Source organism: Henckelia pumila, chromosome 4 (assembly GCF_033568475.1).
Source record: "Henckelia pumila isolate YLH828 chromosome 4, ASM3356847v2, whole genome shotgun sequence".
NCBI lineage: Eukaryota > Viridiplantae > Streptophyta > Magnoliopsida > Lamiales > Gesneriaceae > Henckelia > Henckelia pumila.
In genome coordinates this window covers 159,435,712-159,579,890 of record NC_133123.1, presented here as the reverse complement: position 1 = coordinate 159,579,890, position 144,179 = coordinate 159,435,712, and the positions used below count along the sequence as shown (strand labels likewise).

Sequence of the window (144,179 nt, the reverse complement as noted above, 5' to 3'; positions counted from 1 at the left end):
AAACACAACATAGTTTCATAATCTGATCTCTGCCATATTTTTTTCTTCAAAACATGCCGAAAGGATTAAATACTTACATCAATACAAAGGCTTTGTCGCAAGGATTCCATAACATCTTTCGGAATCGAAATCGGACTACCGACGCAAAAGTTACGACGATTTGAACAACTCGTATTTCAAAGGAAAAAGGAAGGGTCGAGCTCCTCTGTTCAACTTTTCTGAATTCTGAAGTTTACACAATATTTACACGTTTCAAGGCTGAGTAAGCTTCAGAAAATCTGATATATATTGCATAATTGCAACTTAGTCCCTCAAATCCTCATTAATTGTAATTCAGTCCTCGACCTTTGTTTTAATTCAATTTCAATCCAAAATAATTTAAGAATATTAGAAATAAAATCAAAACTCTAAATATTCCCAAATTAAATATACTTGGATTAAAATAAATTAAATTCGAATTAATTAAATAATCCCGGCCATTTGCACTTTAGCCCTTGCAACTTCGATATTTGCAAATCAGTCCCTGATCGGGTTGTATCTTCAAAAATTAATCTTCTTTAATTCCCGAAACATGGAATTTAATCTTAAATCCCATAAATATTCAAATCGAATATTTATTCTTTTAATTTAAGAATTCTCGGAATTTACTTCTCAAAATTCGTAAATTCTCAAATTAAATATTTTCAGCTCGGAAATTAAATCTATCATTTCCATAACTTCTCAAATCAATATTAGCCCATAATATGGAATTTAATTCTCAAATCCCATAATTAATAATTTAATATTTTCGGGCCTTACACTTGCTCTCATTTGGCCTATAAATAGATGTGTTGTATAAGCTTTGTAGTGTGCAAGAGTGTAGAGAATTTTTCATTTGTAAAATAAATATTGTGTGTGAGAATAAAAGTTTGAGTGTGCAAGTTTCTCAAGTTCAAGTATGAAATTTTTTTTATCCTTATTCTTGAGTTTCATGTTCATGGAAAGCTAAATCTTTTTATATCAAGGTGAAAAGGTTTCATTGTTGGTCAAGTAAGATTGTTTATATTTTGTATATTCTTTACTTTACTTTCCTTTTCTATTTTTATTTTTACTAATTGATCTTTATTTGTAGGTATAATTTTGGATGATTTGTTGTTATCTATTTACATCAAATGCTTGGTACCTTGAATGTGGTTACCTTGATTTGTTGTCAAATATGATACAATAAATACTACAATAATTATATACTATAAATATATGTATCTATTTATAATAAAGTCATATATATTATTTAGACGATAGCGTGACTCTGTCGGTTGTTTTAAATAATATATTGTGATTTGAACTAACATTTACCTTTTTGCAACTAACTTTTACTTTTCGCAACTAACATTTATCTTTCCGCAACTAACTTTTACTTTTCGCAACTAACATTTACCTACTCGCATCTAACATTTACTTTTCCGCATATAACATAAAAAAGGTCATATATTTTATTTAGACAATAGCGTGGCTCTGCCGGTTGTTCTAAATAAAATATTGTGATTTGATCTAACATTTAATTTTATGTCAATTTATATTTAAGTATTTATATATATATATTATGGGTACCATGTATTAAATATCGGTTAATCTGATAATAATATAGTGGAAACTATATTATATGATATATTTGTATAAATATTTAATTATTCTCTTATGTTTATTTTTATTTTAGCTTTTTTTTATTTATTTTTGTTAAGCAATCTTAAATAAACCAACAATGAACCTTTGAAGCCTTGACAATTTTATAATTTGTGTATTTGAAGTTTTATAATAATATTTTCATCTATAATATATCATTGCTAAAATTAAACTTACAGCATCCTCTCCGTGGATCGATCTCGTACTCACGAGTATATTACTTGCAGACAACCTACACTTGGGTGAATTACAATTTAAGTTGTAGCATTATTCCCCCTCACTTGCTCTAGCTCATAGAAGTACTTGTTGGCCCTCTTCTCCCATTCTCGCTGCTCACGCCTAACAAGAACAACCTTAGCACAAAGTCGAGTAATCTTATGCTTCTGGTTATCAATAACCTGTTGCTTCATGCGAAAGATGGAATGGGCATGGGTATGAGGAAAACTTGGCGCCATTTCCTGAAAGAAAACAAATGGAAAGGCAAGGCTTAGAACAAAATATCAGAAATCAGCAATTACACAACACATGAACAATTTGCAATAATTACAAACGAAACGGGACTTTTCGGAAAAATTCTCCAAAAATGGAAAATTTTGAGATATTTAATTGAGCTGACAGTATCGATTGTGAGGACACAATCGACGGAATTGGATTTCGAGTTTTTTTTATAAAAAGTTATAAGTATTCTAAATCTTTCTTAAAATGGCAAAAACGCGATTTCGGAGACCTAAATGAAGGAATTCGGCCGAAATAAGAGTTACCATATAGCAAAATGTAATTTTGCGATGATTTTGATTTGTGAGATCGTTTCAGAGGGGACTACATTGGCCTTTTGGCCTACTATGAAAAACTGCCAAAAATTTTCTAAGGAATTCCCACCCGGATTATGAACCTGGCAGCTTTGATACCACAAAAATGTCACGCCCCGAGATCGGAACGCAGCATCGACGTTGTTAACAATTTTAAATCGTAAAACAACAAGCCATGTAGTGTATAAATAGCCTTCAACCAGTCTTTTACAAATCCCGAAATGTCTTTACAATATCAAAACATGACAATAGCGGAAACGAAACATAAAATATAATAAAACTAATAAGACTGCTAGCATTTCCATAATTTTAGACTTGATCACCAACCCCAGAATGCGTGTTGCTCATCATCATCCAACTGCTCTTCGGTATCTGGGAAGGGAAGTAAGGGGGATGAGTGTTTTGGGAAACACTCAACAAGAGGGGGCCAATCGTACATGCAAATGTCGAATATACATATATATAGGAGTTCAAAGGGAGCATGTTCCAACACATGTCGCAACATAGATCAAGACAAGGCAAAACTTGAAACTGAGCATCAACACATATCATGAATGAAACATAAACTTAGACATAGCACTGTTATTCATCTTGTTAATCATGGCTACTGATCAGTCCCTAATTTTTACTCCTCTAAGGGGGCGAGGCCTTAAATGGTTATTATAACCCATCACTTCAGGGCCATATAATATCTTATCATGTTTTCAGAATTCCTTACCAATTCTTAAGTCTAATTCTAACAATGCATAACAAGGAGTTTCATGGAATAAACTTGTACATAATTCAAAGAAATATGAACCAGGAGATGTACGATTGAACTTTCACAAACAAGATCATGAACGTTTTTAAAACATATATAGGTATAAGCCCTCTTACCTTAAGTGATTTGTAAGAAAATCGTGCAGAAACTGATGTTGATGGTAAGCCTCAAACGTGAGAAAAATAGAACAGAATGCTTGCTTTGAAACTGGGACAAAAACCTTGTTCAAACTCTGGACAGGAATCTGCTTGAACTGCTGCTATCAAACAGGTGCTGCTTCTACTATGCTTCAAAAGTGGCAGAAGGTTGGAACTCGAAATGTGCAGAGTTTTACTCAGTTTTTGTGCTCAAAAATGGTGTGATTTCCCTTCTGAATCTGCCACTATTTATAGGTATAAAAAGCAGCTGAAGGGCCTCCCATTCATGGCCAATAACTCATATTAACAGCCATCATTCTCCATTATTGTGGCTGTTACATTTCTGACTATTATATGCAGCATGAATTTCAAAATTAACAACATAATCCATCAGTTTCAGCAGCCACTACTCTCCATCATTGTGACTGTTACCATTCCTTATGTTCAGTTGGTTCTTGCCCCTTTGTATTTCAAAATTCAACATCATTACACCATCAGTTACATTTGCTTTTATATGACTGATAGAGTTATAACTTTTACCTTCAAGTACATGCATATAACCGTGGCTTCACAAGTGTTGTCCTCAGTGTTGGCAACACTGTCATCAGCAACTTGTTCCTCAGAACTCTCAAAATCATCAGAAGCAGCATCCTCATAATCTTCTTCCTCAGAACTCGAAGAGGATGAACTATAAGAATTCTGGGGCCAGTTATCCTCATACTCTTGCATCATTTCAGCATCGGGTTCATCATCATCAGATGGAACTCGTGAGGATTCAGCTGGTTTAGTTTTGGATTCCGAATGTGCGCCATGAATGTGGCTAGTGAAATTTCCTCATCAGTAGACATTGGAGCCTCTATGGTTGTCTTCTTGGAATCATCAACAACAACAGCCGTAGATGGATCTTTCTCAGTAGAAGAGACATCAGTAGAATCTTCATCAGAAGAATCATCACCAATAGATGAATCTTTTTTCTTTGATTTGGCCTTTTCTGCAACAGAGGTTGTTGTTCTAGCAACTACCTCAAAATTATGATCCGCAAAATCATCTCCAGATGAGAAATCTGGATCATCCAAAATAGGACGAGAAGTCTCCCCCTTTCCACGAAATCCTTATTGGTAGTGAAATCGGGGTTGAATCCCGCTTGGCGCTTTGACCTCCTCGCTATTGGCTGTTTTGGGAACACACGATTCAACACTGAGAAATCAGGAGGATTCTCAAGGTCGATTTCGTTCCCAGGTTCTCCTGGAGAAATTTCTGCCAACGGTATAGGTTGAATGACAGCAGGTATGATTGCGAGGGTAGGGTTTTCAGAAGATACCTCCGAAGGCTTTTCTTCCTATTGATAATCCATTTCCGATCTTATATCATGCGAATCAAAAGCTTTGCCTGCCATTATCAAAGAATTTAGAATGAGGGTTTCAGAGAATTTTTGAAGAGAGAATTAGAAAGATAGAAGACGATAGATCAGCCTCCTCAAAGACAGACATAAATAGGGATAAGGAGTTTAAACGGTAAAAAAATCAAAATCTCTATCTATCAAAACAGACTAGAAATCTCCCCTAACGGTAACAATTCTCCAACGGGTAAAAATCTATCTAATTAAGGAAATTAAATTTGATTAATTAAGGATACCCTGAAAACTCTCACTTAAAAATATATCAATAATCCCCAAAAATAAATAACTCCACATCGAGTTTTAACGCCACTGAAACATGTTCAATCACAACCAATTCAATTTTTCAGCAAGTTGGGCAATTTTTCTAATTTTGTTCGTCTTTGGATTTTTCACCCTGAGCATGATATGATCACAGTAAATGCAAAATGCATGACTTATGTCTGAAACAGAATGTAATGAGATTAGATCAACAATATAATGCATGCAAAGTGTGTGCAGCACGTGTTAAGCACCAGCATTGGCAACACTTCCCAACAACATTGTAGTCTTCAAAATAATTTTGAATTTGTCACACTTCCAGAGCCATGTTTTTCTTCTTTTTATTTTGATTTAGAAGTGGTAGCCTGCACACTAAAAAAACGGTCTTCATTAGACTCTCTTAGGTAGCTTTTTCCAATTTTTTTTCGATTTTAGTTTGATTTTCAAGACATTGGTCACTGAAATTTTATCAAACCATGCTTTTTAATTTTTAAAACCACTTTTCACATGAGACAAGATCATAGAGTACACGAACATCCCTCAACTACTTCGTGGTTTAAAGCAAATTTTCATGGCAAGTGTGATCTGAAAATAACTTTGGCAGAAGAACTACAAAGTGTTAGTCAGTATTATCAAACAGTGTAAAACATAGAACATTATGAATATGCAGTATGCCTAAAGTCCTAAAAATGCACATGCATATTTGGTGTTGTCAGTCAGTGTTGGTAACACTTAAGGACAACAACCATGAGTGCTTATAAAGAATACATGTTGAGAGATTTCCTAAGACTGGAGAATCTCTCGAAGTCTAATTCTTTTGTAAAAATATTGGCCAGTTGGTTATTGGTCCCAACAAAATCCACATGAATCATGTCCTTCTCAACTAAATCTCGAATGAAGTGATGTCTTATGTCAATGTGTTTTGTTCGAGAGTGTTGTATTGGATTTTTTGATATATCTATAGCACTTGAGTTATCACAGTACAAAATTTGAGTTTCACTTTTAAGACCATAGTCTTGTAGCATTTGATTCTTCCAAATTAATTGAGAACAACAACTTTCCGCTGCCATATATTTGGATTCAGCAGTGGAAAGTGACACACAATTCTGCTTCCTACTATACCATGAAACCAAGTTGTTACCCAAATAAAAACAACCACCCGTGGTGCTTTTCCTCTCATCAATATCTCCTGCCCAATCAACATCACTATAGCCTACCAAAATAGTATTGGTTTCTTTAGTGTACCATAAACCCAAGTCTAAAGTGCCTGCAACATACTTCAAAATTCTTTTTACAGCTTTCATATGTGTGACTTTAGGATCAGATTTATATCGGGCACACAAACACACACTGAACATAATATCAGGTCGACTTGCACTCAAATACAGCAGACTTCCAATTATGCTTCTGTACAGAGTGTTGTCAACACTATCAGCAACACTGTCTTTGCAAAGTTTTTCATTAGTTCCCATTGGTGTTTTCATATATCTAACATGATCCGTACAAAACCTCTTTACCAAATTCTTAGCATATTTGCTTTGACACAAAAAGATTCCATCACTTATTTGTTTTACTTGTAATCCTAGAAAGTAATTCAACTCACCTACCATGCTCATTTCAAAAGTAGCAGTCATGCTTTCAACAAAATTATTCACAAGTTTTTGAGATGAAGCACAGAAAATTATGTCATCAACATAGATTTGATAGATAAGAATGTTACCTTGTACTTTTTGAACAAAAAGTGTTTTATCTACCTCACCTTTTTTGAATCCAATGTCAAGCAAATACTCTGTGAGCCTTTCATACCAAGCACGAGGTGCTTGTTTCAATCCATATAAGGCCTTCTTCAGCTTATAAATATGATCAAGATGATGTGGATCTTCGAATCCCTTAGACTGTCTTACATAAAATTCTTCACTCAAAATTCCATTCAAAAATGCACTTTTGACATCCATTTGAAAAAGTTTCATTTTCATGTGAAATTCAATAGCCAACAATAATCTAACAGATTCTATTCGGGCTACAGGTGCAAGGTTTCATCAAAGTCCACCCCTTCAACTTGTGTATACCCTTGAGCTACCAACCTAGCCTTGTTCCTCACAATATTTCCTGATTCATCAGTTTTGTTCTTAAATGTCCACTTTGTTCCAATGATATTATTATGATCAGGTGGAGGAACTAAGATCCACACATCATTCATAACAAATTTTTCAAGTTCATCATGCATAGCATTGACCCAAAACTCATCTTTTAAAGCCTCAACAACATTATTTGGTTCAATACTCGACACAAAGCAAGAATATATTACCTGGGAATATGCGGAAGTCATGCACACTAACCCACTCATCATTCTATAGTCAACCTTTTCCTTTTTTCGGGTTTGCATCCTTCCTTGTGCATCTCCTATGATTTGTGAAGTAGGATGGTTTTTCTGAATTTTGCTTGGTACATCTTGTCCAGCATCTTGTATTTCATCTTAAAAAACATCCTGATCTTCTGTATTCTGTTCATTCGTATTCAGTGTTGGACTCAGTGTTGTGCTGGGTGATTTTTCAGGTGAGACAACACTAGTGACAACACTGGAATCAGTCTGGGGAGAAACAGTATCTAGCAGATCATCAATATTGTCTTCAATTGTTTTCCCCTTCAGATCTGCATAATCATCAAATACCATGTTAATAGATTCAATGATAGTTCTAGTTCTCAAGTTAAACACACGATAAGCTCGTCTATTCAAAGTATATCCAAGAAATAAACACTTATCGCTTTTTGAATCAAACTTAGCCAACTGCACCCTGTCATTTAAAACATAACATATGCATCCAAAAACATGAAAATATTTAAGGTTAGACCTCTTTCCCATGAGAATTTCATAGGACGTCATAGTAGAACCTTTCCTTAAATACACCATATTGGATATATGGCATGCAGTATTTAAAGCCTCAGCCAAATCTTTTTGCAATATTTTTTGAGCTTAACATAACCCTTGCCATCTCTTGGAGGGTTCTATTTTTCCTTTCGGCAATGCCATTCTGCTGAGGTGTCTTAGGTGCTGAATATTCATGTGATATACCTTCTTTTTCACAGAACTGATCAAACAATGTGTTTTCAAATTCCTTACCATGGTCGGTTCGAATCCTGATAACCTTCAAAGAAAACAAGTTAGTAATCTGTTTTATCAATTTTTTGAAAGCTCGAATGTTTTTGACTTTTCTCTTAGAAAACTTACCCAAGAGTACCTTGAAAAGTCATCAACACACACAAATGAATGTATCTTGCCTCCACAGCTTTCAACCTCCATAGGTCCCATTAAATCCATGTGTAGGAGTTCAAGACATAGTGTTGACCCACAGTGTTGTAACACTAGATGTGACACACAAGTTTGCTTAACTTTCTGACAGTATCCACACACGTATGGAACTCCATAAGTTAGATTTGGCATTCCACGTACAACATCATACTGGCTCAGCTTCTTCAGTGCTTTGAAGTTGGCATGTCCCAACTTTTGATGCCATAAATTCAAATCATCAACCTTGGTGAATTTGCAAGCAATTTCCTCTTCAAGTTGATAACAGTTGTCCGATGATCTAGACCTTGTCAAAACACACGAATTACTCTTATCAAAAACTTGACACAAATTCTTATCAAATTTAACATAAAGATCATCATCACAAAGTAGACTAATGCTAATAAGATTAGCATTTAATCCTTCAACATGTAGAACATGTTGGAGAACGCGGCGATCAGATCAATCAGAACTGATACCCGGTGCAGCGAAAGTTTAAAAATTTTATATGGAACGATTCCATAATGGGTATCAAAACTTAACGATTAAATTGTGTGTGTAAAAATTAAATAACAATTATAAATTTTTACCTCCAATCTCGAAGCGAGATTATGGACACCAACAGATTGCTCTGCTCTTGTTGTATATCCCTGGAACTGATGGACGAACTGTTCTTCAATCAGGTCCACGAACGGATAATTAATCCCTCTGATAGATTTCACTAGAAAATCTATCAGAAGTTTCTACGAAGAGAATTAACGAATTTGATCCGTTAAACCAGACTGTAATTCAAAATTCACAGACTGGATTTTTCCGAGCAGAGGGGAGAAGGGGGCGGCCACTTTAGAGAGAAAATAACTAGGTTTTCGAAAATTGTGACCTGTTGTGTGTAATTTCTGTACTGCAATAACTTATTTATAATGTAGGCCGCTAACAGCTTAGGGCCTATTAGTCATAAGTTCAAGCCCGACAAGCAAAGCCCGCATGTTCAGAAATTAATATAAAATTCATCATGACTCCGATTGATAAACCGATTTCACCAATGTGCACAGAAACCATTTCTGCACTTTTTAAAGTCAAGATAAATTTTTCTGAATCCGAATTCAGTGGTTTCCAAAAATGCCCATCCCTATGTCATTTTAGGAAATCTTACTCCTCTACTCATAATTAAGAAGTCCAACTTCTTTGTTCATTAAATTTAACTCTTTAAATTTAACTATCTCAACGGGGATTAAAATCCATTACTCTGTGTGACCCTCAATGGTTCAGGGATACAGCTAGCCGTGGGCTCACAACTCCTTGTGACTCGGAACAACAATTTCCGACTTGCCCATCGAATCATGGTAAGAGCGCCTAGCAACATCGCCCCATGATTCCCTAGGTATCACTGATAGTGCCTGCAAGAACCAATAGATTTTGCTTAGCGTACAGTATGGTCCCTTCATCCATATATCCCGATCGAATCAACAACCATTGGTAAATCGAGAGTCGTTCGAGATTCGATAACTATGCAATACATCTTGAAGATCAAATAGTGACATCGCATGTGCTACTAAGAAACCATTTCTTAAAACACATCATGTACTCTGGCCAGAGATTCGTCACACTAATATCTTCTCAGATCGCATAGGATATCCACACTCGCAAGTATGTGGTGAATCCTTGACAACAAAGCATCGACTCCTATATGTGTTGTAACTGTACCCAATCCCGACACCTGATGACCCCAATAGAGTCGGTAAACGAGTCAAAGCACAGTACTAGCATATAGAGTCTCAATGATGTTTCAAGTAGTAAGGACTAATGGTGTACAACCAAAACCGCGGACTTTATCCACTCGATAAGTGATAACCACTTGAAAAGTCCGGATAGGGTAGTTCGATCATTCATCATATGAATATCCATTTGCATGCTTCGAACATCTCTATGTTCCTTGAGTTGTACGTGAATGTCAGCAGCATTCACGGTGTCCTCAAATCGCCTCTGGAGTTCATCAGACATCGAGGCTTGCATATAGCATTTGGCCTTGATATCATGGTCCCACCATGTATCAAGTTTGGCTAACTCTTCCGGACTTATGTCAGCTGGTGCTTCCTTCGGAGGAGATTTTTCTAACACGTAGAGCATCTTCTCCGAAGTCAAGACAATCTTCAACTTACGGAACCATTCCGTATAGTTTGCGCCAGTCAATTTATTTTGTTCGAGGATCGAGAAAAGTGGATTACGCGAATTCATATTTATGAAATACTGAAAAGAAACAGACAAATATCAGTGATTGTTTAAGTAATTTACTAAGACATAAAATAGGCAAAATTTATTTTATGAATATCACTCCCACTATTTTAATGATTTCACTACCCTCTAGTGAAAACGGGAAACTGTTTTCCTTAGTGAGAACATGGAGTCCAATTGACAACTATGGTCCCGAATAATATCAGCCAACCATAATTTTCAAAAGGTAGAGCCCAATTGCTTCCAAAGCAACCTCCACGTTTTTACCTCATGTCCAATAAGGGCCCAATAATATGACGCCGTTTATTGTGACATGTCAAGATGACCCATCAATATTAAGTTGTGATGGACGGTCGCCATGTGGATCCCCCAATAATATGAGCCGATCCCATGGGAGTTCCACCCAACTTACAACATGTGTCGATCCAATGTACAACTTTTCGACGAACGGGCCCCCCCAATAATATGAGCCGGACCGTATCCGCGGGTAGCATCTCATACATTGATCGTTGATGGAAGGTAGGAACATTTAAACAAATTTAAATTTCCTTTATTTATCTTGATATCAATTTTAAATTATATTTAAAATGAGGGATTTTAATTTTGAAAATTTGTCTCATCATTTTTAAAATTTTGTATGCTTGCCGGATTCACACAATTTTGTCTAAAACATGCATACAACAATAATATCACATATTATATAGGATGATCGATTCCATTTCTAATCGACCCGTGGTTGCCAATCACGAGTCTTAGTCCAATCCTAGGTAATATGCAGTATGCAATGCAATCCTATTACATTGTGCTTCCAATTTACATTTCTTCTGTCTTTATTGTCTGCTGAGCCCACCTCCGTCTTCAAATCTTCATCTCCCACTAAATCTAATGTATTTACAATAAATAACAATGACAAGTAGGGGATACATTTTTAAGGGGTGGGAACGGGCCATAAACCAAGCCCACTTTTATTACATATGACAATTCATATTGGGCCATAAACCAGACCCATTAATAAATCCAACAACAATAAAAACAAATGTAAATTCCTAAGATACACCTACAAAATTGGTCATGACAATCGATCATCCTTATTCAATAACATTTAATTCAAAATTAATTTATTGGATAACATGCAATGGCAATTTAAATTTAAAAGGATAAAATCATATTTCATATATAAAATCTTATTTTACATACAAAATCATATTTTATCTTTTTATCAAATAAAATCATATTTTATCTATAAAATCCAATTTTATACATAAAATCATATTTTACTCAATATATCCATAAGATCATATCTTATCATCAATTGTACCAAAAATAATTAATTTCAAAATTCAATTTAACGAATAATATATTTAAATTTTCCAAAAATTCAAATTTATCCAAAAATCAATTTTAAAATTTTCGGACTCGAACAATTCGATCCGACGCCTCGTGGACCAATCAAAAACAATTTTCGATCGGACCAAAAATAGAATTTTAACATATTAAAATTTAATTTAAAATTAAAAAATTAATTTTTCCGCGGGCCGCCCGGGACACTCCCGTGCTGCCCGCGCCCCAAAGGGCTCGGGCCGGGCAGCGACGATCGCTGCCCGAGTTTTGCCCGAAAAAAAAAAAATTTTTTATTATTTTTTTTTAAATATTTATTTTGTTTCAAAAAACCGAGGCTTAAAATTTTTTTTTTGTACAATCGATTAATTTAATCGCTTGATCTGAGCAACCTGGCTCTGATATCACTGTTGGAGAACGTGGCGATCAGATCAATCAGAATTGATACCCGGTGCAGCGGAAGTTTAAAAATTTTATATGGAACGATTCCATAATGGGTATCAAAACTTAACGATTAAATTGTGTGTGTAAAAATTAAATAACAATTATAAATTTTTACCTCCAATCTCGAAGCGAGATTATGGACACCAACAGATTGCTCTGCTCTTGTTGTATATCCCTGGAACTGATGGACGAACTGTTCTTCAATCAGGTCCACGAACGGATAATTAATCCCTCTGATAGATTGCACTAGAAAATCTATCAGAAGTTTCTACGAAGAGAATTAACGAATTTGATCCGTTAAACCAGACTGTAATTCAAAATTCACAGAATGGATTTTTCCGAGCAGAGGGGAGAAGGGGGCGGCCACTTTAGAGAGAAAATAACTAGGTTTTCGAAAATTGTGACATGTTGTGTGTAATTTCTGTACTGCAATAACTTATTTATAATGTAGGCCGCTAACAGCTTAGGGCCCATTAGTCATAAGTTCAAGCCCGACAAGCAAAGCCCGCATGTTCAGAAATTAATATAAAATTCATCATGACTCCGATTGATAAACCGATTTCACCAATGTGCACAGAAACCATTTCTGCACCTTTTAAAGTCAAGATAAATTTTTCTGAATCCGAATTCAGTGGTTTCCAAAAATGCCCATCCCTATGTCATTTTAGGAAATCTTACTCCTCTACTCATAATTAAGAAGTCCAACTTCTTTGTTCATTAAATTTAACTCTTTAAATTTAACTATCTCAACGGGGATTAAAATCCATTACTCTGTGTGACCCTCAATGGTTCAGGGATACAGCTAGCCGTGGGCTCACAACTCCTTGTGACTCGGAACAACAATTTCCGACTTGCCCATCGAATCATGGTAAGAGCGCCTAGCAACATCGCCCCATGATTCCCTAGGTATCACTGATAGTGCCTGCAAGAACCAATAGATTTTGGTTAGCGTACAGTACGGTCCCTTCATCCATATATCCCGATCGAATCAACAACCATTGGTAAATCGAGAGTCGTTCGAGATTCGATAACTATGCAATACATCTTGAAGATCAAATAGTGACATCGCATGTGCTACTAAGAAACCATTTCTTAAAACACATCATGTACTCTGGCCAGAGATTCGTCACACTAATATCTCCTCAGATCGCATAGGATATTCACACTCGCAAGTATGTGGTGAATCCTTGACAACAAAGCATCGACTCCTATATGTGTTGTAACTGTACCCAATCCCGACACCTGATGACCCCAATAGAGTCGGTAAACGAGTCAAAGCACAGTACTAGCATATAGAGTCTCAATGATGTTTCAAGTAGTAAGGACTAATGGTGTACAACCAAAACCGCGGACTTTATCCACTCGATAAGTGATAACCACTTGGAAAGTCCGGATAGGGTAGTTCGATCATTCATCATATGAATATCCATTTGCATGCTTCGAACATCTCTATGTTCCTTACCAATGAAACGTGGTACTCTGCATCGCAAATGCTAGTCTCAAACTCGAGCGATCCTTATCCTTATTATCGGACGGCTCAATCGACTAGGAACAGTTTAGAATATACAGTGACTATAAGATGTGTTTCATGATAGACATCCCCATGTTCTACCACATCTTATATACACTATAGTATATTCAAGGTCTTTATCAAAACAACAATAGTATATCACAATATAACAATATGAAGAAAGATAAAGTCATTGCCATTAATAAAAGTGTAAATTATATTAAACAAAAGATTGTTTATACAAAGAGTCATCAAAGCCCTTAGCCACAAGTTGGCTCACCGGGCACCCACTCTTTCAGAACATTGTGAAGCTTAGGCAGTCTTTCTACATTCAAGGTGCCTTTTCCAACAATCTTTCCATTGGATCCTTCTCCATATGTCACTTTTCCTTTATCCTGTTCAACATAGTCAGAAGGATACTTCTTCAATTCTGTCATGTGGCATGAACTGCCACTGTCGAAGTACCAATGACCTGAAATATTAGTTTTCAAGGAAGTATAAACGACATTACAACTAGATTTAGCTTTCGGTACCCAAACCTTTTTCTCAGAATTTTTCTTCCATGTAGTGTTCTGGTTCAGTGTTGGCAACACTAATGGCAACACTTGTCTGGTATTCCAGTACATATAGTCATACCTAAGCTTAAAACAGTAAGGCTTGATGTGACCTTGCTTGTGACAGTAATGACAAACAAACCTATGCTTCCTTTTCTTTTTCCTCTGAACAGGAGCTTGTGCCTTCAATGGAATTGAATTTTCCTTTGGAATTACAATTGGAACACTAGCAGAGTTACTGTTCTCTTTGACAAAAACAGTTTGTGATGACTTCCCTACTTCAATGGTCTTGCTTGAATTAAACTTTGCAAGAGTTTCATTGGCTCTTCCAAGCTCTTCTTTGACTTTGCATAATTCTAAATCCTTTTTGCTCAGAACAACTTCAAGTCTAGACACTGATGCCTTCAGTTCACTGTTCTCTTTTGATAAAGCAGAATTTGAATTGTTCCTTACTATCCAATCAGTATACAATTCTTCATACATATTCTGGGCATTCTCTAAAGACAGCTCTTCCTCATCAGCATCCTGATTGTTAGAGTCTTTAGGTACTGAAGCATTCAGACAAAATATCTTCTGGTTAGTGTTGTGGCCAAGTGTTGTGACACCTGTGACAACACTATGTTTCTGCTGTACCAGAACTGACAGTGCATTGTGAGTCTCTTCTTCTCCTTGTTTTGTACCCTCCTCATCTTCATCATCACTCAAGGAAATATACATTCCTTTACGAAGTCTGGTTGGACACTCATTAGCATAGTGACCCAAGCCTGTGCACTCATGACACTTCACAGATTCAAACTTCTTTGAGATATTCAGTGTTTTTCCTTCTTTCTGAAACTGATTTTGACTCTTTGAAGGGATGGTATTCTGTTCTGGTCCGCAAATCCTCAAAGGTTTTCCAACAGCAGGAGCATTCAAAACATTAGGTTTCTGACCAGGTTTCTTATAATCTCTCATTCTCTTCAAGTAGTTATCAAATTGTTTGGTAAGTAAGGCAATAGAATTATCTCCTAAGTCAGACTTGTTGACTCCCTGTGTCAGATCAACAAAATCTTTATATGAGTCATTGGAAACTTGAAGTGCAATAGACTTACCTTTGTCTTTTTTTCCAAAATTCATCTCCAACTCATAAGTTCGAAGAGAACTCATCAATCCATCCAAGCCCAGAATTGATGTGTCTTTCGATTCATCAATAGCACAAATCTTAATTTGAAATCTTTCAGGGAGTGATCTCAACACTTTGCTCACAAGACGTTCATTCGAGATTAGCATCACCAAGATCAATTGCCTCATTCTCGATCTTCCTTAAGCGGCATTCATAATCATCGATTGTCTCACTCTCTTCCATTCTCAGATTTTCAAATTGAGTAGTGAGAATCCTTCTTTTGGTTGGACGCACACTATCGGATCCTTCACAGTGCATTTGAAGTTTTTCCCAGGCCTGCTTAGCACAAACACAATTAGTGACCAGTGAAAACATATTAGAATAAAGAGAAGTAAATATAGCATTAAGGGCTTTGTTGTTCATATTCGAAGCAGCAGTTTCATCGGCATTCCAGTCCGTTTCTGGTTTGAGGAGAAAATCTCCTTCTCCATCAGTTCTCCTTGGTGGATTCCAGCCTTGTAACACACGCTGCCAAGCCTTTTCATCAATCGATTTGATGTAGACATGCATCCTAACTTTCTAGATAGCATAATTGGATCCATCCAAGATTGGAGGACGTTGAGCAGTTCTTGAATAAGGTATCTCCATTGTGATATCCTGTCAAACACAAAAACAGAATCATACTTAGTATCGTCAAGTGAATGTCTCTGACGCCACTTGTAAGGTTTGGACAGTCTGAAATCACAGAAATACCAGAAATATTTTCGAGTGTGTGTTATCTTTCAGTGTTGTCAATACTTCAAGAAAAAACACTATGCAGCCAAATAATTAACTAACAGTAAAAGTAAATAGCACACAAATATTTATGCACAAGTACTAAGTACTTGTACGATGCCTCATGGCGAAATAATCACTAGAAAATCAAAACAGTTTACAAAAACCAACTAGTGATTGTTTATGAAAAACTACTTTTCTCAACAGATTGAGAAAATAAACGACTTCCTAAAAACTAGTAAAAACTAGAATAAAACATCAATAGGAAGTTCTAAGCCAAAAAACAAAAACCAAAGAAACACTTTCTGAACAACACTTCACTCTTGTGTTCTTCAGTGTTTACAACACTACTCGGCAACACAAAGTAGCAGTAGTATTTCTTCAAAAATTCTTCAATGATTGATCTTCAATATTCCAGAATTTCTTCAGTAATTCTCTATGTATTTTGCTCTCTACGTTTCACTCTTTTCTCTCGATTGTTCTTTTCTGATCGGTCCAAGCACTCCTTTAAATAGATCTTCAATATATTTCCATAAATAAGATCCTACAAAGCATGGAAACAATATATCATCAGAATCAAATATTTCGAATCAGAAATACTAAAAATTACCAATTTTAAAACTTGTCTAAGAAAGGCAAAACTCCAAAAATAGAAATTGAATGCAATAAGAAAATAATTTAAAAAACATGTGCACGACATGATCTTTCACGTATGAAAGAGTGAAAGAAAATCAGTAGCTAGCATTTATATTTTAAACTCATTATGTTCTGTGTTGTTTGGTCACATCTATGAAGTTCAATCGCAGCGGAGTCGAAACTCTGAGGTTTGGGGTGCACTTCAACAACGTGAAAATCATCATTTTCCATAGCTCTTTTGCATCTCCAATATTTCATTTGCTGAAGACAAGACAGAAGCATTGCAATTGTACAACCAAATCACGGCGAGTGTCGTGCTTTCTCCCATCCCAGATGGTATCTCCACCAAGCTGTCGCACTGTCGGATAACGAGGCGCTCAAGGCTTGGAAAGTGGTCAGAATCAGCTTTCCAATGCTTCAACTCCAGAAGTTCAAGTACCAGAACTTTTAGTTTACAAAACTCCTCTTCATTTGGTTTCCACTCTATCCCTAGGCAAGCAAAATCTTTCAATTTCAGAACTTCAAGATTGGGTAATAAACCTATGATTGTCAAATCACGCCATGGAATTCCAACCCCGCCTAAAGTCAAAGTTTTAAGCGACGGTGGAAAACGAAACATGGAGGTTGAGCTCAAGTTTAGAAAGTCTAGTGAAGTAACACGTATCTTCAATGCCTTGAGTTGATGTAGGTTGCCAAGGTTCTCAAGTTCATAGTCCGACCATTTTTTTCCCTCCAAGCAACGAGAATCATAAAAAACTTTGATTTTCTTGACATTCGGAATGCTCTTCAAACATTTCCTTGCTGAATCTCACATTCCATAATCCTGAATGGGTCTGTAAGTGTAAGGCCCGAGATTAATTAATATTAATCCGAATTTAATTTGATTTTAATCCAAGTATATGTAATTTGGGAATATTTAGAGTTTCGATTTAAATTCTAATATTCTTAAATTATTTAGGATTGAAATTGAATTAAAATAAGGGCTGAGGACCAAATTGCAAATATTGAAGAATTGAGGGACTAAAGTGCAATTTTGATTGAAAGTTATCTGATGTTAATTCTTTTATCAGCATGATACATGTACATGCCTTAGACAATTCAGAAGTTGAAGAACAGAGCAAGCCGAGATCTTTCGTTTCTTTTGATTTTCCGATCTTCAAATCCTTATAACTTTTGCTCCGGTGATCCGATTTCGATTTCGTAAATTATTCTGGAATACTTACAATGAGGGCTTCGATCTCGTGTAAGTTTTATGTTGTGTTATATGGATTTCAAAATCAATAAAGGGCAGATATCAGATGTTGCATTTTTGATTATGTTTATCGACGTTTATGCGATTCTATATCGAAACCGGATTGATGTGTTTATGTTATTTGTATCCAATCTTGATTCCAGTAGGTTAATCGATTTTTATAGCTATTGAGATGAAGTTTTGAATGATATATCAGCTGGTTTTCTTGATTGAGAGCACGTACATATGGTTTGAATAAAAGAAATGGTTTCGGGATTACGTCGATTACCGATTTTCAATCGCTACGTCATTTAACCGAGTTTTGAAACTGTTTTGATAGCCGATATTGAAGCTGAAGTTGTTATTGAGATGTTGTAAATGTTATAGAATTTTATTCTTCAATTTCAGTTGAGTTTGAAGGCTAAACGACACAAGACGCCGACTTAAACCGACGAAGAAAGAGTTGAGGTTTGAAATGAGTTTGATCGATGATCTTATGTTGTTTTCGACTCGATTTTGATATGATAGATTGAAATGAAGTTGATATATGTATTTTGGTTGTATCTTTCAGATTTGAAGAGTTCAGAACCGAGATAAACGAAGGTATAATGACGAGATCGCGAAGTAGGGACTTTGAAACTCAAGAACGACTAATCTTGAGTTGGCCCGCAAAAACCACATACTTGTGTATGTTTTTGATTTGATTGTAATGTTGTCGATCCATCACAGGTAGTGGATCTTTATATTTGAGTTGATATGATGCTATATTGAATTGATTTTATGCCAAGGTTGCTGTTAACCTTATTTGCGAGTCGGTTACGAACTCGTTAGATGGATATCCATGTCAAGATCATTTATGAATCTTGATGGCCTCGAAGTTATGTGAATCAATTCGTATTTAAAGCGTTTACGTACTCTATTTGTTGAGTCGAGTTTAAATTGAGTCAAGATGATTTATTTAACGCTTTCTATATGTTGGTTATACTGAGAATGTTTTCTCACCGGAGTTTATCCGGCTGTTGTCTTGTTTTGTATGTGTGCATGACAATAGTGAAAGAGTGGGTGCCCGGTTAGCCAACTTGTGGCTAAGGGCTTTTATGACTCTATGTAAAACAATCTTTTGTTTAATATAATTTACACTTTTATAATGGTATTGACTTTATCTTTCTTCGTATTGTTATATGATGATATAATATTGTTGTTTTGATAAAGACCTTGAATATACTATAGTGTATGTAAGATGTGGTAGCACATGGGGATGACTATCATGAAACACATCTTATAGTCACTGTATATTCTAAACTGTTCCTAGTAAATTGAGTCATCCGCAAATAAGGATAAGGATCGCTCGAGATTGAGACTAGCATTTGCGATGCCGAGTACCACGTTTCATTGGTATGGAACATAGAGATGTTCAAAGCATGCAAATGGATATTCATATGATGAATGATCGAACTACCCTATTCGGACATTCCAAGTGGTTATCACTTATCGAGTGGATAAAGTCCGCAGTTTTGGTTGTACACCATTAGTCCTTATTACTTGAAACATCATTGAGTCTCTATATGCTAGTACTGTACTTTGAATCGTTTACCGACTCTATTGGGGTCATCAGGTGTCGGGATTGGGTACAGTTACGACATATAGGAGTAGATGCTTTGTTGTCAAGGATTCACCACATACTTGTGAGTGTGGATATCCTATGCGATCTGAGGAGATATTAGTGTGACGAATCTCTGGCTAGAGTACATGATGTGTTTTAGGTTAATTGGTTATCCTAGTAACATATGCGATGTCACTATTTGATCTCCAAGATGTAATGCATAGTTATCGAATCTCGAACGACTCTCGATATACCAATGGTTGTTGATTCGATCGGGATATATGGATGAAGGGACCGTACTGTACGCTAACCAAAATCTACTGGTTCTTGCAGGCACTATCAGTAATACCTAGGGAATCATGGGGCGATGTTGCTAGGCGCTCTTACCATGATTCGATGGGTAAGTCGGAAATTGTTGTTCCGAGTCACAAGAAGTTGTGAGCCCATGGCTAGCTGTATTCCTGAACCATTGAGGGTTACACAAGTAATGGATTACTAAAACCCCGTAGAGATAGTTAAATTTAAAGAGTTAAATTTAATGAAAGAGAAGTTGGACTTCTTAACTAAAGGGAGTGAGATTTCCTAAAATGACATAGGGATGGGCATTTTTGGAAATCACTGAATTCAGATTCAGAAAAATTATCTTGACTCTAAAAGATGCAGAAATGGTTTCTGTGCACATTGGTGAAATCAGTTTATCAATCGGAGTCACGATGAATTTTATATTAATTTCTATAACAACGGGCTTGGCTTGTTGGGCTTAAGTTATGGATTGTGGGCTTTAAGGAGTTAGAGTCCTGATACAATTATAACTAGAAATTATCTATAAATAGAGGTGTTGGGTTCAAAAATCAACTACTTTGTGTCTTATAATTATCGAACACTGCATAAATAATTTTAAGGGATTTTTCGAAAATTCCTTGCTCCTTTTTGAGAAAATTCGGATTGTGATTTTTGTGAAAAATTACAATTCTGAATTAACAGATCATATCTGTTTATTCTCTACGCAAAACTTCTGATTGATTTCTAGTGCAGTCAATCAGAGGGTTTTTGTTTTCTGTTCGTGGACCTTATTCCGGTGATTGATCGTGACGCCATCGGTTCCCAGGATATACAAGAAGAGCAGATTAAATTCTGTTGGAGTCCATAATCTCGTTTCGAGATTTAAGATAAAATATTTAATTGTGATTATTTATTTTACTTACACAAATTTAATCGTGAAAGTTTTGATACCCAGATATGGAATCTTTCCATATTAATAAAATAAATTTTAAACTTCCGCTGCACCGGGTATCAATTCTAATTGATCTGAACACGGTTTTCCAACATTGGTATCAGAGCCAGATTGCTCAGATCAAACGATTAAATTAATCGATTGTACAAAATTTTTAAGCCTCGTTTTTGAAACAAAACAAATTTTAAAAAAAATCAAAATTTTGATGGGCAAAACACGGGCAGCGATTGGATCGCTGCCCAAGGGCAGCGATTGTCGTTGCGCAGGGCAGCGATGTGATCGCTGCCCAGCGCTGCGCAGGGCGCTGCCCAGCCCGAGCCCCGTTCGGGGCACGGGCTGCCCGGGATTGTCCCGGGTAGCCCGGAAAATTAAAATTTTAATTTTTTAAAAATTTTGAATTTTTGAAATTCGAGTGTTTGATCCGATCGAAAATTGTTTTTGATTAGATCACGAGGCATCGGATCGAATTGTTCGAGTCCGAAATTTTTAAAATTGATTTTTGGATAAATTTGAATTTTTGGAAAATTTATAAATTTTATCCGTTAAATTAAATTTTATAAAATTAATTATTTTGGTACAATTGATGATAAGATATGATCTTATGGATGGATAAGATAAAATATGATTTTATCTTTTAATTGTGATGTCATTGCATGTTTATCCAATTATTTAATTATTGAATTAATTAATGGATAAAGGATGATCGATTGCCATGACCAATGTTTTAGGTGTATGTTAGGTGATTTACATTTGTCTTATTGTTGTTGGTGTTTATTAATGGGCTTGGTTTATAGCCCAATATGATTGTCATATGTAATAAAAGTGGGCCTGGTTTATGGCCCGTTCCCACCCCTAAAAATGTATCCCATATTTGTCATCGAAATTTATTGTAAATTTATTAGACTTAGTGGGAGACAAAGATTTGAAGAAATGGTGGTCCCAGCAGACAATGAAGACCGAAGAAATGTAAATTGGAAGCACAATGTAATAGGATTGCATTGCATACTTGCATATCACCTAGGATTGGACTTAGACTCGTGATTGGCAACCACGGGTCGAATAGTTAATGGGATCGATCATCCTTTAATAATATATGATATTATTGATGTATGCATGTTTAGACATAAATTGTATGAATCCCGCAAGCATACATAATTTGCATGATGAGACAAATTTTCAAAATAGAATCCCTCATTTTAAATATGATTTAAAATTGATATCAAGATAAACAAAAGGGAATTTTAAATATTGTTTAAATATTCCTACCTTCCATCAACGATCAATGTATGTGATGCTACCCGCGGATATGGTCCGGCTCATATTATTGGGGGGGCCCGTTCGTCGAAAAGCTGTACATTGGATCGACACATGTTGTAAGTTGGGTGGAACTCCCATGGCGACCGTCCATCACAACTTAATATTGATGGGTCATCTTGACATGTCACAATAAACGGCGTCATATTATTGGGCCCTTATTGGACATGAGGTAAAAACATGGAGGTTGCTTTGGAAGCAATTGGGCTCTACCTTTTGAAAATTATGGTTGGCTGATATTATTCGGGACCATAGTTTGTCAATTGGACTCCATGTTTCCACTAAAGAAAATGTTTCTCGTTTTCACTAGAGGGTAGTGAAATTGTCAAAATAGTGGGAATGTAATTCATAAAATGAAATTCGCCATATTTTATGTCTTAATAAATTAATTAAACAAATAACTGATTATTGTCTGTTTCCTTTATTTTTCAGTATTTCATTACTATGAATTCGCGTAATCCACTACTCTCAATTCTCGATCAAAACAAGTTGACTGGCGCTAACTATACGGAATGGTTCCGTAAGTTAAAAATCATTCTAAATTCGGAGAAGGCTTTCTACGTGTTAGAGAAGCGTCCTCCGAAGGAAGCCCCGGCTAACACTAGTCCGGAAGAGTTGAAAAAGCTTGACGATTGGTGGGACCATGATGTCAAGGAAAAGAGTTATATGCTAGCATCAATGTTTGATGAACTCCAGAGGCGATTTGAGGATGCGATGAATGCTGCTGACATTCACAGCGCACCCAAGGAACTTTTTGGAGCTCAGTCAAGGACCGAGAAATTTGCGACTGTCAAAGAGCTCATGAAATGCCGCATGCGAGATGGGACTTCGGTCCGTGAGCATGGGGTATACATGATTGGGCTCATTGAAAAGTTGGTAAAACTCGAACTAACATTAGAGCATGAACTCAATGCGGACTTGTTGCTTCTTTCACTTCCTTCGTCGTTTGACGGCTTTGTGATGAACTTCAATATGAACAAGATAGAGGCCACCCTTGAAGAGATGGTCAATATGCTTGTGACTTATGAAGCCACACTAAAGAAGGATAAACCGGTACTCTTGGTTGGCTCCTCTTCTAACTCTAAGAAAGGACCAAGTGGAAAGGGTAAGAAACGTTCTGCCCCGCCCAAGAAGATTGTACCAAATAAGAAGGGAAAGGCTAAGGCTTCAATTGGAATAAAAGATGAAAACGTTTGCCATTACTGCTAGAAACCCGGTCATTGGAAACGTAACTGCAAGGAATACCTCGAACAGTTGCGAACTACAAAGGGTATGTTTTACATTGAAATAAATGTTTCGCTTAATACTTCTTCTTGGGTATTAGATATCGGATGTGGATCTCACATTTGGAATGATTTGCAGGTGATGACAAGAAGTCGTAAGCTAAGGATGGGTGAGACCCAGCTAAGGCTCGGGAATGGTTCTAGAGTCGAAGCCAAAGCTATAGGAGACATTTATTTAGTTTTGCAGAACAATTTTAAGTTATTTTTGAGAGATGTTTTATATGTTCCGGATTTGGTCAAAAACATTATATCTATTTCTATGCTTGATAGAGATGGTTTTTCTTGCAATTTTGTGAATGGGATTTGCAATATTTACAAGAATGAGTGTTTGATTGGAAATGGACAACTTGAAAACGATCTATATAGCTTAAAATTAAAAGACGTTCCAATTAATTATGTTGATAAACCGGTAACAACAATTAAAAGGAAGGACGATAGTCAAAATCCGGCAAACCTTTGGCATGCTAGGCTAGGTCATATTTTCTCAAGGAGGATGAACAAGCTAGTGGGAGAGGGCATGTTTGATATGTCTGATATTAACTCTCTACCTACTTGTGAGTCCTGCCTAAAGGGAAAAATGACTAAATCTCCTTTCAAAGGGAAACCTAAGCGTAGTCAAAATCTGTTGGATTTGATCCATACAAATGTTTGCGGTCCATTTAGGATTGGTACTAAATGTGGCAACACCTACTTCATTACCTTTACTGATGATCATTCTAGGTATGGGTATTTATATTTAATGAAATATAAGTCTGAAGCATTTGAAAGGTTCAAAGAATTCAAGGCTGAAGTAGAAAACAAACTAGGTAAAAGTATTAAGGAACTTCGATCGGATCGAGGTAGAGAATACTTAAGTATCGAGTTTTTGGACTATCTAAAAGAGAATGGGATTCTCTATCAGTGGACTCCTCCTATGACATCTCAGCTTAATGGTGTTTCGGAGCGTCGCAATCGAACTTTGTTGGACATGGTTCGATCCATGATGAGCTTCACTGAGCTCCCACCTTCGTTTTGGGGCTACGCGCTTGAAACGGCGCTATTGTTGTTAAACAACGTCCACACTAAAGTAGTAAATAAAACACCATACAAGTTATGGAATGGCAAAGCTCCTAAGTATTCGTACTTGAGGATTTGGGGATGTCCTGCTTACGTGAAGCAGAAAGTGGGAGATAAGTTGGATAGTCGATCCTCCTTATGTTATTTTGTGGGGTATCCGAAGAATTCAATCGGATATTATTTCTATCATCCTAATGAAACAAAAGTGTTTGTTTCAAGGAATGCCACCTTCTTGGAGAAGGAGTTCTTATTGGATAAGAAAGGCAAAATGATGGAACTCGAAGAAATTCGAGAAGAACCCGAGATACAAAATAGCGATCCTACACCTCAAGAATCATCACAAGACACGCCTACTACTAAGAGATCCGAGAGGACTTCTAGGCCTCCTATTAGATATGGTCTTCTTCTTGAAGGGGATCAAAGTGAACCCGACATTGGATGTGATCCAAGAAACTTCAAGGAAGCAATTTCTGATGCGGATTCAAATTTATGGTTTGAAGCTATGCAATCGAAAATAGATTCGATGCATTCTAACCAAGTTTGGTCTTTAGTAGATCCTCCCGATGGAATTGTTCCAATTGGGTGCAAATGGATCTACAAGAGAAAGCTTGGGCCTGATGGAAAGGTATTGACCTACAAGGCACGATTGGTGGCAAAAGGTTATACTCAAAGACAAGGAGTTGACTATGATGAAATCTTTTCACCAGTCTCAATGTTCAAGTCCATAAAAATCCTTATTGCCATAGCAGCATGGTATGACTATGAGATATGGCAAATGGATGTAAAGACTGCATTTCTTAATGGAAACATTAAGGAAGAGATCTATATGACGCAGCCTGAGGGATACACATTCATTGAAAGCGAGCATAAGGTATGCAAGCTTCAGAGATCAATCTATGGTCTCAAACAAGCATCAAGAAGTTGGAACCAGAAATTTGATGAAACAATAAAGGATTTTGGTTTCATCAAAAACCCGGAGGAACCATGCGTGTACAAGAAAGTAGTTAAGGATGCGGTAACATTCTTAGTACTTTATGTTGATGACATTCTACTCATGGGGAATGACATAGGGATGTTGCAGTCAACAAAGATATGGTTATCAGGTAGATTCTCGATGAAGGATTTGGGTGAGGCCTCCTATATTCTTGGGATACAGATCTATAGAGATAGATCTAAGAGAATGATAGGACTTACTCAATCAACCTACATCGAAACCATATTGAAAAGGTTTTCAATGGATGGGTCCAAGAGAGGACATCTACCTATGTGTCATGGAGTTTCTTTATCCAAGTCTATGTGACCCAAGACTGACGAAGAGATAGAGAAGATGACACACATACCATATGCGTCAGCCATTGGTAGTATCATGCATGGGATGATATCTACCAGACCGGATGTGGCATATGCTCTGAGCGTCACGAGTAGATACCAAGCCAATCCCGGTCAAATGCATTGGAAAGCCGTGAAGGATATTCTTAAGTATTTGCGAAGTACTAAGAATGTGTTCATGGTTTATGGAGAAAGAGAATTGAAGTTGGAAGGCTACACCGACTCTAGCTTCCAATGTGACGTGGATGACTCGAAATCAACCTCTGGATTTGTATTCGTGCTCAATGGCGGTGCTGTCTCTTGGAAGAGTTCCAAGCAAGACATCACAGCGGATTCCACCACTGAGGCAGAATACATTGCAGCATCAGCTGCTGCTAAAGAGGAGGTTTGGATAAGGAAATTCATCCAAGAGTTGGGTATATTTCCTGAAGCTGTTGGTCCAGTCCCGGTGTACTGTGACAACACGGGTGCCGTTGCTCAGGCAAAGGAGCCAAGGTCTCATCAGAAGTCCAAACACGTACTGAGGAAATACCACATCATCCGGGAGATTGTGAAAAGAGGAGACATCAGTGTCGAGAGAGTGGCCTCTACAGACAATATCGCTGATCCGCTTACTAATCCCTTGCCAGGATCATTGTTTGACAAACATCGCGAAGCAATGGGATTACGTAGTATGACTAGTTGGCTTTAGGGCAAGTGGGAGATTGAAAGAGTGGGTGCCCGGTTAGCCAACTTGTGGCTAAGGGCTTTTATGACTTTATGTAAATCAATCTTTTGTTTAATATAATTTACACTTTTATAATGGTATTGACTTTATCTTTATTCGTATTGTTATATGATGATATAATATTGTTGTTTTGATAAAGACCTTGAATATACTATAGTGTATGTAAGATGTGGTAGCACATGGGGATGGCTATCATGAAACACATCTTATAGTCACTGTATATTCTAAACTGTTCCTAGTCAATTGAGTCATCCGCAAATAAGGATAAGGATCGCTCGAGATTGAGACTAGAATTTGCGATGCCGAGTACCACGTTTCATTGGTATGGAACATAGAGATGTTCAAAGCATGCAAATAGATATTCATATGATGAATGATCGAACTACCCTATTCGGACTTTCCAAGTGGTTATCACTTATCGAGTGGATAAAGTCCGCGGTTTTGGTTGTACACAATTAGTCCTTATTAATTGAAACATAATTGAGACTCTATATGCTAGTACTGTACTTTTACTCGTTTACCGACTCTATTGGGGTCATCAGGTGTCGGGATTAGGTACAGTTACGACACATATAGGAGTCGATGCTTTGTTGTCAAGGATTCACCACATACTTGTGAGTGTGGATATCCTATGCGATCTGAGGAGATATTAGTGTGACGAATCTCTGGCCAGAGTACATGATGTGTTTTAGGTTAATTGGTTATCCTAGTAACACATGCGATGTCACTATTTGATCTCCAAGATGTAATGCATAGTTATCGAATCTCGAACGACTCTCGATATACCAATGGTTGTTGATTCGATCGGGATATATGGATGAAGGGACCGTACTGTACGCTAACCAAAATCTACTGGTTCTTGCAGCCACTATCAGTAATACCTTGGGAATCATGGGGCGATGTTGCTAGGCGCTCTTACCATGATTCGATGGGTAAGTCGGAAATTGTTGTTCCGAGTCACAAGGAGTTGTGAGCCCACGGCTAGCTGTATTCCTGAACCATTGAGGGTTACACAAGTAATGGATTACCAAAACCCCGTAGAGATAGTTAAATTTAAAGAGTTAAATTTAATGAAAGAGAAGTTGGACTTCTTAACTAAAGGGAGTGCGATTTCCTAAAATGACATAGGGATGAGCATTTTTGGAAATCACTGAATTCGGATTCAAAAAAATTATCTTGACTCTAAAAGATGCAGAAATGGTTTCTGTGCACATTGATGAAATCAGTTTATCAATCGGAGTCACGATGAATTTTATATTAATTTCTATAACAACGGGCTTGGCTTGTTGGGCTTAAGTTATGGATTGTGAGCTTTAAGGAGTTAGAGTCCTGATACAATTATAACTAGAAATTATCTATAAATAGAGGTGTTGGGTTCGAAAATCAACTACTTTGTGTCTTATAATTATCGAACATTGCATAAATAATTCTAAGGGATTTTTCAAAAATTCCTTGCTCCTTTTTGAGAAAATTCGGATTGTGATTTTTGTGAAAAATTACAATTATGAATTAACAGATCATATCTGTTTATTCTCTACGCAAAACTTCTGATTGATTTCTAGTGCAGTCAATCAGAGGATTTCTGTTTTCTGTTCGTGGACCTTATTCCGGGATATACAAGAAGAGCAGATTAAATTCTGTTGGAGTCCATAATCTCTTTTCGAGATTTAAGGTAAAATATTTAATTGTGATTATTTATTTTACTTACACAAATTTAATCGTGAAAGTTTTGATACCCAGATATGGAATCGTTCCATATTAATAAAATAAATTTTAAACTTCCGCTGCACCGGGTATCAATTCTAATTGATCTGAACACGGTTTCCAACAAACAGAAGGGGCAGGAGCTAGTCATCGACGTCATTGACAGCTGGGAGAGAGTCTAGCATGTGAGGACTCGGGTTGTAGTTGATGTCTTGAACTTTAGAAGCATGAAACTTTAGTTTAGTTGGTTTTGGATGACATGTATAAAGTTTGAGATAATTGATGTCGTTTACGATCTTTAGCAACTTGTTGATGTAATGAAATGCATGTATAAATGCTTATGACCTTGTTTATATGTAGATGCATGTTTTGGAGTTGATATATCATGTTTTGGATCGAATTTGGTGATTGGAAGTGATAATGCTCGAGTTTGACAGCAAAATGTGATCTGCAAATTTTTTGTGGAATTTGAAGCCCGCTCGATCCGCAGAAGTTGACGGATCGAGCGAACCCTGTATTTTGCAAAACAGATATTTGAGTTTTTGGCTCGCTCGATCCGCAGAAGTTGACGGATCGAGCGAGGCCAAATTATTTCCTGACCGAGAGTTGAGCAATTGTGCTCGCTCGATCGGGTGTTTTTCACCGATCGAGCGAGACACTGAATTTTCAAAAAAGAAAAAAAAAATTTTTACTTGGCTCTTGGTTTATTTAATTGATGTTTAATGAATGTTAATTGTTCATTCATTGCCCTAAGATGAGATTAGCAACCCGAGATCCCCACAGTAAGTCTTCAAGAACTAAATGTTTTCCGTAACAATCGAAGTTGGCCGCGCTTGTATCGGGCCAATGAGCTCCATAACACTGTACATGCCTCAGATGTGTCATGGTCCAGATTTCCACCGGTAAGTGTCTTTTACCATATTCAAATTTCCAATGTATGGTCCGGACAATGATTAAAGTTTGGAGACACCATAGCTTTGTTATTGATGCAGGTATATCCCAATCACAAAGCAAAGTGATGTAGCGTAAATTCAGAAGATCCAAGACTTCTGGTGGAAATTGAAGAGACTCTGCTTTAGTAGCTAGTACCCTAAGTAGTTTGAATCTAGAGAGAGGATATGGGACAAGAATGAGTTTTCCCAGACAAACAAGGGAGCGAACATATGAACTAGACGAATTTGAGTCGAAACGAATATAAAAATGCAACACCTGTTTCACTGAAAGGATGCTTATGCGACGCTCACTAGCAGGACTTGTTGGAAAAAGAAAGTCAGTACTTTCTGCTATTTGAAGGAACTTCTCATCCTTTGCTTCTTTTACGCAGAAGTCGAGCAAGAGATCATGGATCCTAAAAGCTTTTATTTTTCCTTCAGGGTTCTTCTTAGACATTAAAATTAGGCTTCTATCAAGGAGGTCTTCCACACACCTCTCTGCCACCTCTTCTGGGCTTTTACAATTAGCTTGTCTCAGAAATCCCTCAGCAACCCACATCATGGTGAGATTGGAAACATGAATCTCATAACTTTTTGGAAAAACCGCCATATAGAGGAAGCATGACTTTAAATATGGAGGTAAATAGTTGTAGCTTAATCTGAGTATGTCTGAGCAGTGATCATCACTCGAAAACACAAAAGAAGTAACATTTTTAGCTATGGGTTGCCATGCCATTTGGGTTTTCTCAACCTTCGAGAGTAATCCACCGATCACCACAATTGAAAGGGGAAGTCCTCGACAATTGTGTGCGATCGCCTCCCCAATTTCTTGTAAATTGAGTGGGCAAGGTTCATCACCAAAAACTTTAGCACAAAGTAGCATCCAACTTTGATCATCACTTAGAAGAGTAATCTGATGAAGAGTCCCAGAAGGGTTAGCTCAACATGATTCGGCTTCCGGTTTCATCATCTGGAAACATCATCTTCAGATCATCCCAGACATTAGTATCCCAAATATCATCTATCATGACGAGGTACCTTCGATGCTTCAAGTTTTGGTACACATGAAGTCTTAATTGATCATCCCTCTCTAGATTCATTTCTTTGGTCAATATTTTCATTGAACCGAGCATACTTAACAGGACACCTCTTACACTATATGATTGAGACACAATGGCCCAAGCACGAATGTCAAAATGATTTACGACATATGGATCATTATAAACATTGGCTGCCAAAGTAGTCTTACCGATACCTCCCATCCCTACGATTGAGATGACCTCGTGTGCATATGATTGTCCTGTAAGTTGATCCTTAATTTGCACCAAGTGATCTTCAAATCCCACCATCAAGTTCTTTCTGTCACTCAAAACAAGTTTTGAAGATTCCTTGTGTAAAGCATTCTGATGTTCAAAATCTTCGTGATTGCGAACTTTGCCAATCTTGATCTCCTCTTCCATGGAAGAACCTCTTCCTTGTTTGATCTCCAATCCCATTTGTTCCTTAATCTTTGCCACCTCTTGAATCATGGAATCAACTTTCTTCATCAGTAGCTCAATATTGACTTGCCCCATCATTTCCTCCGAGCTAGATATATCGTTTATTAAATGGAGATCCATGAAATCTTGTGCTTCATATGCTGCATCTCTGATTCTTCTTTATAGAGAGGTTACTTTTTCATGGCTTTTGTGGGATGGGTATTCTTCCAAGAACCGCTGCAAGAATACAAGCTCTTGGTGAAAGGATTCGATATGTTTGTTCTCACAAGGAATGGAATATCTACGAGGATGTAAGAGGATTTGCTGAAGAGTTTGCTTAAGGGAGATTACAGCAGAATAGGCCATGTCTAAATCTCCTCTCAGTTACAGACCATAATGAAAATGAAAGCCTGGTTTTTAGATTTAAGATTCAATGCAATGAAAACTTTATGAAAACGTGAAAGCTAGCTGCCACCGCTTTTACTCTCGAATATTAATAAATTAAGCGATAGTTTACATTAAATTGTTTTAATAAATCATTCTAATGATTACACTGGAAAAAAATTAATTTCAAAAATAGTTAAGTTATCTATACTATATATTAAGTAAGAGCAAGTGGTCTCTTGGTATGTGTATCATTTTATTTTCACCATCAAATAGTTATGTAATTATGAATATATCATTTTTATTATTATTATTTTTTCATTTCATGAATATTTATTTACGAAAGTACCATTTTTAATCTAACTAATTATTATTATAATTTTTTAAATATTTTCAATTTAAAAAATAAACAATAAAAGACACGCATCGCGTGCATTTGGGTACTAGTATTTATAGTTTTTCCAAGTGTTTTTCTAATAACTCGACTTAAAATAGTATTTTTAATATATTTATTTAAACACAAAATTACGACAATTTGTAATTTAAAAAGTAGTTTTAAAATCTAAATTAAGAAAACTTTTTAAAGCACCCTAAATTTTTTTTTAAAGCAAAATGGATCTGTATCAAACTAATAAATCAAAAAATATAAGTTAAAAATAAATTTGTTTGTTGTTGGTAATAAAGGTCTAAAGATTCATTTTAGAAGGTGACTCTAAAATGATCGCAAGTAAAGAAAGCGACCGGTCAACAATAGTTAGATTACGATAAATAATGTACAAATGTGATAAAATGTGATAAATACAGATAATAAGTAATATATAGACATGAAATTTTGTAGATTATTATCTTTACTATTATATAATTTTTTAAAATACCCTTGTTAATTGCAAACAATTGTAGGAGAAATAGCTATATTCGTAAAAGTTTATCAATATCAAGTCAATCATGCCCTCATCACATGAGATAGGGGTGATGTCTCATTCAACAGATATACAATGGCATCACAAATTGAGATGAAATTAAGTTAACTGAAAATGAGACAAACATGATATGAGTAAAAAAAAATTATAGTTCATCTCATTTTTTTTTATCTATTGTACCAAACGATACCTAAGTTGATTGATCAATATATATATATCGAGGGGCAAAGCCACTCTTGGGCTAGGGTTGACAACTCTAAAATTATGTTGAATATTTAGTTGCGATAATATTGACTTATGATATATATGAATTTTCGACTTTGGATTTTTACCCTAAAAACTATTGTTGCGAATTTTGGAAAAAATAATCAATTGGCTGCAAATTGAAATGCATGAGAATTATATTGATGTTGCAATTATTATTGGGCTTGTATTGCGATTTTTCTAGTTAGAATAACCAAAAATTGAATAATTATGAGATTTTCAAAATGAATATTGTATATTTTTTGGGATGATTGGAATTATCTAGTTAGGTAACTCACGAAATGATGAAAATAAAAATTATCAATTTATTTTAAGGGCAACTTGTAGATAACTCCCTAAATCAAACATAACTTTCAATTTACTCCCTATATTCTTTTCGAAAATGCCCTTGTCGTTATTTTAATCATTATTATTTCTTGAATTATCAAATGTGGAATCGGATTCAAAATCTGATTCACTTGATTCATCAAGATAATAAATATTTTCATCGTCGGATGAAAATTCAATTGTTTCTACGGGATAGAATCCAATAGTATATATTTCTTCAAGAAGTTTAATTTTATTTTTCTTTTCGTTTCGTTTTGGACATTCATTCGCATAATGTCCTTCTTCGTTGCACAACCAACATGTGCAATTCTTTCCTTTACCCTTTGGGTAAGGTGGTTTTTTGTTATCAAACTTTTTATAAAATTTTCTTTTATAAGGTTTTTTGAAGAAATTCTTTTTAAATTTCTTTTTCTTATAGGGAATAAATTTCTTATTAAAAGATTTATAAGTTTATTAAATTTATTCTGTTTCTGTCGTTTTAAATATTTGTGTGACATGTTTGTTTTGCAACCGTATTCTTTTACTGTGAATTCCATTTTGTCACAACAAAGTTTATTGTTTTGTTTGTAGGATTTAGAGATTCTTTTATTTAGTGTTACTTCATGACATTTCTTTGTTATTATGTCTTTGATGAATTTAATAGCTCATCCTAAAGTTTTAGCATAAGGACTAGTTAAGAATTCATCTTTACTGTGTATAGGTATATTAGGTATCTTATTAAAGATACTTAGTTTATAATGTTTCTTTTTATCAGCGTCTATTAATTGATAATAGTTTGTTTCATAGTCACAAATAAATTCTTCTAAGTAACATAAATTGCATAATTTAATATTATCTAATATAAAGATTGCTCTATTTTGTTCTATATTCTTAGCTACCAAATTAGCATCATTATTAGAAACTCCTAAAAATTCTTGGTACAAGGCATCAACACTTAGTTCGAAATATCGATGTCCTGTCATTCCTTGTGGTAGATTAGTAATTACTAGGTTTTCAGCCCAAGTTCTTACTGCTCCTACCAGTGTCATTTTTATCATCTCATGAGTTAAAACTTGAATATTCTCACTTTTGTCTAATAATGGTGTTAATTGAATTTGTACTGATAGTTCATTTGCCCAATGATCTATCTTTGATTTTCTTTCTTTGGCTGTTGAACAACCTAAATCTAAGATATTCTGTTTCACAAATCCTGATGTTTTTGATTCTCTAAGAATATGTGACGACCCGAGTTCTAATCTCTCAATAATCAAATCATCAAAAAGAATATACAATAATCAATGTCTAAACAAAATAAAAAAAAACTTTTTTTTTTAAAAATGGGAGCACCTCGCTCGATCGGTAAAAATCTACCGATCGAGCGAGCACAATGCTCAAACTCTCGGGTGCAGCGAGTGGTGGCCTCGCTCGATCTGCAACAAATGACCGATCGAGCGAGCCACTTCCTTCAAGTGTTTTGTTCCTGATTTAACAGCCTCGCTCGATCGGTAAGAATTGCCCGATCGAGCGAGCACAGGTTCAGAAGCAGAACAGAAACTGCATTTTGCTGTCAAACTAAGATCATTCAAGTATTTTCATCTAGCTTCAGGTCATGCATGATTTATTCCATAGCCACATCTAACATGCATTCTAACATGATATAATTGATGGGAAGAGATCATCACAAGACTTTAAAATCATAACAATAAAAGCTCATAAACATACAAGGAGCAATATTATACATTCAAGATCAAACTACATTATAATGTCTTAAGGATTTACATATCATTTCAAATCCTATATTCATCACAAGACCACAACTTATTCATCAAGAAGTCTTGGAACAAGTAGCTCTAACATGCTCATGTTTAAGACACTCAACAACATCATGACAGCTCACACAACCATCTAGACTCGGATCATCATGCTATCTTCTTATCTCTTGTTCTTCACGTTTGCTTTTGCCCGGTTCCACTCCCTCCTATTGCAATGACACATACAACAAAACAATAGCCGGATAACTCCGGTGAGAAATAGATTTCCCAGTAAAAGCAACTAAACATGCTTACAAACATATATCAAGATCATGATATAAAGAACATAACTTCAATGCATGTTTTAAAACAAGGTTCATCTCTTCATTCGTCGGTTGGGATCCCGTGAACTAGATATCATAACTAATCCACCGACTCTCCCGATCGAGGTGGGGCTACTTATCTCACTTCTCTAGACTTTGAAGCCATTATATATGTAAATCAGATGCTAGGCTAAACAACCACCCAGGCCATACATATACAATCCCTCAAATCGTCTATTCAAACGTTTCCGTTCATTTCGAAATCAAAGAACAAGTCTTACAAGATGAATGCAATATATATCATTCAAATCACATTCATTAACATCAAGACTTATTCAACAACTCAAAGTAAAGCACATAAGAGCAATTAAGCAAACAAGTATGTGATTTAGGGGAACTCGATACAAACCATCTCGAGTTGTAATCCCAATCAAATAGTAGTCCATTTTTACCTTTCAAATGTGATGTTTAGGATGTCTTGTAGCTTGTCCAAATCTGTACAAGTTAACCACCAAACCTATCTCAAAATCTGCTCAAGTTTCAACCCAAACGTCAAAGCAAAACGCTACCAACCTTGTGCTTTCTTCTTTCGGTTTCAAAGTCAAGATTATGGAGTTGAAATGCCCTGTTTATGCACTGAAATCACAGCATAACAAGCAAGGAATCATCAGCTAAAAATTCAGCAACTTCATAGTCCAAGAACAATAGCAAATCACTTCAAATCATAAGTTCGACGGCATATCGGTATAACTCGGCGATTCCGAACACATCTATAACCAATCTAACATTCATATCAGCTGTATATCAACTCAAACCCAACATATCAGCAGGTATAAAAGTCGAATCATAGCTGGAAAATCATAAGAACATGATACAACAATCAATCCTCAACCCAACTTCAATATTACAAAAGATAGAAGCTCATCAACACCATTCCATACACAAATCTGATATCTGTCAATTTTGAATTCCCCAAAGCATGATGAACTAAGAGAAAACTTACATCAAATCAAAGGTCTCGTTGCAAGGATTCCAGAACATCTTTCGGAATCGAAAACGGATACCCGTAACTCAAGATATGTGAATTGGAAGATGAAGATTGAACTTGGAAATTATTTTGCTCTCACTCGGTTCCTTCCTTTACCTTTTTGATAGACATCTGATGGAATACACGTGAATAAGTTTAAAAATCACAAGTGTCCAAGCTATTTGCACTTTATCCCCTCAACTATTCAAAAATTGCAATTTGGTCCTCAGCTTCTCATTTCATTCAATTTCAATCCTAAATAATTGAAGAATATTAGAATTTAAATCAAAACTCCAAATATTCCCAAATTAAATATTCTCGGATTAAAATTAAATAATTCCGGGCGTTACAATTCTCCCCCACTAAGACACGATTTCGTCCTCGAAATCTCAAGTAGTATCCACAGATTATATAACAGATATCAGATAACAGAAAACTAAAGGAGACTCACATCAATGAAACATCTCTGGAAATCGTTGCATCATATCTGATTCAGTCTCCCAAGTTGCTTCTTCAATACCATGACGACTCCACTGAACTTTCACAAGTGGAATAGTCTTCGTTCGTAGTTGCTTCTCTTTTCGATCAAGAATCTGAATTGGCTTTTCAAAATAACTCAAAGTCTCGTTGAGTTCAGCCTCATCAGATTGAAGCACATGAGATTCATCAGCCAGATATTTTCGAAGCATCGATACAAAAAAGACATCATGTATTCCAGATAAAGATGGAGGAAGAGCTAATCGATAGGCGAGATTGCCTATTTTCTCCAGAATTTCATAAGGACCGATATATCGTGGAGACAATTTCCCTCGCTTGCCAAATCTGAAAGTGCCTCTGAATGGAGAAATCTTCAGAAACACCATATCCCCCTGTTCAAACGACAAAGGTCGACGTCGAACATTGGCATACTTTGCTTGTCTATCTTGAGCTGTCTTCATTCTTCTCTGAATAAGCTTCACCTGTTCATTCATATCACGTATCATATCAGGGCCAGTGTCAGGTACTTCAGAGATATCATCCCAGTACAGAGGAGATCGACACTTTCTTCCGTATAAAGCTTCAAAAGGAGCCATTCCAATACTCGATTGATAGCTGTTTTGTACGAGAATTCACAAAGAGGTAGTGATTCTTGCCAACTAGTGCCAAAATCAAGCACTACAGCTCTCAACATGTCCTCCAAAGTCTGAATAGTACGCTCAGACTGTCCGTCAGTCTGTGGATGATAGGCTGTACTCAAGTGTAACTGAGTACCCAAAGCACTCTGTAAGCTGTGCCAAAAATGTGATGTAAATCGAGGATCACGATCTGATACGATGGATTTCGGCACTCCGTGCAATCTAACAACTTCTTGAACATAAATCTCTGCCATCTGGTCGTGTCTATATGTCATGCGATAAGGAATGAAACACGCTGATTTCATCAATCTGTCAATAATCACCCAGATAGCATCACAGCCTCTAGAAGATCGAGGTAATCTTGTCACGAAATCCATAGAAATATGATCCCATTTCCATTCAAGCACGGATAAACTCTGTAATAAACCAGGCGGTCTCTTCCTTTCAGCCTTCACCTGCTGGCAATTAAGACATCAAGACACAAAATCGGTGATATCTGACTTCATCTGTTTCCACCAATAATGAGTCTTCAGATCATTGTACATATTCCTACCACCAGGATGAATACTGTAACGACTACAATGCGCCTCTTTCAGTAGTTGATGTACATCAGAAATATCAGGCACTACCAGGCGATTGTGAACGTAAATAAGATCATCTCGAACTCGGTTTTCAGATACATGCCCTGATCGGACTTTCTCAATCGAGTTCTGCACATTCTGATCATTTTTCTGAGCATCTCTAATTCGCAACAACAATACTGGTTCAACTTAAATTTGATAAAGTCGCAGAGGCTGATAATTCGTATCAAATACTAATCCAGATAGACAACAGCTTTCAATCAAATTCGATACACCAATCGTCGATAAGGATAAGGAACATACCTTTCGAATCAATGCATCAGCTGCTGCATTCGATTTCCCCGGATAGTAATTAATTTCACAATCAAAATCTTTCAGCAAATCAAGCCATCGTTGCTGTCTCATATTCAATTCTGACTGTGAAAACAGATATTTCAGACTCTTGTGATCAGAATAAATCTCAAACTGTTCCCCGTACAGATAATGTCGCCAAATCTTCAAAGAAAATACAATAGCGGCCAATTCAAGATCATGAATCGGATATCTGGTCTCGTGAGACTTCAACTGTCTTGAGGCATAAGCAATTACATGCCCTCGCTGCATTAAAACACAACCTAAACCTCGATGAGATGCATCACAATAAATAGTGAAACCACCAGTACCTGAAGGGATCGTCAAGACTGGTGCACTGGTCAGTCGTTTCTTCAACTCCAGAAAACTTGATTCACAAGCATCAGACCAGACAAATGGAGTATTCTTCTAAGTTAACTGAGTAATCGGCTTTGCAATACTAGAAAAATCTTTAATAAATCGACGATAATACCCAGCCAAACCCATGAAACTACGAATCTTAGGAACAGATGTTGGTCTCGACCAACTGATCACTGCCTCGAATTTGCTTGGATCAACAGAAATACCATTTCCAGATATGATATGTCCAAGAAAGACAACCTATTTCAGCCAAAACTCACATTTCGACAGTTTAGCATACAGTTTCTCGGCTCTTAAAGTCTTGAATACTGTTCTCAGATGTTCAGAATGATCAATCAAATTCTTCGAATATATCAGAATATCATTAATAAAAATAATCACGAAGTCATCAAGATATTTCTGAAACACACGGTTCATCAAAGCCATGAATACAGCCGGAGCATTTGTCAAACCAAACGGCATAACTATAAACTCATAACGGCCATACCTGGTTCTAAACGCAGTCTTAGGAATATCAGAATCCCTAACTCTCAGCTGATGGTATCCAGATCTCAGATCGATCTTGGAATACACTGAAAAACCTTGCAACTGGTCAAATAAATCATCAATACGAGGCAAAGGATATTTGTTCTTTACCGTTGCCTTGTTCAGTTGCCGGTAGTCGATGCACAATCTCATTGAACCGTCTTTCTTTCTAACAAATAGTACTGGAGCTCCCCAAGGAGAAACACTTGGTCGAATGTATCCCTTGGCCAGTAAATCTTCTAACTGTTCTTTCAACTCTTTCAGTTCAACTGGTGCCATTCGATAAGGTGCTTTCGAAATCGGTGCAGTTCCTGGCATCAGTTCGATGTTGAAATAATCTCACGATACGGAGGTAATCCTGGAATCTCATCAGGAAAAACGTCCGCAAATTCACTAACCACTGGCAAATCAGCCAGGTTCGGGCTAGTTTTCAAAACATCAACTGCATATACAAGAAATCCCTCCACTCCTTTCTGCAAAAGTCGGGTCATAGCTAATACAGAAATAAGAGGAATCTTAGCACGTGAACCCTTACCATAGAATTTCCATTCTCCAGCCATCTCGGGTCTGAATCTCACTACCTTTTGGAAACAGTCTACGGTAGCTCTATACTTATTCAGCATATCAATCCCAATAATACAGTCAAAATCAGACATACCAAGTACAAAAAAATCTATCTCAATCTCATTATCATCATACTATAGTACACAATTCTTAACTGTTTGAATCGATATAAGACCTTTCCCCAAAGGAGAAGAAACAGATACTACAACAGGTAATGTTTCGACAGGCAAAGCATGCAATGAAGCAAATCGTGCAGAGATAAAGGTATGGGATGCACCTGTATCAATCAATACATATGCAGGATAACCATAAAGAGAACAGTTACCTGCAATCACGTCATCTGGTGCTCCCTGTGCCTGTTCTTCTGTCAATGCAAAGACATGAGCCTGCTGTCTCTGGGGCTGACTGCTTGTCTGACTTCCTCCTGGTCGAGTCTGTTGCTGTGGATGTGCGGGTTGGAAGGAATGAACAGAAGAGGCTTGCCTTCCAGGTTGAGCCACTGATCGTGATGACTCTCCACCTCTTGACTATCCAGAACCTCTCTGAGGACACACCCTCGCAAAATGACCAGTCTGATGGCATATATGGGACCTCCCAGATATCCCTCGACACTGATCGGTTGGATGTCCTCCACCACAATTGTTACAAAACACTCCCGACTTCGGTTTCGTGCCACTGGAACTCGAAGAACTACTCCCAGACTTCTTAAACTGTTTTTCTCGAGCTTGCAAATATCCTTTCTTACCACTGCTGCTGCCACCACTTTCAAATCGAGGAGACTGTTGCAGAGTTGGAGCTGAAGGTTGTGACTGTCTCGGAGGCTGAGCAACATACGAAGCTCCTCGCTGCTGTATCAAGCCAGCTTCCGCTCCTTTGGCACTGTTCAAGGCATCAGCAAAATTATTCGGTCGCCTTGTGTTTACCAATGTAAAAACATCAGGATTCAGTCCATTAATGAACTGATCAGCCATAGCCTCGTCACTATCAGCAACGTGTGGAGCAAAACGTAGCAATGTAGAGAATTTAGCAACATAGTCTTCAATATTCAAGTTTCCCTGCTTCAGATTAGCAAATTCGGCACCCTTGTCTTTACGATAAGACACTGGAAAGAAGCGTTGGTAAAACTCAGTTTTGAAGACATTCCAGGTCAGAACAGTTCCTCTACGCTCCAGAGATTTCTTTGTTGTCAACCACCAGCTTTTTGCAACTTCATGCAACTGATGACCAATAAGTCTGACTCTCCGCTCATCACCGTAATCAAGTGAATCAAATAACATCTCCATATCATCAAGCCATCCTTCACATTCAACTGCATTCTCGGTACCTTTCAGGGTTGGCGGCTTGTAGGATTGAAATCTTTTCAGTAGTGTTTTCATTGGAGTCGCAGTCATATCGGTCATGTCTCTTGAAGTACTTCCCTGTTCGTTACTCGGGACTGTAGCTTGAGGCACAATCGGTGTTACCACTGTCTGTTCTGGCAGATGTATAGGAACTGTCTGTTATGGCATCGGAGTAGGAGCCCGTGGTCTAAGAGGAGGTCGTCCTGGTCTTCGAGACATATCTGATTATCAAAATGGTTAGAATACCAAATCATCAATTCTATCTCAGTCCTCCTCTGATCATCTTACCTCTGATCAAGACTCGGTTCTGATTCAATCTTAAATAAATAAATAATCACATTCTTCAGATAAAACATGCTTCCAATCAATTCAGAGAATCAGGTAGCATGTCATAAATCATCAGAATACATGCCTCTATCGGTTCAGATATTCCACTAAGCATGCATCTTAATCATCGTAAATCATACTTTCAAATAAAATAAATACAACATCTTGTAATACATACTTGAAAGTAAATCATGCTAGCATTTACAACATGTAATTCAATCATGTAATTAAATCATAGCATGAATCCATAAATAAGTAAGGCAGAAGACTCGATCTACCCCACTCACAGTCTATCTAAGTCCAGAATTTTCTTGCTCTGATACCACCTGTTGTGACGACCCGAGTTCTAATCTCTCAATAATCAAATCATCAAAAAGAATAGACAATAATCAATATCTAAACAAAAAAAAAAAAAAATTTAAATGGGAGCACCTCGCTCGATCGGTAAAAATCTACCGATCGAGCGAGCACAATGCTCAAACTCTCGGATGCAGCGAGTGGTGGCCTCGCTCGATCTGCAACAAATGACCGATCGAGCGAGCCACTTCCTTCAAGTGTTCTGTTCCTGATTTAACAGCCTCGCTCGATCGGTAAAAATTGCCCGATCGAGCGAGCACAGGTTCAGAAGCAGAACAGAAACTGCATTTTGCTGTCAAACTAAGATCATTCAAGTATTTTCATCTAGCTTCAGGTCATGCATGATTTATTCCATAGCCACATCTAACATGCATTCTAACATGATATAATTGATGGGAAGAGATCATCACAAGACTTTAAAATCATAACAATAAAAGCTCATAAACATACAAGGAGCAATATTATACATTCAAGATCAAACTACATTATAATGTCTCAAGGATTTACATATCATTTCAAATCCTATATTCATCACAAGACCACAACTTATTCATCAAGAAGTCTTGGAACAAGTAGCTCTAACATGCTCATGACTCAACAATATCATGACAGCTCACACAACCATCTAGACTCGGATCATCACGCTATCTTCTTATCTCTTGTTCTTCACGTTTGCTTTTGCCCGGTTCCACTCCCTCCTATTGCAATGACACATACAACAAAACAATAGCCGGATAACTCCGGTGAGAAATAGATTTCCCAGTAAAAGCAACTAAACATGCATACAAACATATATCAAGATCATGATATAAAGAACATAACTTCAATGCATGTTTTAAAACAAGGTTCATCTCTTCATTCGTCGGTTGGGATCCTGAGAAGTAGATATCATAACTAATCCACCGACTCTCCCGATCGAGGTGGGGCTACTTATCTCACTTCTCTAGACTTTGAAGCCATTATATATGTAAATCAGACGCTAGGCTAAACAACCACCCAGGCCATACATATACAATCCCTCAAATCGTCTATTCGAACGTTTTCGTTCATTTCGAAATCAAAGAACAAGTCTTACAAGATGAATGCAATATATATCATTCAAATCACATTCATTAACATCAAGACTTATTCAACAACTCAAAGGAAAGCACATAAGAGCAATTAAGCAAACAAGTATGTGATTTATGAGAACTCGATACAAACCATCTCGAGTTGTAATCCCAATCAAATAGTAGTCCACTTTTACCTTTCAAATGTGATGTTTAGGATGTCTTTTAGCTTGTCCAAATCTGTACAAGTTAACCACCAAACCTATCTCAAAATCTGCTCAAGTTTCAACCCAAACGTCAAAGCAAAACGCTACCAACCTTGTGCTTTCTTCTTTCGGTTTCAAAGTCAAGATTATGGAGTTGAAATGCCCTGTTTATGCACTGAAATCACAGCATAACAAGCAAGGAATCATCAGCTAAAAATTCAGCAACTTCATAGTCCAAGAACAATAGCAAATCACTTCAAATCATAAGTTCGACGGCATATCGGTATAACTCGGCGATTCCGAACACATCTATAACCAATCTAACATTCATATCAGCTGTATATCAACTCAAACCCAACATATCAGCAGGTATAAAAGTCGAATCATAGCTGGAATGAAACGACCCTAACTCTATAATTAATAAATAAATATGCGGAAATTTTTTTTTTTTTTATACTTATTAAATAAAATATGTACATATATGCCCATACATATACACACAAAATAAAAAGATTTAAAATAAATAAATAAATAAATAACTTAAATAAATGACTAAAATAAATAACTTAAACAAAAATTGCATCCTTTAAATAAAATAAATATCTGAGTCAAACATTTAATTAAAAATACTGCATAAGTAAAATGATCAAGGTTTGCATGCACTGAAAATATTCAAATGAAATATTCAAAACCACAACCACTGAAAAATAATATAAAATGTGTAACGTGCTGACATAATCAAAAACATGCCATGTGACTCAGACATCTACCATGATCACGGGGTCACTGCATGTCCGCTCATATGTTCTCGCCGCCGGTAGGAGCTACATCCTCCTCTACGTACTCACCTGCACCATATAAGTGTAGTGAGCCTAGAGGCCCAACATGCTAACATAACAAAGGGTTTAAAATAATTTAAATCACTTTGATACTAATACATAACATATACATGAATGAGCATGCTTAAAAATATCATGACATAAACATAACTTAAATTAACTTAAATAACATAATACATAAATATTGTTGAGCAGTTAAATTTCTAACATCGCATGGTTGTATCCGTAGTGTAACCTTAAATCATACATTAAATACTGATCAGCGTGAAAACCAACGTATGTGGCGGTGACGAATCACCTCTTAAATTGGCAGTAAACTGCCCTTCAATAGTTCACATATGGGGATGAATCCCCCTTAAATTGTCACACTACTTCAACTTTCAACATAAAATATTTTATTATTGCTCAACCTTAAACGTTTAATTATGCATAAAATTATTTCATGAATGCATGTACTTAAATAAAATGTGTGTCCTTCATATATATTTAATTTAATTTCTTACTAACATATAAATATTAAAATAACTTCAATGCATAAAAATAATTAAATATATAATCAGGACACATGCAAATTTCTCATGGATTGTACTGGACTGCTGGCCCTAAACTCTCAAGCCCATTTACTTAAATCTGGCCCATTAACACAGAGACTGACCCATTAACATACTTAAGCCCAATAAAATTATTCTAAGCCCAATTAAATAATTCAAGCCCATTAACAACCCATTCTGGCCCAATGGGCCCACAAGCCCAAAGACTGGCCCAATAAATTTTATGGCTCAAAAGCCCATAAAATTAATGGACTAACTTAATTAAAATTTTAAAAGCCCAAATAAAATTATTTGGGAGTCCAAATAATTTTATTTCTAATTAATTGGCCCAAAAACCAATTAATTCATAAAATACTTTAAAAATAAAAAGACTCGAGCCCGGCCCACCAAACCCGGACCCGGACCAACTTAACCCGACCCCCTAACCTACTGACCCGACCCAAGCCCCTCAGACCCGGCCCAGACCACCCCAGCCCCAAACCCGTACCCCCCCCCCCTTGCCCTGCTCGCTTCTGCTGCGGGCAGCAGCAAGAAAGCCCAGCGACCATCCCGCTCCGGCCACCCACCGGCCGGAGGGCCACCCCTAGGACCTAGCCCACATCCAGACCTTTCCATCAAGCCAAGAATCAGCCCAATCCATCGACTATGGAGTGAGAACGAAGCTCTGCAACCCAGCCCATCTGCAGCTAGCACACAGACGCGAGCAGCTGCGGAACTTCCCTTCGTTCTCGATGCTCCGACCACTAAAGACCATGAAACCTCTTCCAAAAACTTAGAAAACATCAAGGGGGTTCTAACCCAACCAACCTTACCCTAAGCCGTGGTCTGAGGAAGGAGAACAAAGCTCCCTTCCCCGAAACCCTAACCTACGAACCCATGGCCCCAGAACTGATGCAGTTCGGTTTCCAGCCCTGCTCCAGCCTTGACCATGGTCATGGCTCGACTCCTAGGACCCCCACACACTCCTTGGCTCTTGAACCAGCAGACCGATCCAATCCCATGACATAAAACGTGTGATTATGCATGAAACAAGGCAAAAATCATGAGTTTACCATGTTCTAACCAAGAACTAAACAAAACCAACGTGAGTTACATCAAAAATATCTGACATCAGTGCATTAAATAGCTTATATGGTGTTGAGAAAGAATTACACATGCCTTGCACCGAAGAAATCGATAGATCGACGGACGTAGGATGTTTTCGGGACGACGGGACGACGAACAACTCGAAGTTTCGAACAAACTCGGCTATGGAGCCTTGGAGGCTGCTGGAAACGATGAAGAGGGTGATGGAGGAGAGTGGATAGTAGGGAGGGAGGCGGCTGATGGGAAATTAACGTGGGGTTTGGGTAGATTAGGTTTGGTTTTTGTTTTAATTAAAATATAGGTTAATTAAATATAGAAAAAAAGTTTTAAATATAAAAATATACAACTTCATCTTTCAAATTAAAGTTAAAATCTGATAACTCAATTTAAAAATATAAAAATCCCGAAATTACAAATTAAGGGAATTTTAAAAATAATTAAAAGTCATTAAAATGGCTAAATTTGAATAAAAATGGACTCCTAAAATTATATAAAATTAAATACTAAGAATTTTGAGGAAATAAAACTCAAAATAATATTTTTGGGCTCTAAAAAGACTCATAAAATAATTTGAATAGAAAGTTGTCATCTCGTCCGTCCACGGTCCCGTCTACGCGATCAAAAACAATTAAATACTATAAATCATAAAAATCACTAATTATGGGTTAAATGCTTAAAAATAAATTAAATCATGCACAAATAATTCACATAATTATTTAACCCATAAATCTAAAATTTAAATAATTAAATATCCTAATTATGCATGCGGATTTACGTATTTAAAATATCGGGTGTTACATGAAAAATCATAAGAACATGATACAACAATCAATCCTCAACCCAACTTCAATATTACAAAAGATAGAAGCTCATCCACACCATTCCATACACAAATATGATATCTGTCAATTTCGAATTCCCCAAAGCATGATGAACTAAGAGAAAACTTACATCAAATCAAAGGTCTCGTTGCAAGGATTCCAGAACATCTTTCGGAATCGAAAACGGATACCCGTAACTCAAGATATGTGAATTGGAAGATGAAGATTGAACTTGGAAATTCTTTTGCTCTCACTCGGTTCCTTCCTTTACCTTTTTGATATACATCTGATGGAATACACATGAATAAGTTTAAAAATCACAAGTGTCCAAGCTATTTGCACTTTAGCCCCTCAACTATTCAAAAATTGCAATTTGGTCCTCAGCTTCTCATTTCATTCAATTTCAATCCTAAATAATTTAAGAATATTAGAATTTAAATCAAAACTCCAAATATTCCCAAATTAAATATTCTCGAATTAAAATTAAATAATTTCGGGCGTTACAGAATATCTCTAACATATTTATAAGGTCCAGAGTATTGGTCTCTGTTATATTTAAATTCTTCATCATCTCTTTCACCACTACCTTCTACATTCGTTCGTAGATTTAATCGTGATCTAGAATCATCTTCAGATTCTGATTCTGAAATATCCATATCTCTGTATTGTTCTGAGTCCTGATGTGAATGATATAATTCTTCTGTATTTACTCCTATTTGTTCAAAATCAGATGAGTCGATTTCACTAAACATCTCTATACTTATGTTTGCCATAACTAAGGGGATTTCTATACCATGATTCAATTTTGAATGGTGGTTCTTCCTCCATTTTTCTTTTTCCTTTATCTATTGGAAGAACTTCCTTAAGATAGTTTAATATTTCATTACTATGTCTTTCTTGTTCAATTATTAATCTAGTCGTTGCTAAATCAATATATTCTTTGAAATTTTTCTCTAATTCTTGTATTGATAGATTGATCTTATTAATATTATTTTCTAAATCTACTAGATCTTTTTCTAATTTTTTAAGGACGTCATTGCGATGAGGTTGACTCATTAACAATAGCTTGTTTAATTTTAAGAATATTTTGATTCATGGTTCCAATCTTATCAAGAATATCTTCATCATTTTTAGCAAATGATAATGATCTTCTTGGTACAGACTGTTTTGTGATTTGGAGGTCATCTGAACTCCATCTTTTATAGGGATTTATTTCTTCAATAAATGCTTTTCGAGGGTGTTCAATTCTTGTAATATTTTCAAATATTCTTTCAACAGAAATAGTTGGTTTTGTTGAAATTATTCCTGTTTGAGAATTATTACTTATTGCTAAACCGACAACATAGTTTATATTGATCGGATGGTTTCCTGTTAACATAAGATTATTTCTATAAAAGTAATAATCTAATGTTAAAACGTCATTTATGTTTTTATCAAAAAGAGATATATTGTATTGTGGATAAATACAAAATTTCATCTTTTTGTAACATAAATTTCCTTCAATTTTTCCAAGGATAGAATCCTCGAAATTACGTATTCTTTTGTCATGAACTGTTATTTCAATTGGTGTATCTATTCCTTCTCGGTAGTGAGCTGATATTATTATTTCAATTCCTCCGATATGAACATATTTCAGTTCAGATCGTTCTTTTTCACTGGCTTTTGCCATGATGGTATTAATATATTGAGTTGTTAATAACTTCAGAGTATTAGACCTTGATTCGTTATTTATTTTACAAGATCGTTCTTTTGTACGAATCGAATAATAAATTAAATTTTTTCTGGGATTAATAAAATTTGAAATCTTACTTAGTATTCCTGGTTGGTCTATTAGATTTGTTTTTGAATTAGAAAACTCTGTTTTCTGTATTTCAGCAAACTTACTTTGATTTAGTACTCTTGGTTTTCTTTAGATTCTTCAAATTCATCGACCAGGTTGTTTTGATTTGGAATTATTACTTCTGTCATTTTAACAGGTGATAGAACTTCTTAATTTTCTTAAGGCTATTAAAAGTCTTTTTGTTGAATCTATCTGTTCTAATAAATTCTTAAAATCTTTGAAACTATCAATTGAAGATTGACAATTTTTAAGATGTTTCAAATTGTTTTCACAATTTTCTATATCAAAATTTATATTTTGAGAATATAAATTAAAGATATTCATTTTTGTATTTTCATACATTTTCCATTTAGTAAAAATTGTTACTTTTATTATTTTGTTTTTGTTGATCGGATTTCGATAACAAAGTTTGTTCTTATTCATAACATATTGTTATGTCTTCAATTTCATCGTTTTCAGAAATTTGAATTATCATTTTCCAGTTGCTTGAAAAATGTTCTTTTTTATTATTTTTGAAATAAAAGGTTTGGAGATCTTTTATTTTATTCCATAATTGATCTATTTGACGTAAATCTTTTAGTAAGATTATTTTATCAAATAAATTTTTAATTTCAATATCTAAAGTTAATCCAGACATTAATAATCTGCTTAATTTAAGCTCTGATACCAGGTTGCGGAATTCTTCAAATTCTTATGAATTTTCTTATTCATGGATTTACAGATCTGATTTATGGATTTACAGATCTGATTCATTTATAACAGATAAATGTTTTCATATTAGTTTGGTTCCATTCATGGATTATTAATACAAATTTTAGTTGATAAATTGATTCAAATATGGTTAAATCAGAAGTATTTAAACGATATTCACGAAATGTATCATATTCATGATCATCTTCTATTTCGAACCAGTTTTTTATTATTAATCTTCCATTTCTTATAAAGGATGATGACATGATTAATGTATTTTGACTATTTCTTTGAATTAAGGGCTGCAGGAGGTTTAGGAAGGTTACCTTGTTTGAATGAATCTTGGTTTTGAGCAGAGGACAAATCCTTGCTTTTCCTTAACGATCACTTGATCAACTGGTACTTGCTCTATGGATCTCCAGGTTTACTCTTAACCATGAATATTCAATGATTGGTTTTCAAATTTATCCTCCTTACGCCCTGCTTGTTTAGTTATTAGCCATAAGACTTATTTTGTTTCTGATTTTATGTTTCTTAGTTTCTGATAGTTTTCATACGTCTTGTATGAACCAGATTGTAAGAAACTTTTAGAAGAGAGAGATACTCAAACTTCACTTTTTTTTTATTATGTATGCGTTTCTCCACGATGTATCAGGTTGCGGAATAATTCTTCATTATTTTTAGTAGCTGTTTTAGTAAGTTCTTCTAAATTTCTTTCTCCAGTATAAGTTTTTAAACATGCTCCCCAGTATTCATCTGAAGCGTCTGTTTCAATTATTATTATATCTTTATTTGAAGAAAAATATAATTCAGGAAGATTACTAATTATTTTCTTTTTAATTGTGTCTATGTAATTAGTATCTTCTTTCGACCATTTCCACTTATAGTCCTGTTTAAGTTTTACCTGAAAAGGTTTTCTGATTTCTGCAAGTTTCTTAATGTAATTTCCAGAATAAGTTAATAATCCTAAAAATCTTCTTAATTGATCTTTATCCTTGATTTCACTAGGAAAATCATGAATTTTCTTAAGTATATGCGGTTGTAAACAATGTTTTTCATCTTCTATTTGTAATCCTAAATAATTTATTTTTGTTTTGAATAATTGTTCTTTCTTTTCAGAAAGTATAATTCCATATTTATGATAAATATCTAAAACTGTCATGAGATCTTTATAATGTTGATCTAGTGTTTTTGAATAAATTAATATGGCATCTATATAAACACAACTAAAATCTATATATGATTTAAAAGATTCATCCATATATCTTTGAAAGATATCTGGTGCTTGTTTAAGTCCGAAAGGTAATACAGTCCATTGATACTGTCCTTTTGGACAACTGAATGTTGTAAGTAATTGTGTTTGTGGTTCTAGTTGAATTTGCCAGAATCCTGATTTACAATCTAAACTGGAAAAATATTTCATTTTTCCTATATAAGATAGTAAATCATTCTTATTTGGGATATAATATCCATCCATAATTGTTGATTTATTCATCTTTCGATAATCAATTACCATTCTTTTCTTATCAGTATCTTTCTTACTGACATAAAAGGCTGGTGAAGAGTGTGGACTTTTACTAGGGATGATTATCTTAAGTTTTAATAATTCTTGAACTTCTTTTTCAAATATTTTTACATCATCCATGTTACATCTTCTTGGTGCTTCACGGATTGTGATATTAGGGTCTTTGAGTTTTATTGAAGCAATGAATTGTTTTCTTTTCTTAATTTTTTTCTGAGGATTTTCAGAACATATATCATGAAATTTCCTCATGATTTCTTTTTCGGGATTAATCGTTAAAATATTTTCTATTTTTAGTTCTATTGGATTTGTATTTCGTTTATGAAAATTCTTTGTAAATCCTTCATTTCCTACGCGAAATGCTGTTCGTATTTTGGGAATGTAAATCATTGATGATCCTTTGTTTAAAGTTATGTGATCTTCAAATTGTGTAAAGGGAAGATATTTTCTTAAAAAGTTATTTCCTATTATAATGTCCATTCCTGATTCTATTTGATATATAATGGGTATTACAAATTTTGTTTATTCTATTTCTATTTTTAATTTTTCCGCTACTGTATTAAGAATGATTATTGATCCATCTCCTATTCGAACTTTTAATCCTTTATCATATTTCTTCCAATAATGATTTGGAAGTACATACTTGCTCCTGTATCAACATAAGCATGTATATGATATGGTTTATGTTCTTTGATTTTAATTTGAATTTTTATATATATACTATTTGGATTAGTTTTGTTTTTATTATCCATTCTCTCATTTTTTTTTTAAAGAGATAAGAGTAAAATTGGTATTTAGAAACAAAAGTTTCTCTCTCCAGGGAGTTGAAAGTAAGTTTTATTTATGTAGGGATTTATAAATAAGTTATAAAGTGTTTTAGGGAGTGATTGACAATTAACCCTTATTTTAAACCAAAAGAGCAGATATCGACATATCAGAGGCATACATCAATTACAGTCTAGGGTGAGCAGAAATTATCAATTTCAATCGAAATAACCTTCCGAGTTTAATTAATATGAAAAATAGTTCAGTTTATTCAGAAGTTTGGTATTAGATTTTTAAAATATTGGTTAGGTCCATTCGTTTTTGGATTTTAATATAGTACTTTTGTTACCGAACAAACCTAAAATTTATATAAAAAATTAATATTTTTAAATTTTAATAAAATTTTATTGGACAATTGAACTAAACTTAAAAACATAGTTTTTTAAGAAATAAAATTTAAATTTATATAATTCAATTTTTAACTATTTTTTTAAAAAAAATTTAATACTGATCAAAATAATAGATTTTCTTTTTTTATTTTCATGGTAAAGTTCGATGAATTTGTTTTATCGGAATTTTTTTCGTTTAATTAGATTTTTTAAAGTTCAGTTCGATTTTAATTAAATTTTAATCCATATTATTGTCTAATACGACCTTAAGTATTTTTGAATCCTGGCTCACCCTAAAATTATCTGATCCCATGAAACAAAATTTATATGTAACTATCATATATATTTGTTTTTATCAAAAAGATGAATGATGTAAATTTAAGTGGCATTTTGTTTCATGTACTTCCATGTCCGATTACTTTAATTTTAATGCGTTTTCAAAAACGAGCGGTAGCCTAGGACATTTTAGTTACTACGTCAAGTCTATAACATCAATTTATGGGTTAATTGCCAATCACTCCCTAAAACACTTTATAACTAATTTTAAAAATCCCTACATAAATAAAACTTACTTTCAACTCCCTGGAGAGAGAAACTTTTGTTTCTAAATATCAATTTTACCCTTATCTCTTTAAAAAAAAATAAAAAATGAGAGAACGGATAATAAAAACAAAACTAATCCAAATAGTATATATATAAAAATTCAAATTAAAATCAAAGAACATAAACCATATCATATAAATGCTTATGTTGATACAGGAGCAAGTATGTGTTTAGGCAGCAAGCATATACTTCCAAATCATTATTGGAAAAAATATGATAAAGGATTAAAAGTTCGAATAGGAGATGGATCAATAATCATGCTTAATACAGTAGCGGAAAAATTAAAAATAGAAATAGAAGAAACAAAATTTGTAATACCCATTATATATCAAATAGAATCAGGAATGGACATTATAATAGGAAATAACTTTTTAAGAGAATATCTTCCCTTTACACAATTTGAAGATCACATAACTTTAAACAAAGGATCATCAATGATTTACATTCCCAAAATACGAACAGCATTTCGCGTAGGAAATGAAGGATTTACAAAGAATTTTCATAAACGAAATACAAATCCAATAGAACTAAAAATAGAAAATATTTTAACGATTAATCCTGAAAAAGAAATCATGAGAAAATTTCATGATATATGTTCTGAAAATCCTCAGGACAAAATTAAGAAAAGAAAACAATTCATTGCTTCAATAAAACTCAAAGACCCTAATATCACAATCCGTGAAGCACCAAGAAGATGTAACATGGATGATGTAAAAATATTTGAAAAAGAAGTTCAAGAATTATTAAAACTTAAGATAATCATCCCTAGTAAAAGTCCACACTCTTCACCAGCCTTTTATGTCAGTAAGAAAGATACTGATAAGAAAAGAATGGTAATTGATTATCGAAAGATGAATAAAGCAACAATTATGGATGAATATTATATCCCAAATAAGAATGATTTACTATCTTATATAGGAGAAATGAAATATTTTTCCAGTTTAGATTGTAAATCAGGATTCTGGCAAATTCAACTAGAACCACAAACACAATTACTTACAGCATTCAGTTGTCCAAAAGGACAGTATCAATGGACTGTATTACCTTTCGGACTTAAACAAGCACCAGGTATCTTTCAAAGATATATGGATGAATCTTTTAAATCATATATAGATTTTTGTTGTGTTTATATAGATGACATATTAATTTATTCAAAAACACTAGATCAACATTATAAAGATCTCATGACAGTTTTAGATATTTGTCATAAAGATGGAATTATACTTTCTGAAAAGAAAGCACAATTATACAAAACAAAAATAAATTATTTAGGATTACAAATAGAAGATGGAAAACATTGTTTACAACCGCATATACTTAAGAAAATTCATGATTTTCCTAGTGAAATCAAGGATAAAGATCAATTAAGAAGATTTTTAAGATTATTAACTTATTCTGGAAATTACATTAAGAAACTTGCAGAAATCAGAAAACCTCTTCAGGTAAAACTTAAACAGGACTATAAGTGAAAATGGTCGAAAGAAGATACTAATTACATAGACACAATTATAAAGAAAATAATTAGTAATCTTCCTTAATTATATTTTCCTTCAAATAAAGTTATAATAATAATTGAAACAGACGCTTCAGATGAATACTGGGGAGCATGTTTAAAAGCTTATACTGGAGAAAGAAATTTAGAAGAACTTACTAAAACAGCTACTAGAAATAATGAAGAATTATGCAACTATACATCAGGAACTTTTCAAGGTGCACAATTAAATTATCATTCGAATGAAAAAGAATTATTAGCTTTAATATTCACAATTAGAACTTATGAAATTTATCTTATTTCTAAACCGTTTTTAGTAAGAGCAGATAATATGAATTTAACATATTTCAAGACAAGGAAAATATCAAGAAATGCAGCAAGGCTAATTAGATGGCAATTGGAATTGAACCATTATCAGTTCGAGATCCAACATGTCAAAGAAACGGATAATTCATTACCCGACGCATTAACCAGAGAACTTCATCCAAACTATACTATCCGTAGTAACGGAATAACAAAGGAGATCCTAAGTGATCCAGAAAATGACTGTGAGTCATCCGAACATGCCTCAAAAAGCATGGGGAATATAAATTGATGAAATGAGATTTATATTCAGAAACATGAATTATTTTATGACTTTCAGTCATCCGAACATGCCTCAAAAAGCATGGGGAATATAAATTAATGAAATGAGATTTATATTCAGAAACATAAATTACTCTTTGAGTAAAATAATCAATTTAAGATTGATTCAATTCTTGCAAAAGAATTTATAAATGCAATGATACGCATAATAAAACTATCCGAATTACTCACGAAAAGAGTTATTTTACTAACCATTATATATATAAATATGTTTTCTTGTGCAGAGTATAATCAAGATGGAGCAACTAAGTCAATTAAAAGAACAATTGATTGAATTGCAGGAAGAAATTCAAATTCTTCAACTAAAAGAAAGAAATTTGAGTAGAAAAATTCAAAGGACAGAAGAAAAGATGATAACTTCATCATCATCATCCTCACCAAGAACACGAATCAAAATGGCAACTCCATTTGACAAAATAATGGAGATAAAAGAGAAACAGTCAGTGGTCACAGCCAACACTGACAAAGAAAAAGAAAAGAAAAAAGAACCGGTGGACACAGCCAGCACCGAGAAAAATAAAAAAGAAGAAAGGACGTTTAAAAGTGCCCTTGAAAAGAAAGAAAGAAAGATGGTCAATCTGCGACCACAAAAACCAATTTTTGAAAAAACAAATTTTTCAGAAAAACTCAAGACTGAATTCTTTGAAACACTAAACTATTTGAGAATAGCCAAACCATCTGCAGAATCTTGGCTACAAACTTGTGACACACAGAGCATATCAAGAGCAAGAACACTGCAAGGTGCTCCAGCGCATGAAGTCGCAAGATTCTTTTCAAATGGATTATTAAGTGGATTGGAAGTCAGTCTCAACAATAAAAAAATAGAACTATTTCCATATCAGTTGAGAAATAGTATCATCAAGTTCAAGAAAGCAGTCTTTAAGGACGATCCAGTATTAACATTGAGTATTCACTCAACCCTTCCAGATTGGGATGATAACAAATTCTATCAACCAATGGTATATATTCAATGTCGAAAACAAAAAGACAAGTTCTTATTCGAAGGATCAAATGAAGAGAAACCAGTAATGGATATCTCAACACTTCCTGAGATAAGAATAAAGACATTGATTGATATGATCTCAAAGACAGGAAAGATTGATGGAAACTCAAAGGTTAAAATAAATTTTGCAACCAGTAAAATTTTATTAACCACTGGACACAAGGAAACAATCCAAAAGAAAGAACAAGCCATGTTAGCTCAATTCGAAGCTCCAATCTATGAAGCAAGAGTTGACATGACCCGAGAAACCCAACAAATGTTATGTAAAAGACTAAGAACAATGATTTCCACTCACAAATGTGGACATTGTCAACCCATTCAGACAGAAAAAGCAGATGTCAAAGAGGACAAACCAGCTGTCAAAGAAGACAAACCAATAAAGAAATGGTCCGAATGCACCAGTGATTCAGAGAGTGACACAATGTAAAAACAAATGAAATCGTGGACCACACCACATGTTAAAGGCATCCATTCAGATGTAAAATGAGGTGTTTCCATTATGTAGTGTCGGGTGGTCCCCCTTTTTTCTTTTATTATGTATGCGTTTCTCCACGCCTATAAAAGGAGATGTTTTGTGCTGTAAAAGAGAAGTGAAGTTTGAGTATCTCTCTCTTCTAAAAGTTTCTTACAATCTGGTTCATACAAGACGTATGAAAACTATCAAAAACTAAGAAACATAAAATCAGAAACAAAATAAGCCTTATGGCTAATAACTAAACAAGCAGGGCGTAAGGAGGATAAGGTTGGAAACCAATCATTGAATATTCATGGTTAAGAGTAAACCTGAAGATCCATAAAGCAAGTACCAGTTGATCAAGTGATCGTTAAGGGAAAGCAAGGATTTGGCCTCTGCTCAAAACCAAGATTCATTCAAACAAGGTAACCTTCCTAAACCTCCTGCAGCCCTCAATTCAAAGAAATAGTCAAAATACATTAATCATATCATCATCCTTTATAAGAAATGGAAGATTAATAATAAAAAACTGGTTCGAAATAGAAGATGATCATGAATATGATACATTTCGTGAATATCGTTTAAATACTTCTGATTTAACCATATTTGAATCAATTTATCAACTAAAATTTGTATTAATAATCCATGAATGGAACCAAACTAATATGAAAACATTTATCTGTTATAAATGAATCAGATATGTAAATCCATAAATCAGATCTGTAAATCCATGAATAAGAAAATTCATAAGAATTTGAAGAATTTCGCAACCTAGTATCAGAGCTTAAATTAAGCAGATTATTAATGCCTGGATTAACTTTAGATATTGAGATTAAAAATTTATTTGATAAAATAATCTTACTAAAAGATTTACGTCAAATAGATAAATTATGGAATAAAATAAAAGATCTCCAAACCTTTTATTTCAAAAATCATAAAAAAGAACATTTTTCAAGCAACTGGAAAATGATAATTCAAATTTCTGAAAACGATGAAATTGAAGACAAAACAATATGCTATGAATAAGAACAAACTTTGTTATCGAAATCCGATCAACAAAAGCAAAATAATAAAAGTAACAATTTTTACTAAATGAAAAATGTATGAAAATACAAAAATGAATATCTTTAATTTATATTCTCAAAATATAAATTTTGATATAGAAAATTGTGAAAACAATTTGAAACATCTTAAAAATTGTCAATTTTCAATTGATAGTTTCGAAGATTTTCAGAATTTATAAGAACAGATAGATTCAACAAAAAGGCTTTTAATAGCCTTAAGAAAATTAAGAAGTTCTATCATCTGTTAAAATGACAGAAGTAACCATTCCAAATCAAAACAACCTGGTCGATGAATCTGAAGAATCTGAAGAAAACCAAGAGTATAATTTGAATATTATATTCAATCAAAGTAAGTTTGCTGAAATACAGAAAACAGGGTTTTCTAATTCAAAAACAAATCTAATAGACCAACCAGGAATACTAAGTAAGATTTCAAATTTTATTAATCCCAGAAAAAATTTAATTTATTATTCGATTTGTACAAAAGAACGATCTTGTAAAATAAATAACGAATCAAGGTCTAATACTCTGAAGTTATTAACAACTCAAGATATTAATACCATCATGGCAAAAGCCAGTGAAAAAGAACGATCTGAACTGAAATATGTTCATATCGGAGGAATTGAAATAATAATATCAGCTCACTACCGAGAAGGAATAGATACACTAATTGAAATAACAGTTCGTGACAAACGAATACGTAATTTCGAGGATTCTATCCTTGGAAAAATTGAAGAAAATTTATGTTACAAAAAGATGAAATTTTGTATTTATCCACAATACAATATATCTCTTTTTGATAAAAACATAAATGACGTTTTAACATTAGATTATTACTTTTATAGAAATAATCTTATGTTAACAGAAAACCATCCGATCAATATAAACTATGTTGTCGGTTTAGCAATGTAGTAGCCCGTGCCCTAATTGAGTAATTAAAGGATTAATGCTAATTAATTGAATTAGGTATCGGACGGATCGGAAGCTCCGAAGGCACGATCGGAAGCTCCGAACAGGATCGGAAGCTCCGATGAGCGATCGGAGGCACCGATGTTATTACGTCAGGCATGACGTGTGGTTGGATCGGAAGCTCCGATCAGGACCGGAAGCTCCGATCACCCCTATCCGGAGTCATCAAGTGATATTTTGACACGTGGCAGATCAGGATCTTCGGAAGCTCCGATTACAGGATCGGACGTTTCGATCGAGGTTCGGACGTTCCGATCAAGGATCGGAAGTTCCGATCGTTGTCTATAAATAGAAGGCCAAGACTTCACTTTCATTTGCCAATTCCGAGTTCTCCTTTCCTTTCTAGTACTTTTGGAGCTGTTCTAGTCTTCTTAGGCTTGGTCCGGAGGTCGGAGAGGCGTTCGGTAGTCGTAGCGGAGTTGTGCCCAAGTTCTGGAGGCATCGACATCAAAGGGCTAACGACGGACGAAGGTATAGCTTTTGCTCCCTATAAATATTTAGGAGTATGCAATAGCTTAGTTAAGGCTTTTAGAGCACTTTGATGATAGTAGTATCATTTGGCAGTGTAGAGCAGACTATAGGCGTGGACCTAGAGTTGGTAGAGCTTGCACTGTATTGAGGTACGAAAGTACTGTTCGAGATATCCTGACTGAGTATGCATGTATTATGTGACTGCATGATTTATATGCCATAATATTATGCTGCATTCATTTGCATCTTGCTGTATCTCCTTCGATGTCTGTTAGTAGGGTTGTACCCTATCCTGTTAGTGGATGGACTTCCATCGATTTGGGTCCGGCGTTTCCACGGTTATCTCGGTATGGGAGCCACCTCCTGAAGCGACGGCACAGCGTGCTACATACCAGGGCTCGGTCTGTCTCTGTTATCTGATCCTTGACCTCGAGTCTATAGGGAGTTCACTTTGCATGCATGTATACTCATACTCTCGCACTGAGCATTTTATGCTCACGTCTCGTACTCTGTATTTTCTGGACACCCTATTCCATGGGGCAGGTTTGCGATTGGACGAGGAGGGTGGATCCAGGAGGGGCTAGTCAGTGGTTGGCCAGCTGGAGCTTCGCTTAGGTTTTACTACTGATTGTTTGGGGTTTTTACAGCTATTCGATTTGGTTGTATATTATTGGATAATTACAGATTCCTTTACTTGGGATTGTATAATGTTTATGGTTTCCGCAGTTTTATTCTGATATCTGTTTCAATTAAGTTAATTGCATGCCTAAGTTCTGTTTAGTAGGTGATCCGGGTAAGGGTCACTACATTTATGGTATCAGAGCATGCAAAAGATTTCTTGGGATTTTAGTCTCATCTTGAGGTATTTTTGTATATGTCAAATCGTGACGACCAGAGTTCTCATGGCAGTATTGGTGGGCGTTGGGGTGATGCCGACCGGGAGCCTCGTCGAGAACGGCGTCATCGTCATCATGACGACGAGCGTTTCACTGTGCGTCGATTCTTAGCTATGGGTCCCAAGCCCTTAGTTGGAGGTGAGTCTCCGGAGGATGCGGAGAACTGGTTAGACCGCATGGAGACGACTTTTCAGACTTTCCAATGCACCGAGGAGCAGAAGGTGGAGACCCTTGGCTATCTTTTGGATGGGCGTGCGCGCAGGTGGTGGAGGTTTACTTCTGCACCTTTTGTTGCGGCGAGAGAAGTGTCCACCTGGGCCGAGTTCCGCACAGCTTTCCAAAAGCGGTATTTTCCTCCTGCACTCCGACAGTCGAAGGCAGGCGAGCTACTGAGTCTGCGACAGGGAACCATGTCTATCGATGAGTATCAGCAGAGGTTCTTTGATCTGCTATCCTATTGCCCCGAGATTGCTGATAGCTCAGAGATGAAGTATAATCTGTTCCTTCAGGGCCTTAACCCTGAGATCCATGACCGTGTGGCGGTTGGCGACGACATGTCCTACGAGGGTTTGGTGAGCCGTTGTCACCAGGCGGAGGATAGCATTCGGCGGAACAGGTCTTTCCCTCAATCGAGGCCTGCTAGTTCTTTGGGTCCCCGTGCCCAAACTTTCAAGAAGTCTGGATCTTCTTCTTCCTCTGGTTCTGGAGGTATTGTCCGTTATGGTAAGAAGGACAAGTGTGATCACTGTGGGAAGAACCATCCATCCGACAAGTGCCGTAGAGCTTCTGGAGCTTGTTTCCGTTGTGGAGAGACTGGTCATATCCGGAGGGATTGTCCACTGTCTGGGGGAGTCGGTTCTGGATCTGGTTCAGGATCGGGTTCTCAGGCCACCGTACAGCAGAGGTCACAGGGACAGTCTGCTGGGAGTTCTCATTTGAGGCCACGAGCTTCTGGCCAGGTGTTTGCCCTGAGACATGATCAGGCTGTGGAGGAGAATGAGAAAGTCATCGCAGGTACATTTTTGCTTTATGGTATACCTGCTCTTGTACTTATTGACACTGGTGCATCTCATTCCTTCATTTCTGCACATTTTGTTAAGAGGCATAAGTTACCATGCATTGCACTAGACGTAGTGATGTCTGTTTCTACTTCGATGGGCCAATCTGCTTTGGCTAAGCGTCTAGTGATGGGTTGCCCTTTAGAGTTCGAAGGGAACGTTCTGTTGGCGAATCTCATGGTCCTGGCGATGGACGACTTTGATTGCATTCTGGGAATAGATGTGCTGACTACCTATCGAGCTTCAGTGGACTGCTATCAGAGATTAGTACGCTTTCATCCGGAAGGGAGTGAGAGTTGGTTTTTCTATGGTGAGGGAGCGCGACCCCCGATGCCTTTGGTATCAGCTTTGAGAGCCTGTCGAGCTCTAGAGTCTGGCGGGGAAGGCTACCTTATCTATGCAGTTGATTTTTCCGCTGAGAGTATTGGGATAGAGAGCATTCCTGTTGTGGATGAATTTCCAGATGTGTTTCCTGATGAGATTCCGGGTTTTCCTCCTGCTAGGGATGTCGAGTTTGGCATAGAGTTGATGCCGGGTACTTCGCCTATTTCTAGAGCACCGTATCGTCTGGCTCCGTCAGAGATGCGTGAGTTGAAGAATCAGCTACATGATCTTTTGGACAAGGGGTACATTCGTCCTAGTGTATCTCCTTGGGGAGCTCCTGTTCTCTTCGTGAAGAAGAAGGATGGGTCGATGCGGCTGTGCATTGACTATCGGCAGCTGAATCGAGTCACTGTGAAGAACAAGTATCCGTTGCCTCGTATTGATGACTTGTTTGATCAGCTGCAGGGCACGTCAGTTTACTCCAAGATTGACTTGAGATCTGGGTATCATCAGTTGAGAGTCCGTGATCAGGACGTAGCCAAGACTGCATTCCGTACTCGCTATGGGCATTACGAGTTCCTAGTGATGCCATTTGGTTTGACCAATGCTCCGGCTATATTCATGGATTTGATGAACCGTGTCTTCAGGGAGTATTTGGACAAGTTTGTCGTGGTCTTCATTGACGACATCCTGGTTTATTCGCGTAATACGGAAGAGCATGTTTCTCACTTGCGGTTGGTACTGCAGACTCTTCGAGATGAGCAATTGTACGCCAAGCTGAGCAAGTGTGAGTTCTGGATGGATAGAGTGGTTTTTCTTGGCCATATCATATCCAGGGAGGGGATTTCTGTTGATCCAAGCAAGATTGAAGCGGTACTTAATTGGTCGCGTCAGACGACAGTTGCTGAGATCCGTAGTTTTCTGGGTCTAGCAGGGTATTATCGTCTCTTCATTCTGAACTTCTCTCAGTTAGCTCGACCGTTGACGCAGCTTACCCGCAAGGGTGTGGATTTTGAGTGGTCCTCCGAGTGTGAGGAGAATTTCCGTGAGCTTCGACGGCGGTTGACTTCTGCGCCGGTGTTAGCATTACCGTCAGGATCTGGAGGGTATGTAGTTTACACGGATGCTTCTCTTCAGGGGTTAGGTTGTGTCCTGACTCAGAATGGGCATGTGATCGCATACGCTTCTAGACAGCTGAAGCTTCACGAGGACAACTACTCAGTCCATGATTTGGAATTGGCAGCCATTGTGTTCGCTTTGAAGATCTGGCGTCATTATCTGTATGGCGAGAAATTTGAGATCTTCACCGACCATAAGAGTCTCAAGTATTTGTTCACTCAGGCAGAATTGAACATGAGACAGAGACGTTGGATGGACTTGCTTAAGGACTATGATTGCGAGATTAAGTACCATCCGGGAGCTGCTAATCTCACCGCTGATGCTTTGAGTCGCAAGGTGCGACTATCCGCACTTCAGACTTGTTCGATGTCTAGTGCGATTAGTGACTGTTGTACTTCAGGTTTTACCTTCAAGCATAAGAAAGGTATGCAGAGTATCCAGATGTTTGCGATATTATCTGAGCCAGCCTTGTATTCGCGGATCCGAGATGCTCAGATGTCTGATTCAAAGACTCAGCGTTTAGCTCGTCTAGCTAACGAGGGTAGCTCGTCTGGATTTCATTATCAGTCAGATGGCTTTCTGTGTTTGTCTGGTAGGCTTGTGATTCCGCAGGATGAAGAGTTGCGAGAGGAGATTTTGTCTCAGGCGCATCGCACTAAGTTGAGTATTCATCCTGGGAGCAACAAGATGTACAAGGATCTACGTACTCGTTTCTGGTGGAAGGGAATGAAACACAGTGTTTATCAGTTTGTTTCGAGATGTTTGGTGTGTCAACAGGTCAAAGCAGAGCACCGACGACCTGGAGGATTGCTTCACAGTCTGCCTATTCCTGAATGGAAATGGGAGTTTATCACTATGGACTTTGTGACCCATTTGCCGGTATCCCCGAGGAACTGTGATGCTATCTGGGTGGTGGTGGACCGACTCACCAAGTCAGCGCATTTCATTGCCTATAGCCGAGAGTACTCTGTGGATCGCATGGCACGGATGTACATTCAGGAGATCGTCCGACTTCATGGAGTGCCTGTGAGCATTGTCAGCGATCGGGACCCCAGGTTTACTTCTAGATTCTGGGGGAGTGTTCAGCGTGCGATGGGTACTACTCTCAGTTTGAGTACAGCCTATCATCCGGAGACTGATGGTCAGTCAGAGCGCACTATCCGTACGTTAGAAGATATGCTTAGAGCGTGCGTCTTGGATTTTGGTTCAGCCTGGCAGGATCATTTGCCGTTGATCGAGTTCGCTTACAACAACAGCTATCACACTAGTATTGGGATGACACCTTTTGAGGCGTTGTATGGGCGACGTTGTCGTACTCCACTCTTCTGGGAAGAAGTGAGGGAGAGACAGGCTGAAGGACCGGAGTTTATCCAGCAGGCGATAGACATTGTTGATTAGATCAAGAAACGGATTAAGACTGCCCAGGATCGTCAGGCCAGTTATGCTAATATCAAGCGTAGGCCTTTGCAGTTCGAGGTCGGGGAGAAAGTGTTTCTGAGAGTGTCACCTTTCCGCAAGATTCTCAGATTTGGCCTTAAGGGCAAGTTGTCTCCCAGATTTATCGGTCCGTTTGAGATCTTGGAGAGTATTGGCGATTTGGCTTATCGACTAGCATTGCCACCGCATCTATCCAGCATTCACGACGTGTTCCACGTATCTCTGTTGCGACGGTATGTGGCGGATGAATCTCATATTCTGCAGCGGTCTGAGGTTCAGGTAGACAAGGATTTGACTTATGTTGAGAAACCTCTTCGTATCCTGGATTATAAGGATAAGGTTTTACGGAACAAAGTCATTCCTTTGGTTTTAGTTCAGTGGCAGCGCCGAGGCACTGAGGAAGCTACTTGGGAGCTTGAGGACAGGATGCGTAAAGACCATCCTGAGTTGTTTTGATTTCATTCTTTAAGTTGTATTCAGTTGCAAACTCTGTAAACGTTTGATTTGAATAAAGAATGTTTCTGATTTCTGTATTTGCATTCGGTACTTAAGATCTGATTTCGAGGACGAAATATCTTAAGTGGGGGAGAATGTAGTAGCCCGTGCCCTAATTGAGTAATTAAAGGATTAATGCTAATTAATTGAATTAGGTATCGGACGGATCGGAAGCTCCGAACAGGATCGGAAGCTCCGATGAGCGATCGGAGGCACCGATGTTATTACGTCAGGCATGACGTGTGGTTGGATCGGAAGCTCCGATCAGGACCGGAAGCTCCGATCACCCCTATCCGGAGTCATCAAGTGATATTTTGACACGTGGCAGATCAGGATCTTCGGAAGCTCCGATGACAGGATCGGACGTTCCGATCGAGGTTCGGACGTTCCGATCAAGGATCGGAAGTTCTGATCGTTGTCTATAAATAGAAGGCCAAGACTTCACTTTCATTTGCCAATTCCGAGTTCTCCTTTCCTTTCTAGTCCTTTTGGAGCTGTTCTAGTCTTCTTAGGCTTGGTCCGGAGGTCGGAGAGGCGTTCGGTAGTCGTAGCGGAGTTGTGCCCAAGTTCTGGAGGCATCGACATCAAAGGGCTAACGACGAACGAAGGTATAGCTTTTGCTCCCTATAAATATTTAGGAGTATGCAATAGCTTAGTTAAGGCTTTTAGAGCACTTTGATGATAGTAGTATCATTTGGCAGTGTAGAGCAGACTATAGGCGTGGACCTAGAGTTGGTAGAGCTTGCACTGTATTGAGGTACGAAAGTACTGTTCGAGATATCCTGACTGAGTATGCATGTATTATGTGACTGCATGATTTATATGCCATAATATTATGCTGCATTCATTTGCATCTTGCTGTATCTCCTTCGAGATGTCTGTTAGTAGGGTTGTACCCTATCCTGTTAGTGGATGGACTTTCATCGATTTGGGTCCGGCGTTTCCACGGTTATCTCGGTATGGGAGCCACCTCCTGAAGCGACGGCACAGCGTGCTACATACCAGGGCCCGGTCTGTCTCTGTTATCTGATCCTTGACCTCGAGTCTATAGGGAGTTCACTTTGCATGCATGTATACTCATACTCTCGCACTTAGCATTTTATGCTCACGTCTCGTACTCTGTATTTTCTGGACACCCTATTCCATGGGGCAGGTTTGCGATTGGACGAGGAGGGTGGATCCAGGAGGGGCTAGTCAGTGGTTGGCCAGCTGGAGCTTCGCTTATGTTTTACTACTGATTGTTTGGGGTTTTTATAGCTATTCGATTTGGTTGTATATTATTGGATAATTATAGATTCCTTTACTTGGGATTGTATAATGTTTATGGTTTCCGCAGTTTTATTCTGATATCTGTTTCAATTAAGTTAATTGCATGCCTAAGTTCTGTTTAGTAGGTGATCCGGATAAGGGTCACTACAAGCAATAAGTAATAATTCTCAAGCAGAAATAATTTCAACAAAACCAACTATTTCTGTTGAAAGAATGTTTGAAAATATTACAAGAATTGAACACCCTCGAAAAGCATTTATTGAAGAAATAAATCCCTATAAAAGATGGAGTTCAGATGACCTCCAAATCACAAAACAGTCTGTACCAAGAAGATCATTATCATTTGCTAGAAATGATGAAGATATTCTTGATAAGATTGGAACCATGAATCAAAATATTCTTAAAATTAAACAAGCTATTGTTAATGAGTCAACCTCATCGCAATGACGTCCTTAATAAAATTAGAAAAAGATCTAAGAGATTTAGAAAATAATATTAAAAAGATCAATCTATCAATACAAGAATTAGAGAAGAATTTCAAAGAATATATTGATTTAGCAACGACTAGATTAATAATTGAACAAGAAAGACATAGTAATGAAATATTAAACTATCTTAAGAAAGTTCTTCCAATAGATAAAGGAAAAAGAAAAATGAAGGAAGAACCACCATTCAAAATTGAATCATGGTATAGAAATCCCCTTAGTTATGGCAAACATAAGTATGGAGATGTTTAGTGAAACCGACTCATCTGATTTTGAACAAATAGGAGTAAATACAGAAGAATTATATCATTCACATCAGGACTCAGAACAATACAGAGATATGGATATTTCAGAATCTGAATCTGAAGATGATTCTAGACCACGATTAAATCTACGAACGAATGTAGAAGGTAGTGATGGAAGAGATGAAGAATTTAAAAATAACAGAGACCAATACTCTGGATCTTATAAAGATGTTAGAGATATTTTTAGAGAATCAAAAACATCAGGATTTGTAAAACAGAATATCTTAGATTTAGGTTGTTCAACAGCCAAAGAAAGAAAATCAAAGATAGATCATTGGGCAAATGAACTATCAGTACAAATTCAATTAACATCATTATTAGACAAAAGTGAGAATATTCAAGTTTTAACTCATGGGATGATAAAAATGACACTGGTAGGAGCAGTAAGAACTTGGGCTGAAAATCTAGTAATTACTAATCTACCACAAGGAATGACAGGACATCGATATTTCAAACTATTTGTTGATGCCTTGTACCAAGAATTTTTAGGAGTTTCTAATAATGATGCTAATTTGGTAGCTAAGAATATAGAACAAAATAGAGCAATCTTTATATTAGATAATATTAAATTATGCAATTTATGTTACTTAGAAGAATTTATTTGTGATTATGAAACAAACTATTATCAATTAATAGATGCTGATAAAAAGGAACATTATAAACTAAGTATCTTTAATAAGATACCTAATATACCTATACACAGTAAAGATGAATTCTTAACTAGTCCTTATGCTAAAACTTTAGGAGGAGCTATTAAATTCATCAAAGACATAATAACAAAGAAATGTCATGAAGTAACACTAAATAAAAGAATCTCTAAATCCTACAAACAAAACAATAAACTTTGTTGTGACAAAATGGAATTCACGGTAAAAGAATACGGTTGCAAAACAAACATGTCACACAAATATTTAAAACGACAGAAACAGAATAAATTTAATAAACCTTATAAATCTTTTAATAAGAAATTTATTCCCTATAAGAAAAAGAAATTTAAAAAGAATTTTTTCAGAAAACCTTATAAAAGAACATTTTATAAAAAGTTTGATAACAAAAAACCACCTTGCCCAAAGGGTAAAGGAAAGAATTGCACATGTTGGTTGTGCAACGAAGAAGGACATTATGCGAATGAATGTCCAAAACAAAACGAAAAGAAAAATAAAATTAAACTTCTTGAAGAAATATATACTATTGGATTCTATCCCGTAGAAACAATTGAATTTTCATCCGACGATGAAAATATTTATTATCTTGATGAATCAAGTGAATCAGATTTTGAATCCGATTCCACATTTGATAATTCAAGAAATAATAATGATTAAAATAATGACAAGGGCATTTTCGGAAAGACAAATATATGGAGTAAATTGAAAGTTATGTTTGATTTAGGGAGTTATCTATAAGTTGCCCTTAATTTATAACCATGATTTAAGATATGAATAATAAGTAGATCAATGATTTAAAATGGTAGGATCTGACTTTCCGAAACTAACGTCAAATACGTATCATCGGTAGGGTAGATGCTAATTAGAACTGTCAGACTGACCAACTTATGACGGAACGGGCCGATCCACCAAAAATCTACCTTTTGACTGGTCGAGGGCGGACCAGACTATCATTCCGGCGGGCTGAAAATTCTCAACCCAACCCAACCCAACCCAAAGTGGGTTGCGGGTTAGGCGAACCGACCTACGAGTTGGTTTACTACAAATATAAATAAATAAAAATCATTATAATTAATTATAAATTTCATTTCATAAATAAATATTAATAGAAACATATTAATAAAAATTTTAATTATTGATTACATACGTATAAATTTTATATAAAATAATTAATAAAAAAAATTCACAACTTTCATTTAAAAATACATATATCACAATAAAAATAAAAATAAAATAATAATTCTCCAGGCTCGCGGGCCAACTCAGGCCCGTGGCGGACCAATCCGCCTAGGCGCCACCTTTAGTTGGGTTGAAAAAAAGGGAAAATTGCATATATCACCTTTGTGAAATCCCGTGTTAGCTAATAACCTCCTGTGAAAATTTTTTAAGCTAATAACCCCCTGTGATTCTAGATTTATAGCATACACACCCTTTTCAGCTAAAAAATGACGAAAATACCCCTACATAAAATAAATGATAAATTAAATAGTTCATAAAAGTCAAGGGCATTTTCGTCATTTTTTAGCCAGAAGGGTGTGTATGCTACAAATCTAGAATCACAGGGGATTATTAGCTTAAAAATTTTTCACAGGGGGTTATTAGCTAACACGGGATTTCACAAGGGTGATATATGCAATTTACCCTTGAAAAAATTTCAACCCAACCCACTTAAACTTTGTGGCGGGAAGGGGCGACTCGACGAACCTAACCCAAATTGACGGCTCTAATTCTAATTAGATATAACAAAAATTAATATTTTTGGAATTCAAAAACAAATTAACAATCACAATTGTACTACATTAGCTTGTTTTAAATTTAATTAATCCTTCTACTATCCATTTTTTTAATCCTTTTTAGGATATAATTATAATGGATAATTACATATATTTCAAATGATTGTTTTTCAGAAATTTTCTGGAAATGGGGTTGTCTAGGGCGGCCGAGGCAGAGGCGGTGGGCGTGAAGATCGTTTTTGGGATCGGAAAGTGTTTGATCAAAGTTCCCACAGATATTTGGGTGAGGATAAATATTTAATGAAATTCATTTGAAAATATTCAACATTTAATACCTGTTAGGAATCATCCTTCTCCTTCAAAGCCTTTCCTTTTGATTTTAAGAACCTGAAAGCAGGCAAAATCATAGAATAACTTCGTTAAATTTAGAAAATGATATTTCACGTAGGACACAACGAATCCATCTCACCATTATATTACTGGATCATGTCAATTATATTGAACAATCAATTTCTAGCATTTATAACTTTAAAAAAGGTCAACTCAACATGCATAATCTTGACATTCATTTGATAGAAGATAATCATAGAGGGAAGTTGTAAAAGATTTTGGAACCGTATAATAATGTCTAGCAACTTGAATTTGTTGATTTAGAATGAAGGAACGAAAGCAAATTAGTTGCTAGCATTATTATTCATTTCATTTGAGAATTTTGCACTACACCTCGGTTATCTCCTCTACAACAAGATCACACCTGAGAAGTGAATGCCGAGTACGCCGCGAGCCCTTCGGTTTAGCATCCCCATTGATAACTTGAAAGCCATCATTTCCGTAGCTCAACTGCTTCTCCAGTATTTCATTTGCTGAAGCCGAGACAGAAGCATTGCAGTTGTACAACTCGATGGTGTCGAGTGTCGGGCTTTCTCCGATCCCAGATGGTATCTCCACCAAGTTGTTGCACCGTCGGATAATGAGGCGCCTGAGGCTTGGAAAGTGGTAAGAATCAGCTTCCCAATTCTTCAAGTCCAAACTTTCCAGTACCAAAACTTTTAGTTGACAGAACTCCTCTTCGTTCGGTTCCCACTCTGTCCCTACGCAAGCATGATTCTTTAGTTTGAGAACTTCAAGATTGGGTAATGAACCTATGATTGCCAAATCATTCCAAAGAATTTCAACCCCACCCAATGTTAAAGTTTTAAGCGATGGCGGAAACTGAAACTTAATTCTTGATGAGGGTGAAATCAAGTTCAAACACCAATGTCGGTTTGGACTGCCGCGTATTTTCAATGCTTTGAGATGATGTAGGTTGCCAAGATTGTCAATTTGGTAATAGGACCATTCTTTTCCCAGCAAGCTGAGAGCATCGTAGGAAACATCGATTTCCTTGATGTTCGGAATGCTCTGCAACATTTCCTCGGTGAATCTCAAATTCCATAACCTGATAGAGTTTGAAGGTCTTTAAGAACTAAATGTTTACTGTAAAAATCGAAGTTGGCTTTGCATGGATCGAGCAAATAAACTCTGTCAAACTTTACATGCCTTAGATGCACCATCAACCAGATTTCCATAGGTAAGCGATTTTTACTATATCTCCACCGATCTCCAGAAATAATTAATGTCTGGAGATTACATAGCTTTGTTATTGATGCAGGTATATCCCCATCACAAAGCAAAGCGATGTAGCGTAAATTCACAAGCTCCAAAACTTGAGGTGGAAAGTATTGAAACCGTGTTTGAGTTGCATCCAGTACCTTAAGAAGTTGGAATCTTAAGAGCAAATATGAGAAAATATTGCATTGACCCACACAAAGAATGGAGCGAACATGAGAAGTAGAGTCATCTAACACATAACAAGAATATACAAACTCGAACTTTTCCCCTCGATGAATGCTTATACGACGCTCACTTTCTGAAACTGTTCGAAAATGTAGATTGGCAGGACTTTTTGTTATTTGAAGGAACTTCTCATCCTTTGCTTGTTTTCCGCAGAAGTCGAGCAAGAGGTCGTGGATCTTGAAAGCTTTGATTTTGCCTTCATAATCCTTCTTGGACATTAAAAGTAAGCTTCGATCTAGGAGGTCTTCCACACAGCTTTGTGCCACCTCTTCTGGGAATTGACCTTCACCTTGTCTCAGAAAACCCTCAGCAACCAACAGCTTGGTGAGTTTGGAAACATGGATCTCATGACCTTTTGGAAACACTCCCATGTAAAGGAAGCATGGCTTCAAATATTGAGGTAAATAGTTGTAGCTTAATCTTAGTATGTCTGCGCATTGATCATCGCTTGAAAACACCAAGGAAGATACGTTTTTAGCTACTGATTGCCACACAATTTGTGTTTTTTCTACCTTTGAGAGTAATCCACCAATTACCACAACTGAAAGGGGAAGTCCTCGACAATTTTTCGCGATTGTCTTCCCAATTTCTTGTAAATTGAGAGGGCAGGATTCATCTCCGAAAACTTTAGAACATAGTAGCTTCCAACTTTGATCATCACTTAAAAGAGAAATATGATGAACAGCCTCGGGTGGGCTAGCATATGCAGCCACATCAGCAATCCGAGTGGTCAACAAGATCCGGCTTCCGGTTCTGTCATCTGGAAACATCATTTTCAAGTAATCCCAGGCATTAGTATCCCAAATATCATCTATTGTGATGAGGTACCTTCGATGCTTCAAGTTATGATACACATGAAGTCTCAATTGATCACCACTCTCTTGATACATTTCCTTGGTCAATATTTTCATTGAATCTAGCATAGCTAACAGGATATCTCGTACTCTAGTATATGATTGAGATAGAGTGGCCCAAGCACGAACATCAAATTTATATAGGACAGATGGATCATTATAAGCATATGTCGCCAAAGTTGTCTTACCGATTCCGCCCATCCCTACAATTGAGATGACCTCGAGTGCAGACGATTCCCCGGTAAGTTGATCCTTAATCTGCATCAAGTACTCATCAAATCCCACCATGATCAAGTTCTTCGCAGAACTTGATGAATCCTTACTTAAAGCATTCGGAGGTTCTTTGCAGGTCTTGGTGTCTTCTTCCATGGGCGAACCTCTTCCTTGTTTGATCTCCAACCCCATTTGTTCTTTAATCTTTGCCACCTCTTCAATTATGGAATCAACTTTCTCCATCATTAGCTCAATACTAATGATTTGCCCCATCATCGAATCAGATAGGTTGTTTAAATGGAGATCCATGAAATCTTCTGCTTCATATGCTGTATCTCTGATTCTTGTTTCTACAGAGATAGCTTTTTCATTTCTTTTATTGTAAGGGTATTCTTCCAAGAACTGCTGCAAGAATTCAAGCTTTTCGTGAAAGGATTCAATATGCTTCTTCTCACAAGGTATGGAATATGTATCAGGATGAAGGAGGATTTGCTGAAGAGTTAGTTTAAGAGTAATTACAGCAGCATAGGCCATGACTAAATCTCTGTCTCAGGATACAAATGAAAGCCTGTTCATTGTGGGATTTAAGAATCTATGCAATGAAAAGTTCATCAAAATGTGAAAGCAACTTGGAATGTTATTCTACAGTACTTTCACCATGGGGTACTCCATTTTATTGGCGCCCATTTTTTTCTCCACCCTTCCATTTGAGCCAAGCCATGAGCCGGCACCGAGTTTTGTCTGTCTTTGGTTTCGTCGAGTCTATAGGGCTTTCGAGCACATGGTTAGTCGGTAGGGGTGGGCGTCGGGTCGGGTTCGTCAGGTTCGAGTAGTTCGGGTCGGATACCCGAACTTTCGAATAGTATTTTTACTACCCGAGCCCGAAATTTATTTTGCAACCCGACCATTCAATTATCCAAAAAAGTCGGGTAGTTTCGGGTACCCGACATTTATAGCCTAAAAAACCTTTTTGAGTTTTAATATAATATATGTGTAAATTATAATATAATATAATATATATATGCTATAATAATAATTATTATATATATATTTTATATATCGGGTACCCTATTTAATTTTGGGTAGACACGACACCAACCTGAACACAATTAATCGAGTTCGGGTAATTACCCGAACCCGATATTTTCATAAAATTACCCGACCCGATCGGGGTTTTGGTTGGGTGGTACCCAATACCCGATGTTAAAACACCCACCCCTAGCTTGATCAAGTAGTTTGTACTTGGTGAATACACTCTGTATATATTGTGCTAGCTAGATCATTTTCGACTCCTCTCACTTGGGTGCGTTGCTAAAGCAACCCTCTCATGATGTTTATGTTATGTTATGTTCTAATAATAAGAATTAACAAATGAACTATTTTAAATTTTTTTCTTTGTTCCCTTTTTGAAATAATTTTTTATTTGTTAAATGCATGTTTCATTAATAAATATTTACAACTGAGTCTAATAATTTAGAGAGATTATTTTCTTGTATAACAAAAGTCAAAATATGTATTATTTGAATTGACCAGTCACTCTCTGATCTATTCAATGCTTGGACTGGTTTTAAACACTACGCGTTATTTCAATAGTCGCATGTTGTTCAGTCAAGATATATGACCAAAAATATTGGATCTGGGCCGTTGATGTTTACACATGGGCACAGGGCAAGCATCGAACCAACCCATAGCCTATACAAAAGGTGCTTCTATGATCCAGTTGAAATTCATCCCATGGGTCTGGGCCATTCATTGGCCCGGGCCCCACGTCCAGGGGCCCGGGCCAATGAACGATGGATGCTGCACCAGGCGAAATTCATCCGGTGCAGTATAGAATGAGCCCTATACAAATGATAATCCGTACTCTGGTAAAAAGAATCTAACGCGATACATCGAAAACTTGGAATCAAATTGGATATCACTGAAATTTTGGATGAATTATACAACAATGATTATAGGGTTAATTGCATAAACAACTCATGTAAAATCTTGTTATTGCTAAAAACTCCCTATGAAAAAAAACATGGTCTATTAACTCTAAGTGTTTTCAAATATTGATTACATGTACCTTTGTTTTTTCAAATTTTGAGCACACCCTTAATCCGAACGTGTTTTCAGTATTATGTGTTCAGAATTTGAAAACACGAGGAATTAATACTATAGAGGGTTTTAGCAATATTATGAAATCCTAGATTTGCTAATAACTCATTGTGACAGTTTTTTGAACTAATAATCTCATATAATTGAAGATTTGTAGCATACACACCTTTACTTAAATAAAAATAAAAACGATAATATTGCCCTTACTTAAATAATTAATTAAATTAACTTTGTTTTATAATTATATATTTAATTGAAAAAAATCAACTTTTAATCATATAACTATGAAAATTATATATAATTAGTTTATCTTGTGAAATCTTGCTATTGCTAAAAACTCCCTATGAAAAAAAACATGGTCTATTAACTCTATGTGTTTTCAAATATTGATTACATGTACCTTTGTTTTTTCAAATTTTGAGCACACCCTTAATCCGAACGTGTTTTCAGTATTATGTGTTCAGAATTTGAAAACACGAGGAATTAATACTATAGAGGGTTTTAGCAATATTATGAAATCCTAGATTTGCTAATAACTCATTGTGACAGTTTTTTGAACTAATAATCTCATATAATTGAAGATTTGTAGCATACACACCTTAACTTAAATAAAAATAAAAACGATAATATTGCCCTTACTTAAATAATTAATTAAATTAACTTTGTTTTATAATTATATATTTAATTGAAAAAAATCAACTTTTAATCATATAACTATGAAAATTATATATAATTAGTTTATCTTGTGAAATCTTGCTATTGCTAAAAACTCCCTATGAAAAAAAACATGGTCTATTAACTCTATGTGTTTTCAAATATTGATTACATGTACCTTTGTTTTTTCAAATTTTGAGCACACCCTTAATCCGAACGTGTTTTCAGTATTATGTGTTCAGAATTTGAAAACACGAGGAATTAATACTATAGAGGGTTTTAGCAATATTATGAAATCCTAGATTTGCTAATAACTCATTGTGATAGTTTTTTGAACTAATAATCTCATATAATTGAAGATTTGTAGCATACACACCTTAACTTAAATAAAAATAAAAACGATAATATTGCCCTTACTTAAATAATTAATTAAATTAACTTTGTTTTATAATTATATATTTAATTGAAAAAAATCAACTTTTAATCATATAACTATGAAAATTATATATAATTAGTTTATCTTAATATTAGTCATTTGCGAAATATATTTTAATAATAAATTATATTATTATATTAAATTAAGTAATAAGTTTAATTACTTTTTAATTAAAATTTAATATTTAAATTAATTTAAATAATGGCATACATAAACTTAATTAGAAATATAAGTTAATGTATTAATATTTTAATTAAAATGTTCAGTTAATCGTTTAAGAGCAGTTTAGATATTTTTATTGAAAAAATTTAGATATTCACAACTAATAACGGTTGTAGCACATAACATAATCGAAAAGGTGTGTGTGTCATAAATCTAGAATTACAGTGCGCTATTATCCAATATTGTTTTTCAATGTTTTTCGCCTTATTACTAAAGATCATGATATATATACTCGGACAATATAATGTTACAGAAAAACGAAGAATTGCATATAGCTTCAAAAGAAACCGAAACACGATGAAATTTTTTGTCATAGTTGTTTGATGATTATGTGACTTGGAGGAATCCTAATCTTGAAGTCCTCTCTTGTATAGCTAGTTCGATCATCTCACTAAAATGAAGTCAAAGAGTGATTGTGAGCATGCCATATGTGCTACATCGCACCAATTTCCAACATGAATTTCAATTGAAATTACTCATCATTTGATACCATTTATGAATCATCCTTTGTGTTTTCAATCGCTCCTTCACCAATTCGAACTTCTCGCGGCCTACAAGCACACAAAATTATAGACTAACTTCGTTAAGTTTAGAAAAATGACATTTCAGGAAGGACAAAAGAATTGTGCACCACACACCTGATAAATGCACGCATAGAAGTCCTAAATATCATAGGTTTAGAAGTATCTGCATTAATAACTTGAAAATCATAATTTCCGTAGCTCGGTTGCTTCTCCAGTGTTTCATTTGCTGAAGCTAAGACAGAAGCATTACACTTCTACAACTCAATTGTGGTAAGTGTGGGGCTTTCTCCCATCCCAGATGGTATCTAACCAAGCTGATGCACCATCGGATAATGATCGCGCTCAAGAAACGGCTTCACTTCCGATTTCAAGTACCAAAACTTTTCATGGCAGCATTCCATGGTCATTCATCCTCATCTGTGATTAAAATAAGGTAAACATCATCACTTTTTTTTTTTAACAATAGTCCAATTTGCAAACATGTCATATGTTGTGTATTGCACTTCTGAACCAATTTCCAGCATATTCTTTAGTGTGAGGATAAACACTTACAAAACGCAATTGAAATGGTTTAATGTTTAGTACCTGTCTGTGATGATTCAGAGTCATCTGGTGCGTCTTTCATGATCCTACGAGCAGGCACGATGATATAATAAATTAGTCGAACACAGAAAATGATATTATTACATGTAGGACACATGAAAGTTATAAATTAGTTGCTACAATAGGGTCATACCTGAAAGCTTGGAAAAACATACGCTTAGAATGCCTCTCTGCAGAATACACATTAGTAACTTGAAAATCATCATTTCCATAGCTCAGTTGTGTCTCCTTTATTTCGTTTGCTGAATCCCAGACAGAATCCTCACACTCATCCAACCCAATTGTGGTAAGTGTCATGCTTTCTCCCAACCCAGACGGTATCTCGACTAAGCTGTAGCACCATCGAATGATGAGGCGCTGGAGGCTTGGGAAGTGGTCAGACTCAGCTCTCCAATGCTCCAACTCCAAACTTTCAAGTACCAAAACTTTTAGTTGACAGAACTCTACTTCATTTGGTTCCCACTCCGTCCCTACGCATGCATTATCCTTCAGTTTGAGAACTTCAAGATGGGGTAACGAGCCTATAATTGTCAGTTCATGCCATGGAATTCTAACCCCACCCAAAGTTAAAGTTTTAAGCGATGCTGGAAAATGAACGGTAAACTTCGAATTTACCGAGCAACTTGGGTCTGGAATTACAAATATCTTCAATGCTTTAAGCTGATGCAGGTTGCCAAGATTCTCAAGCTGGTAGTACGACCATTCGTTTTCTACCAAACAGCGAGAATCATAGAAAACGTCGATATTCTTGATGTTTGGAATCCTCTGCAACATTTCCTCTGTAAACTCAAAATTCCATAACCCTGAGAGAGTATGGAGGTCTTCTAGAACTACATGTTTTCTGTAAATGTCGAATTTGGCAGCGGTAGGATCAAGAAAATTAGCTCCGTAACACCTTACATACCTTAAATGTGACATGACCCAGATTTCCACAGGTAAGTAATTTTCCCCCAATAGATCGAAATCTGGAACCATTATTAAAGTTTGGAGATTCCACAGCTTAGTTATTGATGCTGGTATATCCCCATTACAACACAAAGCCATGTAGCGTAGATTCAAAAGCTCCATAACTTGACATGGAAATTGAGAAAATGCTACTTCAGTAGCATGTAGTACCCTAAGAAGTTTGAATCTCAAGAACAAATCTGAGGAAGGTGGCCATCGTCCCAAAGAAACAAGCGAGCGAACACATGAAGTGGTTGACATGGAGTCAATATTAAACCGACTGTGCTCAAACAGTACATCAACTCGAATGCTTAGACGACGCTCACTTACTGTACTTGTCGAAAGTAGATGCGCAGGACTTCCTATTATTTTAAGGAACTTCTCATGCTTTGCTTCTTCTATGCAGAAGTCGAATAAGACGTCATGGATCTTGAAAGCTTTGATTTTGCCTTCGGAGTTGTTCTGAGACTTCAAAATCAGGCTTCTATCAAGGAGGTCTTCCACACACCTCTCTGCCGACTCTTCTAAGCTTCGACCATGAGCTTGTCCCAGAAATCCCTCAGCAACCCACATCATGGTGAGTTTGGAAACACTAATCTCATGATTTCTGGGAAAAATTCCTGTGTACAGGAAGCATGCCTTCAAATATTGAGGCAAGTAGTTGTAGCTTAGTCTTAGCATAGCCGAGCATCGGTCGTCACTTGAAAACACAAACGAAGTCACATTTTCAGCAACGGATCGCCACACCTCTTGTGTCATCTCTAACTTCGAGAGGAATCCTCCAATTACCAGAACAGAGAGGGGAAGTCCCCCACAATTTTGTGCAATTGTCTTTCCGATTTCTTGTAAATCGAGAGGGCAAGGTTCATCACCAAAAACTTTAGCACGTAGCAACTCCCAACTACGATCATTATTCAGTAAAGAAATTTGATGAAGAGCCCCAGAAGGACTAGCATACGCAGCCACATCGGCTATCCGAGTGGTCAACATGATTCGGCTTCCAGTTTGGTCATCTGGAAACATCCTTTTCAGGTCATCCCAGGCCTTAATATCCCAAATATCATCTATTACGATGAGGTACCTTCGACCCTTCAAGTTTTGGTACACATCAAGTCCTAATTGATTACCCTTAGGTGATTTATTCATCGAGTCTAGTATCCTTGACATGATATCTCTTATGTTATATGATTGAGATACAGTGACCCAAGCACGAATGTCAAAGTGATGTACAACATATGGATCATTATAAGCATGAGTTGCTAATGTACTCTTACCGATACCTCCCATCCCGACAATCGAGATGAACTCGAGTGCAGATGAATCCCCTGTAAGTTGATCCACAATCTGCATCAAGTACTCATCAAATCCCACCATTAAGTTTTTTGTAGAACTCCATGAATCCTTGCGTAAAGCATTCGGAGGTTCTTCGCGTGTCTTTATCTCCTTTTCCTTAGAGGAAAGTCTTATTTGTTTGATATTCTCCAACCCCATTTGTTCATTAATCTCTGCGGCCACCTCTCCAACTATGGAATCAACTTGCTTCATCATAGGCTCAATCTCCATTTGCCAAATCATTTCCTCTGAATTACACAGATTGTTCAAATGGAGATCCATGGAATCTTCTGCTTCATAAGCTGCATCTCTGATTCTTCTTTCAAGAAAAGTTGCGTTTTCGTTGCTTGCATGGGAGGGATGTTCTTCCAAGAACCGCTGCAAGAATTCAAGTTTTTCATGGAAGGATTCGATATGTTTCTTCTCACGAGGTCTGATGAATATATAAGGGTGAAGGAGGATTTGCTCAAGAGTTAGCTCAAGTGAGATTATAGCAGCATGAGCCATCTCAAAATCTTCTTTTAGTTACATACATACCAGGATTAAAATGCATGGAGTTAAGCTTGGTTCTATGGTTCAAGCTTCAATACACAACACAATTCAATGTGTTATATGATATTAATTGGTTTGGACATTAATTATTGTATTTTAGGTAGGCATGCATGATTAAAATAATGGCAGTAATGGAGTATGATTCTGACAAAATGAATATAAAATTTGCCTCAAAAGGAGTTGTCATTTGTTTCGTACACTTTTATGGAATCGTTCAACGTTCACAATTAGGCAGCTACTTTTTCAATCGAAGGAGGAGACTGCTTGGAAAACCCCTTGTGTTTTCTAGCATCGAGTAAAATAGTTCACTTCAATTTAGAGTTTTATTAGTTCATGAAGATAGTATTTAGGAGAGCTTTTAAAGAGCATTACTCAGCTTTTCACAAAATTTTGTTAAGAAAAAGCTGAAAATTGATTCTTAGAAATTTTTCCAAACACTACATCAGTTTCTTAAATTGATTTCGGTACAATAATTTTTAATGGCCGTTTTGGTGAGCATAAGCCTTCTGATAAAAATCTTCTTTTAGTAACACACCAGGATATAAATGGAGTTTATAAGCTTGGTTGGAAGATTCAAGCTTCAATACAATAGATTTCAAAAATATATAGTTGTAAATTATGATTTTTTTTTTTGAGTACAAGTACATCAAATATCAAATTACATCTCAATTGTAACACTAAAGAAAGAAATTGCCCGCACACAATCGACGGGACTTAAGCATGGACTCGAGACGTGCTTGTCTCGAGCAAAGAAACTAACCAAATCAACCTAAATAAATTAGGAAACTAACCCGCAGTCAGCGGGAATCGAACCTGAGACCTATTGGTCTCAGGACCTTAGTCTTGACCACTAGGCCAAGACCTCATTGGCGTAAATTATGATTTTAATTGGTTAGGAAATTATTGAATTTAGGTAGACATGCAATTTAGGTAGACATGATTAAAATAATCGCAATAATTGAGTGTGATTCTGACAAAATTAAATGAACATAAAATTGGCTTGAAAACAATTTGCCATTTGTCTCATTCACTTTAGATGGGAAATTGCTCATCGTTCACACTTCAGCAGCCTATTTTTTAATCAAAGGAGAAGTCTGCCAAATTGAACTTATTAGAAAACCATTGTGTTTTAGTTCTTCGTTCTCTCATTTACCATCCAAAATTTAGAGAGTGGTGGTTTGATATATTGTGATTTGTGGGGCAATATTTTTCTCCTTTTATCAAGAAAGAAATCGTTTGTTTTATTTTTATTTATCGGTGGAGGTTGTAACATATTAGGTAGTGTTTGGGTGCTTCTCAACTTTTCTTTAATAAAATTTTAAAAAATTTGTTAAGAAAAAGCTGAAAAGTATTTCCTAAAATCTCTCTCAAACACTACCTAAATATTACAATAAAAATCTTTTTACAAAAGTCATCAAGAAAAATTCAACAACTTCTTACAAAAGTTAAACGATCTGGAAAAACCCAGATCATATTCCACAAGTACCACGCGCACGGATTTGTGCAAACACCTCAAAGAATTTATTACAATAAGGAGATTTCAACAAGTTTCCATACTACGTTAGCTTATTTGATAGCTCAATTTTCAGTGTACCGTAACACGATTGCATCGTCTATACGAACAATATCATACCTGTTAGCTAGAAATAATCCATCTCAACATCGCTTCTTGCAAGCCATGCTTCGTGGAACCTACAAAGCAGGCGAAATTATATAGAATTCATTCGTTATTAAATTTAGAAAATGATATATAAGGTAGCACACACGAATCTATCTCACCTGAAAATTGCAAGGGAAAGAGACGGACGACACTTAATTTTAGGATCCACATTAATAACTCGAAAATCATCATTTCCGTAGCTCAGTTGCTTCTCCAGTATCTCATTTGCTGAAGCCAACACAGATGCTTTACACATACACAACCCGATTGTGGTAAGCGTTATTACGAAATATCCGTCGATTTATATTATATTAGATATATATTTACGAATTTACTTTATTTGTATTCCTAAATTAGTGTATGTCAAATCCCACAAAAAGAGGATCGCGACATAATAGCCTTAAATCTAGTCTACCATATTAGTCATTCCTTTATGTATATATTGCATATTGATAATAAAAGAATAGACATCTTCTGCTGCATAATCTTGTTCGAACATTTGTTGCTTGCCCATTTATCTTCTTTTGTCAATATTCAAGATGGTATCAAAGCCCATCCTGGTGACTGGTTACTAATTTTATTTTTTTTTCAAAAATTCGACCACCACTACTTTATCATTACAATGTCAGATGAAAATCAGAAATCACCATCCCATACAACACCTCACATTCATTCAAAAACCAACTCTTCGATGGATCTCTCAAACCCATACTTAGTTCATCATTCAGACCAACCTGGACACATCCTTGTTCCAACAAAACTGAATGGCTCCAATTATCCATCATGGAGCAAATCTATGATTCATGCCCTCACAGCCAAGAATAAAATTGGTTTTATTGATGGATCTATTGAATCACCATCTGAAACAGAGAATCCAAAGGAATTTGCACTTTGGAATCAATGCAACAGCATGATTTTATCATGGTTCACTCACTCTGTTGAACCCGATCTAGCCAAGGGGGTCATTCACGCTACAACGGCTCGTCAAGTATGGGAAGACTTCAAAGACCAATTCTCACAAAAAAACGCACCAGCAATTTATCAGATTCAGAAATCTCTTGCCTCTCTTTCACAAGGCACAATGACAGTTTCAGTTTACTTTACAAAACTCAAGAGTCTCTGGGACGAATTAGATACATATCGGCCAATTTTTGCTTGCAACCAGATGAAGGAGCACATGGAACAAAGGGAGGAGGATCGGATGATGCAGTTTCTCATGGGTTTAAACGACACTTACAGTAGTGTTCGTAGCAATATCCTCATGATAACCCCACTGCCGAATGTTCGCCAGACCTATTCATTGGTCATTCAAGATGAGGTACAAAGGGAAGTAACTACAGAAACAACCGAGAACTTTTCTATTGCAGCTGCAGTTCGGAACCATCCGAACAACTTCTCAAATAAATCAAAAGGCAAGTATTGTGAACATTGCGATCGAGACGGCCACACCATTGAAAATTGTCATACTCTAAAGTATTATTGCAAACACTGTGATAAAAGAGGGCATACAGAGGATTGATGCAAATACAAAAATGGTACATGGACACCCAACATCGTGGGAAATCGACAAGGCCAATCACAACAACAACGTGGACCTCGCAAGAACACTTTTCCTACTGCCAATGCCACAGGTTTTTCAACCGAGCAACTCCAGCAACTCTCGCGAGCATTATCTACGATGAATCCAGACCACAATACTGGTAATAAAGATTCTTATGCGAATGCAACAGGTCTGGCCCCTTTCTCTAATGTTTCGATTAATTCTGTTCTCACTAAACCATGGATTTTGGACAGTGGTGCCACTGATCATATCACCTCTGATTCTTCACTCTTCGCTACGACACAACCTACACTCGTACCCATTGTTAACTTACCAACGGGATCCACAGCTTCGATCACTTCGATTGGCACTATATCTTTAAACCCGGATATCACCTTAGATAATGTTCTATGTGTTCCTAGTTTTCGCTTAAATTTAATATCTATTGCTAAGCTTACTACTGCCCTGAATTGTTGTGCCATTTTTTTCCCTAAGTTTTGTATTTTACAGGACTTGGCTACGGGGAAGATGATTGGCTCGAGTAAACAACATGGTGGTCTCTATTACATGCCTCCGCTACACAAAGCACCAACTTGTAACCAAACTTCACACTCTTCTAGCCTTTGGCACATGCGTCTTGGGCACCCATCGCCATTTCGTCTTAAATTAGCTTCTTCATTGTTATCTACAAATAATATCTCTTATGATAATAAATGCACTGTTTGTCCTTTGGCAAAGCAAACAAGACTTCCTTTCCCATTAAGTATTATCTCAACTCAAGCTCCATTTGATTTATTGCATTGTGATATATGGGGTCCTCACAAAGTTCACACACACTCAAGAGCACGATTTTTTCTCACCATTGTAGATGATTTTACACGATGCACATGGATATTTCTTATGCAATACAAATCTGAAACTCAAAATATTTTGAAGTCCTTCATCCATTTTGTTCGCACCCAGTTTCAAGCTTCCGTCAAAGCAATCCGAGTAGATAATGGCTCTGAATTTTTTTCTTTGAGAAATTATTTTAAATTTCATGGTATTGAGTATCAACACACTTGTGTCTACACTCCACAACAAAATGGAGTTGTTGAAAGAAAACATCGTCACATTTTAACTGTAGCACGCGCATTACTTTTTCAGTCTCATTTACCTTTACATTTTTGGGGTGAGTGTGTCTTAACCGCCGTCTATCTTATTAATAGATTACCATCTCCATTACTCTCAAATAAAAAACCTTTTGAAATTTTATATAATCGTCCTCCATCTCTGGTTCATCTTAAGGTTTTTGGTTGTCTAAGTTATGCAACCGTTGTACACTCCATTCATAAATTTGAACCCCGTGCAACACGTTGTGTCTTCATTGGGTACCCGACTGGACAAAAAGGCTACAAATTATATGACATGGCAACAAAGAAAATTTTTGTCAGTCGTGATGTCAAGTTTCATGAAACTGCATTTCCTTTTCTTACCCCAACTCCTTCAGATTCTGATTTTGCAATACCAAACTTTATCTTTGAGCCTACTGAAACATGGAACCAACCCACAAAAACACCTCATACTCCTCAACCCATCACCCCTACTGTTCCTGACAGCACCAACCAGCCTCTCACAACCACACCACTTCTCGAAACGACGCCTATTCATTTCGACCCTATTACTACCTCTATTCCACTAGACAAATCCACAATTTCAGACACATCAACCATTACTCTTGAACAACCTACTCCATCCAATCCACCTACAAGACAGTCCACACGACCTAAGCAAACCCCAGCATGGCATAGAGATTTTCTAATGTCGTCTCAAGCAAATCACTCTGCCTCACCACCAAGTCCTAAAGAAGGTACTCGATATCCACTCTCTCATTTTCTTTCATACTCACGTTTGTCATCTTCGCATTCTATATTTTTAGCCACTGTCTCAGATCATGTCGAACCCAAAACTTACGGTCAAGCTGCCCTTAATTCACATTGGCGACAAGCTATGAAAACAGAATTAGAAGCTTTAGAACTCAATAACACATGGAACCTAGTATCTTTGCCCGATGGACATAAACCAATCGGTTGTAAATGGGTTTATAAAATAAAATACAATGCCGATGGCACCATCGAACGTTACAAAGCTCGTCTTGTTGCTAAGGGGTACAATCAAATTGAAGGCATCGACTATCAAGAGACATTTTCACCTACCGCAAAGCTTACGACACTTCGCTGTCTTCTGGCCGTCGCTGTAGCTCGTGACTGGTATATCCATCAGTTAGATGTTCAAAATGCCTTCCTCCATGGTGATTTACATGAAGTTGTTTATATGCAACCTCTACCCGGTCTTCGCCGACAGGGGGAGAACATAGTGTGTCGGCTCAACAAATCTCTTTATGGACTCAAACAAGCCTCAAGAAATTGGTTTTCCACATTTTCGAATATCGTTCAACAGGCTGGTTTTCAACAATCAAAAGCTGATTATTCATTTTTCACTAAGGCTCAAGGTACATCTTTTACATCAATTCTTATATATGTAGATGATATACTTCTCACAGGTAATGATGCACATGAAATGAAACGCCTCAAAGATTCCCTTCTCAAACGCTTCCGCATTAAAGACCTTGGAGACTTGAAATATTTTCTAGGTATTGAATTCTCCCGCTCCAAAAAAGGTATTTTTATGTCTCAAAGAAAATATGCATTTGATATTTTGCAAGATTCAGGGCTCTTAGGTGCACGTCCTGAAAATTTTCCAATGGAGCAAAATTTAAAACTTATACCCACTGATGGATCATCTCTAAATGATCCAACAAAATATAGAAGACTAGTTGGTCGATTGATTTATTTAACAGTGACAAGGCCCGACATTGTTTACTCTGTTCGCACTTTGAGCCAATTTATGCAGGAACCTAAACTACCTCACTGGAATGCTGCCATTCGAATCCTCAAATACATCAAAGGTACACCGGGACAAGGACTACTACTTTCTTCCAAAAACAACCTAGAGCTGAAAGCCTTTTGTGATTCAGATTGGGGAGGGTGTCATACTACAAGAAGATCAGTCACAGGATCTTGTATTTTCCTTGGAAATTCTATTATATCATGGAAATCAAAAAAGCAAGCCACCGTTTCTAGATCATCCGCAGAAGCCGAATATCGAGCCATGGCTAACACAACTTTTGAGTTAACTTGGCTGCGTTATATACTGCATGACTTAAAGGTAGATCAAGCAACTCCTACACCATTGTTCTGCGACAATCAGGCAGCTTTGTACATTGCAGCGAATCCAGTTTTTCATGAGCGCACCAAGCACATAGAAATAGACTGTCATATTGTACGAGAAAAAATGCAAGCTGGAATGATTACTCCATCCTTTGTGTCTTCAAACTCGCAGTTGGCTGATGTATTTACGAAGGCATTAGGAAGGGATCAGTTTGTGAAATTACGCAACAAGTTGGGACTTCACGACATTCACTCTCCAACTTGAGGGGGAGTATTACGAAATATCCGTCGATTTATATTATATTAGATATATATTTACGAATTTACTTTATTTGTATTCCTAAATTAGTGTATGTCAAATCCCACAAAAAGAGGATCGCGACATAATAGCCTTAAATCTAGTCTACCAGTCATTCCTTTATGTATATATTGATAATAAAAGAATAGACATCTTCTGCTGCATAATCTTGTTCGAACATTTGTTGCTTGCCCATTTATCTTCTTTTGTCAATATTCAAGAAGCGTCGCGCTTTCTCCCATCCCAGATGGTATCTCCACCAATTCATGACACCATCGGATAATGAGGCGCTGGAGGCTTGGAAAGTGGTTGGAATCAGCTTTCCAATGCTTCAAGTCCAGTTCTTCCAGTACCAAAACTTTTAGTTCACGGAACTCGTTTTCATTTGGTTCCCACTCTGTCCCTACACAAGCGAGATCCTTCAGTTTGAGAACTTCGAGATTGGGTAATGAACCTACGATTGCCAAATCATGCCATGCTATTTTAACCCCACCCAGAGTTAAAGTCTTGAGCGACCGCGGAAACTGAAACCTGAATTTTGAACGATATTTCAAGTTCACATATCGTGTTAGTTCTGGAATTACGCATATCTTCAATGCTTCGAGTTGATTTAGGTTGCCAAGATTCTCGAGTTGGTAGTCCGACCATTCATTTCCTATCAAGCTGCTCAAATCATATAAAACACTGATTTTCTTGATGTTCGGAATGCTCCGCAACATTTCCTTGCTGAATTCCAAATTCCATAGCCCTGATAGAGTCTGCAGGTTTTCAAGAAATATATGTTTTTTGACAAAGTCGAATTTAGCAGCGGTCGGACAGAGCAGTTGAGTTCCTTCACACCTCACATGCCTTAAATGTGTCATGATCCAGATTTCTGCTGGTAAGTCACTAATCTTTTGATAACAACTTCGGAAAATAATTAAGGTTTGGAGATTCCATAATTTTGTTATTGATGCAGGTATATCCCCATCACAAAGCAAAGCCATGTAGCGTAAATTCACAAGCTCCAAAACTTGAGGTGGAAAGTAACCAAACCATACTTGAGAAGCATCCAGTACCTTAAGAAGTTTGAATCTTAAGAACAAATTGAAGTAAATATAGCTTTGATCCACAGAAACGAAGGTGCGAACGTAGGAATTGGTAGATGATATGGAGTCAAAATGAAACGGACTATGCACCAACTTTTCTACTCGAAGAATGCTTATACGGCGCTCACTTGCTAAAATTGTCGGAAATAGATCGGTAGGGCTCTCTGTTATTTGAAGAAACTTCTCGTGCTTTGCTTCTTTTACACAGAAGTCTAACAAGAGATCATGGATCCTGAAAGCCCTGATTTTTCCTTCTGAGTTCTTAGACCTTAAAATTAGACTTCTGTCAAGGAGTTCTTCCACACATCTCTCTGCGACCTCTTCTGCGACTTGGCCATGAACTTGTCTCAGAAAACCCTCAGCAACCCACATCTTTACGAGTTTGGAAACGCGGATCTCATGACCTTTTGGGAAAATTGCCATATAAAGGAAGCAAGCCTTCAAATATCTAGGTAAATAGTTGTAGCTTAATCTTAGTATCTCTGAGCATTGATCGTCACCTGAAAACATGAGTGAAGTTACATTGTCGGCCACGGATTGCCACACCATTGGCGTTTTCAATACCTTCGAGAGTAATCCACCAATGACCACAATTGAAAGGGGAAGTCCTTGACAATTTTTTGCGACTGTCTTCCCAATTTCTTGTAAATTAGAAGGACAAGGTTCATCACCAAAAACCTTAGCACACAGTAGCTCCCAACTATGAACAATACTTAGTAAAGAAATTTGATGAAGAGTCCCAGAAGGACTAGCATACGCAGCCACATTGGCAATCCGAGTAGTCAACATGATTCGGCTTCCAGTTTCGTCATCTGGAAACATCCTTTTCAATTCATCAAAGACCCTAATATCCCAAATATCATCGATGATGATGAGGTACCTTCGACCCTTCAAGTTTTGGTACACATCAAGTCCTAGTTGAGCACTCTTAGGCAATATATTCATCGAGGCCAGCATGCTTGACATGATATCTCTTATACTATATGATTGAGATACAGTGACCCAAATGTGAACGTCAAATTGATGTACAACATATGGATCATGATAAGCATGAGTTGCCAAAGTAGTCTTACCGATGCCTCCCATCCCAACAATCGAGATGACCTCGAGTGCAGATGATTGCCCTATGAGTTGATCCTTAATATGCATCAAGTACTCGCCAAATCCTACCATTAAGTTCTTGGTAGAACTTGATGAATCCTCACGCAAAGCATTCGGAGGTTCTTCACAGGTCTTTATCTCAGCTTCCTTTAAGGAACGTTTTACAGTTTTGATCTCCAACTCCATGTGTTCCTTAATCTCAGTCACCTCTCCACTTAAGGAATCAACTTGCTTCATCATAGGCTCGATTTCCATTTGCCAAATCATTTCCTCCGTACACAGATTGCTTAAATGGAGATCCATGGTATCTTCTGCTTCATATGCCGCATCTCGAATTCTTCTTTCCAGAAATGTTACTTTTTCATTGCTTGCATGGGATGGATGTTCTTCCAAAAACCCCTGCAAGAGTTCTAGTTTATCATGGAAGGATTCAATATGTTTCTTCTCACGAGGTCTGAAAAATATACATGGGTGAAGGAGGATTTGCTGAAGAGTTAGCTTAAGAGAATTTATAGCAGCATAAGCCATCTCAAGAGCTTCTTTCAGTTACATACCAGGATACAAATGGAAGTCTGGTCGTAAGATTTAAGCTTCAATGCAATAAAAGCATAAGTTGCTATCATGTTGTGAGTAGTTTTCCACGTTCAATGTGAATAAATGGAAAATTGTTCATCGTTCACACTTAAGCAGCCACACACACTAAAAGAATTCAAGTTTTTCATGGAAGGATTCGATATGTTTCTTCTCACGAGGTCTGATGAATATATAAGGGTGAAGGAGGATTTGCTCAAGAGTTAGCTCAAGTGAGATTATAGCAGCATGAGCCATCTCAAAATCTTCTTTTAGTTACATACATACCAGGATTAAAATGCATGGAGTTAAGCTTGGTTCTATGGTTCAAGCTTCAATACACAACACAATTCAATGTGTTATATGATATTAATTGGTTTGGACATTAATTTTTGTCATTTGTTTCGTACACTTTTATGGAATCGTTCAACGTTTACACTTAGGCAAGGCAGCTCCTTTTTTTAATCGTAGGAGGAGACTTCTTGGGAAACCCCTGGTATTTACTAGCATCGAATAAAATAGTTCGGTACAATAATTTTTAGTGGCTGTCTTAAGAACCATGTAAGTTTAATTATCAAAATGTTAAGATGAATAATTACGAATAAATATGCAGTGGAATTAAAATAAGGCAATAAAAAATTATATATTGTGCACAAGTTCCCTTATGACAAAAGTTATTGCTAGGATAAGATAATATTTAATTACAAAATAATCATATCAAATCTATCAAAGTTAGATATCTTTAACACAATGAGAAAAACTAGCAACACTCTAAAATCAATTCAAGATCGAATACGAAAACTAAATAGTGTAAAATAAATAAACAAATATCGATCTCTATATGTTGAGATATAACAACTACACCCGAAATACTATTAGATTAGTATAGGAAAATCAAAGATGTAAAGTAAGAGAGTAACAAGTAAAACCAGAATGATCCTCTGGAAGTAGTTGACATGAAGTAGTGTTCCTTTGTTTCTCAATCACTGTGAATCACCACCACTTGATCAATGCTGCACCGAGTCTTTTTGTATGTATGATGTATTCTCTCTTGTTCTCCATCCTTCACATGTACACATATTTTTCTTCTTATACTTCACGCTTCATTCTTCAACTTGCAACCTGTTGATTTCTTTCCTTTTTATCAGGGTCGATTTTAATAATTTTTGGGTCTGAGTCTAATTTTAAAAAGAGGCCCCTAAATCAGAATGTGTGTTCATATTTTTTTAGACTAATAACAAATTTTCGATTTAAAATGCGCAATAGTCAAAATATTTCTATTTTAATTGCGTAATAAGATCAAACATGTACAAAATGATCACTATATATAACAACTTGTCTGACAGTTTAGAGATAACAATATTAATCAGATTGTTTAGTAATCTTTTTTCTCAACTATATAATAACATAACCAATTCATTAAATCATTTCTTATGGCATGGTTTATTGAAATTTTTTTTTGATGAGCTTTAAATTTGAGAAACTTTGTTTTGCACTTGCTACTCTAACAAGTATAGTCAACAAGATTTTATAAGCCATGTGAGAATTTAAAAAATATCCATCTAATTTTTTTCAAGTAATTCACTACATCAATTGTTGATTTTGTTTCTCTTGATAATTAGGACTTCAAGAATGTCAACTTCAAAAATATATCGTTCTCTTTAATATCAGAATAATCTCTATGTGTTAGACAATATGTATTTGTATTTGTTCAATTACACTACTATTCAATAAATTTAGTGAATAAAAAAGGTTTTTTTTGTTTATATTGGGCAAAAAAAAAAATTTATATTGGAAAAAAATTATCAAGAGACCTTGAAATAATAAACTTCATAAATATATTTATCAATAGACTCATAAATAATAAAAAAAGTTTATACTAGGTATTAGGCCAAGAAAAAATAATTTTGTGTGTTATGATTTATGAATGAAAAAACCCCAAAAATAATAATTTTATATCGGATACATATACACTTTTATATAATATATATTTAAAATTATAGGTCCAGAAAAAAAATGGGCTCGAGTCAGACGACCCTTCTATCACCAAATAAGAACGATCATGTTTTTTTATCGAACCCTGACGAAATGAAAATTACTAATTGGGTGTTAGTAAAAATAAATGATATATATAGATAGGCATTCTTAACGGTCCCGGCGGTCCGGTTCCGGTCTGTCCAGTCCCGGAACTGGTCGGAACCGGTCATGAATCGGTCCGGTTCCGATTAGCTTGGAACCAATTCGAACCGGAACCCATTTTTATGGGTTCCAGGCCGGTTCCTGTCCGGTTCCAGCCGGTTCTGGACCTGTTCCGTCCGGTTTGTATTTTTGTAAAAAAAATATATATATTTGTTTCTAAATCGTCTCCCCCGCTTTCAGCTTCGTCTCTCTTGTTTGTGATGTTGCAGATGCCAAGCAATATGCCAAAAGTCCCCTACTAACCTAAAAATCGATCCTTATATATCTTATATATCTCCAAGAGTTCATGAATTTCAACTTTTCTTCCCACTTAATCGACCAAAATTTCCCTTTTTTGAATCAACGACTCGCGCCTAGGCGTAAGAAAAGTCACGCCATGGCGTGAAAATCTATGTTCTCACTTCTTCAAAATCATCGGTTTACGCCATGACCAAAATCGAAGACACGTTTACCGCCACGATCACCACCACGGTTTGAAGATGATGTCATTAATTGTAGAGAAAGTAGAATTTAAATAAATATATATTTAAGATATAATTATAAAAAAATTATAATTTAAATAAGTATATATCTTTATAATAATTTAAATAAGTATATATTTGAGATATAATTATAGAGCAAGTAGAGTAGAGAATTGAGAGCAAATTGTTGTGTCAAAATGATAAAAACTATCTACTATTTATAGTTAATTTTAGGGTTTAAAAATATATTTTTTTTAATTGGCCCCCCAAAGTGCAATTAAACCATGATGGTACAATTGCCAACGGCTACAATTTGTAGCCAGTTGGCAATTTTCTTTTTTTTTTAAAAAAAATTTTTGACCGGTTCCGGATCCGGGTCGGATTCGGTTTTTTCCGGATTCGGTTCAGGAACCGAAACCGGAACCGGACGAATATGAACCGGTTCAATCCATTAAGTAATGGATTGGTCCCGGTTCCGGGTCCGGTTCCTCCATACCGGATCCGGTTCCGGGTTTATTTGGTCGGGTTTGATTCGGTTTCGGGCCGAACCGGACCATTAAGCATGCCTATATAATATATATAGATGTCAATGTATATAATCAAAGTATAAAAACTAAGTCAAAGAAAGACAAAACTTATTATTAAAAATTAATTCATGGAAGGAAAATTATTAAGTAGAAATTATGTCTTTTATTCCAAGACATATTTTCCTTTTTAATCTGATGCGTCTTTCATGATCCTACGAGCAGGCACGGGAATAGAATAAATTTGTCGAAAGCAGAAAACGATATTATTTCATGTAGGACACATTAAAGTTATAAATTAGTTGGAAAAAAAAAATTGTCCATTAACTTATATTTTTGTATTGGTACCCCAACGTTTAGTTTTTGGGTATTTTGGTCCAATTACTGATGTGGCACCTAAAAATGCTGACGTATCTAGCGCCACGTCAGCAACTAAACCAAAATCAATGAAATTTAAAAGTTATGTATCAAAACCAAAATTTGAAAAGTTAATGTACAAAAAAAAAATGGACAACTTATTAGAGGAAAAAAAAAACATTTCCCCGATTAATTGCTTCGATAGGGTCATCTATACCTGAAAGCTTGGAAAAACAAACGGTTAAGAAGATGTTTGACTGAACTTAGTTTTGGAGCTTATTAGTTCTTAAATTTTGTTTGGTAAAAAATTTTCCAAACAGCTTATAAACTATCAAAATAAGTTGTTCGACGGCTTATAAGTGTGTCCTTATTTTTTTGAAAAAAATTATTATTTTAACATTTTATCTTTCTAAAATATCCTCTAATATTTTCGTAAATCCTCATCATATCCTCCACAAATTAACTATTAATTTTGACAATAAAAAGATATTATAATATCAAATATATGAACATTTTTTTAATTATTAAAAATGAATTTTAAAAAACACTTTTTTTAAAAAAAAATAAAATAAAATCCCAACAACTTATAAGCTCTTTTTTTTAACAAGCCTATCCACAAGCCCTATAAAATACCTCTTGTCAGAAGGCAAATTAGTAACTTGAAAATCATCGTTTCCATAGCTAAGTTGCGTCTTCCGTATTTCGCTTGCTGAAACCCACACAGAATCCTCACACTCATCCAACCCAATTCTGGTAAGTGTCATGCTTTCTCCCAACCCGGACGGTATCTCCACTAAGCTGTAGCATCATCTGTCACGCCCCGAGACCGAGACATGCCACCGGCGTTGTTTCAAATTCACACAAATTATAAAACAACCAGCCTCGTAGTACAGTATAAACCAAACCAGTCTATTATCATAAATAAATTCCAAAACATCGTCTTTACAACTCGATAAATCCAAAATAACAAAACAACTGCGGAAGCGTCTAAAAACTTAATAACAAAATATTAATGCAAAAATCCCAATAATAAAAATAACGAAATTTAGTCTTATTGATCATCTATCACCATCCCCAAAACATATCTTGTTCACGAACTTCTACATCATCATCTTCATCATCTGGGAGGGAAAAGTAAGGGGTGAGTGATTTGGGAAACACTCAGCAAGTGGGGGCCGTTCGATACATGTAACAAATATATGCATAATCATAGGAACACAACACATCATGAACATAAACATAAACATAACTCAATACTTAGGACATCGGCCATAACATCATCATGATACATAAGCTTTCAACACATGAACATAAGCACTGAAATTCACCTCCTTTCCATGATTTAATGTCTCCTATATGTTAATCCTCTAAGGAGCGAGACCATGTCCAATATGTTAATCCTCTATGGAGTGAGGCCATACAACGGTTACAATCCCACCGTATAAGGGTCATAGCATTACCATATCCATTCGAATCATAACAGTGTTTGACAACATGCATGACAAAACATGAACCAACATGACACGAATAAAAGACACATGCTCGAACGAATTTTGGAAACCAAAATACCATGACTCATCAATAAATATTTTTAAAATCACGTCAATAAATATACATACAAAAGCCCACTTACCGTAGATGTTTGCGTGTGAATTAAATACTTGAATTGGTACTGCAACCTTGAAAATTACGAGAGCAAAATTCAAAAAAAACTTTCGAAAGTCAGCCTTGCCCTTTCTCGAAATTGGTGTCTACTTAGCCAACTTTGCACTTTCTGTTTCCTAATTCCTTATATTTCTCCACGTGGATATCAAGAGAAATCAAGAGAAAGTGGACAAAATTTAGATCCTAATGATGGCCTGCTTGTCGAAACTAGGGAGGAAAAATTTGGCAGCCTTTGAATCCCTATTGCTAGCCCCGCTTTGTTTTTCTCGAAAATAAGGAGTGAAAAGTGGGTAAATTTCTAAGCAAAATTTAGAGTCTTGGCGTTCGAACTAAGAGAGGAATTGTAATAGGATTTTTGGAGAGGTCTTATGCATTTATATAGGCGAGGTTGGACAAGATTTGCGGCTGACATGGGATGATTTGTTGCACTAATTAAAAGAATTAAATCAGCCTTGATTTTGAAAATTGAGGAAGAAAATCTGACAATACACTAACTTTATTTAATTGCTGAAAATATAATGATTTGTATAAAAAAACTCAATCTCGAAGAAAAGGAAAGATTACCTCTTCCAAGTTTGGAAGATCATTCCTAAATAGAAAAACTTGGAGGCCAAGTTCTGGGTTTTCACATCCCTCCCTCCTTATGAGAAGTTTCGTCCTCGAAACTTGAGTTAACTTGCTATTAGGGTTTGCTAATCTACATAGTTCCGTCAGTTCTTCAGGAATAAGCCCTAACTTCTTACGAACCTCTTAGATGTAAACAAATGTGTGGCACCAAAATCAAATGAAACATTTGTAGACACATTGTTGATTAGAATGGTACCTGCCAAGACTTTGTTCGCACCGCCTGCTTCTTCTTGAGTAATGGCATAGACACGAGCACTGAGTTTATTTTCCTTTGGTTGGCCTTGAGTAGTAGTACTAGCATTTGGTCCTGTCTTTGACTTCATGGGTTCGGGACATTGAGCAATTCGGTGTCCCATTTTTCCACAGTTGAAACAAGCGCCATTGTTCCGACGACATTCCCCTTCATGTCGGAGGTGGCAGGTGGGGCATAGCTTGATGTGTGGATGATTTGGAGCAGAAAGGGTGTCCTTGGATAATTAACCAGAATGGTTTGGACGCTTGGACACATGCCCGTTCGAAGAAGATTGGCCAGAGAGAGGTCGTTTGTTGTTGAATTGATTTTCTCGACGCTTGATATCCGATTCAGCTCGGATGGCTGCTCCCATAAAGTCTGCAAAGTTGGCAGGTTGATAAACCGCTAATGCAGACTGGATTCTGCTGCTCAACCCCTTCTTGAACCGGTGCAACTTTAGCTCATCATCTCCCATAATAGTTGGGGCGTAAGACCCGAGCTCATTGAACTTGGAGGTGTACTCCACCACTGTCATATCTGAAGATTGCATGAGATTTTCAAATTCGCTCAATTTCTGTATTCGAACCTCCGCTGGAAAGTACTGCTTCAAAAACGTAGTACGAAACTGTTGCCATGTGATTGGTCCCGCCGCTAACATGGCTGGTGAGACAGCTTCCCACCACTTACGTGCTTTGTCTTCGAGGAAAGGTATCGACACCTCTACTTTAAGTGCTTCAGGGACTTCAAGTAAACGTAGTTGGTCCTCCATCTTCTTGATCCAATTTCGTCCTGGGTCAGCATCTCCCTTAAACATTTCAATTCGGTTCTTACGGAGCGATTCATAATGGAATTTGACTCCATTTTGACCAGGTGGAGGAGGTGGCGGATTGCAATTTCCTTTGCCGTTGCCATTTGTATTTCCCATCCCTTGGAGGGTCGTCGCCACTATTGTTGCGATAGCCGCAAGGTCTTCTCTGCTAAGACTGATTCCTGGAGGTGGATTCGCATTATCCCCATGATTGTTGTTGCGTGTTCTTGGGGGTTCCCCGGCCATTTCCTACAGTAAAGGAGTTCTAAGAGTTTGTCGAAACACGATACTTAAAGAAGAAAGGAAATAGCGGAATAAATGAATCAATAAATACTCCAAAGGAATAAAAGTTATTTTATTGATTCCCAAAATATCATGAAGGTGAACAAAACAAGCTAAGTCTCAAAATTACCAAGATATCAAAATCATGCTGAATAAAAATCAAAACAATGCTGAATAAAAAGAACTAATCTAGGTAGTAGCTCTAGTGCGAGGGATAGTCTGAAAGAGTGGGTGCCCGGTTATCCAACTTGTGGCTAAGGGCTTTTATGACTCTATGTAAAACAATCTTTTGTCTAATATAATTTACACTTTTATAATGGTATTGACTTTATCTTTCTTCATATTGTTATATTATGATATACTATTGTTGTTTTGATAAAGACCTTGAATATACTATAGTGTATGTAAGATGTGGTAGCACATGGGGATGGCTATCATGAAACACATCTTATAGTCACTGTATATTCTAAACTGTTCCTAGTCAATTGAGCCGTCCGCAAATAAGGATAAGGATCGCTCGAGATTGAGACTAGCATTTGCGATGCCGAGTACCATGTTTCATTGGTATGGAACATAGAGATGTTCAAAGCATGCAAATGGATATTCATATGATGAATGATCGAACTACCCTATTCGGACATTCCAAGTGATTATCACTTATCGAGTGGATAAAGTCCGCGGTTTTGGTTGTACACCATTAGTCCTTATTACTTGAAACATCATTGAGACTCTATATGCTAGTACTTTACTTTGACTCGTTTACCGACTCTATTGGGGTCATCAGGTGTCGGGATTGGGAACAGTTACGACACATATAGGAGTCGATGCTTTGTTGTCAAGGATTCACCACATACTTGCGAGTGTGGATATCCTATGCGATCTGAGGAGATATAAGTGTGACGAATCTCTGGCCAGAGTACATGATGTGTTTTAGTTTAATTGGTTATCCTAGTAACACATGCGATGTCACTATTTGATCTTCAAGATGTAATGCATAGTTATCGAATCTCGAACGACTCTCGATATACCAATGGTTGTTGATTCGATCGGGATATATGGATGAAGGGACCGTACTGTACGCTAACCAAAATCTACTAGTTCTTGCAGGCACTATCAGTAATACCTAGGGAATCATGGGGCGATGTTGCTAGACGCTCTTACCATGATTCGATGGGTAGGTCAGAAATTGTTGTTCCGAGTCACAAGGAGTTGTGAGCCCACGGCTAGCTGTATTCCTGAACCATTAAGGGTTACACAAGTAATGGATTACTAAAACCCCGTAGAGATAGTTAAATTTAAAGAGTTAAATTTAATGAAAGAGAAGTTGGACTTCTTAACTAAAGGGAGTGAGATTTTCTAAAATGACATAGGGATGGGCATTTTTGGAAATCACTGAATTCGGATTCAGAAAAATTATCTTGACTCTAAAAGATGCAGAAATGGTTTCTGTGCACATTGGTAAAATCAGTTTATCAATCGGAGTCACGATGAATTTTATATTAATTTCTATAACAACGGGCTTGGCTTGTTGGGCTTAAGTTATGGATTGTGGGCTTTAAGGAGTTAGAGTCCTGATACAATTATAACTAGAAATTATCTATAAATAGAGGTGTTGGGTTCGAAAATCACACACATTGTGTCTTATAATTTTCGAACACTGCATAAATAATTCTAAGGGATTTTTCGAAAATTCCTTGCTCCTTTTGAGAAAATTCGGATTGTGATTTTTGTGAAAAATTACAATTCTGAATTAACAGATCATATCTGTTTATTCTCTACGCAAAACTTCTGATTGATTTCTAGTTCAGTCAATCAGAGGGTTTCTGTTTTCTGTTTGTGGACCTTATTCCGGTGATTGATCGTGACGCCATCGGTTCCCGGGATTTACAAGAAGAGCAGATTAAATTCTGTTGGAGTCCATAATCTCGTTTCGAGATTTAAGGTAAAACATTAATTGTGATTATTTGTTTTACTTGTATGAATTTAATCGTAAAAGTTTTGATACCCAGATATGGAATCGTTCCATATTAATAAAAATAAATTTTTAAACTTCCGCTGCACCGGGTATCAATTCTAATTGATCTGAACACCGTTTTCCACCAGTGGTATCAAAGCCAGGTTGCTCAAATCAAACGATTAAACTAATCGATTGTACAAAATTTTTAAGCCTCGGTTTTTGAAACAAAACAAATTTTTTAAAATTAAATTTTTGACGGGCGAAACACGGGCAGCGATTGTCGCTGCCCAAGGCAGCGCACGACGCTGCCCAGGGCAGCGATCGTCGCTGCCCAATGGGCAGCGACGGGCTGCCCAGCCCGAGCCCCGGTCGGGGCACGGGCTGCCCGGGATTGTCCCGGGCAACCCGGAAAATTAAAATTTTAATTTTTTAAAAATTTTGAATTTTTGAAATTCGAGTGTTTGATCCGATCGAAAATTGTTTTTGATTAGATCACGAGGCATCGGATCAAATTGTTCGAGTCCGAAATTTTTAAAATTGATTTTTGGATAAATTTGAATTTTTGGAAAATTCATAAATTTTATCCGTTAAATTAAATTTTATAAAATTAATTATTTTGGTACAATTGATGATAAGATATGATCTTATGGATGGATAAGATAAAATATGATTTTATCTTTTAAATTATGATGCCATTGCATGTTTATCCAATTATTTAATTATTGAATTAATTAATGGATAAAGGATGATCGATTGCCATGACCAATGTTTTAGGTGTATGTTAGGTGATTTACATTTGTCTTATTGTTGTTGGTGTTTATTAATGGGCTTGGTTTATAGCCCAATATGATTGTCATATGTAATAAAAGTGGGCCTGGCTTATGGCCCGTTCCCACCCCTAAAAATGTATCCCATATTTGTCATCGAAATTTATTTTAAATTTATTAGACTTAGTGGGAGACAAAGATTTGAAGAAATGGTGGGCCCAGCAGACAATGAAGACCGAAGAAATGTAAATTGGAAGCACAATGTAATAGGATTGCATTGCATACTTGCATATCACCTAGGATTGGACTTAGACTCGTGATTGGCAACCACAGGTCGAATAGTTAATGGGATCGATCATCCTTTAATAATATATGATATTATTGATGTATGCATGTTTAGACATAAATTGTATGAATCCCGCAAGCATACATAAATTGCATGATGAGACAAATTTTAAAATAAAATCCCTCATTTTAAATATGATTTAAAATTGATATCAAGATAAACAAAAGGGAATTTTAAATATTGTTTAAATATTCCTACCTTCCATCAACGATCAATGTATGTGATGCTACCCGCGGATACGGTCCGGCTCATATTATTGGGGGGGCCCGTTCGTCGGAAAGCTGTACATTGGATCGACACATGTTGTAAGTTGGGTGGAACTCCCATGGGATTGGCTCATATTATTGGGGATCCACATGGCGACCGTCCATCACAACTTAATATTGATGGGTCATCTTGACATGTCACAATAAACGACGTTATATTATTGGGCCCTTATTGGACATGAGGTAAAAACATGGAGGTTGCTTTGGAAGCAATTGGGCTCTACCTTTTGAAAATTATGGTTGGCTGATATTATTCGGGACCATAGTTTGTCAATTGGACTCCATGTTCCCACTAAAGAAAATGTTTCTCGTTTTCACTAGAGGGTAGTAAAATCGTCAAAATAGTGGGAGTGTAATTCATAAAATGAAATTCGCCATATTTTATGTCTTAGTAAATTAATTAAACAAATTACTGATTATTGTCTGTTTCCTTTTCAGTATTATATTACGATGAATCCACGCAATCCACTATTTTCAATTCTCGAACAAAATAAATTAACTAGCGCAAACTATACGAAATGGTTCCGTAAGTTAAAGATTATTCTTACTTCGGAAAAAGCTTTCTACGTGTTAGAAAAGCCGCCTCCGAAGGAAGCCCCGGTTAATACAAGTCCGGAAGAGTTGGCCAAACTTGATTTATGGTGGGACCATGATATCAAGGCCAAATGCGACATGCTGGCTTCGATGTCTGATGAGTTTCAAAGGAAATTCGAGGATGCCGTGAATGCTGCTGACATTCACAAGAACCTCAAGGAACTCTTTGGAGCTCAGTCAAGGTCAGAGAGGTATTCCACCGTCAGAGAGCTCAAGACGAGCCGCATGCGAGATGGGACTTCGGTCCGTGAGCATGGGGTGCGCATGATTGGGCTCATTGAAAAGTTGGTAACACTCGACTTGACTTTGGAGCATGAACTTAGCGTGGACTTGTTGCTTCTTTCACTTCCTTAGTCGTTTGACGGTTTTGTGATGAACTTCAATATGAACAAGATAGAGGCCACCCTTGAAGAGATGATCAATATTCTTGTGACTTATGAAGCCACACTAAAGAAGGATAAACCGGTACTCTTGGTTGGCTCCTCTTCTAACTCTAAGAAAGGACCAAGTGGAAAGGGTAAGAAACGTTCTGCCCAGCCCAAGAATATTGTACCAAATAAGAAGGGAAAGGTCAAGGCTTCAATTGAGATAAAAGATGAAAACGTTTGTCATTACTGCAAGAAACCCGGTCATTGGAAACGTAACTGCAAGGAATACCTCGAACAGTTGCGAACTGCAAAGGTTATGTTTTACATTGAAATAAATGTTTTGCTTAATACTTCTTCTTGGGTATTGGATACCGGATGTGGATCTCACATTTGCAATGATTTGCAGGTAATGAAAAGAAGTCGTAAGCTAAGGATGGGTGAGACCCAGCTAAGGCTCGGGAATGGTTCTAGAGTCGAAGCCAAAGCTATAGGAGACATTTATTTAGTTTTACAGAACAATTTTAAGTTATTTTTCAGAGATGTTTTATATGTTCCGGATTTGATCAAAAACATTATATCTATTTCTATGCTTGATAGAGATGGTTTTTCTTGCAATTTTGTAAATGGGATTTGCAATATTTACAAGAATGAATGTTTGATTGGAAATGGACAACTTGAAAATGATCTATATAGCCTAAAATTAAAAGACGTTCCAATTAATTATGTTGATAAATCGGTAACAACAATTAAAAGGAAGGACGATAGTCAAAACCCGGCAAACCTTTGGCATGCTAGGCTAGGTCATATTTCCTCAAGGAGGATGAACAAGCTAGTGGGAGAGGGCATGTTTGATATGTCTGATATTAACTCTCTACCTACTTGTGAGTCCTGCCTAAAGGGAAAAATGACTAAATCTCCTTTCAAAGGGAAACCTGAGCGTAGTCAAAATCTGTTGGATTTGATCCATACAGATGTTTACGGTCCATTTAGGATTGGTACTAAATGTGGCAACACCTACTTTATTACCTTTACTGATGATCATTCTAGGTATGGGTATTTATATTTAATGAAATATAAGTCTGAAGCATTTGAAAGGTTCAAAAAATTCAAGGCTGAAGTAGAAAACAAACTAGGTAAAAGTATTAAGGCACTTCGATCGGATCGAGGTGGAGAATACTTAAGTACCGAGTTTTTGGACTATCTAAAAGAGAATGGGATTCTCTCACAGTGGACTCCTCCTATGACACCTCAGCTTAATGGTGTTTCGGAGCGTCGCAATCGAACTTTGTTGGACATGGTTCGATCCATGATGAGCTTCACTGAGCTCCCACCTTCGTTTAGGGGCTACGCGCTTGAAACGGCGCTATTGTTGTTAAAAAACGTCCACACTAAAGCAGTAAATAAAATACCATACGAGTTATGGAATGGCAAAGCTCCTAAGTATTCGTACTTGAGGATTTGGGGATGTCCTGCTTACGTGAATCAGACAGTGGGAGATAAGTTGGATAGTCGATCCTCCTTATGTTATTTTGTGGGGTATCCGAAGAATTCAATCGGATATTATTTCTATCATCCTAATGAAACAAAAGTGTTTGTTTCAAGGAATGCCACCTTCTTGGAGAAGGAGTTCTTATTGGATAAGAAAGGCAAGATGATGGAACTCGAAGAAATTCAAGAAGAACCCGAGATACAAAATAGCGATCCTACACCTCAAGAATCATCACAAGACACGCCTACTACTAGGAGATCCGAGAGGACTTCTAGGCCTCCTATTAGATATGGTCTTCTTCTTGAAGGGGATCAAAGTGAACCCGACATTGGATGTGATCCAAGAAACTTCAAGGAAGCAATTTCTGATGCGGATTCAAATTTATGGCTTGAAGCTATGCAATCGGAAATAGATTCGATGCATTCTAACCAAGTTTGGTCTTTAGTAGATCCTTCCGATGGAATTGTTCCAATTGGGTGCAAATGGATCTACAAAAGAAAGCTTGGGCCTGATGGAAAGGTATTGACCTACAAGGCACGATTGATGGCAAAAGGTTATACTCAAAGACAAGGAGTTGACTATGATGAAACCTTTTCACCAGTCGCAATGTTCAAGTCCATAAGAATCCTTATTGTCATAGCAACATGGTATGACTATGAGATATGGCAAATGGATGTAAAGACTGCATTTCTTAATGGAAACATTAAGGAAGAGATCTATATGACGCAGTCTGAGGGATACACATCCATGGGAAGCGAGCATAAGGTATGCAAGCTTCAGAGATCAATCTATGGTCTCAAACAAGCATCAAGAAGTTGGAACCAGAAATTTGATGAAACAATAAAGGATTTTGGTTTCATCAAAAACCCAGAGGAACCATGCGTGTACAAAAAAGTAGTTAAGGATGCGGTGACATTCTTAGTACTTTATGTTGATGACATTCTACTCATGGGGAATGACGTAGGGATGTTGCAGTCAACAAATATATGGTTATCAAGTAGATTCTCGATGAAGGATTTGGGTGAGGCCTCCTATATTCTTGGGATACAGATCTATAGAGATAGATCTAAGAGAATGATAGGACTTACTCAATCAACCTACATCGAAACCATATTGAAAAGGTTTTCAATGGATGGGTCCAAGAGAAGACATCTACCTATGTGTCATGGAGTTTCTTTATCCAAGTCTATGTGTCCCAAGACTGACGAAGAGATAGAGAAGATGACACACATACCATATGCGTCAGCCATTGGTAGTATCATGTATGGGATGATATCTACCAGACCGGATGTAGCCTATGCTCTGAGCGTCACGAGCAGATATCAAGCCAATCCCGGTCAAATGCATTGGAAAGCCATGAAGGATATTCTTAAGTACTTGCGAAGGACTAAGAATTTGTTCATGATTTATGGAGGGAGAGAATTGAAGTTGGAAGGCTATACCGACTCTAGCTTCCAATGTGACGTGGATGACTCGAAATCAACCTCTGGATTTGTATTCATGCTCAATGGCGGTGCTGTATCTTGGAAGAGTTCCAAGCAAGACACCACAGCGGATTCCACCACTGAGGCAGAATACATTGCAGCATCAGCTGCTGCTAAAGAGGCGGTTTGGATAAGGAAATTCATCCAAGAGTTGGGTGTAATTCCTGAAGCTGTTGGTTCAGTCTCGGTGTACTGTGACAACACGGGTGCCGTTGCTCAGGCAAAGGAGCCAAGGTCTCATCAGAAGTCCAAACACGTACTGAGGAAATACCACATCATCCGGGAGATTGTGGAAAGAGGAGACATCAGTGTCGAGAGAGTGGCCTCTACAGACAATATCGCTGATCCGCTTACTAAGCCCTTGCCAGGACCATTGTTTGACAAACATCGTGAAGCAATGGGATTACGTAGTATGACTAGTTGGCTTTAGGGCAAGTGGGAGATTGAAAGAGTGGGTTCCCGGTAAGCCAACTTGTGGCTAAGGGCTTTTATGACTCTATGTAAAACAATCTTTTGTCTAATATAATTTACATTTTTATAATGGTATTGACTTTATCTTTCTTCATATTGTTATATTATGATATACTATTGTTGTTTTGATAAAGACCTTGAATATACTATAGTGTATGTAAGATATGGTAGCACATGGGGATGGCTATCATGAAACACATCTTATAGTCACTGTATATTCTAAACTGTTCCTAGTCAATTGAGCCGTCCGCAAATAAGGATAAGGATCGCTCTAGATTGAGACTAGCATTTGCGATGCCGAGTACCACGTTTCATTGGTATGGAACATAGAGATGTTCAAAGCATGCAAATGGATATTCATATGATGAATGATCGAACTACCCTATTCGGACTTTCCAAGTGGTTATCACTTATCGAGTGGATAAAGTCCGCGATTTTGGTTGTACACCATTAGTCCTTATTACTTGAAACATCATTGAGACTCTATATGCTAGTACTGTACTTTGACTCGTTTACCGACTCTATTGGGGTCATCAGGTGTCGGGATTGGGTACAGTTACGACACATATAGGAGTCGATGCTTTGTTGTCAAGGATTCACCACATACTTGCGAGTGTGGATATCCTATGCGATCTGAGGAGATATTAGTATGACGAATCTCTGGCCAGAGTACATGATGTGTTTTAGGTTAATTGGTTATCCTAGTAACACATGCGATGTCACTATTTGATCTTCAAGATGTAATGCATAGTTATCGAATCTCGAACGACTCTCGATATACCAATGGTTGTTGATTCGATCGGGATATATGGATGAAGGGACCGTACTGTACGCTAACCAAAATCTACTGGTTCTTGCAGGCACTATCAGTAATACCTAGGGAATCATGGGGCGATGTTGCTAAGCGCTCTTACCATGATTCGATGGGTAGGTCGGAAATTGTTGTTTCGAGTCATAAGGAGTTGTGAGCCCACGACTAGCTGTATTCCTGAACCATTGAGGGTAACACAAGTAATGGATTACTAAAACCCCGTAGAGATATTTAAATTTAAAGAGTTAAATTTAATGAAAGAGAAGTTGGACTTCTTAACTAAAGGGAGTGAGATTTCCTAAAATGACATAGAGATGGGCATTTTTGGAAATCACTGAATTCGGATTCAGAAAAATTATCTTGACTCTAAAAGATGCAGAAATGGTTTCTGTGCACATTGGTAAAATCAGTTTATCAATTGGAGTCACGATGAATTTTATATTAATTTCTATAACAACGGGCTTGGCTTGTTGGGCTTAAGTTATGGATTGTGGGCTTTAAGGAGTTAGAGTCCTGATACAATTATAACTAGAAATTATCTATAAATAGAGGTGTTGGGTTCGAAAATCACACACATTGTGTCTTATAATTTTCGAACACTGCATAAATAATTCTAAGGGATTTTTCGAAAATTCCTTGCTCCTTTAGAGAAAATTCGGATTGTGATTTTTGTGAAAAATTACAATTCTGAATTAACAGATCATATCTGTTTATTCTCTACGCAAAACTTCTGATTGATTTTTAGTGCAGTCAATCAGAGGGTTTCTGTTTTCTGTTCGTGGACCTTATTCCGGTGATTGATCGTGACGCCATTGGTTCCCGGGATTTACAAGAAGATCAGATTAAATTCTGTTGGAGTCCATAATCTCGTTTCGAGATTTAAGGTAAAACATTAATTGTGATTATTTGTTTTACTTGTATGAATTTAATCGTAAAAGTTTTGATACCCAGATATGGAATCGTTTCATATTAATAAAAATAAATTTTTAAACTTCCGCTGCACCGGGTATCAATTCTAATTGATCTGAACAGCGTTTTCCAACATAGTCATCTTCCAAAAATGAAGAAGAATGAATTAAGATCAGAATTTAAACTGATGAACAATTTATCATAGGTTACTCATGCAGTATTGATATCAAGCGAAATTTTCGGACAAATTTTCCAAAAATGGAAATTTTTGAGATTATCCTAGGATTGAAACAACTGATCAAAAGAAGTATGAAACAATCAACGGAATCAAATTTCGAGTTTTCCACGAAAAGTTATAGGCAAAACAAACATTTCCAAAAATAGCAAAAACGTGAATTCGAGGGTTCAAACGACCGAATTAGGGATAAAAGCGTCACTAAGGGAATTCGAGTCAGGATACGCTAGGCTTGGGTCAAAATTTGACAACGTCAAATTTTTTGGTACGGAATCCCATCCGGATTTATGAACCTGGCGGCTTTGATACCACTTTAATGTCACGCCCCGAGACCGAGACGTGCCACCGGCATTGTTTCAAATTAACACAAATTATAAAACAACCAGCCTCGTAGTACAGTATAAACCAAACCAGTCTATTATCATAAATAAATTCCAAAACATCGTCTTTACAACTCGATAAATCCAAAATAACAAAACAACTGCGGAAACGTCTAAATACTTAATAACAAAATATTAATGCGAAAATCCCAATAATAAAAATAACAAAATTTAGTCTTATTGATCATCTATCACCATCCCCAAAACATATCTTGTTCACGAACTTCTAAATCATCATCTTCATCATCTGGGAGGGAAAAGTAAGGGGTGAGTGATTTGGGAAACACTCAGCAAGTGGGGGCCATTCGAGACATGTAACAAATATATGCATAATCATAGGAACACAACACATCATGAACATAAACATAAACATAACTCAATACTTGGGCCATCGGCCATAACATCATCATGATACATAAGCTTTCAACACATGAACATAAGCACTGAAATTCACCTCCTTTCCATGATTTACTGTCTCCTATATGTTAATCCTCTAAGGAGCGAGGCCATGTCCAATATTTTAATCCTCTATGGAGTGAGGCTATACAACGGTTACAATTCCACCGTATAAGGGTCATAGCATTATCATATCCATTCGAATCATAACAGTGCTTGACAACATGCATGACAAAACATGAACCAACATGACACGAATAAAAGACACATGCTCGAACGAATTTCAAAAACCAAAATACCATGACTCATCAATAAATATTTTTAAAATCACGTCAAGAAATATACATACAAAAGCCCACTTACCGTAGATGTTTGCGTGTGAATTAAATACTTGAATTGGTACTGCAACCTTGAAAATTACGAGAGCAAAATTCAAAAAGCACTTTCGAAAGTCAGCCTTTCCCTTTCTCGAAATTGGTGTCTACTTAGCCAAATTTGCACTTTCTTTTTCCTAATTCCTTATATTTCTACACGTGGATATCAAGAGAAATCAAGAGAAAGTGGACAAAATTTAGATCCTAATGATGGCCTGCTTGTTGAAACTAGGGAGGAAAAATTTGGCAGCCTTTGAATCCCTATTGCTAGCCCCGCTTTGTTTTTCTCGAAAATAAGGAGTGAAAAGTGGGTAAATTTCTAAGCAAAATTTAGAGTCTTGGCGTTCGAACTAAGAGAGGAATTGTAATAGGATTTTTGGAGAGGTCTTGTGCATTTATATAGGCGAGGTTGGACAAGATTTGTGGCTGACATGGGATGATTTGTTGCACTAATTAAAAGAATTAAATCAGCCTTGATTTTGAAAATTGAGGAAGGAAATCTGACATTACACTAACTTTATTTAATTGTTGAAAATATAATGATTTATATAAAAAAAAACTCAATCTCGAAGAAAAGGAAAGATTACCTCTTCCAAGTTTGGAAGATCATTCCTAAATAGAAAAACTTGGAGGCCAAGTTCCGGGTTTTCACATCATCGAATGATGAGGCGCTGGAGGCTTGGAAAGTGGTCAGACTCGGCTCTCCAATGCTCCAACTCCAAACTTTCAAGTACCAAAACTTTTAGTTGACAGAACTCGTCTTCATTTGGTTTCCACTCCGTCCCTACGCATGCATTATCCTTCAGTTTGAGAACTTCAAGATTGGGTAACGAGCCTATAATTCCCAGTTCATGCCAAGGAATTCTAACCCGACATAAATTTAAAGTTTTAAGCGATGCTGGAAAATGAACGGTGAACTTCGAATTTACAGAGCAACTTGGGTCTGGAAATACACATATCTTCAATGCTTTGAGCTGATGGAAGTTGCCAAAATTCTCAAGTTGGTAGCACGACCATTCGTTTTCTATCAAACGGCGAGGATCATAGTAAACGTCGATATTCTTGATGTTTGGAATCCTCCGCAACATTTCCTCTGTAAACTCAAAATTCCATAACCCTGAGAGAGTCTGGAGGTCTTCTAGAAGTACATGATTTCTGTAAATGTCGAATTTGGCAGCTGTAGGATCAAGAAAATTAGCTCCGTAACACCTCACATACCTTAAATGTGACATGATCCAGATTTCCACAGGTAAGTTATTTTTCCCCAATATACCCAAACCTAGAACCATAATTAAGGTTTGGAGATTCCACAGCTTAGTTATTGAAGCTGGTATATCCCCATCACAACACAAAGCCATGTAGCGTAGATTCAAAAGCACCATAACTTGACATGGAAATTGAGAAAATGCTACTTCAGTAGCATGTAGTACCCTAAGAAGTTTGAATCTCAAGAACAAATCTGAGGAAGGTGGCCATCGTCCCAAAGAAACAAGCGAGCGAACACATGAAGTGGTTGACATGGAGTCAATATTAAACCGACTGTGCTCGAACTCTTTAGCTCGACGAATGGTGTAGCTAAGAGAATGAACATGACCCTGAATGAGCGAGCCAGGAGCATGAGATTGCACGCTGGAATGACGAAATCATTCTGGGCTGATGCAGTTAACACTGCAGCGTATCTGATCAACAGAGGACATTCGGTACCGCTTGGTTACAGAATACCTGAAGAAGTCTAGAGCGGAAAAGAAGTAAACCTTTCTTTCTTGAAAGTGTTTGGATGTTTATCATATGTTCACATTGATTCTGCTAGCAGAACAAAACTTGATCCAAAATCAAAGAAGTGTTTCTTTATTGGTTATGGAGATAATGAGTTTGGTTATCGGTTCTGGGATGACCAAAATCGAAAGATCGTTCGGAGCAGAGATGTAATCTTCAATGAGTATGTGATGTATAAGGACAGGTCAAGCGTTGGAGCTGGTGATGAATGTCCTGAAGTCAAGAAGACGGATGAAATACCATTGATGGATATTCCTGTGAATGAGTCGGAAACCAGTAACCAGAAAGATAAGGAAACTGTTGCACAAGATGATGAACCAAAAACTCCGGAAATTGAACTCAGGAGATCTTCTAGAACAATCAGACCACCTCAGAAATACTCGCCAATACTTCATTATGTTTTGGTGACAGATAAAGGTGAATCGGAGACCTTTGAATAAGCGATGCAAAATGATGATTCAATCAAGTGGGAGTTAGCCATGAAAGACGACATGGACTGCAAATATAATAGAGAAGGCATGAGCTGATGTATTGACTGTGTGAAGCCATGATTAAAATCAAGTCTTCAAGTGGGAGATTTTTTAGGTGGCAAATGATGGTGATTGGTTGAAGTTGGGATGATGGCAAGTGGAAGTAGGGGAAGCAATTAAATGCATAGGCATTTAATTGACGCATAGAGGACGCGTGAAGGAGAGCTCTTTCCCCTTCAGTTTAGATATCCAAAATCGAGAGAAAAGATAGATAAGAAACAAAGAGAGTTCTTGGTATTTTTCTTGAGTGTTCTCTTGTGTGAGTTAGAGAAATTATTTTCTCGGTAATACTCGGGATTTGGGTGGTGAGAGATATAGTGTTTTGTATACACTTGTGATATTTATTCGGTTATAAATATTTGCAGCAGCTCCGTGGACGTAGCCTATATTGGGTGAACCACGTAAATCTTTTGTGTTCTTGTTGATTATTTTATTCCGCAATTATTATCGTCATGTTTGCTCCGACATAATCCATAACACAGAGTTCTTCTGAGACTTCAAAATCAGGCTTCTATCAAGGAGGTTTTCCACACACCTCTCTGCCGACTCTTCTAAGCTTCGACCATGAGCTTGTCCCAGAAAACCCTCAGCAACCCACATCATGGTAAGTTTGGAAACACTAATCTCATGATTTTTTGGAAAAAATCCTGTGTAAAGGAAGCATGCCTTCAAATATTGAGGCAAGTAGTTGTAGCTCAGTCGTAGTATAGCGTAACATCGATCATCACTTGAAAACACAAAGGAAGTCACATTTTCAGCAACAGATTGCCACACCTCTTTTGTCATCTCTAACTTTGAGAGCAATCCGCCAATTACCACAAGAGAGAGGGGAAGTCCCCCACAATTTTGTGCAATTGTCTTTCCAATTTCTTGTAAATCAAGAGGGCAAGGTTCATTACCAAAAACTTTAGCACGTAGTAACTCCCAACTACGATCATTATTCAGTAAAAAAATTTGATGAAGAGCCCCAGAAGGACTAGCATAAGCAGCCACATCGGCTATCCGAGTGGTCAAGATGATTTGGCTTCCAGTTTGGTCATCTGGAAACATCTTTTTCAGGTCATACCAGGCTTTAATATCCCAAATATCATCTATTACGATGATGTACCTTCGACCCTTCAAGTTTTGGTACACATCAAGTCCTAATTGATCAGTACTCTTAGGCAATTTATTCATCGAGTCCATTATACTCGACATGATATCTCTTATGTTATATGATTGAGATACAGTGACCCAAGCACGAATGTCAAATTGATGTACAACATATGGATCATTATAAGCATGAGTTGCTAATGTACTCTTACAGATACCTCCCATCCCGACAATTGAGATGAACTCGAGTGCAGATGATTGCCCTGTAAGTTGATCCACAATCTGCATCAAGTACTCATCAAATCCCACCATTAAGTTCCTCGATGAATCCTTGCATAAAGCATTCGGAGGTTCTTGGCATATCTTTATCTCCTCTTCCTTACAGGAAAGTCGTCTTATTTGTTTGATATTCTCAATCCCCATTTGTTTATTAATCTCTGCTGCCACCTCTCCAACTATGGAATCAACTTGCTTCATCATAGGCTCAATCTCCATTTGCCAAATCATTTCCTTTGAATTACACAGATTGTTCAAATGGAGATCCATGGAATCTTCTGCTTCATAAGCTGCATCTCTGATTCTTCTTTCAAGAAAAGTTGCGTTTTCGTTGCTTGCATGGGAGGGATGTTCTTCCAAGAACCGCTGCAAGAATTCAAGTTTTTCATGGAAGGATTCGATATGTTTCTTCTCACGAGGTCTGATGAATATATAAGGGTGAAGGAGGATTTGCTCAAGAGTTAGCTCAAGTGAGATTATAGCAGCATGAGCCATCTCAAAATCTTCTTTTAGTTACATACATACCAGGATTAAAATGCATGGAGTTAAGCTTGGTTCTATGGTTCAAGCTTCAATACACAACACAATTCAATGTGTTATATGATATTAATTGGTTTGGACATTAATTCTTGTATTGTAGGTAGGCATGCATGATTAAAATAATGGCAGTAATGGAGTGTGATTCTGACAAAATGAATAGAAAATTGGCCTCAAAAGGAGTTGTCATTTGTTTCGTACACTTTTATGGAATCGTTCAGCGTTTACACTTAGGCAGCTCCTTTTTTAATCGGAGGAGGAGACTTCTTGGGAAACCCCTTGTGTTTACTAGCATCGAGTAAAATAGTTCGGTACAATAATTTTTAATGGCTGTCTTAAGAACCATATAAGTTTAATTATCAAAATGTTAAGATGAATAATTACGAATAAATATGCAGTGGAATTAAAATAAGGCAATAAAAAATTATATATTGTGCACAAGTTCCCTTATGAAAAAAGTTATTGCTAGGATAAGATAATATTTAATTACAAAATAATCCTACCAAATCTATCAAAGTTAGATCTCTCAACACAATGAGAAAAACTAACAACACTCTAAAATCAATTCAAAATCGAATACGAAAACTAAATAGTGTAAAATAAATAAACAAATTTCGATCTCTATATGTTGAGATATAACAACTACACCCTTAGTATAGGAAAATCAAAGATCGATGTAGAGTAAGAGAGTAATAAGTAAAATCAGAATGATCTTCACCAAGTAGTTGACATGATGTAGTGTTCCTTTGTTTCTCAATCACTGTGAATCACCACCACTTGATCAATGCTAGCTGCACCGAGTCTTTTTGTATGTACGTATGATGTATTCTCTCTTGTTCTCCATCCTTCACATGTACACATATTTTTCTTCTTATACTTCACGCTTCATTCTTCAACTTGCAACCTGTTGATTTCTTTTCTTTTTATCAGAGCCGATTCTAATAATTTTTGGATCTGAGTCTAATTTTAAAAAGAGACCTCTAATTCTAATGTGCGTTCATATTCTTTTAGACTAATAACAAATTTTCGATTTAAAATGCGCAATAGTCAAAATATTTCTATTTTAATTGCGTAATCTATTACCTATCTAAAAGAGTGAATAAAAGGGCAAAGTTTTACGATTGTGAATTGACTACTTTGCCCTTTTATTCTTCTATCTATGTAATCCTAATACATATGTATGGGGATATAAAAATAAATATGTATAATCCTAATGAATATGTATGAGGGTATAAAAGTAAATATATATACTAATTATTGTGGCTATTATGGCCAAAGTAAATATATTATATATTAATTATTGTGGTTATTATGGCAAAGTAAATATATATATTTATGTGTACGTGTGAGTGGGCGGTTTCTTGAGTAATACAAATGGCAGGCCCGACAAAATAAATATATTAATTACTATGGTCATTATAATGACAATGGGCAGAAAGCCCTCCGTACCATCTGGAAGGTTTGGTCTTTGATGCACCTATTTCCTCAACTGCAATCAGATTTTTTTGGCAAAGTCAAATTTTTTAGGCACGATCAGTTTACCGTATACATATGCACCTACACTCATTTTTTGGTTTACGATTGTGAATTGACTACTTTGCCCTTTTATTCTTCTATCTATGTAATCCTAATACATATGTATGGGGATATAAAAATAAATATGTATAATCGTAATGCATATGTATGAGGGTATAAAATTAAATATATATACTAATTATTGTGCCTATTATGGCCAAAGTAAATATATTATATATTAATTATTGTGGTTATTATGGCAAAGTAAATATATATATTTATGTGTACGTGTGAGTGGGCGGTTTCTTGAGTAATACAAATGGCAGGCCCGACAAAATAAATATATTAATTACTATGGCCATTATAATGACAATGGGCAGAAAGCCCTCCGTACCATCTGGAAGGTCTGGTCTTTGATGCACCTATTTTCTCAACTGCAATTAGATTTTTTTGGCAAAGACAGATTTTTTAGGCACGATCAGTTTACCGTATACATATGCACCTACACTCATTTTTTGGTCCAACAGGCTCATTTACAGTGAGAAGAATTCAAGTGTTTCTACAAACTTTGACCACAACACTTCATGGAAAGGTATGGATATTGTATGACATATAACATTAACATATTTAATTATTTATTAAAAAAAATGATGCATAGACAAGTGAATCACAACTGAACATGTGTCTATTGCTTATCAACAGATAATGCTGCCAGCAATAAGTTATATTCATTGAAGCACAAATACATAAATTATTCTCTAGATGAAAGACAACAATATATTAATAAGGTCATGGAATCGAGAAAGAGCAAAAGAACACGTGAATCTGCTATGGGAAAAGATGTATTCAATCCGCTTGGGCCAAGATTCGACCAATTTCTCATCTCATCCCTTGAAAAGTTTGAAAATTCTAGATTTTATTGGGTCGAAAAACATCAATTTTCTCTTCCAAAAGGTTTGGAGATAGCGCTTTTGTTCCAAAAAAATTGTTTGCACGTCATCTTGGGATTTTGATTCATTTTTCATTGTAGCATCAGTTACCTTCAGGATTTAGGATTGTTATCTTATCTATATGTTTTGTGTTTAATTTGTTAACATTTGTTTTGGATGTAAATGACTTCTCATGGTCTCTGGTGTGAATTTCTTTTAATGTTTTCCATATATGCTTGTGTTGCACAAATGCAGTTTAAAGATATACGATCAATTTTAAAAATTGGGTTGTATGTGTAGCACATACATATATAATTATATAAATTAAGAGCTTGGGAAAAAAATATGTCTGCCCTTCGTTTTCGAAATTTGCTTCATTATTCATTGTAGTATTTAAATTCAATCGTCTTGAGATTTTTCTTCTAAAACTTAAATTCAAAAGTATTTAATATGCTTATGCATGTTTGTAGATGATTTCATCTTTATTTGTTTTGTCTTTATTCCCATGTTGTTATATTTTTTCACACAAAATGTTGTTCAATGACAGTAATGTTATGTTATAGACTAGAATAATGATTCCTAATCCTAACGAATACACTTTAGAAAATTATTTGAATCAGTCTCATTAATCCAAATTAATATGATTTCGAAATTCTTTGAATCTAGCAATGAGACATGTTTGTGATTCCTTCGCATATGTGTATTAGCAGGGTGGCCAAAATTTGAATAGTACAATGAAATCCCTGAGCCGCCACAATGTGTTTGGTTGGATAAATTCACAGAAAACATAAAGCTTATAACATAAGAGGAAAAATACAAAGAAAATTGAAAAGAAATTAATGTGTTTGCAAATGTTACAAAAAAAGAGAAGAATAAGAAGCAGATGTTCAATGAATATAAATTGCATCTTCTGGAAGGAAAGTCCTAGACTTGAAACATCCAAAAACAACGAAAACAAAGGCAGATTGTGGGAACACGTCTATTTAATTTATTGAGCATCAATTTAGATGATTCTGTAACTTTTGAATGGAAAGCAGTCTCTGTATTTTTTAGAAGACACATCAGTTCGATAGACGAAGTTAATATACTAATAACTTGCAAAAAATATAATTGTCAATCACACAAATGATTGACGAAGTTAATATGATTTATCTTTATTTCTCATGTTGTTATCTGATACAATATGTTTGTACATTTTTTCACACATGCATAATGTTGTTCAATGGCAGTAGTGCTATGCCTCTCGATGATATGCACAAAAATTCTCCATCTCAAGGTCTATTTGTACAAGTTAGGATGTATGTCATATATTTTAGAATAATAAATTGTTTCTTTTTTATTCAATTATCTAAATTATATTAATTGAGCATTGGTCGGAAGTAACTCATAAGCAATATATATTTTCCCGAAAATTCTCCATCCACAGGTATTTTTTATTTTGCAGGTTATGATGGATCACATATGTTGTATAATAATTAGTTGCTTCTTGCTTTTTAGTCAATCTTCTCAACTATATAATTTTTAGGATCATGTGCAGGAATTACGCCAGAAGCCAGTAATTCGGTTTCAAACTATTCAAAGCTGCAGATTGAAAAACGTCGTCAACGAATTCAGAATGCATTAGAGTCAAAGAAGAAAAAAAACGGTGAATTTTGTTTTCATTATGCACAGAAATTCTCCATCTCCAGGTCTATTTGTACAAATTAGGATATATGTCATATATTTTAGAATAATAAATTGTTTCTTGTTTTTTATTTAATGTTCTAAATTATATTAATTGAGCATTAATGGTAGGAAGTAACCCAGAAGCAATATATATTTTCCTGGAAATTCTCCATCCCCAGGTATATTTTTTTTTGCAGGTTATGATGGATCTCACATGTTGTATAGTAATTAGTTGCTTCTTGCTTTTTAGTCAATCTTCTCTCAACTATATAATGTTTAGAAGCATATGCAGGAATTACCCCAGAAGCCAACAATTCGGTTTCAAACTATTCAAAGCTGCAGATTGAAAAACATCGTCAATGGATTCAGAATGCATTAGAGTCAAAGAAAAAAAATAAAACGGTGAATTTTTGTTTTCATAGAAGTGTTCTTTGTATGTAACAAATAAACAAATAATAAAAATATGTAAATTAGCATGCTCCACGGTTTCATTGTTTGAGAATTGTTAATATTTATTTCATTTCATTGTAATTTATTTTATAGTTATTGCATGATATTATATGTTCATAACTTGCATTTCAAGCTCGTGTTACTAACTTTATCGACTGTGTTTTATTCGATGAGGATAATTCCTCACATATCGATTGTATGCAAACAAATTCAAGGTCCCAAGATATCAGATTAAGCTGATATTTTTTAAAAAATAACCACTTGCATCGTCGTCTAAATTTCATGTCTCAGTTATATTAAATGTACATGAATTGTAGTAATGATCTTTATTAGTATGAGGTAAATTATGGAGCAAAAAAAACTCTTTGTGATTGTGTTTTTGGTTTTATAAATATCATATTGAATTAAAAATTTTAACCCTTATGACTAAAAACAACACCATTTAACGAACAAAATATAAATAATCCAATCATCAATCAAAGCTTCCAACTGATAGCTCTATTTTTACTATAAAATGAGTAGAATCATGGTTTTAAAAACAATAATTAATTGTAAATTGTGATAATAAATAAATTTCAATACAATTTTAAATTCATCTTGATCTAAATCTGAAATCTAACTTGTGCTCAAACGGAAATTATCAACTTAAGGCGTGTATAAAATTTTAATTCCATTATCATTCAAACAAATTTTCGGCGCTGAAAGTTTGAATTCATTGTAAATAGAAAACAAATTCAGGGAATGCGATGAGATCAAATTATGGCAATTGTTGGATGACAATCCTTCTTTGAACTAGGTACAAAAACAATGTCGGTTTCATGAAATATATTTAAATAATATATATTACTTATAAATAGATTTATATGATTTATGTACGTTCACATAAACATGTTAATGTCATGCACATTAATGTTAGAAAATTAGTTATTTTCATAGGAACATTATTACTGTTTTACATCTATGTGGGATGAGATTAAAAGCAAAGCCACGTGGTATGAAGCATGTTTCAATTGTTTCAATGCAATCGTAAAGACAACGGAGGTAGTCAGTTGTATCAATTGAAAAACACATGCTACTCAAATCATGTCAAGGTAATCATTTTTTCAGTTATGGAATTGATGATAAAATTAAATTGTAACGAGGTAATCCTATTCAATTATTGTATTTATATTACAATGTCTACTTACACTTTGATGCCAATTGAAACTCTATATTTTTCGATTAACAATGACGGTGAAAGACGACACATGGGCAAGGATTACATTATTTGAAGATACGACTTTAGAGTATAAAGGTTTCTCGGTGAATAAATACGTACATTGAGTTGCTCAACAAGGTGAACATGATTGCAAATTACAATTCTCAAGTTTTCATATTTACGAGTTACATGATATAAAACAGATTGAAAATATATGACAACAAGATGAAGGAGAAGCACAAATCACAAATACTTTTAACCACCCAATCAAGGAAGAACATACATTTGTTTTCAAGATAGATAAAGAACTTCTTAAAAATAAAAAGCCTCTCTCTATTGTGGAGGAAGTGTACCAAAAGCCTTGCAAAAAATCTTCGAACCTGAAACTCAGATAAAACAAAGGACACCGAAGAGAAATGAAAAAACAGAAAAATTCACCAAAATCTACTAACAAGATAAAAGATGTGCAACCACCAAAACAAGCAATGACTGAACTCATTGATATCGAAGATGATGAGAAACTGTCAGCGTTTACTCAAAGAAAAAGACGTGTGATAACACAAAGAAATGGATCGGATGTCAAAGTCGTTAGGATGAAAAAAATAATATTTATATTATTTGTCATTCGTAGATGATGTGACGTTCAAACTAAATTCATAATCTTATTATAATAAATTTTATTTTTATTTTCTCATTCTCATTTATTTTACTTCATATATGTTCCTACGTGCAACGCACGTGCCTATTACTAGTAAGATCAAACATGTACAAAATGATTACTATATATAACAATTCGTCTGACAGTTTAAAGATAACAATATTAATTAGATTGTTTAGTAATCTTTTTTTCTCAACTATATAATAACATAAGCAATTCATTAAATCATTTCTTATGACATGCTTTATTGAGGAAATGTTTTGATGCGCTTTAAATTTGAGAAACTTTGTTTTGCACTTGCTACTCTAACAAGTATAGTCAACAAGATTTTATAAGCCATGTGAGAATTTCAAAAATATCCATATATTTTTTTCAAGTAATTCACTACATCAATTGTTGATTTTGTTTCTCTTGATAATTAGGACTTCAAGAATGTCAACTCCAAAAATAAATTGTTCTCATTAATATCAGAACAATAACTATGTGTTAGACAATATGTATTTGTATTGGTCCAATTACACTACTATTCAATAAATTTAGGGAATAAAAAAGGTTTTTTTTTTGTTTATATTGGGCAAAGAAAAAATAATTTATATTGAAAAAAATTTATCAAGAGACCTAGAAATAATAAATTTCATAAATATATTTATCAATAAGCACATAAATAATAAAAAAAGTTTATACTAGGCAATAGGCCTAGAAAAAATAATTTCGTGTGTTATGGATGAAAAAACTCCAAGAATAATAATTTTATATTGGATACATATACACTTTTATATAATATATATATATTTTTAAAATTATGGGCCCAGAAAAAAAATGGGCTCAAGTCAGACGACCCTTCTATCTCCAAATAAGAACGGCCATGCTTTTTATCGAACCCTGACGACATGAAAACTAATTGGGTGTTAGTAAAAATAAACGATATCATATCACTTAATAATATATAGATGTCAATGTATATAATCAAAGTTTAAAAACCAAGTCAAAGAAAGACAAAACTTATTAAGAATTAATTCATAAAAGGAAATTTATTAACTAGAAATTATGTCTTTTATTCCAAGACATATTTTCTTTTTAATCTGGTGCGTCTTTCTTGATCCTACGAGCAGGCACGAGAATAGAATAAATTTGTCGAACCAAAAAACGATATTATTTCATGTAGGACACATTAAAGTTATAAATTAGTTGGGAAAAAAAAATTTTGGTCCAATAATTTGTATTTTTGTATTGGTACACGAACGTTTAGTTTTCGGTTATTTTGGTCCAACTACTGATGTGACAACGAAAAATGCTGATATGACATCGAAAAATGATGATGTGACACCTAAAAATGTTGACGTGGGAAAATGATGATGTGGCACCTAAAAATGCTGACGTGTCTAGCGCCACGTCAGCAACTGAACCAAAATCACTAAAATTTAAAAATTTGTGTATCAAAACCAAAATTTAAAAAGTTAATTGACCAAAACAAAAAAATGGATAACTTATTAGACAAAAAAAAAAAACATTTCCCCGATTAATTGCTATGATAGGGTCATCTATACCTGAAAGCTTGGAAAAACAAACATATAAGAAGATGTTTGACTGAACTTATAAGCTGTTTTGAAGCTTATTAGTTCTTAAATTTTGTTTGGTAAAAATTTTTTCAAACAACGTATAAGCTATCAAAATAAGATGTTCGACGGCTTATAAGTGTTTCCTTATTTTTTTGAAAAAAAAAAATATTATTTTAACATTTTATTTTTCTAAAATATCATCGAATATTTTCGTAAATCTCCTTCGTATCCTCCACAAATTAACTATTAATTTTGACAATAAAGAAATATTATAATATCAAATATATGAATATCTTTTTAATTATTAAAAATAAATTTATAAAAACACTTTTTTAAAATAAAAAAAAAAAATCCAAACAACTTATAAGCTCTTTTTTTTAACAAGCCTATCCACAAGCCCTATAAAATACCTCTTGTCAGAAGGCAAATTACTAACTTGAAAATCATCGTTTCCATAGCTAAGTTGCGTCTTCCGTATTTCGTTTGCTGAAACCCACACAGAATCCTCACACTCATCCAACCCAATTGTGGTAAGTGTCATGCTTTCTCCCAACCCGGACGGTATCTCCACTAAGCTGTAGCACCATCGAATGATGAGGCGCTGGAGGCTTGGAAAGTGGTCAGACTCGGCTCTCCAATGCTCCAACTCCAAACTTTCAAGTACCAAAACTTTTAGTTGACAGAACTCGTCTTCATTTGGTTTCCACTCCGTCCCTACGCATGCATTATCCTTCAGTTTGAGAACTTCAAGATTGGGTAACGAGCCTATAATTCCCAGTTCAAGCCAAGGAATTCTAACCCGACATAAAGTTAAAGTTTTAAGCGATGCTGGAAAATGAACGGTGAACTTCGACTTTACCGAGCAACTTGGGTCTGGAAATACACATATCTTCAATGCTTTGAGCTGATGGAAGTTGCCAAGATTCTCAAGTTGGTAGCACGACCATTCGTTTTCTATCAAACGGCGAGGATCATAGTAAACGTCGATATTCTTGATGTTTGGAATCCTCCGCAACATTTCCTCTGTAAACTCAAAATTCCATAACCCTGAGAGAGTCTGGAGGTCTTCTAGAAGTACATGTTTTCTGTAAATGTCGAATTTGGCAGCTGTAGGATCAAGAAAATTAGCTCCGTAACACCTCACATACCTTAAATGTGACATGATCCAGATTTCCACAGGCAAGTAATTTTTCCCCAATATACCCAAACCTGGAACCATAATTAAGGTTTGGAGATTCCACAGCTTAGTTATTGAAGCTGGTATATCCCCATCACAACACAAAGCCATGTAGCGTAGATTCAAAAGCTCCATAACTTGACATGGAAATTGAGAAAATGCTACTTCGATAGCATGTAGTACCCTAAGAAGTTTGAATCTTAAGAACAAATCTGGGGAAGGTGGCCATATTCCCAAAGAAACAAGCGAGCGAACATATGAAGTGGATGACATGGAGTCAATATTAAACCGACTGTGCTCAAACAGTACATCAACTCGAATGCTTAGACGACGCTCACTTGCTGTACTTGTTGAAAGTAGATGCGCAGGACTTCCTATTATTTTAAGGAACTTCTCATGCTTTGCTTCTTCTATGCAGAAGTCGAATAAGACGTCATGGATCTTGAAAGCTTTGATTTTGCCTTCGGAGTTGTTCTGAGACTTCAAAATCAGGCTTCTATCAAGGAGGTCTTCCACACACCTCTCTGCCGACTCTTCTAAGCTTCGACCATGAGCTTGTCCCAGAAATCCCTCAGCAACCCACATCATGGTGAGTTTGGAAACACTAATCTCATGATTTCTGGGAAAAATTCCTGTGTACAGGAAGCATGCCTTCAAATATTGAGGCAAGTAGTTGTAGCTTAGTCTTAGCATAGCCGAGCATCGGTCGTCACTTGAAAACACAAACGAAGTCACATTTTCAGCAACGGATCGCCACACCTCTTGTGTCATCTCTAACTTCGAGAGGAATCCTCCAATTACCAGAACAGAGAGGGGAAGTCCCCCACAATTTTGTGCAATTGTCTTTCCGATTTCTTGTAAATCGAGAGGGCAAGGTTCATCACCAAAAACTTTAGCACGTAGCAACTCCCAACTACGATCATTATTCAGTAAAGAAATTTGATGAAGAGCCCCAGAAGGACTAGCATACGCAGCCACATCGGCTATCCGAGTGGTCAACATGATTCGGCTTCCAGTTTGGTCATCTGGAAACATCCTTTTCAGGTCATCCCAGGCCTTAATATCCCAAATATCATCTATTACGATGAGGTACCTTCGACCCTTCAAGTTTTGGTACACATCAAGTCCTAATTGATTACCCTTAGGTGATTTATTCATCGAGTCTAGTATCCTTGACATGATATCTCTTATGTTATTGATTGAGATACAGTGACCCAAGCACGAATGTCAAAGTGATGTACAACATATGGATCATTATAAGCATGAGTTGCTAATGTACTCTTACCGATACCTCCCATCCCGACAATCGAGATGAACTCGAGTGCAGATGAATCCCCTGTAAGTTGATCCACAATCTGCATCAAGTACTCATCAAATCCCACCATTAAGTTTTTTGTAGAACTCCATGAATCCTTGCGTAAAGCATTCGGAGGTTCTTCGCGTGTCTTTATCTCCTTTTCCTTAGAGGAAAGTCTTATTTGTTTGATATTCTCCAACCCCATTTGTTCATTAATCTCTGCGGCCACCTCTCCAACTATGGAATCAACTTGCTTCATCATAGGCTCAATCTCCATTTGCCAAATCATTTCCTCTGAATTACACAGATTGTTCAAATGGAGATCCATGGAATCTTCTGCTTCATAAGCTGCATCTCTGATTCTTCTTTCAAGAAAAGTTGCGTTTTCGTTGCTTGCATGGGAGGGATGTTCTTCCAAGAACCGCTGCAAGAATTCAAGTTTTTCATGGAAGGATTCGATATGTTTCTTCTCACGAGGTCTGATGAATATATAAGGGTGAAGGAGGATTTGCTCAAGAGTTAGCTCAAGTGAGATTATAGCAGCATGAGCCATCTCAAAATCTTCTTTTAGTTACATACATACCAGGATTAAAATGCATGGAGTTAAGCTTGGTTCTATGGTTCAAGCTTCAATACACAACACAATTCAATGTGTTATATGATATTAATTGGTTTGGACATTAATTATTGTATTTTAGGTAGGCATGCATGATTAAAATAATGGCAGTAATGGAGTATGATTCTGACAAAATGAATATAAAATTTGCCTCAAAAGGAGTTGTCATTTGTTTCGTACACTTTTATGGAATCGTTCAACGTTCACAATTAGGCAGCTACTTTTTCAATCGAAGGAGGAGACTGCTTGGAAAACCCCTTGTGTTTTCTAGCATCGAGTAAAATAGTTCACTTCAATTTAGAGTTTTATTAGTTCATGAAGATAGTATTTAGGAGAGCTTTTAAAGAGCATTACTCAGCTTTTCACAAAATTTTGTTAAGAAAAAGCTGAAAATTGATTCTTAGAAATTTTTCCAAATACTACATCAGTTTCTTAAATTGATTTCGGTACAATAATTTTTAATGGCCGTTTTGGTGAGCATAAGCCTTCTGATAAAAATCTTCTTTCAGTAACACACCAGGATATAAATGGAGTTTATAAGCTTGGTTGGAAGATTCAAGCTTCAATACAATAGATTTCAAAAATATATTGTAACACTAAAGAAAGAAATTGCCCGCACACAATCGACGGGACTTAAGCATGGACTCGAGACGTGCTTGTCTCGAGCAAAAAAACTAACCAAATCAACCTAAATAAATTAGGAAACTAACCCGCAGTCAGCGGGAATCGAACCTGAGGCCTATTGGTCTCAGGACCTCAGTCTTGACCACTAGGCCAAGACCTCATTGGCGTAAATTATGATTTTAATTGGTTAGGAAATTATTGAATTTAGGTAGACATGCAATTTAGGTAGACATGATTAAAATAATCGCAATAATTGAGTGTGATTCTGACAAAATTAAATGAACATAAAATTGGCTTGAAAACAATTTGCCATTTGTCTCATTCACTTTAGATGGGAAATTGCTCATCGTTCACACTTCAGCAGCCTATTTTTTAATCAAAGGAGAAGTCTGCCAAATTGAACTTATTAGAAAACCATTGTGTTTTAGTTCTTCGTTCTCTCATTTACCATCCAAAATTTAGAGAGTGGTGGTTTGATATATTGTTATTTGTGGGGCAATATTTTTCTCCTTTTATCAAGAAAGAAATCGTTTGTTTTATTTTTATTTATCGGTGGAGGTTGTAACATATTAGGTAGTGTTTGGGCGCTTCTCAATTTTTTTTTAATAAAATTTTAAAAAATTTGTTAAGAAAAAGCTGAAAAGTACTTCCTAAAATATCTCCCAAACACTACCTAAATATTACAATAAAAATCTTTTTACAAAAGTCATCAAAAAAAATTCAACAACTTCTTACAAAAGTTAAACGATCTGGAAAAACCCAGATCATATTCCACAAGTATCACGCGCACGGATTTGTGCAAACACCTCAAAGAATTTATTACAATAAGGAGATTTCAACAAGTTTCCGTACGACGTTAGCTTATTTGATAGCTCAATTTTCAGTGTACCGTAACACGATTGCATCGTCTATACGAACAATATCATACCTGTTAGCTAGAAATAATCCATCTCAACATCGCTTCTTGCAAGCCATGCTTCGTGGAACCTACAAAGCAGGCGAAATTATATAGAATTCATTCGTTATTAAATTTAGAAAATGATATATAAGGTAGCACACACGAATCTATCTCACCTGAAAATTGCAAGGGAAAGAGACGGACGACACTTAATTTTAGGATCCACATTAATAACTCGAAAATCATCATTTCCGTAGCTCAGTTGCTTCTCCAGTATCTCATTTGCTGAAGCCAACACAGATGCTTTACACATACACAACCCGATTGTGGTAAGCGTCGCGCTTTCTCCCATCCCAGATGGTATCTCCACCAATTCATGACACCATCGGATAATGAGGCGCTGGAGGCTTGGAAAGTGGTTGGAATCAGCTTTCCAATGCTTCAAGTCCAGTTCTTCCAGTACCAAAACTTTTAGTTCACGGAACTCGTTTTCATTTGGTTCCCACTCTGTCCCTACACAAGCGAGATCCTTCAGTTTGAGAACTTCGAGATTGGGTAATGAACCTACGATTGCCAAATCATGCCATGCTATTTTAACCCCACCCAGAGTTAAAGTCTTGAGCGACCGCGGAAACTGAAACCTGAATTTTGAACGATATTTCAAGTTCACATATCGTGTTAGTTCTGGAATTACGCATATCTTCAATGCTTCGAGTTGATTTAGGTTGCCAAGATTCTCGAGTTGGTAGTCCGACCATTCATTTCCTATCAAGCTGCTCAAATCATATAAAACACTGATTTTCTTGATGTTCGGAATGCTCCGCAACATTTCCTTGCTGAATTCCAAATTCCATAGCCCTGATAGAGTCTGCAGGTTTTCAAGAAATATATGTTTTTTGACAAAGTCGAATTTAGCAGCGGTCGGACAGAGCAGTTGAGTTCCTTCACACCTCACATGCCTTAAATGTGTCATGATCCAGATTTCTGCTGGTAAGTCACTAATCTTTTGATAACAACTTCGGAAAATAATTAAGGTTTGGAGATTCCATAATTTTGTTATTGATGCAGGTATATCCCCATCACAAAGCAAAGCCATGTAGCGTAAATTCACAAGCTCCAAAACTTGAGGTGGAAAGTAACCAAACCATACTTGAGAAGCATCCAGTACCTTAAGAAGTTTGAATCTTAAGAACAAATTGAAGTAAATATAGCTTTGATCCACAGAAACGAAGGTGCGAACGTAGGAATTGGTAGATGATATGGAGTCAAAATGAAACGGACTATGCACCAACTTTTCTACTCGAAGAATGCTTATACGGCGCTCACTTGCTAAAATTGTCGGAAATAGATCGGTAGGGCTCTCTGTTATTTGAAGAAACTTCTCGTGCTTTGCTTCTTTTACACAGAAGTCTAACAAGAGATCATGGATCCTGAAAGCCCTGATTTTTCCTTCTGAGTTCTTAGACCTTAAAATTAGACTTCTGTCAAGGAGTTCTTCCACACATCTCTCTGCGACCTCTTCTGCGACTTGGCCATGAACTTGTCTCAGAAAACCCTCAGCAACCCACATCTTTACGAGTTTGGAAACGCGGATCTCATGACCTTTTGGGAAAATTGCCATATAAAGGAAGCAAGCCTTCAAATATCTAGGTAAATAGTTGTAGCTTAATCTTAGTATCTCTGAGCATTGATCGTCACCTGAAAACATGAGTGAAGTTACATTGTCGGCCACGGATTGCCACACCATTGGCGTTTTCAATACCTTCGAGAGTAATCCACCAATGACCACAATTGAAAGGGGAAGTCCTTGACAATTTTTTGCGACTGTCTTCCCAATTTCTTGTAAATTAGAAGGACAAGGTTCATCACCAAAAACCTTAGCACACAGTAGCTCCCAACTATGAACAATACTTAGTAAAGAAATTTGATGAAGAGTCCCAGAAGGACTAGCATACGCAGCCACATTGGCAATCCGAGTAGTCAACATGATTCGGCTTCCAGTTTCGTCATCTGGAAACATCCTTTTCAATTCATCAAAGACCCTAATATCCCAAATATCATCGATGATGATGAGGTACCTTCGACCCTTCAAGTTTTGGTACACATCAAGTCCTAGTTGAGCACTCTTAGGCAATATATTCATCGAGGCCAGCATGCTTGACATGATATCTCTTATACTATATGATTGAGATACAGTGACCCAAATGTGAACGTCAAATTGATGTACAACATATGGATCATGATAAGCATGAGTTGCCAAAGTAGTCTTACCGATGCCTCCCATCCCAACAATCGAGATGACCTCGAGTGCAGATGATTGCCCTATGAGTTGATCCTTAATATGCATCAAGTACTCGCCAAATCCTACCATTAAGTTCTTGGTAGAACTTGATGAATCCTCACGCAAAGCATTCGGAGGTTCTTCACAGGTCTTTATCTCAGCTTCCTTTAAGGAACATTTTACAGTTTTGATCTCCAACTCCATGTGTTCCTTAATCTCAGTCACCTCTCCAATTAAGGAATCAACTTGCTTCATCATAGGCTCGATTTCCATTTGCCAAATCATTTCCTCCGTACACAGATTGCTTAAATGGAGATCCATGGTATCTTCTGCTTCATATGCCGCATCTCGAATTCTTCTTTCCAGAAATGTTACTTTTTCATTGCTTGCATGGGATGGATGTTCTTCCAAAAACCCCTGCAAGAGTTCTAGTTTATCATGGAAGGATTCAATATGTTTCTTCTCACGAGGTCTGAAAAATATACAAGGGTGAAGGAGGATTTGCTGAAGAGTTAGCTTAAGAGAATTTATAGCAGCATAAGCCATCTCAAGAGCTTCTTTCAGTTACATACCAGGATACAAATGGAAGTCTGGTTGTAAGATTTAAGCTTCAATGCAATAAAAGCATAAGTTGCTATCATGTTGTGAGTAGTTTTCCACGTTCAATGTGAATAAATGGAAAATTGTTCATCGTTCACACTTAAGCAGCCACATTTTTTATTCAAACGAGAAGACTTTGAATATTAACTTTGAAAACACATTTAGTGTTTTAGCTCCTAACGTTTCATTCCCTCATTTTACCATCCAAAGTTTAGAGAGTTGTAACAAATAAAATGTTTTAGTATTATCTTTTTCATCTTGTACATGATTTTTAAGGATATTCCTTAAAATCCTGGTTACACCTCTCCGGATATAGAATATAGAAATCCAACTTTAGCCCGCCTGAATATAGAATTGATATTCCTCTTAGTTATACAAATTAGTCAAGAAAATCAGATTACAAGCGATTCCAAATACCTATCCTCTATTTTTCACTCTTGGGAGAAAATGATTCAACCAGTAATTCTATCTAACGCAAATATTGGAGCAAAATTAGCGTGTTAAATGCTTCTTAGAGAACATTCGACAGGATGAAGGCTCAACGATTTTCCCGAAAATTCAATATCATGGAGAAGAAAAACCATCATATTTTCTTACCTTCATGTAAAAATGGATTTCGTGCAGAAATCACAAAATGGAATTACATAGCCATCAGCCCAAAAATTTTAAAGCAGCAGAAAATATTTACTATTATTAAGAGGATACTCAAACTAAATTTTGTAAACAGATAAATGAGACATCAAAATCATCACTGCTACTGTGTGACATAGGCCAGAAAGTCGGGATGTTCTAAATTTCCGAGTACTAGAGCACAATAACAGAAAGTTCCATGGAGAAAATGTCGACAAGCTTCTGACAAAGGGACAAACAACAAACTTTTGCAAGCTGCACACCATTTTGTTTCCCAAATGAATTACAAAACAGAAAAAATACATCCCTACATGATTTTGTCATATATATATGACTTTTAATGTCTGACAAATAAAAAAAGGAAAAAAAACTCACAGCATACAGATATATTAGCATCTACTTCACATGGGTGCCCTGGATGGAGTACCGGAACAGGAGGATAGTTTCTTCGAGTGGGACGACACATATAATGGCACGTTCTTTGTCCATATTTGTTATGTTATTCTGGCATGGAGATTGCGAGCATGTCAAGGGCAGCGAAGGCATAGGCGGTGGGCATGAAGAACGCGAGCATGTCATACGTGCTACATTGCACCCAGTAGTTCATCGATCCTACACGCAAGCAAAATTATAGAATGAATTCGTTAAATTTAGAAAATGGTATTTTTTTTGGAGAGGGAAATCTTGCATATTTATTAAGAAATAACAATGTCTGCTAATACAAGATTGACCAACCAAAGCGGAAAATTCCCTTGTTCCCACTGGACTGGAGAACGGGAAGAAAATGGTATTTCAAGTAGGAGTACACATGAATCTATCCCACCTTATTCGGGCCAATTGAACAACCATTAATTTCTTAGAAAAAAAAGAGGAACTTATAAAAGTTTTCGAAACGGTACAATAATATCTAGCAACTTGAATTTATTATTTTAGTGAACCAAAAAAAAAAGCAAATTAGTCGCTAGCATTATTATTTATACTGGTCATACCTGACAAGTGGACGTTCACTAAGTGGAAGTCTCTTATATTTAGGATAGGAATAAATAACTTGGAAGCCATCATTTCCATAACTCAGTTGCTTCTCCAGTATTTCATTTGCCGAAGCCCTGGCAGAAGCTTTACACTTATACAAGCCAATTGTGGTAAGCGTCGAGCTTTCTCCGAATTCAGATGGTATCTTCACCAAGCTGTTGCACATTCGGATAATGAGGCGCTCGAGGCTTGGAAAGTGGCTACAATCAGCTTCCCAATGCTTCAACTCCAATCTTTCAAGTACCAAAACTTTTAGTTCACAGAACTGCTCTTCATTTGGTTCCCACTTTGTCCCTAAGCAAGCATGATCAATCAGTTCGAGAACCTCAAGATTCGGTAATGAACCTATGATTGCCAAATCATGCCATGGAATTCCAACACCACACAAAGTTAACGTTTTAAGCGACGGTGGAAACAGAAAATTAAATGTTGAGGTCGAATTCATTGATGGAGTTACACGTATCTTCAATGCTTTTAGATGATGCTGATTGCCACGATTCTGGAATTGGTAGTACGAATTCAGAGATGGAGTTACACTTATCTTCAATGCTTTTAGATGATGCAGATTGCCAAGATTCTGGAATTGGTAGTACGACCATCCTTTTTCCAGCACGCAGAGTTGATCATATACAACATCGATTTTCTTGATGTTCGGAATGCTCTGCAACATTTCCTTGGTGAATCTCAAATTCAGTAACCCTGACAGAGTTTGAAGGTCTTTAAGAACTATACGTTTTCTGTGAGGATCGAAGTTGGCAGCGCTTGGGTCTAGCAAATTATATCCATCAACCCTTACATGCCTTAAAGAAACCATCATCCACATTTCCACAGGTAAGTGATTGTTTCTATATCCAAAGAAATGTCTATAAATAATTAAGGTTTGGAGATTCCATAGCTTTGTTATTGATGCAGGCACTTCTACTCCATCATAAACGAAAGCGATGTAGCGTAAATTCAGAAGCTCCAAAACTTGTGGTGGAAATTCAAGAAACTTTACTTTAACGGCATCTAGTACACTAAGAAGTTTGAATCTTAAGAACAAATTTGAGGAAAGAGAGCATTGTCCTACACATACAACGGTGCGAACATAAGAAGTAGATGACATGGAGTCGAAATTATACCGACCATTCACCAACTTTTCCTCTCGATGAATGCTTACACGACGCTCACTTGCTGAACTTGTTGGAAATAGAAAGGCGGCACTTTCTGCTATTTGTAGGAACTTCTCATCCTTTGCTTCTTTTATGCAGAAATCGAGCAAGAGATCATGGATCCTGAAAACTTTGATTTTGCCTTCAGAGTTCTTCTTAGACATTAAGATTAGGCTTCTATCAACAAGATCTGCCAGACACCTCTCTCCCACCTCTTCCAGGTTTTGACCGTGATCTGGTCTCAGAAAACCTTCAGCAACCCACATCTTGATGAGTTTGGAAACAGGGATCTCATGACTTTTTGGAAACACTCCCATGTAAAGGAAACACGCCTTCAAGTATTGAGGTAAATAGTTGTAGCTTAATCTTAGTATGTTCGAGCATCGATCATCACTTGCAACCACAAAAGAAGTTACATTTTCAGCAATGGGCTGCCACGCCATTAGTGTTTTCTCTACCTTCGAGAGTAATCCACCGATTACCGCAACTGAAAGGGGAAGTCCCCCACAATTGTGTGCAGTTGTCTTTCCAATTTTTTGTAAATTGAGAGGGCAAGGTTCTTCGCCGAAAACTTTAGCACAAAGTAGCTTCCAACTTTGATCATCATTTAGAGGAGAAATCTGATGAAGAGTCCCAGAAGGGCTAACACACACAGCCAAATCGGCAATCCGAGTGGTCAACATGATTCGGCTCCCAGTTTTGTCATCTGGAAACATCATTTTCAAGCCATCCCAGGCCTTAATATCCCAAATATCATCTATCATGATGAGGTACCTTCGACCCTTCAAGTTTTGGTACACATCAAGTCCCAATCGATCACCCTTGGGAAATTTATTCATCGAGGCTAGCATACCTGATAGAATATCTCTGATATTGTACGATTGAGATACAGTGACCCAAACACGAATGTCAAAATGATTTACAACACATGGATCATTATAAACATTTGTTGCCAAAGTAGTTTTACCGATACCTCCCATCCCTACAATCGAGATGACCCCGAGAGTAGATGATTGTCCCATAAGTTGATCCTTAACCCGCATCAGGTCATGGTTGAATCCCACCACTAAATTCTTTGTATCACTCGAAACAAGGTGTGATGGATCCTTACGCAAAGCATCAGTCTTTATCTCCTCTTTCATGAAGGAACCTGTTCCTTGTTTGATCTCCATTTGTTCCTTGATGTTTATAACCTCTCTAATTATGGAATCAACTTTCGCAATCAGCTTGAAACAAACAATCGTATCATTCCGAAAAGCATCAAGAAGACGCCAATACTTTGGATCGAGTAGATTCTTCAAATGGAGATCCATGAAATCTTGTGCTTCATAAGCTGCATCTCTGATTCTTCTTTCTAGAGAGGTAACTTTATCGTTGGTTTTATGGGATGGGTACTCTTCCAAGAAGTGCTGCAAGAATTCGAGCTTTTGATGAAAGGATTCAATATGTTTGTTGTCACAAGGTATGGAATATCTATGAGGATGTAGGAGGATTTGCTCAAGTGTTTGCTTAAGGGAGATTACAGCAGCATAGGCCATCGACCCTAATTTTCTCTAAGTATGAGACAAATGAAAGCCTGATCCTGAGATTTAACATTGAACTCAATCAAAGCCACCTTTATCGGCAAATAACATGAAAAAAAAATAAAAAGAACAGAAGGCCTGTCTGCCACTTTATATATGTCCAATATGAGAAAGTATAATTTGTTGACCATCTCCATTTTTCTCTGATTTTCTAGCCTGTATATTTTCTTTTTGTTAACTTAAGCATCATAATGATTGTACCGAAAAATCTTGTGATATCCCGCTAATGTGTGTTTTATTTGAGTGAGTGCAGATTCAGATATTTAAAAGGAGTAAAAATGAATTTGGTACAAAAACTATTGCTTAAATATCAAATTGATACATCAACTTTTGTTAATGGCTTAATTGATACATGTCCACTTCATGTTGACCAAATTATGATGAACAAAAGAGTATAATAGTTGACCGACGATTTCGGTTGGGAAAATTCTAGCAAGTATAATAGGTCAAGTTATAACATAGTTGGACTGAGTGTAAGTCGATCCCACAGAGACTATTGTTTAAATACTAAGATATAAATTATACAATTTAATCTAGACTAAATTAAATGAAGTATTTTATGAATTAACTAATAATTAAAATAAAATAAATTATTCTAAAGCAGAAATTTTAATTAAATTAAAACGCATAGTAAATTCGAGAAAAATTCAAATTTCAAAAAAATGATCAGGAACTCACAATGGTATCAGACATCGATGATTGTCACGTATTGGATTTAATCAAGCAAGAATCATTAATATTCACGACGAAATTTCCTAGAATAATTATTAATCTATTTCTAGAATTAACAATCCTATTTTCATTTAACAGTCCAATTATTTCTCATTGAATTTAATTAAACAAAAACGCATTCACGAGTTATGAAATTTCAATTTTTGCCTAAAATCGCACACTGAAACCGAATAATATTTATAGTCGGTTTAACCATGTGTTTATTAATATTTTTGAAACTAATTTCAAGCTCTTCTTTTTTAGTCCAAATCGAACAACAAACATACAATTAATTGGCCATATTAAAAACAAAAATTATGCACAAACATCAAACTCTTTTTTTTCTTCTTTCTTCTTCTCATCCATGAAGCTTTCCCAGCATTTTATAGTGCTCCTTCATGATCCGGTAACCTTCTCTCTCATCTCAGCGTCCCATGCACCAGCTGGTCTGGTTACCCGGTTGGCAAGCAATTGCTGTAACAACTTTTCCCAACTGTCATGAAACGACATGAGCTTTAAGAGTCCAATGAACTTTAAATCAGGCCTTGTCCATAAGGAATAATGAAGGAAGCAGAGGTCCAAAAAGATTTGAGACACACTCAAGTCCAACGGTATCGGTATAACATTTTTTATACCGCAATTTTCGATATGATATACAATTTCGATAGTACGATATGATATACCATCCCTAACCGCAGTACTATGAATCGATATTTCGGCAGACCAAAAAACTAAGGTTGGAAAAAATACCGAATTTTTTTATGCTGCGGTTATCATACTGAAAAAATGTCGAATTTATCGATTTTGATATACCGAAAACTTCGGTGTGGTACAATAACAGATGAAATTTGAAATTTTTGGTATATACCGAAATACAGAAATATCGAAACAATATATAAGAATTTAAAATATATATATAAATTTATAAATTTTAAAAATATAAGATTTTTTTGGGGTATAAAATAGTATAAGCGATACCGTACCGAAATCTCGGTATACCGTGCAGTTTGGGTATAATCAGTATGCTATTGGTACGATATTGATATAAATTGTTCTTATACCTTAATTTTCGGTACGTTACCATATGTTACACCACCTCTACCAAAAAAACACAAAATGATATAACCATCTTCAAAGTATAAAAATTGGTTAGTACAACCCTGACTAACAATAACTAACCCCAAAAAAAAAAATATTTGATGAAGTTTTACAATTGCATTACCTACAAGATAAATCTAATACCAAAAATATCTACAAATGCATCATCCCAATAATATTTTTTTTTAAAAAAAAGACTGACTGTTCAATGCAAAGCTTCGATTGGAAAAGAGAAATGGCTCGCCGTTTGAGAAGATTAAACTCTTTGTTGGAATTTTTAAATGGCTCACCGGCCTCGGCTTGAAAGCAAAATACCTCCAAAATCTAGTAAACCTGTTGGATCTAAGCTATCCTTCTACTGTCGTCCATGGACGAGAATCGACCCCAGAAACGGTCAAGAGTCGGTGGTGGAGGAGAAATCCACGGACGGACATTACTGTTGAAGGTGGAGGGAAAATCGACAAGTTGTTAAGGTGGTGTTTGCAACCTTAAAAATAAGTGATTATAAAGATTTTCTTAACAAATTTGTTTAATTGCAAGGAGAAGCTAGAACTAAAAATATTGACAGTAGAGATCCCTTAAGATTCAAGTCTGACAAAGAGACTCATTTGCAAATTAAAAGTAAGGGTGGAGATTTTAGGCTAATTTCTACAATTCAAAAAACATTTTCAAGATATGTCATATGCGCTTCATTGCACCAATTCCCAATATATTCATGATATTTTGGTGAGGACAAATATTTTATGAAATTCAATTGAAATCATTCTACGCTTACCTATGACGAATCATCTTCTTCCTTCTAAATGCTTCTTGAATTGTTCTAGCCGCCCTACAACCAGGCAAAATTAAAGAATAAATTCTTTAAATTAAGAAACTGATATTTCAGGTGACACAAATTGATCTCATCCCTTTTTCTTTTTTTTTTTCGGTTTTGTTTTTTGAGAATAATATCACCTTTTTCATGCCAATTGAAGCTATTGAAACAAATTGTTTTTAATAAATAAAGGGAAATGATGCTTCAGCATTAATAACTTTAAAAATGGTCAAATCAACATGTACATTTAATACCTGTGCTTAAAAAATAAAATGCTACAGTTATGACCTAGTTTCATTCATCTTTTTCCATGTAATGACAATAAATAAAATTTAAGATAACAACACAACTCAAAAGCCAAAGAGACAAATTCATAACCAAAAACATTTATCATTCTATTTATACTTGCAGAATAGATATATATGTATGCACTGCAAAAACTCGAAATAATGAAACTAAAAGAGAAAACAAATATTTAACCAACTTCAAGCACTTAAATTGTTGATGGCACGAGTTTATCAGTTCTTGCAATTGTGTTTGCAAGCATATATATGTCATATGCATTACATACATTGCACCAATTCTCCATATATTCATGATATTTGGGTGAGGATAAATAATTTATTATTTATGAAATTCAATTGAAATTATTCGTCATTTAATATATACCTGTACGAATCCCTCTTCTTCTTCCAATCACTTCTTGAAATTTTCTAATTGCTTGGTGTGCCCTGCCAGACAAAATTATGGAATATATAAATTCGTTAAAATACGAAAAATGATCTTACAGGGTGACGCATGCACGAATTTATCTCACCTTACTCATGCCAAAATGAACAACCAAATTTTCAAAAAATAAATGAAATGGTTGAACATTTAATAACCTTTAAAAGTGGTAAAGTCAAACATGCATCTTGAGATTCATTTCATAAAAAATAATCATGCAATAATTAGTCAAATATCTCCGAAAACACGTACCGACAAATGTGTGTATTTGAAAACGTCGCTAGCTAGCTGTGTGCTTAAATTTGAAAACACGAGACATTAATGAATTGATATTTTTCACGGAGAATTTTTAATAATCGATCTCGAGATTTGATAAAGATGCTGCGTGCAATTAAGTTTAACCCATGCAATTGAAGATTTCCCCCTCTATAACATGGTCACACCTGATAATTCCACGCTTAGAATATTGCTGTAAGTTTATGTCCCCATCAATAACTTGAAAACCATCATTTCCATAGTCCCGTTGCTTCTCCAGTATTTCGATTGCTGAAGCCAAAACAGAAGCATTACACTTACATAACTCAATTGTGTTGAGTGTGGGGCTTTCTCCCATCCCAAATGGTATTTCCACCAAGTCGTCGCACCATCGGATAATGAGGTGCTGGAGGCTAGGAAAGTGGCTAGAATCAGCTCTCCAATGCTTCAACTCCAACCTTTCAAGTACCAAAACTTTTAGTTCAAGGAACTCGTCTTCGTTCGGTTCCCACTCTGTCCCATGGCAAGCATCATCCTTCAGTTTGAGAACTTCCAGATTGGGCAGGGAACCTATGATGGCCATATCCTTCCATGGAATTCCAACCCCTACCAAAGTTAAAGTTCTAAGCGACGGTGGAAACTGTAATGTGGGTGGCATCAAGTTCTCCCGTGGACCTGTTTTTGAAATCTTCAATGCTTTGAGATGATGTAGGTACCCAACATTCTCAATTTGGTAGCTTGACCATCCATTTTCTTCCTGCAAGTCGAGACCAGAGTAGGAAACATCAATTTTCTTGATGTTCGGAAACCTACGCAACATATCCATGGTGAATCTCAAGTTCCACAACCCTGATAGAGTTTGAAGGTTTTCAAGAACTAAATATGTCATGTAATGATCGAAGTAATCAAACAAATGAACTCTGTCAAACCATACATGCCTTAAATGCACCATGGTCCAAATTTCTAATGGCAAGTTATTTTTGTCACTTCTCAACGAATATCCAGAAATAATTAAGGTTTGGAGATTCCATAGCTTTCTTATTGATGCAGGTATATCCCCATCACAGAGCAAAGCCATGTAGCGTAAATTCACAAGCTCCAAAACTTGTAGAGGAAATTCAAGAAACCCTACTTCAGTAGCATCTAGTACCCTAAGACGTTTGAATCTCGAAAACAAATTCGCTGAAAGAGAGCTCTTTTTCAAAAAAACAAGCGAGCGAACATAAGAAGTAGATGGCAAGGAGCGATAATGATACCGATCATGCTTTAACTCCACCATTCGATGAACACTTATACGACGCACACTTGCTGAAGTTGTTAGCAACACATTGGTAGGATGCTGTGTTATCTGAAGGAACTTCTCATCCTCGGCTTCTTTTATGCAGAAGTCGAGCAAAATATCATGGATCCTGAAAGTGTTGATTTTGCCTTCATAGCTCTTCTTTGACATTAAAATTAGGTTTCTATCAAAGAGGTTTTCCACACACTTCTCTGCCACCTCTTCCGGGCTTTGACCATGAGCTTGTCTCAAAAAACCCTCAGCAATCCACAACTTGATGATTTTGGAAACACGAATCTCGTAATTTTTGGGAAAAACTCCCACATAGAGGAAGCATGCCTTCAAATATTGAGGTAAATAGTTGTAGCTTAATCTTAGTATGTCGGAGCATCGATCATCGCTTGAAAACACAAGTGAAGTCACATTTTCAGCTATGAGTTCCCATGCCGTCTGTCGTTTCTCTGTCTTTGAGAGTAATCCACCAATTACCACAATTGAAAGGGGAAGTCCTCCACAATCTTTTGCTATGGCCTTCCCAATTTCTTGTAAATTGAGAGGGCAATGCTCATCTCCAAAAACTTTAGCACAAAGCAGCTTCCAACTTTGATCATCACTTAAAACAGAAATCTGATGAGGAGTCCCAGACGGGCTAGCATAAGCAGCCACATCGGCAATCCTAGTGGTCAACATGATCCGGCTTCCGATTTCGTCATCTGGGAACATCATTTTCAGACAATCCCAGGCATCAGTATCCCAAATATCATCTATAGTGATCATGTACCTTCGACCTTTCAACTTTTGGTACACATGAACAGCTAATTTATCATCACTCTCTCTATACATTTCCTTGGTCAATAAGTTCATTGAATCTAGCATACCTAACAGAATATCTCGTACACTATATGATTGAGATACAGTGACCCAAGCACGAACGTCAAAGTGATGCACAACATATGGATCATTATAAGCATGTGTTGCTAATGTACTTTTACCGATACCTCCCATCCCGACAATCGAGATGACCTCTAGTGCAGATGAATCCCCTGTAAGTTGATCCACAATCTTCATCAAGTACTCATCAAATCCCACCATTATGTTACTCGAAACAACTTGTGATGAACCCTTATAATCTGATTCACTAATTTTAAGCTCCTCTTCCAAGATGGAACCTTGTCGGCCTCGATCGATCTCCATCTGTTCCTTGATCTCCATCGCCTCGCCAATTATGGAATCAACTTTCTTGATCAGCTTGACAAAAAGATGTGCATCAATATGATTCATTACATTCTTTCCGGCCTTGATCAGAACTGACGGAATTAGATTCTTAGAATCAGATAGAATATTCTTCAGTTGGAGATCCATGAAATCTTGTGCTTCATAAGCTGCATCTCTGATTCTTCTTTCTAGAGAGGTAACTTTTTCGTTGGTTTTATGGGATGGGTACTCTTCCAAGAAGTGCTGCAAGAATTCAAGCTTCTCATGAAAGGATTCAATATGTTTCTTGTCACAAGGTATGGAATATCTATAAGGACGTAGGAGAATTTGCTGAAGCGTTTGCTTAAGGGAGATTACAGCAGCATAGGCCATGTTCAATTCCTCTAATTTGGATACAAATGAAAAGCCTGATGGATAGTAAAATAAAAGATTCAATGCAATAATTGAAAAAACTGGAACCATACACATAAAATTTTATCCATAAGTTAAAAATAAAATAAAATTAGATAAACTTAAATATATATATATATATATATTTAAAAAAAATGAAAGTCACCAGCACCCTTGTCCGGGTAGAGACACTAGAGAGTGGAAAAGTCCCCCTGTCACATTATATGTCCAACATGAGATCAGATGACAATTATATTAGTAATTAATAAAATTAGTTAAATACAATTATATTAGTACTTAAATTTTTTTAATAAATAATTGGAATTAGTTTTTTACATATCATATTGGCAATAATAAATTATATTTCAAATAAACTAGTTGTAATGATTAATTAAGTAAAATATATAAATAATTTAATAAATAAATGGTAATAGTATTAATGATCTTACAAATGAATATTTTATAAAACAGAATAAAAAATATTATAAAAAGGAACAATAACACTTCCATTCATATCGTGGTTTTCTTAAAATTAAAAAAAAAAAAAAAAAAAAAAAACACTTCCACTCATATTTGCATATATTCCACTTGAGAGATGATGCCAGTCAGAAATAATCAATTATGGTAAGCTGGGATACAATTTGATACAATCAAAATCATAATTATAAAATTTTGAACGAATTTATTCCAATTTAATTGGAATAATTTCTTCATATATATACATGTCTCTGAAAAATATTTTGGCATCTAACCATCTTCTTAATCGAAATTCATGCATGATATTTGGGAGATGATAAATATTTATCAAATTCAATCGAAATTATTCAACATTATATTATATATGGTCAAGTCAAGTCAAGTCAAGTCAACATGCATGCATCATCTTGACATTCGTTTCATCGAAAACAATCATAGGAGTTTGATAAGTTTTCGAGACTGTATAATAATATTTAGCAACTTGAATTTACTATCGATATTATTATTAATAAAACAAGAGTTCATAATACAACTAATTTTGGTGAAACCTTTTTCATAATCCAAAATTTTCCCTTCACATTTTTTATATTTAATATCTCTTTAAACTTAATTAAAAAAGGGGGAAATCATTAAATGCATTCTTTTATTAGGAATACGTGGGAAACAGAATAAAATGACAAAATCGTTAATTCACAATCGTAAAATTTTGCCCTTTTATTCATTCTTTTAGATAAGTAATAGATAATAGATAAAGATGATTTTGAAATGCATTCTCTATGAAAAATGCTACGAGTTATGCATATTTACTTTTATATCCTTAATGCACATTTATTAGGAATGCATGGGAAAAAGAATAAAAGGGCAAAATCGTTAATTCACAATAGTAAAATTTTGTCATTTTATTCACTTTTTTAGATATAATAATAATAATAATAATAATAATAATAATAAAAATAATAATAATAATAATAAATATGTGGTGATTTACGTCACGTATGTATCCCTTTTGAATAATTCAATAGTTTCACGCTTCTGATCATGAAATTTGGCGACTGGGAGGTATAATTCTTGAAAATTCCGGTTTGTTAACAAATTGGATATTTACACTCTTAGAGTCGTATATTCGCTATTTGGACATTGATAGAACGTTGATATGAAATATGAATTTTGGGAACTTTAGTTCAATTTTTTGAACTAGTTTAATAATTTTGAATTTTGTATTTCCGAGGCTTGTTGTTTTCGAATGAATAATTTGAAAACAACGCTGGTGTCTACCGGTGTCTATCGTCTCGGGGCTGGGGCATGACATTAATGATTGCGAACTTTGCTAGTCTTTATCTCCTCTTTCATGAAGGAACCTCTTCTTTTGTTTGATCTCCATTTGTTCCTTATAACCTCTCTAATTATGGAATCAACTTTGCAATTAGCTTGAAGAAAAGAGTCATATCATTCTGAATTGCAGCACGAAGACGCAGCTAGCTAGTTCTGCCATCTCATTAATGCTTAATTATAAACAATTTCACGTGACAAATTTTATACTCATGATTCTCCAATCGCCAACATACTGATCAAGTTTTCATGTTCAAGAAATCCTCACACTTTTGTTTCTTGTAGCTAGTTCTGCCATATCATTATCTTCGAGACCATATATTTCATGGGATCAACTCTTTGTCATCCTCCCCTGCGACTAAAATAAGGCAAGCATCATCAGTATTCTTACAATAGTCTAATCTGCCAGCACACTTCATATGTGATGTATTGCACTTCCGAACCAATTTCCAACAATATGCATGATATGTTCGTACGTGTGAGGATATATTTTCACGCTCTGAGATCGAGTCGTGTTACCGGCGTTGTTTCAAATTCACACAAATTATAAAACAACAAGCCTCGTAGTACAGTATATGCAAACTGTCTTTTCTCATAAATAAAAGCTCCAAAAATATTGTCTTTACAACTCGATAATCCAAAAACTAGTAAATAATTGCGGAAGCGACTATAAACTTAAATAACAAAATATTAATATATCAATCCCAAAAATAAAATAACAAAATAAACTCTTAAAATATTCTTCTATCACCATCCCCAAAACATATCTTGTTCACGCTCTTCTAAATCATCATCTGCATCATCATCTCTGGGAGGGAAAAGTAAGGGCGTGAGTGTTTTGGGAAACACTCAGCAAATGAGGGCCGATCGATAAATATATATGATATATATTTATGTCAAAACTTGTAATATATTTCATAACAAAAACATTTCTTTCATGTCCCAACAAAGCATAACATCATCATCATAACAAAATAGACATGATTTACATATTTTGGCCAGACACTGAAATTCCTCTCATTAATCTCGTGGCTAACTGATCAGTCCCGTACCCACCGCATCAGGGCCATATCAAAACATGGTTCGGAAATTCCATTTCCACTCTTAATTCGAGTCATAACAGTGTCAAAACATACTTATAAAAAAATCATCAAAAATAACAATTACATAGCAAAATTCGAAAGAATATCATGAACGATCGAAATTTTAAATCATACATAATATTTTAAAACATAAGCCCACTTAAAATATATATTGGTGTACGCACAAAAATAGCAACTTGAACAGTAAAGCTTTGACCGAAACTTTATCCTCGAAAATCAGAATTGAATTTTAGCAATTTCCTAGTGGTTGGCTTTCCTTATACTCCTTGCTAGACCTGGCCAAGAGCCGGTTTTGACCCGGACCCGACCTGAAACCGGCCCGTGTTCAATGAGCTGGACCCGAAACCGGGACCGGACCCGCAAATGTCCGGTCCGGTCCCGGTTTTTGCATTGGAAAACCGGCAACCCGCCGGGTTGCACGGGTCTGACCCGCCAGGTTGGAACCATCCAACTCGGCGGGTTGGACACGAGGGCGCCTAGATGATCCAACGGCCACTAGCAAGTGGCCGTTGGAGATCTCAACGACCACGATTTCGTGGCCGTTATTTTTTTTTTTATATAAAAAAAAAACATACTTTTTATCTATGAATACCCCCAACCCCCTTTCATTTTGTTTACACCATTCTCTCTTCATTCTCTCTATTCTCAATTCTTTTTAATTTCTTGAATTATAAAAAATATCAAGTTTCGATTATTGGTTTATTGTCAATTGTTGATTTATTTTCATATTTATACAATTACAATTTACAAATGTCCGGAGCGGGATCAAGTCGTAGGGGTGATGTTGAATCCGATATTTTGGTGATAACAAACAACAACTCATTGTATAGGAAGCTTGTCAACCGCCTTTGCTCTCGACCGGCTGAAGTCACAAACCTATCGACTGGCTATCAAAACCAGCAGAGGATAAATCTATCTACCGGAAGCTTGTCAACCGCCTTTATCTCTCGACCGGTTGAAGTCACAAGCTTATCGACTGGTTATTCAAACCAGCAGAGGACAAATATCTCTACCGGTAGAATGCCAACTGCCTATCTAGATATCTCGAGACAAGTACCTGTGACAAGATGTTCTTTGCAGGATCCTTTATTAAAAGCAGAACCGGCGTTTCAGAAGATTTGTTGACTCCTGCAAATCAAGACAACAGGTTGTACCAAAATGGCAAAAACACAGAATGACTGCAGATAAAGCATTCGACCGTTTATTCCAGTTTTGGACCCTGGAAGTTGTCTGCAGTGTACGATCCTCATGCAGAATCATCAATGCATTTATGAGCATTAAATGTGCATTCAATGCAGCATCAGAACGTTCAAAATAAAGACGTTGATGATTGACCTATATAAAGGGAAGATTGCTCAAAAAGAGAACAACAACAAGAACAACAACAAGTGATACGAGACAACGAAGAGAGACAAGCAACTCAGAAAAATTTCAATCACTTGACAAATATCAGAAGTCCTCATCTGATATACTTGAGCACACTTACAAGATCATTCATCTGCTGCTCAAATAAACCCTCGCCTACAGTTCACATATCTGATCGTCAAGGATCATCTTAGGGTTTTCAAGCCTCTCGACCGCTCTGCAGTCTGAGAAGCTCAACTCAACTATACTCAGTGTTGAAGAGACTTGAAGCTGCTCTGAAAGCTTCCACCAGTCTGATAAGAACTGAGAATCTTATCTGTGTAAATCTAGGAGTTTCGGATTAGGCATTGGATAAGTCCTAAGTCTGAAGTGGGTGTATTACAAGACGTTGTAATAACCAAAGTCTTCTAGTGAATTCCTTCCTGAGTGGAAGAAGGGGAGACGTAGAAGGATTAAGCCTTCGAACTTCCATAAAATCGTGCTTTAGCATTTACTGCCATTTATCTTACATCCTGCTCATACATTGCATTATAAACTTTGCATCACTAAAACCTCTGAACTATTTCCGCACTATTTAAGTTGTTCAAAACGTTTTAGAAGTTGAGAAAACTGATTAAGTGAACTAAACCTCACTTGATCATTTTAAAGAAGAAGAAGAAAAGTTTCAGAGTGTATTCACCCCCCCCTCTACCCTCTGAACCGATCCCAACAAGTGGTATCAGAGCGGGTTCCTTTCTCAACTGCTGATCTGAAGTTTTCAAATCATGACTTCTTTCAACAGAATTCCTATGTTTTCTAAAGAAGAGTATGATGATTGGAAAATTCGCATGCAGGCACATCTTGCAGCACAGGATGATGACATGCTATATGTCATAACAGACGGTCCTATCAAAATTATGAAGGTCAACCCAGCTCTAGCCGATGGTGCAGGACAAATGATTGAGAAACCAAGAGCTGAGTGGACCACTGAGGACAAAAAGAAGGCCAATCTTGACAATGTGGCCCGGGACATCCTATACAAAACACTGGACAAGAATATGTTCAGCAAAATCAAGTCATGTTCCACAGCAAAGGAGATTTGGGAGAAGCTCACTCAGCTGTGTGAAGGGAATGACCAGACAAAGGAAAACAAGCTCACTCTGGCCATTCAAAAATATGACAACGCCAAAATGAAGCCAGGGGAAACCATGGCTGAATTTGATGAACGGTTCAGTAGTATGATCTGTGATCTTATTGCTTTAGGTAAAACTTATACTAACCGTGAAATTGCTGTGAAGGTTATGAGAGCTCTGCCCAAAGAATGGGAGATCAAGACAGTGGCCATGAGAGAGTCAAAAGACTTGAGCAAGGTTGAACTGCATGATCTCTTTGCAGATCTCAAAGCCTATGAGTTCGAGCTCAACATGAGAACAGAAGATGAACCATCTACTTCTCAACCAACCAAGGCCTTAACCTCAACCGTGATATGTCCACCGGTCGAGGAAGCTCCAAAGAGATCAGCTGAGCAAATCAGCAATGAAGCCATGACACTCTTTGTCAAGAAATTTGGTAAATTTATGCGTAAAAACAATTCTAAATTTAAAAATTATCATAAATCGGACCATACAAACGATGGTCCTACTTGTTTTAACTGTGGAAAGCCAGGCCACTTCATTGCAGACTGCACCAAGTCTAAGAACAATGATCAGAAGCAATTCTCCGAAAGAAGAAGGGGTAAGGAGGATAAAAGGACGTTTAGAAAAGGAAGAGACCAAAGGGTTCTAGTAGCAGACGAAAGCAAAAGCAAGTGGGCTGAGTCTGACTCTGACAACTCCAATACCGGAAGCTCTTCAGATGACAGCGATGATGAAAAAGTGGAATGCCTTATGGCCGACATCGAAGAAGAAGCTGAGGAGGTATTTGACTTTGGCTCACCTGAATTTACTCACAGTGATTTAGTTACTGCTTTACACGAAATGGCTAATGAATACAAAGCATTATCCAAGGAGTTCGAGGAAGTAAAGGCAGAAAGAGCTGACCTAAAAGATAAGTCAAGCAAATCAAGCTGCATGCAGCAAAAAGAGCTTGATGGTCTTAAGGTCAAGCTAAGTCTGCTGGCTACTGAGAACGACACCTTGAAAAGAGTATTCCAAGCTACCTTGATTGAGAATAAAAAACTACTTGAAACCATTAAGGCTTGGAATAAATCTTCGGTAACCATTGACAAGATTCAAGAAATCCAAAGACCGGTACATGATAAAACCGGTCTAGGGTTTGGAACAAATGAACAGTCTATGGAATCCTGTATTCAGTCAAGCCTGGACAAAGGCAATCTTAACAAAATAAGATTTGTCAGGTCCAGCACGATATATGAACACGATAAGTGCAGCTTTGACAAAAATCAGAAAGTATCGAACGAACGGGATCCCCAGACCTCTAATCAAAGAGGAACTTGGATCAAACCAAAACCTAATGAAAGAAGAAAGGGAAACCAATCTAATTTCAAAAGGCCATGGAATGAGTCTAACTACTCTAAGAAAAGATGGTCAAAGGAGAAGCCTTACCAGTACTTTAATTGCAGGCCAGTTCAAAAGAGGTACAGGCTAACTGATGAAAATAAAAAAGGGAAGCAGCACACAGCAACCTCACAAGCACACACATTTACTGCCTATCGACCGCACAGATTTCTGGACACACACACGGGCAAACCTGTAAGGGTGTTCCAGGTGTGGGTCCCGAAAGGGCTAATCCGACCTGGACCCTACTAGATATGGGTACCAAAAGTTCTTCACTCTTTGCAGGTACTAAAAGTCCAAACGGGCGAGAAAACCACTTCTATCAAGGACACTACCTGGTATTTAGATAGCGGTTGCTCACGACACATGACAGGGAATCCAGAACTTCTAACAGAAGTGGTGTTGTGCAAAGGACCAAAGATCAGCTTTGGAGACAACTCCAAAGGTAAAACCGTGGGTAAGGGTAAGATCATCCATGGTAACATCATTATTAAAGATGTGTTACTTGTTGACAAACTATGCTATAATTTGATAAGTATTAGTCAACTATGTGACAATGATCATTCGGTCGAGTTTCACAAACACACTTGCCTCATAAAAAATGACAAAGGTGAGACTCTTATGACCGGTGTACGAGACCTAAACACCTACAAGGTAAACTGGTCTTGCTCACATATTTCTTCACCTACTTGTCTTACTGCTCATCATGATAAACATTGGTTGTGGCATAAGCGGTTAAATCATCTAAATTTTAAGTCCATTTTTAACTTGAGGAAGCATGATTTGGTTTCTGGTCTGCCCGAAGGAGATTTTATAAAAGACAAAGTTTGTCCTGCTTGTCAACTAGGAAAGCAGGTGAGAGCAACTTTTAAAAATAAAGGGTGTATGTCTTCTTCCAAATGTTTAGACTTACTTCACATGGACCTATTTGGTCCTATACCAGTAAGAAGCATAGGGGGAATGAGATATGCTCTTGTTGTTATAGATGACTTTTCTCGATTTACTTGGGTCATCTTTCTCTCTTCAAAAGATCAAACTGCACCTCACCTGATTAAGCTTTTTAAACGCTTGCAAAATGAACAATCTACTGTGATAGATAGAATCAGGAGTGATAGAGGGACTGAATTTTTAAACACCACTCTTATGACTTATCTAGATGATCAGGGAATCAAGCATGAGTTGTCAGCTGCTAGATCCCCACAGCAAAATGGGGTGGCTGAAAGAAGGAACCGTACTTTAAAAGAAGCAGCCAGAACTATGATTGCTGATTCAAATGTTTCTCAAAGACTTTGGGCAGAAGCAGTTAACACAGCTTGCTATACTCAAAACAGATCTATGATTAATAAACGATTTAACAAAACTCCATATGAGATCTGGAATGGCACAAAACCTGATATTTCTTATTTCAAAATTTTTGGGTGCAAATGCTTTATCCACAACAATGGCAAAAACCATTTGACAGCCTTCGATGCCAAAGCAGACGAAGGAACTTTTATTGGTTACTCAGCCGTTAGCAGAGCTTATCGAGTGTTCAATCAAAGATCACTAACGGTCGAGGAAACCATTCATGTTGTTTT

General features: G+C 36.2%; 9 protein-coding genes across 16 annotated transcripts; 1 reads left to right on the top strand and 8 right to left on the bottom strand.

Annotated features, from left to right (window-relative positions):
• Positions 1-15,641: 15,641 nt before the first annotated feature.
• Positions 15,642-16,061, bottom strand: LOC140862203 (uncharacterized). The gene has a single exon (XM_073265210.1). It carries the CDS (start codon positions 16,059-16,061, stop codon positions 15,642-15,644), a length of 420 nt encoding a protein of 139 aa, XP_073121311.1.
• A 25,874-nt stretch (positions 16,062-41,935) lies between these two features.
• Positions 41,936-71,209, bottom strand: LOC140864439 (putative late blight resistance protein homolog R1A-10). Of its 4 annotated transcripts, XM_073268623.1 has the most exons (7): positions 68,287-71,209; positions 67,868-67,919; positions 45,970-46,125; positions 43,313-43,390; positions 42,655-42,717; positions 42,534-42,576; positions 41,936-41,985 (listed from the first exon to the last, which is right to left on the bottom strand). In XM_073268623.1, the coding sequence occupies exon 1, from the start codon at positions 70,967-70,969 to the stop codon at positions 68,957-68,959; it is 2,013 nt and encodes a 670-aa protein (XP_073124724.1). In that variant the 5' UTR covers positions 70,970-71,209; the 3' UTR covers positions 41,936-41,985; positions 42,534-42,576; positions 42,655-42,717; positions 43,313-43,390; positions 45,970-46,125; positions 67,868-67,919; positions 68,287-68,956. The 4 variants fall into 4 exon arrangements, with proteins under 4 accessions (XP_073124724.1, XP_073124725.1, XP_073124726.1 ...); XM_073268624.1 differs by lacking the exons at positions 41,936-41,985; positions 42,534-42,576; positions 42,655-42,717; positions 45,970-46,125 and having other exon boundaries at positions 43,330-43,390; XM_073268625.1 differs by lacking the exons at positions 41,936-41,985; positions 42,534-42,576; positions 42,655-42,717; positions 43,313-43,390 and having other exon boundaries at positions 45,885-46,125.
• Positions 71,210-73,972: 2,763 nt separating this feature from the next.
• Positions 73,973-79,729, bottom strand: LOC140863846 (putative late blight resistance protein homolog R1A-10). 3 transcript variants are annotated; one of them, XM_073267581.1, is made up of 6 exons: positions 79,583-79,729; positions 79,437-79,495; positions 75,108-77,629; positions 74,957-75,000; positions 74,486-74,788; positions 73,973-74,398 (listed from the first exon to the last, which is right to left on the bottom strand). In XM_073267581.1, the coding sequence occupies exons 3-5, from the start codon at positions 77,531-77,533 to the stop codon at positions 74,775-74,777; spliced, it is 2,484 nt and encodes an 827-aa protein (XP_073123682.1). In that variant the 5' UTR covers positions 77,534-77,629; positions 79,437-79,495; positions 79,583-79,729; the 3' UTR covers positions 73,973-74,398; positions 74,486-74,774. The 3 variants fall into 3 exon arrangements, with proteins under 3 accessions (XP_073123682.1, XP_073123681.1, XP_073123680.1); XM_073267580.1 differs by lacking the exons at positions 79,437-79,495; positions 79,583-79,729 and having other exon boundaries at positions 73,973-74,238; positions 74,338-74,398; positions 75,108-79,051; XM_073267579.1 differs by lacking the exons at positions 79,437-79,495; positions 79,583-79,729 and having other exon boundaries at positions 75,108-79,051.
• Positions 79,730-80,085: 356 nt separating this feature from the next.
• LOC140862202 (uncharacterized) lies at positions 80,086-80,982 on the top strand. The gene has a single exon (XM_073265209.1). It carries the CDS (start codon positions 80,086-80,088, stop codon positions 80,980-80,982), a length of 897 nt encoding a protein of 298 aa, XP_073121310.1.
• Positions 80,983-84,719: 3,737 nt separating this feature from the next.
• On the bottom strand, positions 84,720-109,532 carry LOC140862201 (putative late blight resistance protein homolog R1A-10). Its single transcript, XM_073265207.1, has 2 exons — positions 109,117-109,532; positions 84,720-86,906 (listed from the first exon to the last, which is right to left on the bottom strand). The coding sequence occupies exons 1-2, from the start codon at positions 109,438-109,440 to the stop codon at positions 84,720-84,722; spliced, it is 2,511 nt and encodes an 836-aa protein (XP_073121308.1). The 5' UTR covers positions 109,441-109,532.
• A 7,026-nt stretch (positions 109,533-116,558) lies between these two features.
• On the bottom strand, positions 116,559-119,817 carry LOC140860138 (putative late blight resistance protein homolog R1A-10). Its single transcript, XM_073262965.1, has 2 exons — positions 117,867-119,817; positions 116,559-116,779 (listed from the first exon to the last, which is right to left on the bottom strand). The coding sequence occupies exons 1-2, from the start codon at positions 119,810-119,812 to the stop codon at positions 116,770-116,772; spliced, it is 1,956 nt and encodes a 651-aa protein (XP_073119066.1). The 5' UTR covers positions 119,813-119,817; the 3' UTR covers positions 116,559-116,769.
• Positions 119,818-119,836: 19 nt separating this feature from the next.
• Positions 119,837-126,088, bottom strand: LOC140860136 (putative late blight resistance protein homolog R1A-10). 2 transcript variants are annotated; one of them, XM_073262964.1, is made up of 3 exons: positions 125,955-126,088; positions 122,245-124,766; positions 119,837-122,157 (listed from the first exon to the last, which is right to left on the bottom strand). In XM_073262964.1, the coding sequence occupies exons 1-3, from the start codon at positions 125,973-125,975 to the stop codon at positions 122,106-122,108; spliced, it is 2,595 nt and encodes an 864-aa protein (XP_073119065.1). In that variant the 5' UTR covers positions 125,976-126,088; the 3' UTR covers positions 119,837-122,105. The 2 variants fall into 2 exon arrangements, with proteins under 2 accessions (XP_073119065.1, XP_073119064.1); XM_073262963.1 differs by lacking the exon at positions 125,955-126,088 and having other exon boundaries at positions 122,245-124,968.
• LOC140860135 (putative late blight resistance protein homolog R1A-3) lies at positions 126,053-129,465 on the bottom strand. The gene is made up of 2 exons (XM_073262962.1): positions 126,569-129,465; positions 126,053-126,191 (listed from the first exon to the last, which is right to left on the bottom strand). Exons 1-2 carry the CDS (start codon positions 129,298-129,300, stop codon positions 126,164-126,166), a joined length of 2,760 nt encoding a protein of 919 aa, XP_073119063.1. The 5' UTR covers positions 129,301-129,465; the 3' UTR covers positions 126,053-126,163.
• A 785-nt stretch (positions 129,466-130,250) lies between these two features.
• LOC140860134 (putative late blight resistance protein homolog R1A-3) lies at positions 130,251-135,846 on the bottom strand. Of its 2 annotated transcripts, none has more exons than XM_073262961.1 (4): positions 133,138-135,846; positions 132,638-132,699; positions 131,930-131,983; positions 130,251-130,549 (listed from the first exon to the last, which is right to left on the bottom strand). In XM_073262961.1, the coding sequence occupies exons 1-3, from the start codon at positions 135,813-135,815 to the stop codon at positions 131,940-131,942; spliced, it is 2,784 nt and encodes a 927-aa protein (XP_073119062.1). In that variant the 5' UTR covers positions 135,816-135,846; the 3' UTR covers positions 130,251-130,549; positions 131,930-131,939. The 2 variants fall into 2 exon arrangements, with proteins under 2 accessions (XP_073119062.1, XP_073119061.1); XM_073262960.1 differs by lacking the exon at positions 130,251-130,549 and adding an exon at positions 131,156-131,590.
• Positions 135,847-144,179: the final 8,333 nt, after the last annotated feature.

What these genes read in the sequence shown, in the direction of transcription:
- LOC140862203 (XM_073265210.1), bottom strand. Translation starts at nt 16,061, where the DNA reads ATGCATGTCTACATCAAATCGATTGATGAAAAGGCTTGGCAGCGTGTG.
- LOC140864439 (XM_073268623.1), bottom strand. Translation starts at nt 70,969, where the DNA reads ATGGCCTATGCTGCTGTAATTACTCTTAAACTAACTCTTCAGCAAATC.
- LOC140863846 (XM_073267579.1), bottom strand. Translation starts at nt 77,758, where the DNA reads ATGGCTCATGCTGCTATAATCTCACTTGAGCTAACTCTTGAGCAAATC. An exon ending in ATGTTTTTCCAAGCTTTCAG is followed by an intron (nt 75,001 to 75,107) that starts GTATGACCCTAT and finishes GCCTGCTCGTAG; the next exon opens with GATCATGAAAGACGCACCAG.
- LOC140862202 (XM_073265209.1), top strand. Translation starts at nt 80,086, where the DNA reads ATGTCAGATGAAAATCAGAAATCACCATCCCATACAACACCTCACATT.
- LOC140862201 (XM_073265207.1), bottom strand. Translation starts at nt 109,440, where the DNA reads ATGGCTCATGCTGCTATAATCTCACTTGAGCTAACTCTTGAGCAAATC. An exon ending in TTGATTCCATAGTTGGAGAG is followed by an intron (nt 86,907 to 109,116) that starts GTGGCAGCAGAG and finishes TTAAGTGGAGAG; the next exon opens with GTGACTGAGATTAAGGAACA.
- LOC140860138 (XM_073262965.1), bottom strand. Translation starts at nt 119,812, where the DNA reads ATGTCAAGGATACTAGACTCGATGAATAAATCACCTAAGGGTAATCAA.
- LOC140860136 (XM_073262963.1), bottom strand. Translation starts at nt 124,895, where the DNA reads ATGGCTTATGCTGCTATAAATTCTCTTAAGCTAACTCTTCAGCAAATC. An exon ending in CTTTCCCTTGCAATTTTCAG is followed by an intron (nt 122,158 to 122,244) that starts GTGAGATAGATT and finishes CCTGCTTTGTAG; the next exon opens with GTTCCACGAAGCATGGCTTG.
- LOC140860135 (XM_073262962.1), bottom strand. Translation starts at nt 129,300, where the DNA reads ATGGCCTATGCTGCTGTAATCTCCCTTAAGCAAACACTTGAGCAAATC. An exon ending in AGTGAACGTCCACTTGTCAG is followed by an intron (nt 126,192 to 126,568) that starts GTATGACCAGTA and finishes GCTTGCGTGTAG; the next exon opens with GATCGATGAACTACTGGGTG.
- LOC140860134 (XM_073262961.1), bottom strand. Translation starts at nt 135,815, where the DNA reads ATGGCCTATGCTGCTGTAATCTCCCTTAAGCAAACGCTTCAGCAAATT. An exon ending in TCTAAGCGTGGAATTATCAG is followed by an intron (nt 132,700 to 133,137) that starts GTGTGACCATGT and finishes TTTGTCTGGCAG; the next exon opens with GGCACACCAAGCAATTAGAA. An exon ending in AAGAAGAGGGATTCGTACAG is followed by an intron (nt 131,984 to 132,637) that starts GTATATATTAAA and finishes GCCTGGTTGTAG; the next exon opens with GGCGGCTAGAACAATTCAAG.